Here is a 141,834-nt window from a genome sequence, read left to right as displayed (position 1 = left end):
AAGGGACTTATACAAGGACATGGGCCCCAGGGAGCTGGGATTGTTGAGAGACCACAAATACATAACAAATTACTCCCTGACCTATGTCCATCCACACTGGACTGACCATGTCCACCTCACAGCATTCGAAGGAAAGATGGCCATCACTGTCCCTCCCTGAGGCAAAAGAAGGCTGGAGCTTAGGGGCTGGCTTCTGACATCATGCCCATGGCTACCTTGGAACCCTAGTGGAAACACAGGATCCAGGCTGGAGAGATGGCTCAATTTCTAAAGTGCTGGCCATAAAGGCCGAGTTCAGACCCCAGAATCCATGTAACACTTTGTAAGGCTATGTGTGGTTATAACCTCAGCCCCAGGGAGCCAGAGACAAAGGATCCTGGGGCCCACAGGCCAGGAGGCAGAGGCAAGCAGAGCTCTGAGTTCGAGGCCAGTCTGGTCTACATAGCAAGTCCCAGGACAGCCAGGGCAATATAGAGAGTCCCTCTCTCCTAAACAAAAACAAAACAAAACAACCCAAAGTGATCCCAGTGTGGTGGCACATGCCTTTAATCTCAGCACTCAGGAAACAGAGGCAGAAGGACTCCCATGAGTTTCAAGCTAGCCAGGAAATAGTGAGAACCTGCCTCAAAAAATCAACACAAATAAGGTAGCTGGCACCTGAGGAGTGACGCTCAAGCTTGCCCTCGGCCTCCACACCCCTGTGCACACATGTTCACAAACATCTGCACACACAGACATACACACAGTGCATGTGTTGCCAGACAAATGGAACCATGCTGAGGGGAGGAGTCTGCGAGCCGCATCTACAATCCCTACCCTGCGTGGGCTACAGGTGAGCCTCTGCACCCAGCTGTTCATTGTACGTGTGTGTATGATCTCACCTTGTAGCCAGGGTATTGGCCAGTGTGTGATCTTCCTGCCTCTGTCTCCTGCTGGCTGAGATTACAGGTGTGAGTCACCATACCTGACACAGAAATTGGTCTTTGTTCCTTTCTTTGTTTCTTCCTTCCTTCCTTTCTTTTCTTTTCTTTCTTTATTTTTTTTGAGACATGGTCTCATTGTCTAGCCCTGGATGTCTTAGAAGGCACTAAGCAGACTAGGCTAGCCTTGAACGCACAGAGATCAACCTTCCTCTGCTTCCCGAGTGTTGAGACTGTGCATGCTACCTGTTTGGCTCCTTACTTTTAAAAAATAGAGTTAAAAATAAATAAATAAAATGAAAAATAGACTTGGTGGGGCTGGAGAGATGGCTCAGCTGTTAAACACACTGACTGTTCATCCAGAGGACATGGGTTCAATTCCCAGCACCCACATGGCAGCAAACACTGTCTGTAACTCCAAGATCTGACACCCTCACACAGACATACATGCAGGCAAAACACCAATGCACACAAAATAAAAATAAATAAATTATTTTCAAAAACCCAACAACCAGGGGGCTGGAGAGATGGCTCAGAGGTTAAGAGCATTGCCTGCTCTTCCAAAGGTCCTGAGTTCAATTCCCAGCAACCACATGGTGGCTCACAACCATCTGTAATGGGGTCTGGTGCCCTCTTCTGGCCTGCAGGCATATACACAGACAGAATATTGTATACATAATAAATAAATAAATATTAAAAAAAAAACAAAAACCAAATCTAGCTAGATGTGGTGAATCTCTGTGACTCTGAGACCAGCCACAACAACATAGCGAGACCTTGTCTCAACAACAACAACAAATACATGCATACATATATCTATAATGTATGTAATATACATGTTTATATCTTCAACCGGGCATGGTAGCTCCTGTAGAGAGGGTTCCAGGACAGCCAGGGCTATTCAGAGAAACCATGTCTCACAAAAACAAAACTAAGAAAGAAAGAAAAAGAAAGGAAAACTTCGTATTAAAATGTGAATTTGAACCTGGCGGTGGTAGTAGACACCTGTATGCCCAGCACTCAGGAGGCAGAGGCAGGCAGATCTCTGCTAGTTCAAGGCCAGCCTGGTCTACAGAAGGAGTTCCAGGACTGCCAGGACTACACAGAGAAGCCCTATCTTGAGTAAAAGAAAAGTGAATTTGAAGTTTGGGTGGTTCAAAAGAAAATGGCCTCCCTCAGCATGCTTCCCGAGGACCCACAGCCTCATCCTTTGTCTTGCTGGCTTTCTGGGCACTTTTGCTGCTCTTGCTGTTGAAGGCCTGGCACCTCTTAGGGCTGTTATGAACCCAAGCAGGTAGATTGGTAGGTCAGAACACATAGCCCATGGGGTCCAGCTCTGCATCCCCCTTTGTTGAATAGTGAATTAAAGTTGTTTTCCAAGAAAAAGAAAAAAAGAAAAAGAAAATGGCCCCCAAAAAGAATGGCACTATCAGAAGGTGTGGCCCCATTGAAGGAAGTGTGTCACGGTGGGGGCAGGCTTTGAGGTCTCTTTTGCTCAAGCTTCCTTCAGTGTGATAGTCAGTCAACTCCTGCTGCCTACAAGACTCTCAGCTACAGCACCACAAATGTCTGCATGCCGCCATGCTCCTTGCATGTTGATAATAAACTGAATCTCTGAAACTGTGAGCCACCCGAATTAAATGTTTCCATTTATAAGAGTTGCTGTGCTCATGGTATCTCTTCACAGTAATAAAAACCCCAGCTATGATGAAGGAAGCTTCCTTTGAAAACCAAGAAGCATGGATAACCCTGGCTGTTTTTCTTCAATATTTCAAGTACTTTGTGTGGGAAGTCCTTGGATACATGTGATTTGGTTGGCATTATTAATGAATATTAGCTATAATTATCAGCTTATTAATATTAATTCTGATCCATTAGAAACTTGCTTAGGAAGAGATTTGGGGGAGTGTGTATCTGGGGCTTATGTTACCAGGTGTTTTGAGCAAGGACTGATTCTTGGTTCAGTAGGTGATCACTGGGTGGGTTGGGGCCTGCAGGGGAGGAGGCATCTGACTTGTTCCTGAGTCTGCCCTTGCGCAGGGTGCTTAGAGCCTGACCGTTGAAGGGGTGCGGTGACCAACCAGAAGAGCACTCAGACACTGCTTTTTGGATCCGGAGTCACACTTTGCTCATGTTTGAGGAAAATATCCCACTGCTTAAGCCTATAGTGACAGAAATGTGTGATGTGCGTCCAGGTGGGACAGCTGGAGCTGCATGCAGAGGACACGGGCTGTTGTGGGCCCCTTGTCTGCCTGTAGCCTGCTTTCCAACAGACTTAGGTGGTCTTGAGAAGTCGAAGCCCAAAGGGGATGGTGTGTGGTGTGCGTGTGTGCGTGTGTGCGTGCGTGTGTGCGTGCATGTGCGTGTGTGTTCTCTCCTTCCACCTTTCATGGGTTCTGAAATCAAACTCAGATGGCCAAGTGCTTTTTTTGTTATGTTTTTTGAGACAGGCTTTCTCTGTGTAGCTTTGGAGTCTATCCTGGAACTTGCTCTGTAAACCAGGCTGGCCTCGAACTCACAGAGATCTGCCTGTCTCCACCTCTCAAGTGCTGGGATTAAAGACATGCACCACCACTGTCCAGCCTGGCCAAGTGCTTTTAACTAATGAAAAATACGGGGTTTTAAAAATTATTTCTTTCTTGTTTCTATTATCCACTGTATTTGTTTGTTTGGTTCTGGGGATAAAGTCAGGGCCTTGGGCATACCGGGAAAGTAACACTTCCAGCCCTTGGCCTCTTTCTGATTTCTGGCTTTTGCTTTTTGTTTTTGAGACATGTACCCTAAGATGACCTTGAATTCACTATGTAGCCATGGATGACTAAACTCTTGATTCACCTTTTGGGTGCTGGAGTTGGGGTTACAAGTGTGTGCCTCTGCTTGGCATGACTCCCCTCCCCCCCCTTTTAACCAGAGTATCTTTCACTGTATAGCCCAGACTGGTCAAGAATTTATTTCATCTGGGCGATGGTGGCACACGCCTTAAATCCAGACACTTGGAAGGCAGAGGCAGGTGGATCCCTGTAAGTTCAAGGCCAGCCTTGTCTACAGAGAGTTCTAGGACAGCCAGGACTATACTGAGAAACCCCATCTCAGAAAAAGAAAAAAGAAAGAAAAGAAAGAAAGAAAGAAAGATTTTTTCCAGATCTTTTTGATTTTTTTTTTTTTCGAGACAGGGTTTCTCTGTGGCTTTGGAGCCTCTCCTGGAACTAGCTCTGTAGACCAGGCTGGTCTCGAACTCACAGAGATCCGCCTACCTCTGCCTCCTCCCTAGTGCTGGGATTAAAGGCGTGGGCCACCACCGCCCGTTTCCAGATCTTTTTAAGTCAAACTTCTATGCTGGTGTGCTTCTGTAATACCAAGCAGATTGTTGCAAGTTCAAGGCCAGCCTGGGTTCGTGGTGGTGGTGGCAAATGACAGGTAGGTCAACCTACAGTGTGTTTTAAAGGAGAGAAAGAGCTCCCTTGGATGAATTTGAAACATCTTTTGTAAATTTTGTGGACTGGAGAATTGGCTTAGTGGGTAAGAATGCTTGTTATACAAATACAAGGACCTGAATTCAAATCCCTAGAACCCATGTCAAATGCCATGCATGGCCACCCCAGTGATGGGGTGGGGGCAGAAACATGAGGACCAGCAGGGCTTGCTGGATGCTGGCCCTGCTCCAGGTCCAGTGAAGGACTCTGTCTCAAGGGCTAAGGACAGAGAAAGACACTGGTGTCCTCCTCTGACCTCCATATAGGGACATACACATCTGTATATATACATCCTCCAGGCATACAACACACACACATGTGCACACACTTGAACACACCCTGTATGCTCATTAGTTTTTGTCAACTGAACATAACAAGAGTCACCTGGGAAGAGGCAGCCCCAGCTGAGGAATTGCCTCCCTCAGATTGGCCTGTGGGCACATTTAATTGGCCCGTGGGAGTGTCATTGATGATCAATGGGGAGGGCTCATCCCACTGAGGTCAATGCCACTCCTGGGCAGGTGGTCCTAGGTTATGTAAGGAAGCGGGCTGAGCAAGCCAGTAAGCAGTGTTCCTCATGGTCTCTGCTTCAGTTCCCACCTCCAGGGTCCTGCCTTGGCTTCCCTTGGTGATGAACTGTGCTGTGCTGTGGCTGACAGACACCTTCCCATGATGCCTTTGGTCAGTGTTTTATCATAGCAACAGAGACGCTAACTAGCATAGCCCCACACAGACACACATGTGGCACATAATTAACAGTTAAATAGATTTTAAAAAGAGACAAAACCAGAAGCACAGACAACTTGAACTCTCCTCTCTCTCTCTCTCTCTCTCTCTCCCTCCCTCCCTCCCTCCCTCCCCAACTGTGTCCACAAGCAAGGTCAGAGAACCTTTAGTATCTCTCTCACCATTCCCCACCTTATTTTTTGAGGCAGGGTCTCTCACTGAGCCCAGAACTCACCATATTGGCTGGACCAGGCTGTCTTTCAAGCCTCTGGGACTGGCCTGTCTCTATCCTCCAATGTTGGGATTGCATACCTGGCTTTCCATGGGGGTTGGGAATTTGAACCCGTGTTCTTTCCTTTCCAATGCAGCCATCTCCACAGCCTGAGCCACGTTTTAAAGCACTTGAATACTGTTTATCATCAGTGATTGCTCTTTAAATTTGTATCGCAAATTGCACAGTCTAGCGTGTTTTCCCGTGCGTCACGCTTCTGTGGTGGCAGAGGACTATTCTCCTGCGCCGTGGCTGCATCCTGCAGCATTCACAAGGACAGAGGATGGAGAGGACAAAGATGGCTGCCCAGCCTTTCGGTCTCCCTCAGTCCCCTCCATACCACTGACTTGGCTCTTACTCATATCCGAGCCTGAACACAGCACATGTGTGTCATCAGACAGTCCTCTGCAGACCCTGTCCCCAGAGAAGCAGCAGAGGGCTTTCAGCGTCAGCCCCTAGCAGCCGGGACTTCCGTTCACACCCACCGACCATTACTGGCTAGAGGGACTTGGGCTCCACGTGCAGAGGGAGTGAGCGTGTGTGTATACTGATGTAGAGAATTAGCATTCTCATCAGCAGAGAGCCGAGCGGGAAGATAATTAAAACTTTGCCCCGGAATAGCTGATTCATTTGAATTTTGTGGCTCACATATAAAGGAGGAAGGCAAGGGGGAAGAACCGGCTCACCATGCTGGGGAGTGACCCAGCAGCCCTGGCCTGTGCTTTTCCACCACGGACGTAGTCTAAGGACCTACTGTGTGCCATTGAGGCACTGTGACAGTGAGAGAGGCAGTCTGCCATGGTCCTGCCCAGAGAGCCAGTCAGCAAAACTTGGCCATGTTGATTTTCTGTTGCTATGGTAACAGGCTGCCAACACCTGGCTGGCTTCAAGCAGCATATAGGCTTTGGACTGGAGATGGGGCCCAGTTGAGAGAATGTCGGCCCAATATGCGTGAAACCCTGGGTTTGACCCCTAGTACCGCACAAACCCAGAATAACGGTGCACACCTATTATTATTATATAACCCAAGCACTCAGGAGGTGGAGGCAGGAGGCAGAAGTCAGTCTCAGCTATATAGGAGGTGTGAGGCTGGGGAGACGGCTTAGAACTCACAAGCAGGTCTGAACTTGGGTCCTCAGATCCCACATAATAAGTTAAAAGCATGCATTGCATCTGTAAACCCAGGACCTGGAAGGTGACAGGTCCAGCCCTGGTCATCTCTGGGAGCTCCCAAGGAGTGCAGCCAACTTGGCTAAGTTCTGGGCCACAAGAATGTTCCTCCCCTCTCTTCATGACAGAGTATTGCTATGTATCCAGGCTGGCTTTGAACTCATCAACTTCCTTCCTCAGCCTCCTGAATGCCGGATCACAGCTTATACTGCCACTTCCAGTCTTAAATGACTGAATTCTTTTTTTTTTTTTTTTTTAGACAGGATTTCTCTTTGGAGCCTGGCCTGGAACTCACTCTTGTAGGCCAGGCTGATCACAAATTCACAGAGATCCCTTTGCCTCTGCCTCTTCAGTGCTGGGACTAAAGGCGCAGCCACCACTGCCAGGCTAGATGACTGAATTCTTAGCACCCTGTTCAAAGTTGATTCTAGTACCCTTCTAGAATATTTTCTGTGCCTGGGAGCCATCCTTCCTGTCCCCCGGACACTGTATCTGCATCCTGATTTTGCCTGGTTGATGCGGTGCTGGGTATCGAACTCAGGGCTTTGTACACTAGGCAAGCCCTCTACCAACTGAGCCAGATACCAGCTCAGGGACAAATGTACATTTGTCCACCTGCTGAGAAGGCAGGTTCAGTTATTCTCTGTGCTCTGACCAGTTGTGATTTCTGTAACGGTCTCCATCTTCTGCAAAAAGAAGCAAAACTTCACATTTCCGGGGCTGGAGAGATGGCTCAGTGGTTAAGAGCATTGCCTGCTCTTCCAAAGGTCCTGAGTTCAATTCCCAGCAACCACATGGTGGCTCACAACCATCTGCAATGAGGTCTGGTGCCCTCTTCTGGCCTGCAGGCATATACACAGACAGAATATTCTATACATAATAAATAAATAAAATAAAATAAAAAAACTTCACATTTCCATCAAGGAGATGAGTGTGCCCCTCCCCCAGCCACCAGGGAGGCTTTGGCGAGCCCCTCCCTACAGGCCTGTGCTGCGGGCAGAGGGAGTGTTGCTGGTTCCTGAGCCCATCCTATGGCTCAGATGGCCCAGGGGAGGCACACGGCCCTAGCTGGAAGGCTTGGGGTCCTCTCCTGTCAACACTTTCCTCATGGCCTGGGCCCCTTCAGATGCCTCCAGCCAGCATTAGACTATAAAATTGGAAAGGGCTGCTGGGAGACAGGCTCCGGTCTGTGCGTCCCTGCCAGATGTGTGGGCCAAGCGGCCGCAGCCCCAAGGTAGAGGCCTGTCAGAAGGTGCCGTCTGTGTGTTGGCACACATAAGACCTACACATACTCATATATACACACATACACACACAAACACACTCATACATACTTCCACCAGCAAACACACTCTACACACAAATGGTAACACATACAAACACACACACACATACTATACACACTCACACAGTAGGACCTGAGCCAGCCTTTCAGCCCCGCAGATCAAAGCAGGCCAAAGCAGGATCCACCATACTGAGTTCATCTGGGTCTGTGCCGACCATCTTAGTGCTCACCCTCCCACAGGCCCAGGCGCTGGTTGTCCTGTGAGCTTCACCGAGCAGTTCCTCCATGTCCAGAACCCACTGACTGAAAACGCTTGGGCAGGAGTGTCAAGACCGTGATAATGAAGAAAGCGTGTCCACACGGGGCATCAGGGAGGGCTGCAGAAGAAGAAAAGACCCATCTGAGGTCTGAAGGACAAACAAGGCCACTCCAGTCTTGCAGAGAGGACAGCGGGGCAGGGAAGCAGGGGCAGAGGTCTGGTGGAGGGAGAAGGAGGCTGGGCATGCCTGAGAATGCTGGTCGAAGGTCATAGACTGAGCAGGAGAAGCAAGCTGAGGGTCTGCCCATGTCCAGAGGGGAGGCCCCAAACCTTCACTGAGCCTGTCCCTGCTGTGTGGGTCTTTGCACTTCCCACCTGAAACAAGGGGAGGCTGCAGGAGGCAATGCTACCGTAGCCTGTGCCTTTAGCTGTGCACACATGCACACACACTCGCACACCTGCCAAGTGTAGAGGAAGATGTGCAAAGACCAGAAGCTACTTAAGTTGTTGACTCTTCCTGAGCCTACAGTTTTTTTTACTTCTAAGATGTTTTTTTTTAATATTTATTTATTATGTGTACAATATTCTGTCTGTGTGTATGTCTGCAGGCCAGAAGGGAGCACCAGACCTCATTACAGATGGTTGTGAGCCACCATGTGGGTGCTAGGAATTGAACTCAGGACCTTTGGAAGAGCAGGCAATGCTCTTAACCACTGAGCCATCTCTCCAGCCCCAGATGTTTTTATTTTATTTTATGTGTATGAGTGTTTTGCCTGCATCTATGTCTCAGCGCCGCTTGCGTGCCTGGTGCCCAGGGAAACCAGAAGAGGGTATTAGATCCTCCAGGATTGGAGTTATAGATGGTTGTGAGACACAATATGGGTGTGGGAATTGAACCTATGTCCTCTGCAAAGAGAGCCAATGCTCTTAACCATTGAGCCATCTCTCCAGCCCCCTGCACTGTTTTGTTTTGTTTCCTTTTAAACTGGGAATTTGTGGCTGTCGAGGATGTGAACTAAAGACCTCCCAGCAGGTATTGAACTGCTGCCCCAGCTTTGGAGAGGTGGAGACAGGGCCATCCCTGGGACTTGCTGGTCAACCAGTCCAGTTGAGTGAGCCAAGGTCCAGGGAGAGACCCTGACCCAGAAAATGAACTGGAGAGCAGTGGGTCTGATGCTGTCCTCCTGGTCCCACGTGTGCCTCAGTTGCCCTCCGTAGAATGGAGTCTGACAACACATTCACTGTGGGAACAGTTGGGTCCACAGCCTATGCTGTCACGGCAGGGTGTCTGAGAACCCAGGGGGTCTGGGTCTGGGTCTGGGTGGAGGAAGCCCACTGGGAGTGGTTAGAAGTGTGCTCGGGGCTGGCCAATGAGACATGGCCTCCTCTAGCTCCTTCAGGTCTTGATCAAGCGACTGGGCACCTTGCTCCCTCCCTAGAAGCCCACGCACTGCCCACCGCAGGCAAAGCAGGACCGTAGCGCCTTCCCACAGGCCCTGTGGAGGGGGCTGGGCTTCTTCAGTAACCCGAGTAGTGAGTATTGCCTCAGCAGCGAAGCCCCTCCCCCCACACCTCCAGACCCAGCAGAGGAGAAGCCTCTGGAAACACGTGGGAAGGGGGTCAAAGGGCACTTTGGCTCTGCCCTGCAGACAAGACTGTCTGGGAGCCTTGCCCGGTCCTCTCTTCTGCACAAGTCACCCACCTCCGTCTGTTCGCTTCTTCAGTTGTGGGACACCTGTGCCACAGCACACACGTGGAGGTCAGGGGACAACATGGGAGCTGGTTCTCTTCCACATGAGGATCAGGTTGCCTGGTGGTACCCAGTGAGCCATCCTCCTGGCCCTTCATGTATCGAGGGCCTATTGTTTGCCAGATGTTGTTGCCAGGGCAAGCAGAAACAGCATTGCCCTCTCGCTGTCCATGTGGCCTAAGGACAAGGGTCACACATCCAGGTTTTGATGAGCAGAATTCACCTTCCTGAGCACAGTTCAGTCTGCGGCCGATGGGGAGCCAGGGAGCTAGAAGGCATCCAGGCTTTCAAGCCTTCCTTCCTCATCTCCGTTGCCCTGGGGTCTCCCCAGGGAGACAAGAAAGCACCATCCTGTCCCTTTACTGGGGAGAAGCTGAACCAGGAAGAGGTGTGGCTGACACCTGGGGAACCTACTCCTGTGCCTGCAAATGCTTTGGTTGTAATAACCGGGTGCTACTGACATCGAGTGGGGACCCATGGATTCCCACGATACCTCTGGTGCACAGGTCACCAAGGCGGAGCTATATCCAGCATATGTCAGTAGAGCTGATGATGTAGCTGCTCCTCACGCTGTGGTCAGGTTCCTGCCAGGCTTATTGCACCCCCTTTGGATGCTGCTGTGTTTGGTACCCACCCTGCCATGTCCCTAGGAGGGCGCTTCCCCGCCCCCACTATTTTATACCGGAAGAGACCAAGGGCATGTAAGTGACAGGCAGGAGAGAACCTTGGCTTCACCTTCATCTGCCTCACTGGCCAGTCTGGCCTCGTGCTCCTTGGATTCCACCTGCTCTGTTGTTCCCCCCACCCGCCTGCCCCACAACCATGTTGTGTTGTCTGGTAATCAGCTCATTTACCATCCCCAGTGTCCAGTTACTGCGACAGAGTCCATGCGCCCGGTAAAGGGTCTGACAGTGTCCACGCGCCGGGTCAAGGGTTTGGCAGTGTCCATGCACCCGGTAAAGGGTCTACCTTTGAAGCCACGAGTTGCTACCATTAAAAAACTTCAGTCTCGCTGGGCGGTGGTGGCGCACGCCTTTAATCCCAGCACTCGGGAGGCAGAGGCAGGCGGATCTCTGTGAGTTCGAGACCAGCCTGGTCTACAAGAGTTAGTTCCAGGACAGGCTCCAAAACCACAGAGAAACCCTGTCTCGAAAAACCAAAAAAAAAAAAAAAAAAAAAATTCAGTCTCTTATTTATTGCATTTAGCGTAGGTGTGTGTGTCTGTGTGTCTGTGTGTGTCTGCACACGTGTGCATCACATCAAGCATGGAGGTCAGGAGGTAATATTATAATAGAGTCAGTTGTCTCCTTCCGCCTTTAGATGGGTTCTAGAGACTGAACTTGGGTTTCCAGCCTTGTACAGCCTTTACCAGCTGAGCCGGGTCACCACCACCACCCCTTTTGGAGACAGTGTTTCTTGTAGCCTATGTCTCTACTGGCTTCCAATCTGCTGACCTCAAACTCCTAATCCTCCTGCCTCTGCCTACCGAGTGCTGCAGAATCTGGCCTCTATCAATGCATTTGTTTGGCCAGGCGGTACTGCTAATCTGGGAGACCCAGGCTTGCATTTGGCACCCCCCTACCCTTCCCCCACCCAATCTTGCAGGCTTGCTCACTTCTGGAGGCCAGTGATAGCTACACTGTGCCATCCCTAACTCAAGGCCAGGAGCTGCTGCTGAAATCCTCTGGGATAGCCCTTCTGCCAGCCAGTGACAGGGAAGTCATGAAAGGCTGTCCTTGTCCCTGAATTGTTTGTGTTCCTGGGTGACCACAGGTAGCTCTAGAGTAGTGGTTCTCAACCTTCCTAGTTGATACAGTTCCTCATGTTGTGGTGACCCCCCCCAATCATAAAATTATTTTCGTTGCTACTTCATGACTGTAATTTTGCTACTGTTATGACTCGTAATGTAAATATTTGTGTTTTCTGATGGTCTTAGGCAACCCCTGTGAAAGGGTTGTTCAACCCCTGCAGGGGTCATGACCCACAGGTTGAGAAACTCTGCTTTGGAGAAACATCAGAAAGGGAAGGACAAAGGACTTGGGAGTTACTCTTAACCTGCAAATGTCTTGACAGTGGTGGCCCGGGTCCTCCCGTCCTCTGTGATGTCCCCCATGTCACCACACCCACTGCTGCACCGGATTCTCAGACACAGAGGAATCTGAGGGTGGAGATGAAGGTTAGAGCTGGGCGGGCCAGTGCCCCCAGTCCCTTCTCCTGTCACTGGCTCTTAGGATCTTCATGCTGGGACCTGCACCTCTCACTCCCCATCCCCCACTGCTTTACCCCAGCACTCCTGAAGAGGGCCTGCGGGTAGGGACCTGTCTCAGGAAGCCTCCTGCCAGGGAGGTGAGTCACAGGGGCCCTGATGCGGTCGTGGTCCCCAAGGGTTTGACTAAGGAAGGCAAAGGCAGCCGCAGGTGTGTGTGTGTGTGTGTGTTGTGTGTGTGTGTGTGTTGTGTGTGTGTTGTGTGTGTGTTGTGTGTGTGGTGTGTGTGTGGTGTGTGTGTGGTGTGTGTGTGTTGTGTGTGTGTGTGTTGTGTGTGTGTGTGTTGTGTGTAGAGCCCTGGCTCCAGGCTGACACTGCTCCTAAGGTGCTGCCTGCAGCCCCTCACTACCCCCACAATACAGTCCTGTCCTTGTTTCTCTTTTACGAATGAAGAAATGGTGAAGAGTTGAGCGGTTCGCCAGGGAGCCTGTGAGAGACCCTGGGTCTGAACCTGGGTCACTTGGCTGTGGTTGCTGCTCTGTTTGCTGCCTGATGTTCTGAGCCCCAGGCCTGTCCTGGGGACTCCAAGATGGCTCTGTCTTTCCCGGATTCCCCCATAGCCAAGCTTCCATGCAGGCTCAAGTCTGCGCTTGCCTGCCCTGGGTGGACACTGCTTCTAGTGTCAAACCAATGCCTTTGGGCTCTAGAATGAGGCCTTGGAGGCAGGACCCACTGCGGCTTCCTCCTGCTCCAAGAGTAAGGCTGGGGTTTAGAGAACTGCTATTTTAAAATACTTTTTTTTTTGTTTTTGTTTTGTTTTTCGAGACAGGGTTTCTCTGTGGTTTTGGAGCCTGTCCTGGAACTAGCTCTTGTAGACCAGGCTGGTCTCGAACTCACAGAGATCCGCCTGCCTCTGCCTCCCGAGTGCTGGGATTAAAGGCGTGCGCCACCACCGCCCGGCAATACTTTTTTTTTTAAACTAAAAAAATGTAGGTGGGGTGGCTGGAGAGACAGCTCCTTGTAATAATTAAAACAAAAGCAAACAAAGAAGTCACCCTAACCCTAACCAGTTAAGAGCGCTTGCTGTGCTTGCAGAGAACCTGGTGTCTAAAGGTCTCCTGGCCAGGAGGAGATGGTCCGAGTGGGTCCTGCCTCCTAGGCCTCGGCTTGCCACTTCTCTCAAGGGATGTGCTGTGTGTATCCCACTTGAAATGGAGGCACACGGGACTAGAGAGACGGCTCAGCAGTTAAGAGCACTGGCTGCTCTTCCAGAGGTCCTGGGTTCAGTTCCCAGCACTCACATGGGGGGCTCACAACTGTCTGTAACTCCAGTTACAGGGGATCTAACACCCTACACAAACACACATGCAAGTAAAAACACCAATGCAGTAAAATAAAAATAAATTTATCTAAAAAAAGAAGAAATGGAGGCACAGAGAGGTTAAAAAACTAGCCTAAGATCACACAGTTGGGTGCTCGGAACCCTGTTCTTAGCCTACAACACCTTGAGAACTTGTATCTACTGGGAGGACACCAGGAATGTCCAGATGCTAAGACTCAGTAACAGCTGTGTCTAAAGGGGTCAAGTCTGGTCTTAGGGCATCAGGAATTGCCTCTAGGAAGGGCTGGGGACACAGAATGGGATGATAAATGCGTCTTTATTTCTCGGGGTCTATTCTTTCACTAGTTGGAGAGCCAGACAGAGAGAGGGCCTTGAGTGTCTCATTAGAATGTACTGGTCGTTGCTAGACAGGCTGGGTAGAGCAGAAGTGGAATCCTCTTCAGAGCGGGTGGCACCACTCTTTCACCCTGGAGCTCAGCAGGGTACCTGGATGCCCAGGTAGACTTCCCCTCCTAAGAATGCCCTAAGCTGGGAACATTTCATGCTCAGCTCTGAACTTCCCGGAACCCTCACTTCAGAGGTTTGGGCCTCTTGTCCAATCAAAGGAGAGGACTAGGCCAGAGCTCAGCCTCAGACGAGGAGCCTCCCACCCACAGAAGGTTCTGGTCTGTGACGAGAGAGCTTGAGAGTCAGTCCTGTAGCCACGCAGCCTCAGCTGTGCAGGAGACAGAGTCGGCACGGCAGGTGCCGGTCGGCCATAGCTGCAGCCTGCCTGTCTCTGCCCTTAGCCGGTGCGCTGGAGGCGCAGGAGCTCACAGATTTGTTGTAAACCTCTGTTTGTTTCTGCCAAGCCAAAATATCTTGTTCATGAGGTGTCATTTTGATTAATCTTCTCCAGGAGAGGCGCTTTCCAGGGAAGGAGACCTCCGGGACCAAGGGCAGAGCCAGCTGGGCCAGTGCCCACCTCCCACACAGCAGTCTGGCCATAGTGGCCTAGCCTGGACTTTCACCCTTGGTCCAAAGGGGCCAGAGGAGACCAGGAGGCCAGAAGATCCCAGTCTGCCTAGGAGGTCAGAGGCGCTGATGGGGGAGAGGACGCTTTGGCCACAATAGCTCAGGGATGAGACCGCGAAAGCCGTAGGGAGATGGGGCCAGATTTTCCCCTTTAGGGGGAAATTCAGACATCAGGACTTTTTTTTTTTTTTTTTTTTTTTTTGAAACAAGGTCTCACTTTGTAGTCCTGCTGGCCAGGGACTTGTCACGCAAATCAGGCTGGCTTTAAACTTAGGCGTTTTTTGTTGTTGTTGTTCTGTTTTGTTTTATTTTGTTTGTTTTTTCAAGACAGGTTTTCTCTGTCTAACAGCCCTAGCTAACCTGGAACTCACTCTGTAGACCAGGCTGGCCTCGAACTCACAAAGATCTATCTGCCTCTGCCTCCCGAGTGCTGGGATTAAAGGCCTGCGCCACCACTACTTGGCAAGAGTTTTATATTATATGACGATTGGGGTTTGCCTAGCATGTTCAACCCCCAGCCTATGTTAGATTGGGTGGTACACTCCTGTAATCCTGGCATTTGGGACGTGGAGGCAGGAGGATCAGAAGTTCTAGGTTATCCTCAGATTAGCGGGAGACGATTTTGAACTCCTGACCTTCCTGCCTCTCACCCCACCCCTGCAGAGGCCACTGAGACCAGGAGCTTGGAGAAAGGGACATCTGTCTATGGGGCCACACTAGCTCCCACTCACACCTCCCAGCTCTTAGCCTTGGCCCCTGCCTTTGACTTCCTGTAATAACTCCAGAAACAGGTGTATCCAGTTTATAAGGAATGGACTCAGGGTTCAATGAGTCCCACAGTGTCCCTCTTCCTGCCTACGTTCTGCCCTGAGGTGGACCACCGCCTCCATCCCGTCCATGGTGACAAGTGGCAGGTAGGATTTGGTCCCAGCTGTGAAGTCCCCGTGAAACCTTGGGTGGCATCTCTCCTAAGCCACCATCTGCCCAGTTATATTTCTAGTACCCACCAAGGGCGTGTGCTCTCCCGAAAGGGTTGTGCACCCAGTAGAGACCTGATGAATGCCAGAGATTTCTGACAGTGTCTAAGGCCCTTGCGGGCCTTCCAGCTCTGGCTATTTCTCGGGCTGCAAAGAGCTGGCAGGGAAGCAATGGCCGCCGTGGGCAATGCTGCCTCGCCCTGACCGGCCTGTAGGAGTCGTCCTTGAGTGCTCAGCCGAGAGTCCCTCCCCTCCCCTCCCCCAGCTATCGGGTGAGAGGCTTTGCAGGGGCCCTCCTCCCCCAGCGGGGGCCCCTGGAGGGCCAGAGGGTGGAGCCTGCCCGGGCTGGAGCAGGGAGGCCTCTTGCTCAAACACAAATCTGCCAGAAGAGGTTCCAGGCGCCCGCTGGCAGCCCTGAACCGGCTTCCTTCTCCTCCTGCCCTCAGCAGTCCTTGCGGTAAAAATGCAGCCTGACAGATGGCTAAACAGTGAAGCAAAGATGGAGGGCCAGAGTCCCACACCTCCCCGGCACCCAGCCTCCTACACAGCCACGCTGGAGTGGTGACTTCAGAGGGGGAAATTTGGGAGCAGGCTGACTTAGAGCCAAAGGCATTTTAAAAAGTAGTAATTGAGGGGTTTCACTATATTTATTGATATCTGTGTGTGTGTGTGTGTGTGTGTGTGTGTGTGTGTGTGTGTGTGTGTGAGTGACACATGCTACAGCACACCTGTAGTGGGCAGAGTACATTTTTTTTTTTTTGAGACAGAACCTCATTGTGTAACCCTGACTGACTTGGAACCCTTGCTTTTATAGACCAGGATGGGTCTTGAACTCACAGAGATTCACAGCCTCTCCTTGTCAAAGGTGAGCCCCACCATGTCCGGCTTGGAGGATAATTTGTGGGAGTTGGATCTTTCTACAGTGTGGGGCCTTGGGAGGGTGGAACTCCATTTGTTGGCTTGGCAACAAAGTCCTGTTACCCGCTAAGCTTCCTCACTGGTCCAGAAATATTTCTGCATTGTTGTGTTCTTATTAAAACGTTGAGCAGCGCGAGTTGGATGCCCTTGATGACAATGAAGGGTTTTTATTTGGGGGGGGGCTGTTTGTATAAACATACTGAGAAGTACCCCACCTTCTTATTTGGTGGGACACACTCAGCAACACTCTCTGCCAAAACTGCACAGTCCTCTGATGCCAGGGCTTTTGTGGTAGCTTGCATGATTAAAGCACCCCACCCCTACTGGGATGCCAGGAGCATCTGACCCACAGGCGGCAACCAGAAAGGTGTCCAGACACAGCCAGACTCCCCTGGGAGGCCTGACACCCATCTTGGTTATCAGTCCAGGTGGTTGATGGCTGCAGATAGTGGCCCAGGGCTAAGGGGACCCACCACTGCCTGCCCTGAGCTTCCTGTAGTAGTTCCCCAAGTGAACAGTTAATTGGCCAGCCCTTGCCTCAAAAGCACGAGTGTCCAAATTTGATCCCCAGACTCTGTGTTAAAAAAGAAGGATGCGCAGCCAGGTATGGTGGCATGTGTCTGTGACCCCAGCACCTTGCAAGTATCATCTTCAGCTACATAGCAAGTTTAAGATCAGTCTTGGACATATGAGACTCCAGTCTAAAAATAAAACCAGTCTATAGGCAGAGTTTCCCTGTCCTGACCGGCTACTCCCAAACAACTGGTTTAAATTATAAATGCTTGGCCGATAGCTCAGGCTTGTTACTACCTCTTATTTTTTAATAATTTATCTTTGCTTTATGTGCACTGGTGCTTTGCCTACATATATGACTGTGTGAAGGAGTTACAGTTGTTTGCCATGTGGATGCTGGGAATTGAACCCAGGTCCTCTGGAAGAGCAGTCAGTGCTCTTAACCACTGAACCATCTCTCCAGCCCCTAACTCTTACATTTAAATTAACCCATATTTATTATCTATGCTTTTCCACGTGGCTCATAGAGTTGTTGCTCATTTTCTACATGCCCTGCTTCCTCGGCGGCTCCCTCAACTCCGCCCTTGTTCCTATCATTCTTCTAGTTTAGCTGCCCTGTCTATAATTCCTGCATGGCTACCCGGGCAATCAGTGTTTTAGGTTTTTTGTTTGTTTGTTTTTTTTTTTTTTCGAGACAGGCTTTCTCTGTGGCTTTAGATCCTGTCCTGGAACTAACTCTGTAGACCAGGCTGGTCTCGAACTCACAGAGATCCGCCCGTCTCTGCCTCCCGAGTTCTGGGATTAAAGGCGTGCGCCACCATCGCCCGGCCACTCAGTGTTTTAGTAAAACCAATTCAAGTGACAAATCTTTACAGTGTAAAAGAAGATTATTTCACAGCTCCAGTCAAACTGGGCAGTGGTGGTGTTCATCTTTAATCCCAGCACTCAGGAGGCAGAGGCAGGTGGACCTCTGTGAGTTCGAGGTCAGCCTGGTCTACAAGAGCTAGTTCCAGGACAGGCTCCAAATCTACAGAGAAACTGTGTCTTGAAAAATGAAAAATAAAAATAAAAGTAAACAGGGAAAAGTTTATTCTCCTCCACCAAGGCTGTCTCTCAGGAAAGCAGAGAGAAGAAGGGTGTGGGTGGAGGGGGGGGGGATTTCCAGGGTTTTAAGCAGAGAGGTACCTGGGAGGCGGGGAATCTGTAAACTGGGGTGGAGGACTTTGAAGTGCAGAACCGTACTTGTCGAGTAGGGATTGAAGGAGCCTAGTTTAGGAGACCTTGATATGCTAATGGCACCGCAGGTGTGCGCTAAGGGAAGCGGCTGAGGTCTCTTTTGCACCTTGTAAGGAGAATGCTTCCTTTTGACAGGCAGAAGCTGTTTCCCCAGTTCCTGGAGGGGGTGCTGCTTTTGTCCAAGTGCTGGAGAGGAGAGAATAGACTCCTGACAGTTCTCTTTCCGCCTCCGTCTGTGCTTTCCGGCACACACACACACACACACACACACACACACACACACACACTGGGAGGCAGAGGCAGGTGGATCTCTGTAAGTTCCAGTACAGTCAAGTACTGTTAACACAGAGGAAACCTTGTCTTTTTACTATTATTATTATTGATTTTTCGAGACAAGGTTTCTCTGTAGTTTTTTTTTTTTTTTTTAGCTTGTCCTAGAACTAGAACTAGGCTCTTGAAGACCAGGGCCATTGGGTGGAGCCCGCCCGGACGGCCCAGAGTCAGGAGTTCAAACAAATAAAGTTTGCCTGGTCCTGACATTTGTGTTGGAGTGATGTTTCTATCTTTGTGACCCCTGAACATATTTCTAATACCATGGACACTAAATGATTATTAAAAGTCGCTGCGGGGAAACACTGCAGGGTCCCCAAGTGGTGGCAGGCAGGGGTTAGCGGGTCCCTAGGCAGGGACTGCGCACAAGACCTGGCCTCCGAAGGTGGCTGGTCTCCGTGGCATCCCATGTGGCAGTGGGTGAGAGACACACCATGCAGAGTGAGGCTGGATACTTATTAAGGTTATGGAGGAGGAAGGGAGAAGAGCCGAGAGAGAGTTGGGGGAAAGGGAGAAGTTGGGAGAGGCAGAAGCTGCCTCTTGGAGAAGAAGATGGAAAAGAGAGTCAGGCTGGAGGCTGAAGATCAGCTTGCCTCAGCGGATGGGGGAGGGGGTGGGCGTGGCTTGTCTCTTAAAGAGGCAGATCATTACAGACACATGGACACATGTGCATATAGACATGTACACGGGTTTTTCCTCCCTGCCTGTGACCATCTGGGAATCTGTTCCTCCCAAGGAGGATATAAGGCTGGAGTTACTCCCACCCTACAACTTCCTATTCAGCACCCCCACCCTGCTACCAGGTCAGGACAGGTTCTCAAGGTGGGTACACATGAGCACACACAGCCCCCCCGAACCCTAATTTATGTCCTTGTTAGGACATCGATGAGCCCATATAGTGTGAGATCTGCTCCTCCATTGCCTCAGAGGTACTTGAGTTCCTTTTGTCCATGCTTAATTTTCCATCGAAAAACTAAGCAACTTGTCATTAGCAGCAAGTCCCCTAGGTGTCGATTCTGGCAAGTCCTTTGTCCCTTTGCCAGACCCAGAGTCAGGGCCAAAGTTCCTGTAACTTGGAAATTCCTAATAATTAACCCGGAGCCCCCGGGAGTGAATGGAATGAGAAGCGAGGGCAGGGAAGCTGCCATCTCCAGACCCCTAGGTACCCACAGGGACTTGGGCGGAGCACCGCAGCTCCCCAGCCTCCATCCTGCCCCTTCCATGCCCATGTCTGGCTATTCTTTGCCAGTGTGCACCTGGCTGCAGAGGCCCTGAGCAGCACATCCCTTAGGTGTATTCTGGGGACTTTCAGGAGGAGCCCTGGTGGCAGTGGTTCGTCCGTGCTTCGGGAGAAAGGGAGGCCACAGGGAAGAAGGAAGCTGCTGGCATGCTCCTGGCATGACTCTGCCCAGGTGGCCTGCTGCTGCTCCCCCTGTCTACAGGTCAGCACCTCCTGTGAGTGAGGCCTTCCTACTGACAGAGCCAAGTCTCTTAACAGCTGAGAAATGTCCCAGAGCAGCTCCTCCTGAGGCGCCTTGTAAATTACAGCTTGAAGCCTGCCCAAACCAAACCCTGCAACTGTGATTTAGTCTAAGTGTTCTTATTCATTTTAATTCTAAAAACGCGACAACATAAAACTACACACCTGTTCTGTTCACGAGCTAATGATGGCGTTTAAGCCGAGAGTGAGCTCTGGGGCTGTAACAGTAATGAAATTAGCAGCATTTTCTGAGCGCTGCTTTCTAAGCTCCTCGCGGTTGAGTGGGGATCATACTCCGTGAGGCAGGTGCCTTTGGCAGCCCTGGCCTCCCAGTCTGAGAACAGAGACGGAGGTTGGTAACTCAGCCAGAGTCACACAGCTAGAGAGGGCCACTGGGCTGGTGAGATGGTTAGGTGGGGAAAGGTGCTTGTCAGCATGTCTGCGGACCACCATGTCTGCGGGCTGTTTGATCCCGGTGGGGCCACATGGCGGACAGAAGAACTGACTGAAATTGTCCCCTGAATACACACACACTCACCACACACACACATACACACATACACAAACACCACACACACACCCCACCCACATACACACTCCCCACAGCCCACACACATTCACATCCCCCCCACACCATGCACAACACACACACACACACACACACACACGAAGGAGACAGCTACTATGTGGGGATCTTGGTTGTGGGACTCAGTTCACTGAGTGGGAGAAGAGACCCCATTCGTGGTGCTAACCGCTCTGTGGGTGGGTGCCAGAGGGCAGATCTGAAGTCCTTTGCGCCTGGAGTCGCCATTCCCGCCCTCGTTCCGTAAGCCACACAGGATGGTTTGGGGGGATGGTGGGCGCCTCTGAGGCAGCCCCAGCAACATTCTCCACACACCAGCTCCCCATCTCAGCTTCTAATGACAGCATCCATAGTGGAAGGTGGCTACCCTCTCTGCCACACACCCTGAGTTCTTCAATTTCCTCAGTCCTGCCTTCCCCAGCTGCTGGGCCAAGCTTAACTTTTTCATTCCCAGATATTCATTCATACTTTCGTTCACAAGCCAGGGGATTTTTTTTCAGTCCTGTGGTGCAGGGTGGAGGTGGGCTTTGCTAAGACAGCTGCCGGCCCAAAGTCAGGAGAGGTGCGGGGAGAGGTGGGGCAAGAACCATGGAGAGGGACAAAGGTCTGGAGGCAGAGCTGTGTCTGGGAGACAGGTCCTTGGGAAGAGTCAAGGAAGGGACAGAGGCTCTGGGAAAGAGAAAGGAGTTGGGTTTGGTAACTGTGAGACCCTGTCCTAGGGGTGTCCAAGGTGAGAGGAGGAGGAGGTTTGAGCTAGGTGGGCTGGGGACATGAAGGTGGCCTGGATACAGCTGCAGAAAGTTTTGGATTTGCATGCAATTTGTAGGGGCCCTGGGATCCCGAGTGAAGTAGCTCACGGATGAATCCCATCCGGCTCTCAGAAGGCTGATGCAGGAAGATTACAAGTTCAAGGCTAGCCTGGGCTACGTAGTGGGTTGTAGGTCAGCTTGATTTAACTAGCAAACCTGGTCCCTGCAGCAAATGCAGCGCACCAGGCTGTCCTTATCCTGTATCCCTGTACGCTCATCGAATCGCCAGTCCTTTTGCCTTTTTATCTATCTATCTATCTATCTATCTATCTATCTATCTATCTATCATCTATCTATCATCTATCTATCTATCTATCATCTATCTATCTATCATCTATCTATCATCTATCTATCTATTTGTGAGTGCCTCTGGCCTTGACCTCTGCCTCCACCACCCACCCACGGGTCAACCCTCAGGTGGTCAGCTTCACATCTCCAGTAGCTGTACCAGGTTTTGGTCTTTCAAGACAGGGCCTCATGTAGCCCAGGCTAGCCTTAGGTTCCCTGTGCCCTTGTGAATGACCTTAAAGTCTTACCTTCGTGCCTCCACGAAGTGGAGGATCCCAAGTGCTGGGATCCCAAGCCTCCCTATTTGGTTCGCTTTTTAACCATCCGAGTCAAGATGCTCAGAGGGAACCCCAAGACAATCTTCTAGACTCCCCTTGCCTTCCTCCACTCTTTGCAACACCCATCGGCCCTCCATTTACAGAATGTCACCATTTCAAACTGTTCTATAAATGGATCCCACAGCCTGGCATCTGCTGGGACCGGCTTTTTGTCTCGGCCGATCTCCCTGGAGATTCTCCCAAGATGCTGTGCGAGTTCAGTCGGGTGGCCGTTTGCAAGCGGAGTAAACAAGACTGACTGGGGGCAGGCGCTGTCAGGTGGGGATCTGAAGGTGGAATGCTGGGCCCTCCTGTAAGGTAAGCCCCAAGTCACTTGGCCACGGAGAGGGTGGATGACATCACCATTTACCTCCCAAGTGCAGGGAATGAGAGAGGATCAGAGCTAACTGCTAAGACCTTACAGATGGCCTTCTCATTGCGGACAAAGCCGTGTGATGGTGGAGACCAACCAGGGCTTGTAGTGGGAGGGGCTGGGTGCCTGGGGAGTCAAGGGGACTTGGAGTATTTCTTGAACCTCTTTTCTTTCTTAATTTATTTGTATTCTATGTGCATTGGTGTTTTGCCTGCATGTATGTCTGTGTGGTGTAAGGGTGTCAGATCTTGGAGTTACAGACAGTTGCCATATAGGGGCTGGAATTTTTTTTTTTCAGACACAACGTTTCTCTATAGCTTTGGTGCCTGTCCTGGAACTAGCCCTTGTAGGCCAGGCTGGCCTCAAACTCACAGAAATCCGCCTGTCTCTGCCTCCTGAGTGTTGGGATTAAAGGCGTGTGCCACCACCGCCCAGCAGGTGCTGGAAATTGAACCCAGGCCTAGATATAGTGGGGAGGGCCTTGGTCCTTCCTCAGAGCAAGGTGCCTTGCCCTCTCTGGGGATTGGATGGGAGGGTGGAGTGGGGGAAAAGTTGGAGGGAATGGGAGGAGAGGAGGGAATGGGAACTGGGATTGGCATGTAAAATGAAAAAAAAAAAAAAGATAGTTTGTTTTCTTTTTTTAAAAAATAAAATAAATTAAAAAAAAAAAAAGAAAAGCAGCCAGTGCTCTTAACCGCTGAGCCATCTCTCCAGCCCCATTGACCCTTTTTCTTGATTCTTCCTCTCTTTGCAGTCACAGAACACTGGGGCCCAGGACTTGTCTCCAGGTGGAAGAAGGGACGGGAAGCCAGGACCTTGTGCATCCCAGCCAGCCTCACCTTCCAGAACAGGCACGGCAGACTCGTGTCTCTCAGTCTACCAGATTAATAAAGCAACAGACCCTAGAGAATTGGAAACCTCATGCTGAGAGAAGAAAAAAAGCCTGCCACAAGAGAGATGTGTCTCTCGGAAAGAGATTTCACACAGGTTCAGGGGATGATGGGGCTGAAACCCAGACACCAACAGGTCAGTGGTGGATGGATGGGCCACACCTGGCTGAGAGCCCACCTCCGCCCGGACTGCTTAGCTATGAGAATCCCTGACCTCTCTTCAAACTTTGATCTTCCTTCAGGAACAGTGAATTTGGGGGCCTTTGCTGGATCTCTTTGTCCCTCTTCCCAGCGTGGCCACATTGAATAAATCTTTTCTACTTTCCATTTTAAATACGGTTCTTTAAATTGGCTTAGTGAGGCTGGGCGGTGGTGGCACACACCTTTAATTCCAGGGAGGCAGAGGCAGGTGGGTCTCTGAGTTCGAGGCCAGCCTGGTCTACAAGAGCCAGTTCCAGGACAGCTAGGACTGTTACACAGAGAAACCCTGTCTAGAAAAAGAAATTGTCTTAGTGAAGACAGGCAGCTGGACCTGACTTAGGGCACAAGTTGTGACCCCCAAGTTGAATTACACACTGCTAAGCCACAGGAGTCTTGATACCTGGCTGTCCCTGTGCCCAGGGTGTAGTGGCTAGTGTTCTGCAGATCTTCAGGGCGTCTAGGAACTTTCCAGAACTGCCTGATGAGATGGTACCTTCTGTGCAGGCTGCTGGGGGTCAATGCTTAGGGAACCTCAATAGCCTTCCCATGGCTGCAGGGTGAGAGTGTTCCCAGGCAGGCTCTGAGGTTCGTGGTGAATAGGAAGGGACCTGCCTAGAGCTGTCACGGAGTTTAGAAAGTTTGGCGGGCCAGTCAAGAGACACTAGTGCTCCAAGCCAGACAGCCGGGTGTGGTCCCTGAAGGAAGGACAGGTCCAGAGCACAGAAAAACCCAATTTTTGTTGTTGTTTCTTTCTTTCTTTTTTTTTTTTGTTTTTGTTTTTGTTTTTGGCGACAAGATCTCTTTATGTGCCCTGGCTGTCCTATGTAAACCACCATCCTGGAAAAGAGATCTGCCTGCCTCTGCTTCCTGAGTGCTGGAATTAAAGGCAAATGCCACCATGAAGGAAGGGCCCAGGAAGATGCCAGTTTGAATTCCAGCCCAGCCGTGTGGTCCCAGCTTTCCCAAGCTGTCTCACTTATTAAAAGCATGTCTGTGTTGCAGTTCCTAGCTCTGGGACACTGTGTACCTAGCAGACACCATGTGATGTGAGTGCAGTCGCTTCCCACACCCTTGGGGCTCAGGGCAGGTACTAGGAGCGTACTGGTCTCCAGCCAGCAAACTCAACAGCCTCGGGGGAATAGCCGCCTCAAAGCCCACAGGCTCCATAGGGCCTGCAGACAAGTTAGTCAGGTAGAGAAACTGAGGCATGCTGGATAGACTGAACAGAGTTGTTGATCTGCTCACTGTACCCCACAGGAGTACAGGCCTGGTGTGTTCTCTCAGGTAGCTGAGAGCTGGACCTCTGTTTCGTCTTCCTGTATAACCTGGCACTAGCCTTGAACTTACTATGTAGCCAGCTCATACTGATTTGAAACTTTCTCCTGCCTCTGAGTGCGAGGACGACAGGCATGTAGCACGTAAGTGCTGGTATGACAGGCATGTGGCACTGAGTTCTCTCAGCTTGAGCTTCTGAATGGAGACTGGCACTGGAGTGTTATCTGTTATGTCGCTAAAGATGGCTTTGAACTCCTCATCCTCCTGCCTCCACTTTGAGTGCAGGGACCATAGGGGGTGCTGCACAATGCAGACCAGAGGCTGCGAGGGCATAGTCTCCCAGTGCTGAGGGGACCACTGTGTCCTTGAGAGAGTCATCCCAACCCCATGGGGCTGCTCCAGGGCTGCCCCGACACTGCAGCCAGGCGGGGCTGGAATCAGATGCCAGCTCCACTAGGTGAGTCAGTGCAGTTATGGCCCAGAGATGCCCCCAGGCCTCATGTTCCTGTTGCAGAGGGAGATGAAGCTTGCCCGTCTCTCCCACAACTGATATTTCTCCCCACCCCCACCAGCCCAGGATGGCATCACCCTGCAATGGGCTGAGCCCTCCCCCATCACTAATTAACAGAATGCCCCACAGATTTTCATACGGCTGGATCTTATGAAGGTGTTTCCTCAATCAAGGTACCCTCCTCTCAGATGATGCTAGCTTGTGTCATGTTGATATAAAACTAGCCCACATAGTCGGGCAGTGGTGACACATGCCTTTAATCCCAGCACTTGAGAGGCAGAGGCAGGTGGATCTCTGGGAGTTTGAGGTCAACCTCGGTCTACAGAGTGAGTTCCAGGACAGGCTCCAAAGTTACACAGAGAAACCCTATCTTGAAAAGCAAAACAAAAAAAAAACAAAACAAAACAACAACAACAACAAAACAAGTCAACACACCTATTTTTTCTAAAGATTTCTTTTACTTTATGTGTATGAATGTGTTGCCTGCATGTATTGCATGTATGTGTGCCTGATACTTGAGGAGAAGAGGCTGTCGCATCCCCTAGACCTGGAGTTACAGGTGACCGTGAGCCACCATGTGGGTGGGTGCTGGGAACCCAACTGGGTCCTCTGCAAGAGCACAAGAGCAGTAACTGCTCCAACCCTCCAAGCCATCTCTCCAGCTTGTTTTTGTTTTTTTTTTTTTTAATACATTTTTAGAATTAGAGAAGCATTTTTTGCTATGGCCACGCTGTGTCCTGTGGGCTGTCACTGTCTCTCCTATTAACTGTAGTACTTACTGTCAGGGTGTTGTTATCCAGGAACCCTCAGTGGGAGCAGCTCCCCACAGTGAAGGGAGGTGGATGGGTATTGCTGCCTTCCCCGGGGCCACCTCTGCTCCAGGACACCACATTGCTGTCCAGCATTAGTTAATTGTGTTAGAAACAAAACAGGTCTTTGCCTCCTCCGGCTTCTGGTGGCGTCTCTGAACTTGGCTGGAGCTTGCCACTGTGCGGAGGAGTGGAGCTTGCAAGTTTTGTACAGTGTGCTCCTTCAGGACTTCTCTGGCTTTTTCCTCCAGGCTAGATAAGGAAGGCAGAAGAGAAAGGTGCCCTGGCCCTGATCACAGTTATGGACTTGTTCCCGTGGATGGTGGGTGGCTGAGGAGCTGTTTTCTGAGCACCTTTCTCTCTCTGCTCCCCAGAAGCCAGTCTCTGAGTGCTTGAAGAAGCAGGACAGTCAGGTGTTGGGACCTGTTGGACTCTTGAGTGTTTGTTTTGTTTTGGGAGTGAAACGTAGGGCCCTGTGTATGCATAGTTCTCTACCACTGAGCCATACGTCCAGCCCTGGGTTTCAGGGCATGGGATCTCTGTAGCTCAGGCTGCTTCTAAACCTGTGATCCTCCTGCCTCTGCCCCCTGAGAGCTGAGATTTGTCATTGAGTCTTTGGGATTTTTGTTTTGTTTTGTTTTCCCAGACAAGGTTTCTCCATATAACATTCCTGGCTGTCCTGGAACTAGCTCTTGTAGATCAGGCTGGCCTCAAACTCACAGAGATCTGCTTGTCTCTGCCTCCTGAGTGCTGGGATTAAAGGTGTGCACCAGTACTGCCTAGCAAGTCTTTTGAGTTTTGAGATTAATTTTTATTCACATACATGGTGTGTGTGTGTGTGTGTGCACCCGAGCATGCATGCATTGTGTCCATGTGCAACACAGTGCTTGTGTGGAGGTCAGAGGACAATTTGAAGGAGTCCGTACTCACTTTTCTGCCTTTCTGTGGGTTCTAGGGATGAGGCTCAGGTCATCAGGGTTGCCCGGCCAATGTATTACCTATTGAGTTGTTTTGCAGGTCCAGAAGAGTCTCACTGCTGGAGGCCAAGTGCCCTGCCTGTGCCATGACACCTGTGTGGCCTTGGTGACTCATTATGACAAGAGTCCTAGCAGCAATCCAGTCAGGCTCGACAGAAACCCCACTAAGTGGCTCAACCAGCTATGTTTTGTTTTTCCACCTGTAGCACAAAGCCCTGAAGTGGCCATTTGAGTTGTTTGGGTTTCTTAAGGAAATAGCCAGGGACATATACTCCTCGTTGTTCTGTTCTCTTTAGTGTGTGATGTTTGTCCTCTTGGTCTCAAGGTGGCTGCAGCACCTCCAGTATCACTACCGTACTCCAAAGCGGACTTGGTAAGTTTGATGGTACTACCCTCATCTGCACAGGAGGAAACTGAGGCTTGGAGGCTGTGAACCTCTATCTGAAGGAGGGCTCAGAGGCTGAGGTATAATGTATCCAACTCGGAGTCAGGGTAGTTATTGTCTGATAGTGGGGTGGGCTTCTCTCAAGCTCCCTGGTTCAGGGTGCCTGGTGACCTGGGGGGCAATGAGATTGGATCCTGGTGTTTGGCACTCCAGCTCTTGTGAGTGGAACTCGACTCCTGGGAATTGATCCAGGGCCTGTGGGTAGGAGGCTAGGCCCAGGGACTGACCCTGTGATCTCAGAGCCAGGCCAATGAGAGGGTTTCAAGGTTGAGGATGCTGGCATTGACCTGGACTTCCTGCCTCGTCTCGCTGAGTCAGAATACATGGGACCGCAGTGGCTAAGCTAGGGCCTCTGAACAGATTACATTCAGGCCCAAGACCAGTTGGCAAGACAGCCTACCCCCCACTCTGGCAGCGGTGCCTGGTACCCACAATGCAATGCTCTCTTGTCTGGAAGCTGGGTGAGGGTGTGGCCATCTGTTCAGGAGGGCAAAACTCTGGGACCAAGACTGGCCCAGCACTGTTCTTGTAAATAAAGTTTTATAGGGATACTGCTATGCCTTTTAGAGACAGGACCTCACTATGTAGCCCAGGTTGGCCTCAAATTCATAATCCTTAGGTTCTTGAGTGCTAGGATTACAGGCATATGCTGTCATGCCGGCTCCAGCTGGGCCTGTGTTTATGGATTGACTAAGGCAGCTTTGGGATCACAAGGGCAGAGTTCAGTGGTTGGGACGGCAACCACATGGCCCACAAGGCTTAGCATACGGACTGTCTGGCCCTTTGCAGACAGAGCTGCTGGCCCCAGCCTGCACAGAAAGCAGCTGTGATGAGGATTGTGGGCGGGGCTTCTCAAGAGTGAGATGGGCTAGAAGAGCTGGGGAAGGTTTGAGGGGGAGGGAGGACAGCAAAGGCACTGAGGTCCCGGCTTGATCTGTTAGTACAGGTTCAGAAACTCCTATCCCTTCACTGTCTGAGGCTGGCTTGTCACACTGTAGGACAGCCATTTGGGGGCCTTTGTGAGAAAAGGAGCTGCTTGGTGGTACAGTCCTCAGAAGCCAGGGGGTGGGGGAATGTGGGGAGGTGGGGGTGGGATGGGGAATGTTGGGGGGTGCTTCTGAGCCTCTGTCAGAGGGCAACTGCTCAGATAGGCCTTTTTGGGTCTGTGGCCCTAGCAGATCAGATCATATGATTTTCTAAGAGAAGCCAACTTGCAGTTGGGTTTCTGGGAAATCTGGTTTTTATCCATTGGCAATTAATTGCATTTTTATGAAGTCACGGAGGGAGCAGGCAAAGAAATGCCTGGTTTGCAGGCTTCTGGAGGTAGGGAACTTGGGGGTGGGGTGGGGTGGAGAAAGAGTGGCGTATAGGCCAGGGCTGAGCCCCCCTGGTGCAGCAACAGCAGGCTGGCTAAGGCCCCAGTGCTGGCAGGATGGTGTCAGGTTTCTAGTCTTGACCTAGCCCACCCCTGAGGAGTGGAGCATTCCTGCCTGGGAGTCTGGGGTGGGGGTGGGGGAGCCAGAGCCCAAAGCCTTTGGCAGTCAACCTGTAGTACCCTCTGGGGAACTCAGGGCTCGAGGTGTGGCTTTGTGACTCTGTCCTCCAGGAGCCTGACAGGTGGGTGACAGGCAGGAGCTCAACACCAGACTCATGGTTAGGGCTTCCCTCGGTGAGGTTGCACTTGCCAGGCCTGAAGAGGGTGATTGCACCCCGACGGTGGCTGAGGCAATTTGCAGCGTTCTGGATCTGCCCGCTTCTCCTGCGGAGCTGGCTTTTACGTAAGCTTTCGCATCCAGGGGGGATTTCCTACAGCCTCAGGCGGGAGTCTGAGACTCAAGTGACAGCCGATTCAGGGCAACTTGGCTGAAGCAAAGACATTCTGTGGCTCCCAAACAGGAAAACTTCCAACGCGGGGCAGAATCGGGTCTTGAACTCCAAAAGCGATACCTGGCCACTGTCTTGCCCATGGCCCCACTCTGTGTCCCTGGGTGCTGCGTTCGTGGCCAGGCCCTTGGTGGCGACACTCCTGCAAACTCTGGGAGAGTAACCCAGTGACCGTCTGAGGAGGCAGAGGCAGGCGGATCTCTGCGAGTTCTAGGCCAGCCTGGTCTACAAGAGCTAGTTCCGGGACAGGCACCAAAGCTACAGAGAAACCCTGTCTCGAAAAAAAAAAAAAAAAACCCAAAGATACCTTCTCATTGGACCTGACTGGTCACGTGCTAATCTGACCCAGTAACTGTGGGCAAGGGAAGGCTCTGCTGCTGGAGAGTTTGGCCAGGCGAACTTGGCCAAGAGTAATTGGGATGCCATCCCGGAAGCGGAAGTGTACAGACCACGACAACTCTCGGCCTGCACCTTCTGCAGGAGGGCGTTTGGGGCCAAAGAGGACATGGTAAAGACCTTTGATTGCTCCAATGCAGCTTCTCCAACCACTTAGAATGGAGATCACTCCAGTATGATCCCCAAAATGGTGCCAGGGGCGCTGCTTCCAGTGGAATGGAGCTACATCAGCCTCCACAGCCTTTCTTAGTGTCCAGGGTGGAGACCCTTTTGGAAAAAGAAAGCCTGGTTGGAGAGACTTGTTTCTGGGGAGATCCTCCTTCTTAAACTCACAAGCTCCAGAGTATAACATTTGGTGATAATGAAGCGCCCCTCCCCCAATCCCTCTTTTCTTGCCTTCCTGAAGCCAGCGATGGCGTTGCTTCCCATTACCAGGAAAAGCCTGATGCCAGCCTGCCGAACCAGCTCATAAGACCTGGAGTAGGACCCTGGCACGAGCTACCAGGGCCTCCCGTGGCTGCTTCTGGGGTCCAGCCGAGTTAGGTCCAACTCCCTTTTCTTTTTGAAGTCTGTCTCCCTGTTGGTGGAACCATTTCTGGAGGGAACAGGGGATCGGGGAGTGGTGGCTGGTGGTGCTGGCCTATTGCCAGCGCCTGGGAGCAGGAGACTGGAGGGTTAGCATTTCAAAGCCAGCTTCAGCTAGGGAGTCCAGACCAGCCCTGGATACATGAGACCCTGGTTCAGCCCACCCCAGCCCCTAAAGGGATCAAGGTGTTCCCCGTACAGGTCCTCTGGAACTGGGACACTGACTCTGGCCTGGCCCTGGCACTCATATTCTGCTGGAGACCACCAACCAGCCAGGCAAGAGGTGCCTGGTGGGAAATCTCCCTTCCCGAAGTTACAGTCAGCCAAGACTGAAACTGGCTGTGTGGGACTTGAGGGGTTCCTGTTTTGAAAAGCACGAGGGTGGCGGTCTTGAGCACAGTGGGTCCCTGGGGACAGACGCTGTAGACACCACTGGCCATCATGCACATGGATGCGAGTGTATCACACACACCGAGGTTTTCAGGCCCGGCCTGGAATGCAAGCAGTAGCAGGAGACTCACATTGTCTCTCCAGGTCCTTCTCAGTCAGACTTGGGGTTCTGGTCCTGACCAACACCTTCAGAGTCTTTTGCTGTGGTATGGTCCCCACTTTGGTGGCCTCAGCTCTGGATGTGTTGGCGAACGGCTCTGGCTGCCATAGGCAGTGCTGTACAAGATCCTGGAACACAATGAGATTCTCCAGTGGTGGTGGTGGTGGTGGTGATGGTGTAACTCCTGGCACCGGAGCAAGTGGATCCCAATTGTGACATGACAACTTGGCTTTTGTCATTCCAGGAGCCAGAGGGACCAGCACCCCTGACATGTGGGCTGCCCCAGCCATACAGGACAAAAGGCTATCTTCCTCTGGGTGCCTGGGAGGCAAAGCCTATAGAATGTTAGCACCTGACTGTTAAGTGTGAAGTAATTGCACAGGAGCTGCTGGGTTCTCTTCTCTGCATGCTTGCTCCTCGAGGGCTAGGAAGCAGCCATGGGACCTGACAGAGAAGCAAGGCATGAATTAGCCTGCAAAGGCCTTTTCTGTCAGTCGCCAGGGCCTGGGGTGAGGGCTGTTGCAGGCAGACCTCTGCCTGACCCTGTCCCTTGAGTCACCCCAATAAAGGTGTCAAGAGGTCCCTTGGGATCCAGATGGCAACTGTGCAGGCAAAACTTTCCTTTTTCCTGTATTATTGTTTCTCAGAGGCCACCCATTCTGGCCAGGGCAGACTGGGTCTTCACAGACCTCTGTCCCAAGGTGCTGGCCTCTCTTCTGCAGATGGGCTTCTAGTTCTTACCCTTGCCCTCCAGGTTCCCCTACAAAGCTTCCATCTGTGCTAGACACCTGGAATTCCACTTAGAGGTCCGAATGCTCACACATGTGCCGTGTCATGAGACAGGGTCTTACTGGGTAGCTCTGGCTGACCTGGAACTCACTGTGTAGACCAGCCTGGCTCCAAACTTATAGACACCTGCCTGCCTGCAGTAGGCCTTTGTGCTGTAACTAAAGGTGTGCACCTTTGCATCTGACTGATGCTTCATTTTCTTTATGAGTGTTTTGCCTGTAATTCTGTGCATCATGCACTTGCTTGGTGTCCATGGAGGCCAAAAAATGTCATCAGATCCCTTGGGACTAGAGTAGCAGACAGTTATGAGCCTCCATATGGGCAGGGAATCGAACCCAAAGCTTCTGGAGGAGTAGCCAGTGCTCCTAACCGCTCAGCCACCTCTCCAGGCTGTGTGTACATTCTTCTTTTTCCTTTCTGTGTATGGGTGTTTTGCTTACATGTATGTCTGTGCACTATGTGAGTGCCTGGTGCCAGAGGTCAGAAAAGGGCACTGGTGGTGCAACCTTTAACCCCAGCACTCGGAAGGCAGAGATAGGCAGATCTTTGTGAGTTCAAGACCAGACTGGTCTATAGAGCTAGTTCTAGAACAGGCTCCAAAAAAGCTACAGAGAAACCCCGTTTTGAAAAACAAAACAAAACAAAAAAACATGCAGGAAGCTGGAGAGATGGCTCAGAGGTTAAGAGCACTGATTGCTCTTCCAGAAGACCTGGGTTCAATTCCTAGCACCCACATGTATAGCTCACAACACCACCCCTACCAGACATACATATAGGCAAAACATCAATGTACATAAGATACAAAATTAATTTTAAAAAAATGCACATGCAGGTCAAGTGGTGGCACACAACTTTAACCCCAGCACTCAGGAGACAGAGGCAGCATATCTATAAGTTCGAGGCTAGCCTGGTCTACAAAGGCAGAAAGATCTCTGTGAGTTCAAGGCCACCCTAGATTACACAAAATTGATCCAGTCTCAAAGAGAATCAGAGCTCACACAAAGATGATCCCAGCACTTGGGATCCCGTGCCTTTAATCTCAGGTCTAGGGAAGTGGGGACAGGAGTGAGATGACTGAGTGGAGAGAGGAATATTATAAGGTGGGAGGAGACAGTAGCTCAGTGCAGTCTGAGGACAGGATCGACCTTTCAGTCTGATCATTGGTAGAGAAAAGAACTCTAGTGGCTGGCTGCTCTGCTTCTCTGATCTTTCAGGTTTTGCCACTAATATGTGACTGAGTTTTTATTATTAAGAACAATTAGAATTCGTGATACACTTTGGTTTTTAATTATACTGTTCTGTTCCTGTTCCTATTGTTTTGGAGATAGGTTCTTATTCTGTAGACCAGGCTGACCTAGAACTCACAGAGATCAACCTGCCTATTCCTCCTGAGAGCTGGGATTAAAGACACGTGCCAACCATGCAGGGCCTAAATTGTAGTGTAAATGTTGGGAGCTGGAAAGTTGGCCCAGCTGTTTTTTTATCTTTTTATTTATTCATGTATTTTATGTGTTTGAGTGCTTGATCTTCATGCACACCAGAAGAATGAATTTAACTCCTTTACAGATGGTTGTGAGCCACCATGTGGTTGCTGGGAATTGAACTCAGGACCTCTGGAAGAGCAGGCAATGCTCTTAACCGCTGAGCCATCTCTCCAGCCCTCAGCTGTTGTTCTTGCATGCAGAGGATGTGGGTTCCATTTCCAGAATTTACATGATTGTTCACAACTATCTGTAACTTCTTTCGGGAGACCCTACACCCTCTTCTGACCTCTGTGGGCACCAGACACACTCATGATGCACAGATATACATGCAGGCAAAACACTCATAAACATAAAATCAGATTTAACCCCCCCTCCTTTTATAGACAAGGGTTCTCTCTGTAGGTATGGCTGTCCCAGAACTTGCTCTATAGACTAGGCTGGCCTTGAACTCAAGAGACGTGCCTGCTTCTGCCTCCCAAGTGCTGGGATTAAAGGTATGCACCACCACTGAGTGGCTAAATATTTTTAAAGGCAATAAATAAACTTGAAATAGTGCTGATTTTGGCTATCGGGAGCCTCGCATATGGGACTCTTGAGTTTGAGATCAGTTTGGTCTATACATTAAGATTTAGGCCAGTTAGGGCTACACAGTGAGTCTATTTCAAAATAAATAAATAAACGAAAGGTTATTGGGAGGAGAGATGGTTTAGCAGTTAGGTGTTTCCACTTGCCACTGCTCTTACAGAGACCTTAGTTTGATTCCCAGCACCCATGTCCTGTAGCTCCCAGCTGTTCCAATGCTGTGTTGTACAGACTTTTCCTGGGGAGACCCAATACACATCTACTCACCCCAGAAAGGGAGCCCTCCACAGACCAAAGGAACAGTTCCACCAATGCCTGATTGTTGAACCAATGACTTTTATTGGGGGTAATAGGGTTACTTACAGGAGCAGAAATGACACAGACAGCCACATCACCAAGGTCCACCCCAGCACAGGTGACAGCTCATGATGAGGGGAACCTGGAGCACACTGCACAGCCCACAGGCAGTGCCACAAGTTGCAGAGTGTCCTTTCCAGGTGCCTCAGTTGGTCTGATCATCCTTTCAGGTAGGTGGGCTGGTCTCAAGAATTTTCACTGTAGCTTGGCTGGTCGGAGAATGACTCTCAGCAGTCTTTATTGCTTGCTTCTGGGAGGGACCGCCTACTGAATCTGGTCAGTTTCAGGTACTTCCTAAAGCTATTGAGCCGTTTGTCTACTGCACAAAATGGTCCAATCTGGGAAGAAACTGCTACACATCACACTTGACATAGTTTTAAAAAATAAACCTTTAACTTTCATTTACTATTATATTGTGTGTGCATGTGTGCCATAGCTTGAGTAGAAAGCGAAGAGGAGCACGTGTGTGTCAATACTCTCCTACCACAGAGGCTCTGGAGAGCGAACTTAGATGGTCAGGACTGGTGGCAAACACTGTTACCTGCTTGAGTCATCTCTCTGACCCCAACAAAATGTTAATCATATTCAACACTAATGTTAGAAAGGTTTAACTGAATATGTAAACAGCATTTTACATAAAAAATTAGAAAAATGGACAAAGGATCTAAGCAGGCATTCCACAGAAGTACAGACACTAATTAAGGGACTTGACCATAGTGACTCTAAGAAGCCTCTCCGTTTTGATCCTTTATTCCTCGGTGTGTGGGTGTACACGTGCCATGGAGCATGTGTGGTGGTTGGAGGACAAACCCTGGGTGTGAGCCCTCACCTTCTGCCTTGTCTAAAACAGGGGCTTTCATTGCTGCCGTTTGCTAGGGTATGTGGGCCATGAACTGGATTCTCCGGCTTCCACTTCCCCTCTCACTTAGGAGCCCTAGGTTTATGATGTTCTCACTCTACCCATGGAGCCATCCTCTTAGTCGTCCTAGTTTTCTGAAAAAAAATTTTTTTTTAGGTTGGGTTTCACTATGTAGCTCTAGCTGGCCTGGAACTCATGTAGTCCTGACTGACTTGAACTCAGAGATCTGCCTGCCTGCTTGAAATCACTGATGGACCAGGAAAGCTCAGTGGTTGGGCATTTGCCTCTAACTTCTGTCAATAGCTTTTAGGTTGAGATGATTAAATTGCCTGATGGCCTTGCTGATGAATTTTGGTCAGTCACATCCTGTTCCCTGAAGATGGACACCATTTATTTATTTATTTATTTATTTGATTTTTCAAGACAGGGTTCCTCTGTGTAACAGTCCTAGCTGTCTTGGAACTAGCTCTTGTAGACCAGGCTGTCCTTGAACTCATAGCGAGCAGCCTTCCTCTGTGCTGAGTGTTGGGATTAAAGGCGTGTAACACTACCACCCGGATGGACACCATTCTTGTGGACAACTGGCAGTATCTGTCAGAATGAGGACTGTGTGGAATTCCACCTCTAGGAACCCAGCTCACAGACGTTACAAAGAAATGCCAGTTGAGCATGGTTACTCCTACCTGATCCCAGCTACTTGAGGGGCGGAGGCAGGAAGATTTTGATTTTAAAGCCAGCTACATAGTGAACTCCAGGCCAGACCTGGCTGCACAGTAAGACCTTAAAACAGGAACAAAAGACAGCCTGGGCTACACAGTGCAACTGTCTCAGTAAAGCCAAAGGTAGTGGAAGAGCACTTGACTAGTCTGTTCTGTTCAAGGCTCTGGATTTATCTTTAAAATTCAAGCATCATAATAAAAAGATTATCCACTGTGCATTAAATAGCAAAAGCAAGACAGAACCCAAATGTTTTTTTCTGAGACAGCTTCATGTAGGCCTGGTTGGCCTCAGACTTACTATATAGCAAAGAATGGCCTTGGGATATCTCACCCTTCTTCCTCCTCTTGACTGCCAGGATGATATCCAGTTCACTTGGTGCTGGGGATGAAACAGAGCTTCCTGCATTCCTAGAAAGTGCCCTACCGACTGAGCCACATCCCAAGTGTTCCCCAAGGGGAATGTTTCTGTCCTGGTCCACAGGGTTGGGTGCTACAGAGTGGAGAAGATAGATCAGGAGTTCCTTATGGGCTGACACAAAAATATTTCCAAGATATGAAAAGGCAATATATAGGCAAACTGAGCAAGCATAGGAAAGAGATGCTCTCAGGATAAAACTCAGTAGTTCTGTTCTGTGGAGTTCTTTTCATTACTTTCTCCTTCCCTTTTTGATATTTTGCTGTGTTTTCCTATTCAAAAACTAATTTCACTCACCTAATCAAAAGTTCCTATTCAAAGATATCTGCCTGCAGATCAGTGGTGGAACAAGTCTTTAATCTTAGCACTTGGGAGGCAGAGGCGGGCAGATCTCTGTCAGTACAAAGTCAGCCTGCTCTATAGAGGGAGTTCCAGGACAGCCAGGGCAACACAGATAAACCACATCCCACGTCTAAAAAAAAAAAAACAAAAGAATCTGCCAACAACCCTCAGCCCCACCAGGATAGCCCATATAACATGGGTATCTACAGGGCTGGGGAGATGGCTCAGCAGCTGAATGCTTGTTCTTCCAGAGGACAAGGGTCCCTTCCCAGCACCCACACGGGGCAACTCACAACTACCTCTAACTCCAGCTCCAGGATATCTGAGACTCTAGTGACTTGATTTCTGTGGGCACCTGCACAGGGGGCACCTTCATATTAAGAAACAGAGTATCTACAAACCAGGTACGTGGCAGTTATTAAGCATGCATATGTGGGTGCTGGGAATTGAACTCTGGTCCTCTGGAAGAGCAGCAAGCACTTTTACAGTGCTGAGCCATCTCTAAAGCCCTATGTGGGTTTGGAAGGACAACTGTCCAGATCCTTCAGTCTTCCTGCACCTGCCTGGCCCCAGTGGGTGCAGGATTTGGCATCCTTACCACTAAGGTGCTTACTCCAAGAAAACCGGTGAAGAGACACTTGGGCAGTCTCTGGTGTGGAATCTGCATACACGCACTCTCCAATTCTAGCTGTTGGCACTCTGGCTGGGACCTGTCTGTCCTGGCACTTGTTGCACGCCAACACAGTGTGGAGGGACCCAGAGCAGCCATAAGGATGTGCCCCCTGAGCATGTGCTGCTCAGGAGACCTACTTCCAGCTGGCAAGGGACTACAGAAGATGGAAGACTATAGAGTATAGCATCCCCATCATCTCTTATATCTTTGATGCTCACATGGAGCTGGCTCAAACTTGTTTCTGATTTATATCGATAGATTCCACCTCAGCCCCAGGGTAGGGACCTAACAAATGGCAGTCATGATGTTCTGTCCACTGTGTTTAGTGCTAGTGGCTCTTGGCTTCTAGACTAACTCATTCCACCAGGCAATGAGTCAATTCAGATATTTTGTTCAATACTTGCCCCTTCTTAGGATAGTGCTGGAGATGCACCTAACAAACAGGTATCTGCCTAGAATGAAGGCAGGGCACTTAAGACCCTGAGCTGTTGTTGATGGCAGTCCCCCTGACAGTCAACTGCTGTCTCCTTGAGCATGAGCTGAGCTAGTTCCCGGTAGGGAGGGTCCTGGGTATCTCAGAGATCTAGGGGTCAGAAAGATGGCTGTGGGTAAAGGCACTTGCTGAGTAAGCCTAGTGACCTGAGTTTGATCCCTGGAGTCCAGGAAAAGAACTGACACCGGTCATCCTCTGACCTCAAGTATGTCAATGAGGTAACCTGAGTCACCACTGCTAAGGAAGCCAACTTAATAGGAAAAGGGCTGGAGCATTAGAGCCCTTCACCTTGCAATTCGTCTCTAGTGCCACCTACCACACCAGAGTTCAACTGCTAAGTAGAATCAAGGAGAAAAACTTCAAATGGGACTATAAGCCCTAGACCCTACTTTGATTTTCCTTTATACCATTTTTTTCCCCTCAAATGAGATGAAGTCTGGGTATCCTTGGGCTTCAACTTAAGAGACCTACCTCTACCTTCTCTGTGCTCAGAGGCAGTACACGCTGGGGAGATGGCACAAGCATAGTACTTGCCTAGCATGCAGAAATGCTGGGTTCCATCTCCAGAATCACACAAATCTGTATGGTGGTTGGTGCATGTTTGTCATCTAGCATTTGGGAAGTGCAGGCAAAGGATCAGAAGTTGAATATCATCTTCAGTTACAAAGCAAGGTAAAGGCCAGGATGCAGTGTTAAGACCTTGTCTCTTTCCTAAAAAAGGCGTGGATATTAGGGACAACTGAGGAGCTTGTCTTCCATGACTGAACCCTAGGGTTTAGTCCTTGTCCCCAAACCAGAAAAGGGGTGTGGTTTCAAACAGGAGGCAGGAAGTTCAGTCAGAGGATTTAGACACACCTTTCCAGTCCCAGCCAGGGAAACCTTTCTAAGTCAACAGATCTTCAGGCAAACCCAAGGCTGCAGGGTGTGGCTGAGATCAGGAGCCTTGGGGATTTGTGGGTTGTTTTCCCTTGTCTGAACCTTGCCATCAGGCCCTGGCCTGGACTCCCCTCCAAGGAGTATTATTCTCTTTTTGTCAAGAGGAGCAGAGTGGGATAGCCTTTTGGGGGGGGGGGTGCTCCCCAGACTTCCAGCTTTTAGGACTCCACCCCACCCCTGCTCACTACTGGAGGCAGTCAGGGTGGACCTTCTCCAGAAACTGACAAGGGGTGCCAGCCTGCAGCTGGATGTGCAGCCAGAACAGCAGGCACATCTTGGAGACTGCCCCAAGGACACAGCTGTCACACTGGGCTTAGCAGCCAGAACACTGGAAATGTCCTTTTATTTCCAGCTACTTTATTAGCTCCCAAAAGGAAACCAGTCTACTGGGGCATACATTTTTTTCCCTCCTAAGACCTAAGGGTACACAAGATCGTAAACTGTAAACTTGTATAAATGGTCTCACACCTGAAGGTCTGGATGTTGCACTGGAGAGGGGGGAAGGTCGTATGAAGGCAATATCCGAATGGTGATGGTGTCTTTTTCTGTTTTTGCTTGAAGAACTTTGAAAGTGCAACCTGAGGATTCCCAGGGGGAGTACTCTGACCACCTTTACCTCCGGTCATTCCCAACAGAGCCCTGAAACCATACTACAGTAAACTTGAGTCAAGTAGTCAGAGGCTTAGTAGCAAATCTTGAGGATAGAACTGGGTAACAAGCCAGTTTCCCTGCAGTTGTGGAGAGATGCTGTTAGATGCAGGGCCAACTGCTAGCTGCCATGCTGGAATGTTGTCTCACCCATTATGTCCAATCTTTGGGGTTTTCCAGATCTTTCACACTTTGTATTGAACCAGGCTTCCAGGTGGTACTAGCTCTGAACAGCAGGTTAGAAAGTCACAATGGATGGAACCAAACACCGCTCAATATGATCCTCTGTGAAGTTCAGTCAACATTAAGAAGAGATTTTTCATCATCTCACACTAAGGGCAGAGAGCCACTTGGAGATTTTTGGGCCCCATTTTGGCAGTGAGGTAGAAGCAGAGGAAGGACTTGTGAGAGTGATCACTTGATGAGTAGCCAGAATACTCAATTCTTCAAATGGTTCAGCTGGTGAATTCCCCATCTTTAAATACTTGACTCTCACCATGCCTACTTAGGCAAGTGACCCTGACCCTTTCTACTTGTATTTCAGATTAACAGTTGGGACGAACTGACGGGAGATGCAGAGAGGGAAAGAAACAGCGGTCTCCTGCAACTGTGAACTAATACTTACAGTCACAAAATTACATGCACAAAAAGGCAAGGACCTCTGGGACTAAAATTTCTTAGAAAAATCTTTAGAATCTTTAAGCTTAGAGTTCCAGGCGGTTTCTAAAGTGCAAAGTGGCAGCCTGTGTGGTGAAGGTGAGTGACTGTCAGATTCCATCGAAAGCAAACAGGAGTGATGGGGTTCTTTCAAAATGGCTTTTATTGAGACACATTCAGAGCTTCGGCACCATTTCCATCTGGGAACCCATTCCCATTGCGGTGGCTAAACCCTTTTTGGTGCTGGAGGTCTCACACCCATCCATCCACTTGGCAAGGCAGCACCAGAACTCAGCTATGATGTCCAGACAGGACAAGCCCAACCTCACTTCCATGCTCCCTGCAACCATCTCATTAGTGTTCCTTGCACATTTTAGGCTAAATTTCCACAAGTGGGAGGTGGCTTAAATACCAGCTGGTGTTTCTGATTGGGTGTCTGTAGCATGTAGTGATGAAGATAATACTCCCTGAACCATAGTTGTTGTATACATTCATAATGTATCCTGGCAAGACTGATTTCAGAAAGCTCGTGCTAGAATTGTACATTTCCTCTACTAAAAGGCTTTCTTGGAAAGAGGTTCAGGAGTCCTGGAAGGTAGCCTGAGTTCTCTAAGGCAATGTTGCTGAGAGATGGCTGACCTACCCCAGTATGGAGAAAAGTTCTACCCTAAATGCTAGGCCACTTCTGCCTCCTTACTGCATTCTGAATTTAGCCTGTTCTTGGAATTCCCTGCACAGTAAATCTACCAGCTCCTTCAGTGCCAGTGCCCCCAAATGTGTGCTCTCCGGTCTTTCTTTTCAGGGCAAAAATGGCCAAAGGACCCCAAAGGCAAAGCAGTTATCTGTTTGGTACAACTGTTGCCATAAGGCGGAAATGAATGGTATGCACGGAAGAAAGACCACCAGAGGCCAACATATTTATATCTGTCACCATCGACATCTACATAGACCCAAGTTTTTGCTCCTTATCAAAGGGGAACAGAAAACCTCAAGGATGTTTACTTTTGCAGCAAAAGGAAACATACACACGCATGAAAACAATTTGTAGCTGGTACCTGGAGAGAGAGCATGCTTTAGGCAAATGACAGATCGTGGTTTCCCACAAGTTTTCTTTGTAAGCGTGGCTTCCATCTCTGCTCAGGGTGCTGGGGCATCAAACAGCGTAAGATGTAATGGACACACAGGGCTGTCTTGTGTAATAAAAGCAAATATTTACATTAAGCACAATACAGCAATTTATTTAGATGCTTAAAATGAATACAAAGGGAAATAAAGACCACAAAATCATACATACTACAACAGTGTGTCATATATTAGATGGTATAAATGAATACACCCAGCGGTGCTCAACTAAAGAGGAAACTAAATATCCCAAATGTAGCACTCAACCGTGCTTGCAGCTCTGACACAACACTCTTACAGATCTAAAAGGTGTCAAAATTAGTAGCTCTAAAATCAATTCTTGCATGTTATTTTAGCTTAAAAGGTCTCAGAAAGAGATCTGAAATATCAGTTTTGACAACTGTAATGTCAAGGATACTCAGAACAAGAAAAAAAAAAATCCTATAATACAGGAGAGTCCAGATATATATCTTATGTGGCTGGCCTCTGTTGCAAGATTGTACAAGGTTATGTGCAAAAACTATGTCTGTCCAAAGGTCCATACTATCGCAGGGTCAAGCTTCTGCTAGGTAAACTAGATATAGCATTTATCACACAGCAAGGGCAACACTAAAAACCAATCTATGACGGGCACACAGTAACAGTGTCATAAGCATCACTTGAGGTCTAAAAGACTGTACAAATATACATTTCAACTATTCAGAATGAATACATGAAAAAAGGTCCATGTTCCTACTAGACACACTGGACTGGTAGCATGTATGCCCGCCCTGCACTACTATGTGATCAGGGTAAGGCTTTCCCAGGACATCCAACCAAACATCTTACCAAGGGAAAGAAATGCTGGAAAAGCAAACAATGAACTGCTTTTCCCTGTGAGCATTCATGAGCCGCCAGCTTATTGGTTTTTCACACTTCATTACTGAATCTACCAGAGAAGGGTCTGAAGCAAGATCAACCAATCACATGTCATAGACATAGAAATAACCACTGGGACTGTAGTGGTCACATGTCCCCAACAGCCTGACTGACCAGTCCTTGCAAGGCAGTGCCAGTTAAAAGACAAATCTGCAATCAGAACAGAGGTCCAAGATGCAACATGGCCCATGTGCTGGGGTGTGCCAGGCCCCTCAGGCTTGCTGGCTGCTCAGTTTTACTCCAGTTAAGCTGCCATGCATGGGATCAGCAACTCCGTCAGTCATGCTGTCAAACTGCTCCCCATCCTCACTGTCAATTGTGCTATTCTGCCACTCAATCTGTGGGTTTGGTAAGCGCTCTGCATTCTCAGATGCATTTTCCCACTGTGACTGGTCCTTGGACCAAAACCCTTCAACTTTTCCATAGGAACTATTCTTCCATTTTAACTGTTCTGTGTCATCTTGCACCGTAGCCTTTTTTTTGGCAGCTGGCTTACTGCTCCTTGCATCTTCACTCTGGGAAGACTCATCAGACCAGGTTCCTGGTTTCATCTCACATGTATTATCCTCAAAGTCAGAGATCTGTTGGGAACCAGGCCCACTCTCAGATGGTGAAGCACCATCTTTCCACTCAACTACATCATCTTGGTCTACCTCACTGTCAGAGGCATCATGCATTAGTTTGGTTGGCTCCTCAGTCAAATGGATAGTTTCATATTTTGAACCATCCTCCTCCTCTTTTTGGTCTAGCTTCTCAGATTCCAAAGCATCCTCAGGAATGACCTTCGGTACATGCTCCTCTGGATTATCACTAGGAATTTTAGGCTCAACTTCAAAGACAGGGTCAAAAGGGCTGTGGCTTCCATTGGATTCTTCTTCTAAATGCTCAAAACTATCTGAGAAGCTGTCGTCTTCCTTCCCAAGGCTAAGCTTTTTGTCAGCAGTCTTACTAGCATTGACTCTTGAGTCCTTCTCGTCATGATTTTCAAACAGCCACTCAGCATCAAAGTCCATCTCGTGTTTGACTTTATTTAATTCTTTCATGTTAAAGCCTAGCAACACACCGGGCTTGTACTTCTCACAGTCACGAACACACTTCTTTCTCTTGTTACTGAAATGGGAAGCAATGTCACTCTTCCACAGCCACAGACTGGCAGCTAACTTCTCAATTTCTCTCCTGGTGGGATAGGGCTGTTTGTTGAAGTATTTTGTGAGGAAGCTTTTCCTAGCTTCGTAAGAATCATCTTCATGACCCTTGGGGTCTAAAGCTAAAACAACAGGCTCTTCAGGCTTCTCTTCAAAGCAGCTGGGAGAATCACTGTCATCCTCCAGCTTTCGCTTTTTTAGCAGAGGAAACTCCACCTGTTCATAGGTGCGCTTCACAGGAGCCAGGCCTGGAGACTGATTGAGCCGAGAAGGTGCGTTTGTTTTGTCCTGGCCATTCTGGGTTTTTCCAACACCCCTGCAGTGGACTAGATGCAGGGTGATGGTTGAGGCTGTCATGTTGCTAGTATACACACCAAGGCAATGGATACATTTGTAGGTTAGCTTTTTCTCAACTGGATGAACTGTCTGAATAACTTGGTGTCTTTCTCGTAAATGATGTGCAAGTGCATCAGATATGGGTCCTTTTAGGATTGAAAAGCAAAGAGGGCAAAGGGTTTTCCCAACATCTTTTTTATAGGGCACTGCAGCTTGAGGTGAACTTTTAACAGGGACGTCTGCTTTTTCCTGAACTTTTGGCTGTGGCTTTGGAGGAACTGGGGCATTATTTTGGGCATGGTAAGCAACTGATTCGGCTGGGGCATCCCTCAGGTTGTATGTGGTCACCAGAAGATGGATGTTGGTGTGACTCCCCTGTTGCAATGTCAAATCAAAGCTCAAAGTAGAATCGGTTTTAGGTCCCATCTCTTCATCAATGTGAACCATTCGCATGTGTGCTGCCATCTTTTCTACATCATTGAAGGTTGAGCGGCAATATGGACAAGACAGACCATGAATTAACATATGGTTGAGCAGGGTATCTGTGGGCAAATAGCGATTACAGTAGAGGCATTTGCTAGTAAAATTGTGTATTTTCATAATGTAGTTAGCTACTGCTGGGACTTTCTCAGCTTTATGCTCCTTTTCAAAGTGAACACTATATACATTCTCAGGGAAAAGCTCGTTACAGATTGTACATATTTTCCACTTCTGAGTAGCACAATGGTTGCTTGGAGGAGGGCCTGTGGCTGCTGGTGGAGGTTTAGAACCGGATTGACCTAATACTCTAGAAGCCTGTGACTGAGACACAGAGGGAGACTTCACCTGGCCTGGGGGTAGAGATGTGGTACTGGCAGTCTGCAAGGAATACCTGGCCGCTGCTGGGGGCCTCTGCTCAGCACCAAGCCCATACGACCTCCCATTTCCACTTGGAAGTAGCTGTTTGACAGACTGAGACTGCTGAGGGATGGAAACTGGAGCATTGCCACCTAGACCCAGTCTCACTGACTGGCCAACACCATAGCTCTGGCCTACAGATTTGACTCCATAGTTGTTTTGCTGCAAGTGAACATTGGACATCATATTGACTCCTGCTGAGTTTAAGTTAGGCTTTGGTATTGACAATCGATTCACCATCTGCTGTGATGGCAAAGACCGGACATTTCCAGAAGCAAGGGAACTGATTCTTGGTGGCAGTCCCATGCCCTTTTTCTCTTGAGGTTTGGGAGCAATCAGCATCAAGGGTTTGGCCCGGGGAACTACAACATTTGTGTGCCCAATCATGGCAGTGACCTGATAGCCTATCCGTTCATGGTCCTCAATGACATGCTGTACCAAAGCTTCATAGGACTTGGGCATGAAAAGGCATCGCTTGCAGTGGATGTTACACTCTTCTCGGGCATTTGCACCCAGGGGGACAGCACCATTGAGTGATTTTTCTCCTGCCTTTGCTATGTACGGTGCTGCTACATGCTGAAAATGTTCCCTGTAGATGTGCTTCCTGACAATCTCATATAGAGGGTCTCGGTAAGTGCACTTCTTGCAGTAATACACGGCTTGCTCTACACTGTCAGCCTGCTTGGGTTTAAGGCCATCGTTTTTGTTTTTATCTTTGAAAGTGCTGAGGCTGCTACTCGGTGCGCTGGAGTTTGGAGCATGAAATATTTTAATGTGTGTTTCCAAAGTCTTTTTATCTGCATTGAAGGTACAGTAAGGGCAATTAAGGAGAATCCTATTTTCAAAGTCTTCACTATGAACATTCCGGAAATGACTTTTGTAGGCAGAGAAGAATTTTGAGGAAAACGGACAAGCACTGCAGCAAAAAGGTTTTGTCCGATAGTCCTAAAAAATAAACAAAACAAAACAAAATAGAAACCAGAATGAGAAGGCCACTTGAGGCAGGTATTTGTAAGTTTTAGGCACCTCCCCCTAGGCATTCCCAGAAATTCTTCAAGGCAATGAATTTTAGAGGTTTCTCCTGCCAGAAAACTAGAAAGAGAAACTCAAGAACTCAGGTGCATTTTGAACCAAATACCTTTATTTGTGTCCCTGTGTAAATTAAAACTCAGTGCTAAGTTCTTGTCAATCCTCTAAAAATGGCTAGTCATATTTGCTGGCTGATTTCGGAGAGGTGTCAAAGGCATCAAAAAACAAAACAAAACAAAAAAAAACAGGTTTCAAGAAAAAATATTTTATAGCTAAAAACAACCAGTATAAAAACCATGTAAACCCCTCATTTTGTGGTCCAGTAATTTGCTCAGGCTTCAGACATGGGAACTCATAGGTCCATATACCTGTATAAGGAACACAGGTATACTTTTCTCTTTCCCACCATCCAACAATTCTCATTAAAAAACAAAACAAAACAAAAAAAAAACAACAAAAAATCCCTACAGTTTCTTCTCCAATCTAAAGCACAGTGAATTTAGACTTCGGTGTGGATCAAAAGGCTCCAGACTGGAAACACTGGCCTCTTTCTACTTCTTCTCTGGCAGAGCAGCTTCAAAAACGCCAATAAGGGCTGAAGAGACAGTTCAGTGGTTAAGAGCACTGGTTGCTTTCACAGGGGATCTGGGCTTGATTCCCAGCAACTACAAGGTAGTTCATGCAGTTTCATGGTGTTCTCTTCTGACCCTTGAGGGCAGCAAGCATGTACACAGCACACAAATACACATTAAAACAGACACACATCAAAAGTTCTTTTTTCCCTTCAAAAATGCCAATGAAAAAAATCAGATTATGGTGGTGTATGCTTTTCATACCAGCACTGGGAAGGCAGAGAGGCAAGTAGATCTTTGAGTTTGAGGCCAGCCTGGTCAGGACAGTGCCAGGACAGCCAGGGATACAAAGAGAAAACTCTTTATCAAAAAACACCAACCAACCAACAAATAAATGGCCAATGAATTAATTAGCAGCTGCTTTAATTCAGCTAAGAAATTATCTGGAGACCGTCTTATAGACAGACGGCAGAGTGTTCAGAAGCCATGGTGTACTACAGAGCACACTGACATCAGGGATCAGTTTTCAGAATTAAGACATCAAATAGGTAAATATATACATGATAAGCAGTCATCTTTTCTTGTGTGTGTTTCATGAACTGTTTTGAACCAAAAGGAGTTTCTCTGCTCTCTTTCAAAGCTCCTCAGCTGATGTAGTGGTGTATGTTTTTAATCCCAGTTCTAAAGACAGAGACAGGTGGATTTCTGAGTCCAGTATGGCCCAGGTTAGAGAGACCCTGCCCTCAAAACCAAACATCATCTAGGAAGGCCTTCTCTTAAGAATGCTGCTCAGCGCCGGGCGGTGGTGGCGCATGCCTTTAATCCCAGCACTCGGGAGGCAGAGGCAGGCGGATCTCTGTGAGTTCGAGACTAGCCTGGTCTACAGAGCTAGTTCCAGGACAGGCTCCAAAACCACAGAGAAACCCTGTCTCGAAAAACAAAAAAACAAAACAAAACAAAACAAAACAAGAATGCTGCTCAGCAGCTCTCCGTAGGGCATTGAGTACAGAATTAGAAAGGGAATTCACATCCACTTTTCTCCATGGACAGAAGTACCATTTACAATACTATTATCATATTTTCTTTTTTTTTTTTTTGAAACAGGGTTTCTCTGTATAACAGTTCTGTCTGTCCTGGAGCTCACTCTATATACCAAGCCAAGCTCACAGAAAACTGCCTGCCTTCTGCCTCCTGAGTGCTGGGATTAAAATTGTGTGCCATCTCCGCCTGGACTATTATCACATCTTAATTATGGACACACTGGCATCAGTAACTATCCTGAATGTAAAGGTACAAAAAAATATCCTGTCACTGCCATTCTAGGGGATTACCTACTACACCATTTTCTAAAGATTAGGTGTCATCAGAGGGATAAAGAAGTGTAAATAGAAGGCTGAGTGTAACCCAGCGGCGTTGCCAAATGCCTCTAATCCTAGTACTCAGGAGGCAGAGGCAGGCGGCTATCTAAATCAGAGGCCAGCCTAGTCTACAGAGTGAGTTCCAGGGCAGTTAGGGCTACAAAGAAAAGTTGTCTCAAACAACAATGAAACAAACAAAAACACTGATCTTGACTTTTCTCTAGGAAGCAAGGGCAGCAACAGAGACAGGATAGCAGGTGGGTGGCTGCACAAACAATGCTAAGAGTGTTCCTTAGAAACAGAAGCAGGAAGGCGCCATGGAGGGAAACTCATACACCACAGGTTCCCCAACTTTGCTATTTCAGTTTTTTTGAGACACGATTTTATTTGCCCAGGATGGTTTCAAATTTGTTACACAGAATGCCCCTGACCTTTTGATCCTGACTTCGCCCCTCAAGCACTGGAATTAGAATTAGAGGTATGTGCCGCCGTATCTGGTTTATGTGGAACTGGAGAGCAAAACCAAGGTTTTGTACAGGACAGGGAATGCTTCAACTACTGAGCTCCAGTCTTGGTTTCAACTTTAGAAATTTAAGAAACAAAAGTTCTGTTCATTCTTTTAGCTTGAAGTTTCTGTCCAGCAACAAGTATGAGGCCCTCAGGGGCCCTCATACTCAGGAAAATGGGATGCCCGCGCTACTATTCATTTTCCAGGGTAGGCCACTGCCCGGTCAGAGCTGTCACTATGAAAGGCTCAAGTGGGAAATGGACAGTCCTAGGAGACTTACCTGATTTTTTGTAAGTGAAGGGTCCCACAGTCCTACATCCTCCCATGTAGTGTTTTTCAAATAAAAGTCATTAGGTTCAAACTGTTTAAAATCCTAGAAAAACAGTGAGAGAAATTAAAAAAAAACCATAGTGGTATCAAGCCCAACCTGACTTGACACCTAAATTCTACCTCTTTAACCAGGCACAGGAAGGTCAACCACTGAGAACTAATGCAGAGGGGCCGAGGCTCAGCAAATGTGAAAGGCACCTGGCCAGGATTCCAGAGGAACTGCCCAAGTGCAGATGGGAAGGCTCTAGCCCTACAGCAGCTCCATTAACCACATAACTCACCAGCCACAACACTGGGTGGAGGAGGGGCGTGTGCTAATAGCTCTGGAGAAGAGTCTAGCTTGGCAACACAAACAAACAAGCAAATCAATAAATAAATAAATGGAAGGAAGGGTAGATCTAGAAGAAAATTCAGATTTTTAAACCAAGAAAGTAAGCAACAAGCCGTTCAACTTACACTCTAATGTGAAATCCCCCCATGACTAAGAAGAAAGCAGCGTGAATGGTTCACAGCTGTTGGTAGAAAGTTAAACACGTGCAAACTTCAGAGTACCTATTAGCTCTAGCGGGAGGAGCAAACCCGGTACAGGATAGGAAAGATACTTGACTATTTGCATGTTTATTTGGAAAGGTTTCACCCACCCCCAAGTACAGATCCATTTGTCTCTGAAGAGTTACTTCCACCCTGGAACAAATCACTAGAAGCCCATTTTTGAAAAGCTTTGGTTTCCAGGATACACCCCTGACTACTCTGAGTGGGATTCAGGAGAAGAGACCTTGTTCATGAATGAAATGTCTATTAATTCTACCCGACCCGTGTCCTTAGCAGTTGTTCCATGCCAAGCATTGTGCTGGGCAGTGGGATAAATGGCTAAGCAAGGCCACTTTAGTCTGGCCAGTAGAAACCTAAACTGTGGGGGAAATCTCTTTAAACGCTTCAGTTGGAGGTTGGGTCCAACTACCTGTAAGATCTGTAGCAAGGTGATCTGGACAAGGAGGAGACGACTCTGTCTATCCCATGGGGCTTGAAAAAAGCTCAGAATAAAAAGGCTAGGGAACAGTCTGGAAAGGCCAAACTGCTACACAAGGGCAAGATAAGTCTTTGATGGGCCAGAAGGCTGACAAACGCCAAATCCTAAGGAAAGAGATGACAAACACCTAGACAACCGTGCCTCAACAGTCAGGTCAATGGAAACAACCCAGGCTTATGAGAAGGAAAACAGGCTCTGCAGTCCCCAATGCCTCTTCCCTAACTGTGAGCCTGAAATCACTGCTTCCAATCCCCATTTCATAGACTGGAGATAAGAATTCCTAGAGTCCCCTGAGGTTATTTCAAGGACCAAGTGCATATATAGTTTTAAAGCACCTCTTGCACTGTGTATATTTTCCACGCTGTAACTGTTTTGCCTCAGGATGCAAAGATGAACACACTTTCAGGAAAGGGAGTAAGTTCTACTAAATAAGAAGGTTTTGGTGAAGCTGAAAGTGCAGTTAAATTCACCCTCACACCTAACAGTGAACATCTTGCCCATGGACACAGTAACGGATCAGAAGCTGAGTCACATTAAAATTTAAAAATGGCATGCTACTTACTTCTATATGTTCTTTACAGTATTCCAACCCAATGTCACTAAGTATTTTTTTCACAGTTTTCCGGGCTTTTCTTAAACTGCCAAGATTGTTGACAGGAAGTTGGAACATAGTTTCTATTGGAAAAAAAAATTTAAGTCAAAGTCAAAACATGAACAACTTGTCAAAGTTACTAATTCCACTGATGACAGGATCCCAAACCCTGGCTCCTTCAGGTGAGAAGATGTACTCATCTAGTTTATGGAGCACTTAAAGCAGGCAGGCAGGCAAAGTGAGTGCTTGTCAGCCTTTCCTATCTTGTTAGAGGACATTTTTACCACGAGTCTAGGCGCACAAGTCTGATTAGGCTTTAACAACCCTTTAAGAGATGAATTTGAAGTTGGAGAATGAAACAGCATCAGTTAGCTATCTCAAGCCAAATCAACATCCTTGTGATGTTGAACCTACAAACCTATAAAGCCACTCAGAACACCACAGCGTCACAGTACCGCACAGCGCTGAAGGGAAGATTTTGCTTTCTGAAACGTCAAGGTAACAACACTCTCACAAAAGCAACATGACATTCAATGACTCTTTCTATCTCCTCAAATTGAAGTTCCAAATGATGCTGTGATCTGCTCCTTAGGTGTTAACACACCTGGGCAAAGGGCTCACATGGGCCATGGCCGAGATATTAGATGGGGGAAGCCATGCTGTGGCTTCAGAGCACATGGTGACTGCTGTAGGCTTTCTGGGATCTCTTAAAAAACAAAATGCTTGTTGAGTGAGTGTCTGTATGTGAAGTATGTAAGGAAATCAAAAAGTTGCTCGACTGTTCTAAACACAAAAGCAGAAAGAAATGGAGATCCATTTTCTAAGTTTCTTAAAAACAAAAAGTACTTGTGTTTTAGAAAACTGAATTAGTACAATTTGAGGTGAGATTTTTATAAGTCTCTGAGAATATGATCTTAACTGTTTAAATAGTCTAAATTCAACATAATTTTGCAGAATAAAGTAGCTTTAAGACCAAAGTCAGCAAAAAATCCACACCAAAGCACCAGCGGTTGGGATTAGACAAATCTCAGTTTTCTAACTATAACCATCACTTTTACCGGCCGCAAGCCTGAACCCGGGGATGTTCACGTAAACAAGTCCCAGACACTCTAGTATAAATTACCAAAGCTTGCTGGGTCTCCCAACATTAAAACAAGTCACTGAAAAGCAGCATCCCCAGCCTCATCATTCTCCAGATGAACTCCTGTAAGTTGAAGACCAGGACTAGAGTGAGCAGTCCTTCCCCAGAAGGGCACCAATTACCATTTATTTCTCCTTCACACTCCCTGAGCCTTATACCAACCCAAGGAACAAGGTTTCAAAGAAAATACTAGTCCATGTGACATGAAACTAGTCATGTGACTAGACACATGACATGAAAAAGGACTCAAAGGTCCCCTATGTTTTTTCCTCAGGCCACTATCTTTAAGTACTTAAGGGTCAGGCTGGGCTAGGTGATAACACATTGGCAACCCCAATTCCAGCACTCAGATGGATAAGGCATAAGTACCATGAACTAGAAACCACCTATAAGTCGGGCATAGTTACACCTTGACCAAAAATAAAATAAAACAAAATAACAACAAAAAAAGGAATAAATTCAAATCAGTAGTTGGCTCCAGAATGTATTCATGCTACCCATCTAACTTTTTGTTTAAAATGTGTAAGAAGGACAGCCCAAGCCTCAACACCTTTTTGAACTAGAAACCTCAACAAGGAGACTGCATTTTGAAAACAGAGAAAAAACAAAATCCCTACAGTACATACAGAGGGGCAGAGTGGTGATATACTCTCTCCCAATCCATCAATGGCCCCCAAACCCTGCTCAGCCTTTCGGTATGTTATGCTGGCAGGGTCTAACAGGTCCTTACCAAGGAGACCCTCCTTTCAGCACAAGGCACTAAAAGGGCAAATTGTCCAACCTAATAGAACTGTACTCTTGTCCATCTATCACTTCCAGGACACCTCAACTTTGCAGGTCATGCTGCTGGGAGCACACAGTAGACCCTCAGGCAGCAGGTTTTACACAACGCTTTGTTGTTCAGCCTCAGTTGGAACAACTCCTGCCACAAATAATGTCTTGTCAGTCAGGACTCAGGTGAGCAACATCTCTTCAGTACACAAAGCTGTTAATGTGCTCAAAAGCTGGGTGTGCTGGAAAGCAGAGAGGGAAATGCCCGAGGCAGCAGTCTCCTCACTGTGCCCACATCTCTTTCTAGACATATGAGCAAATGTGCTTAAGCTTTGTTGCCACCCAAGTCTTTGCAGAATCAACAGGCAGTGGAACACAGAAAAGAAGTGAATTAATCAAAGGAAAAATGGGATTGAGGGAACTTTGTTAAAACATCTAGTAATGTCCCGACAACCCAAATTAAAACACTATATATAGATTCAATTGCTAAACTCTATAATAATTTTGGGGGCAGACCAGTTAGTTTAGTTGGTTAGAACATGGTGCTAATAAAGTAATGCGAGTGTCTTAGTCACAGCCATGCACTCACCGGAAGAGATGCACTGAATAGGCTGACCTCCAGCTCATAGGCCCTGCTTGCCTCTGGGGTGCTGGACTAAAGGCATGTGCCACCTCTCTCAGCTCACATCAATTTCTGAGAATGATTTAAGTTAATTTTGAATGAATGAGTCACACCCCTTTCTCAATCTCACCTACACCTGAAGAGGAGGGCAGGAACACCACAGTTTAACCCTACTTTTTTTGTTTTATTAGAAAGCAAGAGTCTAATGGCTGCAATGAAAATCTGAGATTCATTTTGGCCCTAAGGCTATATATGCTATATATAATTAAAACCATGTAAATAATATAGTATGCCTGATCTTCTCCAATTATCAAAAGCTATTACTTCAAACGCCAAGAGGGTATAAAGAAAAGACAGCCCAGCTGTAGACCAATCCTGTACAGGGACAAAGACCATAATCCAGTATCGGTACTGGGCAATAGCAGGACCTATGAACTGAGAGACTAATTACAGCTTCTACCTGGAGAAGGACCCAACAACAGTGACAGTTTAGTTCAAGGAAAGGTCTGCAGACCCAAGTGGAATGAGAAGCACTAGTACGGATTGTCTAAATCAGGGTCCCTACAGAGCCACCAAGTCAGGATGGCACCAATGACCCTTATTTTTAGAACTACAGAAGATCAAACAACATAAACAAAATGACAGAATACAGACGGGCTGGCAACTCTAGAGTAAAGCAGCTATACAGTGTCCAGAAAGCCAAGGATTTAATTCCCTGCATAACAAACAACCCACAAACAACTCCATCAAGTAAAACAGAAAGAAGGAACCTTTACAACCAGGTGGAAACATTTTGACCCTCAATCAACCAGTTCAGCTTACACCGAAGCTACTGGGTGGATGTAAAAGTGTGCCCTTAAAGCCATCTTGTTTCAATATGTAGTTAAAAAAAAAAAAGTACTTCTGTATATGGGTGGTTTTGTCTGCATGTACATTTACATACCAAAAGAGGGAACTGAATCCCAAGGGACTACCATGTGGGTGCTGGGAATTGAACTCAGGACCTCTGGAAACAGGGCTTTTAAACGCTGAGCCATCCCTCCAACCCCCTCAATACGCACTCTTACTTGATGTTTCTAGACCTCTGAGTATCCAGGCTAACTGAACACACTCCAATTGCAACAGTAAATATAACAGTCAGCCAACTAACCATTCCCCACTGTAGTCTCTCTCTCACTCACGTTCCTATCTTAACCATAGGGACCTAACACTTCTTTATATAATAATTTAGTCCACAATTGGTGGTGAGGCATATTCATAATCCCAGCACTTGGAGCAAGCATTCAAGGCTAGCTTAAGCTAAATATATCAAGCTAGAGGCTATGAGAGAGGCAATCTCAAAACAAAAACAACAATAACAAAAAACATGGTCACATGGGTGAGATGGCTCACTTGCTGTGCAAGCCTGTGGACCCAAGTTTGATCCCTAGAACCAATGAAAGAACCCACTCCTGAGATCTGTACTCTAATTTTCACAGATATACTCCACTTACACTAAAGAAAATACTAAAACTATTCTAGGATCTGCATCTGAAGCAATGAACACATACCTTATTTTTTTCTTTAAAAAAAGATTTTTATTTTATGTGTTTTGTATGTATGCATGTCTGTTTGAGGATGTTGGATTCCCTGGAGGCAGAGTTACAGGTAGTCTGTAAGCTGCCACCTGGGTTCTGGGAACAGAACTCATGTCCTCTGGAAGAACAGCCAGTGCTCTTAATTGCTGAGCCATCATTCCAGTCCCCATACTTTACTTCCTACTATTCTTACGTTTGAATTAAAATACCAGTAAGGCTTATATATTTGCACTTACCTTGTATAGGGTCTTTCTTCATAGCCCTGGCTGTCCTTGAACTCAAGAGACCCACCTGCCTCTGCCTCCCCAGTGCTAGGTTAAAAGGCATGTGCCATTATACTGTATTTGTATCTTTTTTTTTCTTTGTAAATAAACCCTACAAAGCCTTGCTAGAGTATTTCACATCTAGCAAGCCACCCTATCAAAAGGCTCCTTTCAGTCTGGAAGCGATCACCTACCACTGGGAAGCAGTTCACCCTTTCCTGTCAGCTTGGGGAGAGCCTTTCAGGCGCTCCCACAGAAGCTGCTCTAACATCTTTCCCTCTTATCCCCCTCTCTACTGCAACCACCAGTGACTGATTCTGGCCACCCAGGGGCAGAATGTTCTTGATTAGATAAAACTGCAACAAGACAGATTAAATAGAATCCAGGAGCTAGAGAGACAGCTCAAAGGTTGCTTTCAAAGAGAACCTAGGTGGGGTTCCCAACACCCACACAGCAGTTCACAACTGTCTGTAACCCCAGTTCTAGGGGATCCGATGCCCTTTTAGGGTTTCTGAGGCCACCAGGTACAATATAGTGCAGACATGCAAGCAAAATGTCCACAAACACAAATTAAAAAATGTTAAGAAAAATTTAGGTCTAGGGCTAGCCAGTTGGTTCGGTCAGTTAAAAAAAAAATACTTGCATGGCGATTTGAGTTCAATCCTTGGGACCCACATGATGGAAAAAGACAGAACTCACTCCTATAGTCAATTCTCTGACCTCCACACATGCGTCATGGCACCCCCAATAAACAAATGTATTTAAGCCTGTGATGACATAAATGTACTGTTTTCAGAACCACTGTTAGACATCAAACTTTCAAATAAAAGACATTTCCCTTTTCTTACCTCTCCCACCTAACTGATCAATTCTTTTGCCAAGCCTTGTCACCTCCTCAGTGATCTTCAAGTCATTCCTCAATAGATTCGTCAATTTCCCTGGTTGGCCCCATGTGAACCCCTTACTCTGGATGTGACAAATGCAGGTGACAGAGAGCGACACTAATTCTAGACATTACTTTAAATTAATGCTTCTAAAATAGCTATGTTTGGCAAAAGCCACTTCTCACATTTACAGGTAACTAGGAGAGAAAATACCACACCTGAGGTGCGGTGCCAGAAACACCACTGCCACAGCTGCACCAGCCCCAAACCCAGGAGTTCAATCAAGAATTTGCACACATCTAAGGTCAGCTAGATGATCCCATAACATCCAAAAGAGAACAAGCACACAGCTGAGGACAAGGCGTGCTCTCACATCAGCTGGGATGCTAATGGCTACTAAGTAAACGACACTGAAGGTTCTTTTCCTTTAAAAAAAAAAAGTTAAACTTGTGTATGTAGGACACACATGGGCAGGTCAGAAAATGGCTTTTAAGAGTGGGTCTCAGGAATGAGCCATCTTGAAGAAATCTTTCTATTCAATTCATAACGCTACTGTTTCAGAAACAGAAAATGGTATCCCTGACAGCTTTTCTTCAGTGCTAGCTGAAATCCAGTGTCTTATACTCTACCACTGAGCGTTACACCCTCTACACAAGCACGTGACAACTTTTCAAAAACCAAGTGTCTTCTATCACTCTAAACTACTGAACTGCATGCTATAACTGAGAAAGCTGTTACCAAAGCAAAACCCCAAAATATAAAGTAAAATTCTTACACCACTCAAAGGCATGACAACACAATATAGAATCTTTTAGATTTTTATGCACATTAATTAAATTTTCCTTTTTGTGTTAAGAGACTAGACCCATATTATTGCATAGGCTAAGTGTTATACCTCAATAATGTTTTCCCTTTTATAATCTATTTGGGAGAGCATGCCTGTAATCCCTGCATTTGAAAAGTGAAGGCAAGAATTTCAGTTCAAGTTCATCCTGGACTACATCTGACCTGGTCTCAAAAGACAAGAACTAATCTAGTACCAGAGATGGGTCAGCAGTTAACTATACTTGCTGCTCTTGCAGAAGACAAGGCTTCAGTTTCTAGCACCCACATTGAGTGGCTCACAATCACCTGTAATTCTACTTCCACAGGCAACTGGACAACTTCTAGTGGCTTCCCTGGACATTACTACACTCATGTGGCACACATACAGACAAACACACATTAAAAAAAGGCTGGCATTGAGATGGTCAGTGGTTAAGAGGTAACAGCTGCTTTTCCAGAGGTTCCCGAGTTCAATTCCCAGCAACTACAAGGTGGCTCACAGGCATCTATAATAGGACCTGATGCCCTCTCCGGTCACACAGGCATACACGCAAATAGAGCACTCATATACTTAAAATACATAAACATTTAAAAGCAAAACAATTCAAGGTCAACATCAACAACAACATTACGTACGCATAGCCCTGGCTGGCTTCCTATACACAGAGATCTACCTTCTTTTGCCTCCCAAGTGCTGGGATTAGAAACTTGTGCCAACATACCCGAAGCCTGAAGGAGATAATTTTTTTTTTTTGAAGATAGGGTTTCTCTGTGTAGCTCAGGTTGTCCTGGAATTCACCATGTAGACCAGGGAGATAATTTTAAACAGTAATCGGTGTTCAAAAACCAGGGGAATCACTGACGGCTCTTAGTCAAAAAAAAAAAGGTGATTACTGTACACCTGTTAGGATTTTCTGGAATAGGATGAGTCTCTAGAGCAAGATCCTGGATACAATCTAGAAGGGAGATCTTGGCACATATACAGAACACTCTAGACACTGTTAACGAGTTATTTTGCTGAAATAAAGCAAATGGAATCTGTCTGGGTGGCCCCAAAACTTTTAAGTACTAAATAAACAAACAAAAACCAAAAAATCCTAGCCAGCTTTCTTGGCAAATTGGCTCCACTTTTAGACACCAAGAGCAATGCAGTGTGTATCATTAACAATGAAGGTCTTAATGCCCTCTGCCTCAGAAGACAGATTACAAGTTTGATCATGCTTTTGTTTGGCAAAATTGAGCATGTGAATTCCCACAGACAACCCTCAGAAATATCCCATGTGTTGAATTTAAATTTCACTCTTCATTTCTTTCTAGTAGTTTCAGGAGTTTAACTTCAATAGAAGGGAAAAGTGAAACGGGAGCATTCTAAAGTGCACAGACCCTCACAACTGCTGCATACCAAGAAATTACCTAATGATAAACTACTTAGCGATAACCTGCTCCTCACATCAACAGCTATCAAAATTACAATGACACTGTTTTAGCAGTTTTCATTTTAGATGATCACCATGGGTGATTTTAAACATTCAATTTTTTCGTTGTTACTTCCTAATTGTAATTTTGCTACTGTTATGAACTGTAAGGTAAATATCTGGTATGTGACCCCTTATGGGGTTGAGACCCACAGGTTGAGACCAGCTACCTAAGATATAAGACACCATTTCCTTATTCAAGACAAATACCATCCATTAAAAAAGACATTCTTGACATCCCTGCCACCTATTATTATTGGCTGCTACAAAGCAGGAGCTCAAGAAACGGACCAAATGAACAAGGCCTTGCCCGCTCAAGGCTCACAGACAGGACACCCACAAACAACAGCAAAAGAAGTGCTAGTCAGAAACATCTTCACAAGTAGCAGCTGCTGATGGGGCCTGCCTCCAAGCTAGTGAGCATGGCCATGGTGCCAGAGGCAGGGAAGCCAAGTCCTAGCAAGTCCTACACTGAGTTTGAATGACCACCCTGCAAAGGCAAAGTTGGAAAAGTGGGTTGATGATTAGATAGGGGCCCTGAATGTGAGGTTACAGTCTGCTGCCAGGTCTATTTACAGGAAAGAGAAAGTTACACACACCAACACACTAACATGGGTTTTTGTGTAATTAAACCTAGACAAGTCAGGCAAGGATGAAGTTATATTCCCGATACTCAAGAAGTGACATTTTAAAGGCATTTTAATAGTTTCAGTCTGGTTGTCTGTGATACCAGAATTAGATGACGTGAGAACCACTCAAGGCATTGTTAAGAACATTAAACTCACTCACTCGTCTCTCAAAGGCCTGTGAAGTTACCAGTGCATTAAGTGTGAGGTAAGACAGTGAGGGTTCAGCAAAAGAAGGGCACAGAACTATTTCAGGTGCAACTTATGGCAAAACTTTTTTGTCTCTTTCGGTGGGACAGTTGTGTTTACAGACCAAAACATACCTGGTTTGATACACAGACTTCAATGTCAAACTTCTTGAGAGATAGGGTTGTTAATAAAGCTGCTATTTGCTAGAAAAGATGGTAAAATGCAGTGAGTGACTGAAAATCTACCCAGGAGCCAAACAGATCTGTGTGTTGAGTCCCTTGCTCTGTCACATACTAGCCCTGTGACCCTAAAAATGTCACTTAGCCTTTAGAAGTCTATTTCCTAAAGTGATATGACAGGGTTGGATAGAGCGATCTAAGCTCTTGCAGGACTCAAGTTTGGTTCCCAGTACTTATGGAAGCAGATGTGTTTTTCTAGACTCTACAGGTACCCACAGAAATGTAGCACATGCTCACAGATATACAGACAAACACATTAGAAATAAATCTAAATCTTTGCCCAGTGTGGTGGTGTACAGCTTCATTCCAGCAGTTAGGAGAAAGAGGCAAGTGGATCTCTGAGTTTGAAGCCAGCCAAGTCTATACAGTTGAGACCCTGCATCAAAAGAAAAACACACACAATCCCACTGTTCAAATGTCAGGATTAAGCCAGGCCAAAACAGTTCTCATTATTTCCTCAAGTCAGATCAGATACTTCGAAAATTCTAATAACCTTGTAGAAAACCTAGGCTATCGTATTCCTGAGAACCAACTGTAGTTGCCACAGTAACTTCTCTCTGTAGACAGTATAATATGCACCTGTACTCACAGACACACTTCAGTATTTTTTGGCAATAATTTAGGCAGACTTATTTGAATCATTCATGTTAGCACATTCTTGTCTTAATATCCAGTGGTACTTCAAATGCTTAGCTAACGGAACTTTTGTACACACTTCACACCTAAATAAGTACTTTTAAGATTCATATTCCCAAGGAACAAAGTGAAACAGAGACAATGTGAAAGGTGAGAAACAAGGTCTTACCTTAGCCCCTCATCAATTTAAGAACTATTATTTTATTTGAAAAGATGACATCTCAGTGAAATCATCTTTAAAAAGAAAATCTGGATGAGGACGCACATTAAGAGATGTGCCTAGACTTAGTGCATGATAGGGAAGGTGCCCCAACCCATTTCATTGTAAACGTGACTGTACAAGGCAGGGACATATCAAGATTAGTCAGATGCTTGTGAAGAGCTCCACAGGCTTAGAGGCATTTCCTTGTCAGTATAGTATAGTGACAACCTGCTTTAAGAGGAACCTGAAAAAGAGCAATCTGAAAACTCAGTTGACCTATGCACAGCAAGTGTCAGGAGAGCAAAGAAAGCATCCTTGTATCTCAATGCTGTGTGACTAAGTTATTTTAATACTCTTAGTTTATCTATCAAAACCACTCAAGGAATAACTTTTCACAGCAATGAGAAATTCTTTTCTGCCATGCTATCAAGCTGTTTTTCTAAACCACCCCTCAGAGTCAAGGCATGTTTTTGAGACAGGATTTTGCACTTCTCAGGATGGCCTTTAACTTTTCATGTAGCTGAAGAATAGTAACTTCCCATCCTCCTGCCCCTACTTCCTGGGTATCGAGAGTACAGGAAAGCTATGTATTACACACACGGATTCTGCAGTGCTAGCAATTCAAGGCAGCCCCCCCCCCCCAAAAAAAAACTTTTGGAATGTAGCAGTTCTCACCACTTGCTGGGACAACCAGAGGCTTTTCATTTGCCTTTTGTGCCTGCTGTTTTTAATGATTTGGGACACTTTTTGCACCACAGCATAGCTCACCTTTCACAGGAGTAAGAACTCTATCTACTCAGAATTCACAACTGCAATTTAAAATTTAAATATAAGCCGAACAGCACCACATGTAAGGTTTTCCTGGTTTATTGTTTCAAGAGACCAATCACAAAGCTCTCCAGTCAGCAGCTCCTACCAAAGAGAACATTACAGACTCCCACAGGAAGCACAGGCTCAGTAGTTTGGAAGGAGAGGACAAAAGCTGCGATTCGCTCAGCAGGGTGAAAGCAGGAACCAGACAACGCAAAGCGCTGGGGGGAAGCAGCAGGACCTAAGCAAACTCCCCTTTCAGACCTTGGCCAGGTTAACTCCAGAAGTACTACTGCAACCCACACACCTCACACCCAGACTCTCGCCAGGATGTGACCTGGTAAATCAGAACCCATGCAGGTCCATGGGTGTAAGTAGACAGCAGCCAACAAGCCAATAGCTTACAAAAGCATCTAGTGTCCCAAGTACTGGCTGGAAAGATGGCTCAGAGTTATGGCTCCTCTAGGACCCAAGTTGAATTCCCACCACCCACAGTTCACAACCACCTGTAACTCCAGCTTTAGGGGATCCAACATCCTCCCTTCCAACTTCCACAGGCATCAGGCATACACACACGGTTCAGACATGTACAGACAAAACACTCAGACACATAAAATAAAATAATCCAATAAATAAATAGCCTTAAAGTGTTCCAAGCACAGGCCTGGACATCTGACAGAGCCGGTCAGATGTAGTAGAACTTTGATTCTCTACTTAAAAAACAAAGACAGTGTTCAAAGAATGGTTTTTTAAACACTAGAGATCCAAACTGATAAAACATTTACATTTCACTCTTCTCTCTTTTTTTACTTATTTTTAATTGTGTATTCATGTGTATCTGTGTGGGGGTGAGGGCATAAACCGATGGAGACCAGAAGGTGGATGGATACTCCAGAGCTGGAGTTACAGGTGGTTCTGAGGCCCATGACAAGGGTGCTGGCTGGGAACTCTGGTTCTCTATAGGACATATCCTTAACCACTGAGTCATCTCTCCAGCCCTAATCTTACCTATACTCTAAAATTGAGTAATGGGTCCCTATCCCTACCAAAGGCTACCAGCCATGTCACATGAGAATTGACACTTAACTCCCACCAGGAGTCAATTACAAATCTATACACCCTAGCCTAAAGAGAAAGTTTCATGATGTATAGAGATTCAGCCTTCCTTCAAAAGCTATTTCCCGAAGTCTTATGCACTCTTCTTATTCCCCAAACACAGTTCTGGGTCATTGTGATCTTCTTCCCAAGTTCCAGGATTGCTCTACCAACTAACTGTCTTGGAAGGGAAAGATGAGCAACACTAGGGAAACATGGGAGTGCCTCTCAAATGGCAAAGGACTATGATCACACGTGGAGACGAAAGAACCTGAATAGTAAAGTACTCATCTTACACTTTTCACTGACAAGACGACGACTGTGGCTCACATTCTGTCTGAGACCACCCTTCCCACCCCACACATCCTCTGCACAATCAATCAAGTTGATGTAGCCACCACAAATTTTAGGAAGCAGGCTAATACATTAGAATCTTTCCTTACAATGGGACAGAATACAGTCTCACTAAATTGGAAGATAGAAAGGCAGGTAGGTCGTGAAAAGGGCAGGTGGGAGGAGCATTAAGACACTCAAAAACAACAATGCCAACCCTCTATCTGAATAAGATAAGTAAACAAAAGCCCATGGCCACAAAGCCTGAGCAAGACTTGGATGGCTTATTTAAGTGGGAGTTTCCACAAAAAGATAGGAAATGCCAGTTTGCAAACAAGTCAATAACCCTACTGAAGTATCCATTTGGTTAGCTAGCATTAGCTTATACTAACTTCATAAACCAAACTTCCATACTGACAACATGAAAAACAATACGAACTTCAGCAAGGGATGTGACATTAGCTGCAGGGGCAACAGCACAAGTCCTTACAAAATCTAGGGAAAAGTCTTCCAAGTTTATGTAATACCAACAAAATGTCAAATTCTTTCAGTCTCACTAAAATTATCCACATTAGGGAGCAACTTTCCCCCTACATGTCTTCTGGGCAAGCCAATGAAAACTAAACTCTTATTGAAAAGTATTTTAGCTTCCAAAAAGTACAAGAGACTTTATGACATGCATGTTTTGACTTGAACAAGCAGCTTACTGTAAAACAGTCAAGGACACTATAGGGAAAACAACAAATGATCTTCTAGTGTGAAAAAATCAAAGTTTCAATTTTTCTTTATGTTATGTTAAAAATTGCCAGAAACCACATTTCTAATACTTAAAAAAAGACACACCAAAAAGACATCACTTAAATTTGTCAAGTTTTTCATTCTTTTAACTACCAAATAGTAGCCCCTACTTTTCCATTTAAAATAGACCAGCTATTTCTCAAGTTATAACTTTTCATAACTGAATTTGTATTGTAGATGTCAACATTTAGATAATCAGACACCATCATTCTGAATATTTTTGTGTTTTAAAGACTGAATACTTTTTAACAGTTATTTAAGAGATTTGCTACAAAGAAGTTAACAAGTTTCATCTGTGGTATACTGTATACATCTACACCTTCAGTAATTAAACTTATTGGTCAATTAAGCTTTTGTGGAAACAAAATCTGTTCAACACTGTCAATTTTTTTTTTCTGACTTTGGTTTAAGGAGAAAAAGAAATCTAAGCAAAATGAGTCCATGTGGGTGTTTTATAAAATCAACCAATGACTTCAACAACCTTACTGACTGCACTTCCTATGCAAGGTCTTGAGAATCAAGATTTAAAATCTGGTTATTTTCAACACCTAGCAGAAAAAAAATCAAGATAAGAGAGTTTAACAGAATCCTCACTTTCCCTTTCCTACTCTAGTCAACTGAAGCTGTTCAGAACATCCTTAGTTCATAAACTATAAATCTCAGCTTTCACTGGGCTAGAGATGGCTCAGCTCTTAAGCGCACTGCTGCTGTTGCAGAGGACCAAGTTCGATTCCCAGCACCCACACAGCAGCTCACAACCATCAGTAACTCCAGTTCCAGGGGAATCCACTGCTCTCTTCTGGTCTCCACAGGCAATGCATGTACACAATGCACATAAATAGAAAACACACATCTAAAAACAAATTTCCACTTTCAAACTCAAACAGTGCCAGCCCTCCCCCCCTTTCATGTCAAACCCAGTTAACTGCTCAAACTGAAGAGCACACACATTCTCACAGCTCACAAGGTTCTCTGAAGGAAAAATGACCACCACAAGGATACTGGCTAGCACTGTATTTCACTTATTAGAAAGAACAAAATCACATCCGCAAACTTTGTCTTCAAACATATATTCAAATTTTATTATTATTCATTTTAAGAATTAGGTAACTAGGGCTGGAGAGACGGCTCAGCAAGGTTAAGAGTATTGGTTGTTCTTTTAAAGAACCCGGGTCCAATTTCCAGCAGCACCCACAATAGCAGTTTACAATTGTCTGTAACTCCAGATCCAGGGGGATCTGGCATCCTCACACAGGAACAAACTCAATGTACATAAAAAATAATTCCTTAAAAAAACAAAACAAAACAAAAACGTAGCTATCAAATAGTAGCTTACAAGTCAAAATGACATGCCTAACAAATACTAACACAGTATGTCAAGATGCCTAACAAGCCTATTTGTATTTAATGTTGGATCCCATAAACATGAAAAATGAGTGAATGAATATAGTGTGAATCCGATGCAGTCTCAGAGCAATACTGGCAGCAAGGCACCTCCTTTCACTCAGCAAAATGTTACCTGCTGGCAACTAACAGAAAAAAAAAATCACTTTCAGGAGCTAAATGGTTAACTATATATCATATATATCCATTTGGAATCCCATAAATTTATCTTGGCATGTCTATGTAGGAGGTTTGTACTAGTAGAATAAAATAGCCACAGGTGTATCAACACCCACTGTCAAAAGTCCCAAGCAAGAACAAGTTGCATGGAAATCAGATCAAGTCCAGAGCTCCTACCAGACTGTCTCCATCTCTACCCATGATCCATTCTTCCCAGTCCCTTTGAATCAAGTAATTAAGGCTTTCAGAAGCTTAACAAGTCTTGAGTTTAGCTACTTAAAACTCTATGTCCAATAGTGCAGAAAGCAAATGATTATAATGCCACCATCAAGTTAAAATTTTCTCTTAAAAGAGCTGTATTTCTTAAATGTTCAGAACCTACTACTGCAAGCAGCTCTAAGTGGTTCCTTGAGGAACGTGCTAAGGCTGAAATTTTGGAAGTGTAGGTTTGGTGGTGACCAAGGAGGAAGTCTCCAGCTTCCCAGATGCTGCAGTCCCCACCCTCCAAAATGATATACCCACCGGTGTGAATTGACAATGTAGTCCAAAGAGCAAAGCGGGAAACGAAGTCCAGATCCTCAAAATGGCAGTACAGGGAATACCCACTAGGCCACCTATCAGTTCAGTACAAAAAGTGCAACCCTGTGCATCACGATGTAAAAGTTGGGGCCTAGGTTTCGTACTGTGCATCTCACACCTATGGAAATAACAACAGGAGTAAAATCTACAGAAATCCACACACCCTAAAAAAGTGGGTGTGCACCAAGACTGGTGTCAACACTTGCAAAGGCCGTTGGCTTCTGAGATATGTACTGCTGGAAGGCTGAAGTTGGAAGGCAACAAAAATTTGCAATCAACTCTACTAAGTTGGACAATGAAGAACTCAATAGGGACCTGATGTTTACCAACAAAGCCTTGCAAATCATGACACCCATCTCTCATGGCTATGAAAATCACCACCCCCAAAAAACCTCTCAAGAATGACTTTTCACTCTCAAAAGAGTTGGAGAGATTTGGACTGACCAGTGATACTTCAAGCCCATTACTTGCAGGCTTTAAACAACTCCCTTTACCATCTGGCCTAGAAAAGAGAAGTCGACACATTCCAACCTTAAGGTGAAAGGATTCTCGAGAAAGGGAACCTATGACCTAAGGATGCACACCAAGACTGATCAGCAACCAAAGTTTAAGGGTGAATGGTTTGGAAAGAGTAAAAAAGAACTTTCCAAACGTTGAAGTGACTTTCTTAAAGAAAATCTCTCTTTAGACTTAATCCTTCGCCATGTTGCTGTCAGCTCAACTAAGCGCGAGTCTTGCTGGGCCCATTTTCGCGTGGTCTGTAGAAGGCGCTGTTAAGCACATCCTGTTCTAGTTCTGGGGCCCTTCCCCCCACTCTGCAGCCTTACCCAGTGCAGAGAATGCGCCCCCTACTGACTCCAACACTCACTGCCTTTAACCGACTTGGCTGCGGTGCATTTTGGGTGGGGGCTGATATTTTCTTCATGGCCATAAACCAGAAAAGCAACAATGCAGATTTATAAAGAAACTGCACAAAGCTATCCAAGAGACACCCCCCCACACACACCATTTTGAAGGTTCAAGATACAGGCACAAGAAACATCAGGGATGGGAACTGGGCGTCTGGGGCTGGACAGCATTAAAATGGCTAACACAGGAAACAGTCTGGTTCTTTTTCCCTCCTAAGCCTTTGTCTGTGAAATGGGGTTATGACAAGAACTGTCCAGAGGAACTAGTGGTTGAAGAGCACTGAGAAGATACTTGGGGTGTGTGGCAGAGAGCGAGGCGAAAATGGGTATTAGACTCCAGAGCCCGATCTTAGACAGAAGAGGAAGAGAAGCAATCGCGCCTTTTCTACCAGACAGGCATCCAGGTTGGGGGGTGGGGGGAGAAAAGGGTAGGTAGCCCAGAGGAAAGAGGCGGCGAATAAGAGGGTGCTCAAAGAACTACTCCCCATTCATTGCATTCGACAAACATCTTTTCGCGGCTTTCTGGATTTCCATTTTCTGACTGCAAAGTTGAGGCTCAGAAAAGCTCTAAAGAGGCAGTGCTGACCAGGAGGCTGAGATTGAGAGCAGGACTGGTGAAGGACTGTGGTTGGCAGGATGGGAGGGAAGCTGGCATGTTGTTGGGGTGGCAAAGACTTTCACTCCGTGCCATGCACTCCCCGCCCCCCGGGCCTTTCCCTTCCCCCCCAAGCCTAGGGTGGGCAGACCTGGCAGAAGGCAGGTTCCGGGGGCTGGGGGCGTGCGTAGGGGGGGAAGGGGCGGGAGGGGATTAGTTCTGGGGGGACGAGAGAGCGGGGTACTGCTGGGGGCGGGGTGCGGGAAGATGCCACCAGCCGCAAAAGCCTCGGGCGGCCGGCGGCCTCGCGGGGCGGAGAAGGGGGTCGGGCTGCAGGAGGGCAGAGGCCGGTCCAGAGCGGTGTGTGCGCGCGGAGTACAATGACCGCGCCCGGGGCCGGAGGCTGGCAGGGCAGGGCCACGGGCTTACCTTGGCTCGGCCTCGAGGCGTGCGCGGGGCCGGCGTGCTCCGGGGCCCGGCGGCGGGCGGGCGGCGGCACGGCGATGGCGGCGAGGACGCGCCCGGGGCCTCGTCGCGCGCGGGCTCCGGCTCGAGCCGCGGCCGCGGCTGCTGCCGGGGGGCGCGGCGGGCGCAGCAGAGCGGCGGGCGGCGGCGCGGGCAGTGCAGACAAAGGAGGGGCGGAGGGCGGCGGAGGGCGTGGGGCCGCGGCTTCACCGTCGCGGGCGGGCGGCGACAGCCGCGCGGCTCCTCGGCGGCGGGGACCGAGAGAGGGAGCTGTGTCTGAGGAGACGCCAAATCCCCCCGAGCGCGGCGCGGAGGGGGAGGGGGCCAAGATGGCGGCGGCCGGGGGGCGGGCGCTCAGCTCATGGGTCCCGGCGGCGGCGGCGGGTAGACCGGGCCGGTGGTGGTGGCGGCTGCGGCGGGCGGGGGAGGGGGCTAGTCCCGCGTCTCCCCTCAGCAGACAATACAAGCGCTTCGGAGCGAGTCCCCGAACCTGCCCTAGCCAAAATGGCGGCCGAGAAAGAGCGGAAGTGACGTAAGACCCTCATTAGCATAAGAGGACTCATTGTCCAGCTTAGCGGGGGGGGGGGCGGTGGGAGCCAGCGCCCCCCTTGCACGGGGACCCCCCAGGGACTGCACTCCGGCCCTCTGCTGCGCGGACCCCTACTTCTCTTATGGGCGGGTGCCTTCAGCACCCCAGCCTCGCCTGGGGAGATTATATAATCCCCACTGAGGGGGAGCTCTCGCGAGAACTTGGAGGATTTGCCATTGACCCACTAGGAGGCGCCGTGGATAATGGCCGCAGTGCGCTCTTGGGTGCTTTCCTCTGGCCGCAGCGCCGCCGGCGGAGGCAGAAGCAGTGGGCCGCAGCACAATCAGTCAGGTGGCTGTGCTGGGGATCCCTGCGCGGGCCCATCTGGGCCTGGACTACATCTGGAGGGAGGGTGCACGGGCAGCCCCGAAGCTCCACGTGCTCACAGAGCGTGCTCTCACAGGCTGAGAGGCAAGGCGAAGGGTTGAGCCCGATGCCTCCAGTCTTAAACGAAGTGTGATGCCCTCGTGCTTCACACATTCTCTTGAGATGACATAGCTCTGGGGCCGTCAACTCTTCCAGTGGACTGTTGTGGGATAATAGATGGACAGGGTCTCAAGATATTCTTCCAAGTCATCAGATGGCCATTTCTTGACTTAAAAGAGTTGAGGCCATTGGATTGGCAATGCCTAAGGATGGAAAGTTCTGGCGCTCACCCTCTGTAGTCATAGTTCTCCTATAATTTGGGCATACATGGACTGTTGACTTTGTCTCTTTGGATCTGCCCCAACCAACACACCATGTTAACGTCAACATCCTTGAGTCCACTTTAAATGAACAATAATTACCCTAGTGTAAACGCTCTTAAAAGTAGCAAGTGAAGTTGTGAAGGACTGGCCACACCCACTTTTTTTCCCTATAGGTGGGCTCCACACTTCTTTAAATTACAAATATGGAAGAGCCTGACAAACTAGATACAGCTCAGTGTCTAAGAGTTTGGTTAGGAAGTAGAACAAACCTTCATCTGAAACTATTATTTTCTGCAGGTATTAGAATATATATTTAAAAGCATAGTCAATGCCTCAAAGGAAAACAAGGGATAGAAGTTGTTTAAAAGGGGTGGGGCAAGGCCTTTCATCAAAGGCCTAGAGCTCTGGAACCTACACAATGTAGAAGACGGGCAAAAGGAATATGAAATAGGCAAAGTACATTGTGCTCTAGCTTTCCTTAGACCCTCAGATTTCCTACGGTGACACCACCAGTATGAAGAGTATCTGGATTTCATCACTGCCTTTGAAGCACAAAAGGTGCTGGATTCAGATGGAGGGGTTAAAAAAAAAAAAAAAGACGTCACCAGAATTAGTTCAAAAATGCAGTTTAAAAATTAGGCAGCATTCTCCTCTAAACATGCCCAGTCAGACTCCAGCAGTGACAGAGTGATTGTGAAGCTAAGAACTGAGACACCGAAGAAGACCAAAGCTCTCTGCTGCAATGAGATGTGTGGTAGCACTGCTGTCTCTACAGTGACTGATGTGGCTACTTAACTTCGGCTCCATGTACTTGACATTGAGTACTTAATGAAAGGTTCAAGAAAATAGATTCCTTAGCACTTCTAGTTATTAGGGATGAAGAAGTCACTTCCCCATGGATACTCAACAGGTTTTGGCAAAGGGGAACACAGTAGTGGCCTTTATTGGAATTTGTGCTATGAGTCCAGCTACGGGACTACTTGGGATACTTTAATACTCAAAATAAGATTTTAATCAATAGTCATTCCTGTTACAATCACCCAGAAAGAGGGAAATAAACATTAAGACTTTCAATTTCTTTAGCAGCCAAAATAAGGTGGGAAAACAGATATCCAGATTGTGTCTAAATCATGATACACACCCATAATCCCACCACTCAAGAGGGCAAGAGGACCAGTAATTCAAAAACCAGTCAACTACAGAGGAAGTTGGAAGTCAGCTTGGGGTCTATGGTACCTGGACTCTGTTCACTAAATTTGATTATCAAGTAACCTAGAGGCAGATTTCTTGCAAGGGACAGGCAATCTATCTCATGTATTTATTCAAAACCTAAATCATGTTACATGACCTGAAACTATGCTACAGATAGAAATTCACTGACTTTTAAGAGTTAGAAAAGGTTGATAAATGGCGTACTTGCCCCAGTTGCATGAAGCAACTTATCCTTCATTTTGACAAGTAGAACATTTTTCTGGATGAAGAAAAATAGTATACATTTGTGTTATGGTGGCAAGTTTGTTGAGGTATTGAAATAATGTAAAAACAAGCATTTTGAGATAAAACAAGATAAAATATTCTTTCCAACAGAAGTTAGTGCTCAAAAGGAAAAAAACAGAACAGTAGCTCTGAGCCAACTGCTGCCAAGCTCTTTTCCACCTCACAATGTACACTTTGCTTTCAGTGGACAAGCATTCTCACCAGGCTAAGTCTGCATGCAGAGAGCACTACTTTATCTGGTTCAGAAATCTGAGATGTACTTTAAGGTCAGAGATTTTATTTTATTTTTTCTAGTTCATACATAAACTCCCTATAAATGTAATAACCTTCCCCTTCTAGTATCTAGGTAGAAAGAACATCAACCTAGTTTTACAGAGTATTTCATATTTTTTTTCATAGAAACTTCACACAAACATATCTGATGGAAGCAGCAACATTTTTTTTTTTACACAAAACCTATATACATTTATTTATAGGTCTTAATACAGCACAATGTACATGAAAATTGAGAACACTGCTCATTAAACCAATAGCTTTAAATTTTAATTTAAAATATAAAATGGAATTTCTCCAGAGAAATGATCCGTAGGAAATGCACCTTACCTTTGGCTCATGTGTTAAAAGAACATTGATAAAAATCAGTGATTTGGGCTTCTCTTTCTTTTAATTGAAATGAACACAGAACTTATAAGTGAACAGTTTCTTTTATGTTGTAGCAAAGAGAGTCAATAATCCTTTCAGGAAACAGACTATTTCATTTCCTCCCAACTTGGATTCACCATAAACTCGATCCACAAATGATATTGGAACCTGGTTAAAAAAATACACATACATTAAAGTCAGTCTTCAAGTGATGACGTCACCAATTAGGGTTACAGCATTACAAAAGCAAAGCCTCAACCCACAGCACCAGTCCGACATGGACACTGACAGTCTTAGTTCTTCAAGTAACTGACCTTTAGCATATTCATTATCTAAAACTAAGCCATCTAACCCAAATCTATAGTTGTCTGAGGAGCACTGATTCCCCAATATGATGTTGTCCATTCAAATGTCAGGTTGTATTTCCAGAAAAACCACACTTAAAAAAAAAATGACTTCACTTTTTTTCTCACTTCAATTTAAAGATCACGATAGAGTTAAATTACACATTTCCTAATGTTCATCAGGAAGAGACATTCTGGGAGGGGCTGTTTTTCTTGCTATGAGTAAGGGTTTGGAATTAGATATGGGGTTGTCTCCAATAACTCAGCACCCAGCCTGAAACCTTGCCTCCAGCTGGTGCTTTGTAACTCTGGACATTTACTAAAAAGAAAAGCAGCAAGGAGCTCATACTGCCAAGTTAACTATTCTGAAGGAGGAGGTACAAGAAACCACACCTTGGTATAAATCGCAGTAGGTCAGACACACCCATCTGAATGTTCATGTTGTAGTATATGGACACTCCAAATAACCAGAAGTCTAAGACATGGACAACTCAGCACTAGGAAAGCTGTGCTTTTGTAAACCTGTTTCTGGGGAGTAGGACATAGAACAGTCGCTCACCTCACCGATGGTGTAATTCAACTGTCTTGCTCGAACGATCATCTCCATCTGAAAGACATATCCTTTGGAGACACATTTTTCTATTAATTTCTGTAGAACTTCTTTTCGGTATAATCTGTAAAACAGAATATTTATGAACATATGGACATGTTCCTATCATCCAGATCCTGAACTTTCACAACTCACTGGTGTCTATAATCTAAAACTCAGTAGTCCCTGCTGCATAGACAAGTCCTTAGAGTTTGTGATCATGTGTCTTGGGCAAGAAGTACCTGCTAGGAGCCTGGAATACTTTTGAAAATGAGTTATTTGTAGCAAAAATAATAAACCCTAGAGACAGATATTGGGGTCTAACCTGAAGAACAGAAAAGCAAAGCAGCCAAGCCACTAGAGAGACCTTTTAACTTTACCAAATCTTCAGACCAAAGGGGTGAGAGCTCGTCTCCACAAATCCTCAAACTCCATACTCCACTGACTTCCTATCTTTTCCCATTCATATTCCTCTCTCTGCCTAGCCATATCATTCCTGTTTCTACCTCCCTTGTGCTGGAATTAGAGGCGTGGGATCCCAAGTGCTGGAATCACTTTTGGGTGAGCTCTGTTTCTCTTTTAGACAGATTCAATCTTGTGTAGCGCAGGGTGGCCTTGAACTAACCGAGATCTGTCTGCCTCTGTCTCCCCTGAGTCCTGAGATTAAAGGTGTGTGCCACCACTCCCTGGCCTGTATGGTTGACCAGTGTGGCTGCTTTGTCCTCTGATCTTCAGGCAAGCCTTACCTATTAAAACACAAATATACCACTATAGTTCTTAATGTCCTTTTGAGATTTATACTATCAGAAATTATGAAATATGGTAAATTAGTCACCCGATACACAAGCACCGGTACTTTTGAAATTACTTTTGAAGTGGACATGCTGGAATGGCAGAACTGAGAGATGAAGTTATGACATGTGTACCAAGGTGATGAACAGAACAGCCCAGCAGTTAGCAGGCTTGACTACAAGGGTTAAGGTCCTGAGGACAATGAGATTCCTCATTTTCCCAGGAAAAGCAGCTAATACTATAGGTGAGCTAGGTTAGACTAGGCACCACAGGATGGAGGCCAGCCTGCAGACATCTGAGAACAATTGAGGTCACAATACTTGCTGTATGCAAATCCCTTAGATCAAGCACACCTTGATACTCAGTTTATAAAGTAAGATGGGGAAGACACGTGGGGAATAGAATCCAATTCTTCTGTTCAGGAAATCCAAGCAGCAGGAGGCATGAGTCTTTAGAAGGCGTTTTATTTATTTAAAACTGTAGGCAGGAGGGCTACAACTTCTTTTTAGATTTTAAGTCTCTCTCCTGTACACACACACACTGAAGTGACAATTTGGCATAGCTATATTCTCTGAAGATCAATGGAAGAAAGTGACTTAGATACCAACTCTTCCTACAGTCTTACCCTAGGCTCCTGTATCTTTTAGATTTTAAGCATGGATAAAACAGACTACACAGACTCATTTATAGAAAAGCAGGAATGGTAAGGGCTGCAGGCTTTGCTGCAAAGGATGCTGTGGTTGGGATATGCACATGCTATTCTCCAGAGCGCACCAGTAATAGTCATGCTTCCAATGGGCAGCCAAGCCCAGCACTGAGGTAAACAAGCATGCCAAAGCCCTATATTTGACTTGGAAAGCAGGAGTCTAACACACTGCCTTTAACAAGGTTCTCTGGAGTTCCAGTCTGCTGACCAGTCACTGTGGAAGAAAAGCTCTTTTTTGGGGGTGTGGGATGTTGAGACAGGGTCTCTCTATGTAGCCCTGGCTGTCCTGAAATTTACTATGTAAACCAGGCTGGCCTCAATCTCTGAGATTCTCCTGCATAGTGGGATTAACATGCTCAGCTGGGAAAGCAGTTCTCCTAACAGCCTCTCTCTCTTTCTTGGTTTTCGAGGCAGGGTTTCTCTGTGTAGCCCTGGCTGTTCTCAAACTCACAGAGGTCTGCTGGGATTAAAAGTATGTGTGACCACTACTTGGCCTCTTAATGCAAGGAATCAAGGGAAAAGTTCTAGACATAGAAGAAATACTGTACCTGAAGCTTCCTGTTAAGTCTGACGCTCCTGGTCTCAGCAAAACCTGAGTTATAAAATTGGCCCCACGGCTGCCAAATGAATCAGATTTTCCTTATTAATATATTTAGCAACAAGAGAAATAATGTCACAAATGCTAGTCATTAATAACTGTGATATCAGTTTCACACAAAAGTTAGTTCTCTTAAAACAGTGCAATGAGATCTGACACTTTTCAGGAAAGAGTAGGATTTTTACCTTTGTAAGTAAGAAAGATAGAGAAGAAACCAGAAAATGACTGCCCTGCCTTCAGGGGGGAGATTGCTTACCAGCATAAATACACAAAGGCCTGGGCTCCATCCCCAGCACTGCATGGACAGTGGTGGTAATGACTGCCTGGGTTACAAGAGACACCGAGTCTCTCTTTCTTACACACACACACACACACACACACACACACACACACACACCTCATTCCCTATCCCAAATCGAACTTTAGATAGGAAGAAAAATAAGTCATTTAAACCCATAAATGCTTTGACAGAAAAGATTTGATAAAGTTTGCGGGTAGAAAAAGATAAAAGTTTCATAAGAAGTGTCTTTTTCAGATTTCAGCAGAGACTAACTTTACACCTAGCATGGTGGCTCAAGGCTACAATGGTAGTGGCTCAGGAAGCTAAAGTAGGAGGATCACAAACTCTGAAGAAAAACAGCATAAAAGTGGGATGGGCGGTGGGGTGTGCTCCAGGTAGTATCTGGATACCATACATTGTACTCTGATACATTATACACTGACTTAAACTGAAAATGTATTCTCCTGGTTTTTGGAGAGAAATTAAAAAAGCAAGGTGCTGGAGAAGTGGGTGGGGTGGTGCTAATTCCATCAAAGGGGTCATCCCATTATCTTCCAAACTAATCAGCTTCCAAAGACTCCAAAACACTGGGGTGGGGATGGAGGATCTCATTTAACATAGGAATTTGTAGGTAGCAAACACTCAATCCACAAGAATGGCTCTAGACTAACAGACCCCACTGCTATATTAGCATTTCAAATGGTGCGGATAAACCCTATCTCAAAAAAACCAAACCAAAGAAACACACACACACACGCCCATGATGTTAGAGACAGCAGCTGGGATGATGGTTACCAATGAACATTTTTCCAGTTTTCAGTTGCATCTAAAATCTGTGATACTATTCCAAGACACAGTGCCCCCCCCCCCCAAAAAAAAAAAAACCAGAAGCTTTAGAGAGCTTATGTTTCACTGTTGTGGTACTTTAAATGAGAATAAAGTTGTGGTATTTAAAAGAGAATGACTCCACAGATTTATACATTTGAATACTAGGTTCCTAGTTGATAGAACTGTTCAAGAAGGATTAGGAGGTGTGGCCTTGCTGGAGAAGGGTGTCACTAGGGGTGGGCTTTGAGGTTTCAAAAGCTCAGGTCAGTCTGTCTTGTTCTTTCTGCTCCAACTTGCCTACCTGCAGGCCTGCCTGTTGCCATGCTTCCTGCTATGATGATCATTAGCAGTCAGCAAGCCTTCAGTTAAATGCCCTCCTTTATAATTTGTTATGCTAATGGTGTCTCTTCACAGCAATAGAATACTACTGAAGACAGAAGTGTCTGTCTGTATTACTGTGTAAGATTATTTTTGGTTTGGGCTTTTTGTTTTGTGTAAGACAAGGTCTTTTACCCAGGCTAGTACTGCCCATACTTCAGTGTATGGATTATAGAAATGGGTTGTTATATGTAGTCGATATGGTAGGGATTTCCAGGGCTTCCTATATATTAGGTGATCATCTTCAGCCCCCAAACAATGTTTCTATTTTGTTTTATTTTCTGTTTATTTAAGACAGAATCCTGTTATGCTGCCCAAGTTGGTCCCAAAAGCCTGTGTTTAAGTCATCCTCCTGCTTCAGCCTCTGAATATGGGAAGGGGGACAACAGGCACCTGGCACACTGCCCAGTGATGGTGGATTTTTAATGAACGAGTGGAATCCTTGTATGACCTTGAATTAGAATGTTTTGATTAAAATGTGTTAAGTCACTCAGTTTGTGTTTGAATTCATTATGGACCACACTAAGGAGACCAAGAGCCTATACAGTACAGACAGTAACTACTATCATCAGATACAACTAAATGCCATGACTAAAAAAAAGGTGTGCTCATGATTAGACTTCCCTAATTTGAATTAAAAGGTTAATGAATGAATGACCAAGTTCAAAATGCCTTTAGAGATTAATATAACTCATTTTCAGCCTCAGCTGAGCCTGCCTCCAACCTCTGGAGACTCCCAGTCATATAGTCTGTAGAATGGGTTTGAGAAGGCCAGAGTAGCAGTGTGTGTTCCTCTCCTTCTAAGATTTTAGTGTTTAGCAGTATTGAAAACTACTACTTATCCAATCTCTGTATTTCACAGAAGATTAAGTCTCTTAAATGTTTTAAATGACTACCCCAAGATTCCACAAGTGAGGTGAACTAATCTTCAATTAGATGAGGCAGTGGCAGAAGATATTACTGGTAGGTACAACTCTCTCCTTCTTATCACCCTGACAGAGTGGGGTACACTGGATATCTAAGTTTCTTAAGGGTTTTCACACCAAGAGCCAGACTATTATTCCCCTATTTGTTTATAGAAACACTGATCTACTGCTTGGAGCCCTAGCAGTAGATGAAGGGCATGGGGAAATGGCTCAGGCAGAAAAGTGCCGGCCTCAAATGCTTAAGACGCCAGTGGGATCCTCAGAATCCTCACTGAAAGGCAGAAACCCTATCTCAAAATATAAGGTGGAAGGTGCCTGACACTTAAACACCTGTGTTGCACATGTCCCTGACCTGTCTAAAAAACACACACACACACACACACACACACACACACACACACACACACAAAAGCAGCCATCAGAACTCAGATGTCCCAGCCAACCAATAGCACCAACCGCCTGGTGTGTGACCTGCTATCTTAGCCAACCCTGTGTTGAAGAAAGTGAGCTGCAGGTGCAAGGCCAGGGGAAGGTAGTGGAGGGGCTGCCAGCCAGCCCATGGAATCCTAATCAACTTGGAGATGGGTTGTCAGACAGTATCAGAAAACTAGAATGCTGGCTATATGATGAGCAAACCTTTAAAAAGGCAAATATACAAGGTAACACAATATTGAGAAACATAATTTTAAAAGATCTGTCTGACTTAAAAGCTGCTATCATCAAGTGCTGGGTTTACTAAACACGGTTATTCCCAAACTGTATTATACAAAACTGCAGACCAGGGCTATCAAGGGTTCTAGTAACAGTGCTGATTTCTCCCCAGTCAAAGGAAAACTCTTAGCAAAGAAAAAACTGTAGGTAAGACCTTATCTGGGAAGTTTTGTCAGCAGTTATAGCCGGATCCTACAAACCCACCAAAGGCCCCGACTGTGGTAATCCAATCCTAGTATTCCATCTATTTTCATAGTTTCCTTGTAGAGAAATCACGTAACATGCACACATACACACATGTACCTGATTAGCTTTCTTTTCAAATCCCAGCCATAAACACCCCCATTTCCTTTGTAGCGAGTTCCAGAGACAATATCAAAATTACCCTCCTTTTGTTTCCTGTGGGAAAAAAGATAACTCAGTTAGATAAAGTTCTTAGGCTGTCACCAGGCATCTTCACAAACCTCACAATCACGTTTTTTTTTTAAATATTTATTATGTACACAATATTCTGTCTGTGTGTATGTCTGCAGGCGAGAAGAGGGCACCAGATCTCATTACAGATGGTTGTGAGCCACCATGTGGTTGCCAGGAATTGAACTCAGGACCTTTGGAAGAGCAGGCAATGCTCCTAATCACTGAGCCATCTCTCCAGCCCCTCACAATCACGTTTTAAGGGAAGCAGAGGCAAAGCACGAAGTCAAGCAGACATCTCAACTGTCCAAAATGAGTCTTTCAAATCTAAACTATCTTGAATTTTATTAAAAAATTTTTTAAAAGTTTTTTGAGACAGGGTCTCTCTGTGTAGCCCTGCCTGTCCTGGAACTTGCTCTATAGATCAAGCTGGCCTTGAACTCAGAGAGATCCACCTGCCTCTGCCTCCCGAATTAAATGTGTGTGCTAACATTGACTGGTGAGTTTTATTAAAAATTTTAAAAAGTTTTATGTGTATTGGCGTTCTGCCTGCCTGCCTGCATGTCAGCATACCATGTTTGGCCAGAAGAAGGAGCTGGGTCTCCTGGAACTGGAGTTACAGCTGCCACATGGGTGTTGGGAATTGAACTCGGTCTTCAGGAAAAGCAGCCAGTGCTTGTGACCAGTAAGCCATCTCTCCAGTCTCTTTATTTTTCTTATACTGGACCATGAGCCCAGGGATTCTATCTGCTGACTGCACCACATGCTGGCTCCAAGCCCTTCTCCACTGTCCAGGCCTCTTCTGCAGGAAAGGCCAGGAACCTCCAGGTTGTTGTTCCTTATACCTAACAACAAGACATCCATTTTCCCACTAAGAGTTTTGTTGTAATCATTAACTTAGAATCCAAGTATGTATCAGCATAAATCAATAGAAACCCTTCTAATTCTTAGACTGGGACAAACAACACTAAAAATAATAAAAAACAAGGACTCATTATATAGTCTAGGCTGGCCTTGAATTCATAGCACTTTTGCGGACACTGCTTCAGCAATGCTGAGATTACAGATGTTGCCGCTGTGCCTAGTACTTCACCCCCTCCACTCCCTCTCCCCTGTGTTGAGACAGGGTCCATGTAACCCTGGTTGTCCTAGAATATTACGTTGACTAGGCTGGCATTGAACAACAATGATCAGTTAGTTCTGTTTGCTTCTGCCTCCCTAGTGCTGGGATTAAAGGCTTGTGCCACTATGCCTAGCAAGCCACTCTTTTTTTTTTTTTTTTTTTTTTTTTTTAAGTTAAGGTTTCTCTGTAGTTTTGGTGCCTGTCCTGGAACTAGCTTTTGTAGACCAGGCTGACCACAAACTCATAAAGATCTGCTTGCCTCCCGAGTGCTGGGATTAAAGGCGTGCACCACCATCGCCAGGCAAGCCCATTCATTTTTAACACTTGCAAAAATGGTCCAATTCAGATCAGATACTGGTTGTTTTTTATTACCTTGATAGAAGCTAGAGTCATTAGAAAAAAAGAAACCCCAACTAAGAAAATGCTTCCATCTCAGACTGGTCTGTGAACAAGCCAATGGGGTATTTCATGACTGATGATTGCTGAGGAAGGGCCTAGCCTGATGTGGCTGGTGGCATCCCTGGGCAGTAGTTCTGGGGTACATAAGAAAGCAGGCTAAAAGGTCAGTTATACAGTGTTCCTCTATGGCTTCTGTTTCAGTCCCTGCCCTGACTTTTCTCAGTGATGGAATGTGACCTGGGATGCAAGATGAAATAAATCCTGTTGTCAGGAGTTTTTTTGGTACCGCCAGCTCCCTAATAATTTGGCTCAGGCTTGCTCCCAACTAGCTCCTCTAAGTTAAATTAACATGTTTCTATTAATATACATTCTGTCACGTGGCTCTTTACCACTCCTCCATTTTATATGTCTGACTTCCTGTGTCTTACTGGCAAAATTTCTGAGCCTAGATTCATCCCCTCCCCTCCTCAGTTCCTCTCTTCCCCGAAAATCCCCCATAACCTCTCCTGCCTAGCTATTGGCCATTCAGCTTTTTGGTAAACAAATCACAGTGACACATCTTCACATAGTATAATAAAAAATTTTGAAACAAAACCCTCTACTCCCTAAGTTGCTTCTGGTCATGGTGTTTATCATAGTGATATAAACCTGACTAGGACAGGGACTGTTTTCACTGTCTCTCACCTCAACAGAATCACAACCAGTAATGCCCAAATAAAATTTCTTTAAAATAATCAGCATGCTTAGACTTTCAAATGGAATACACTAAAATGGCTAAGACAAAGCTCATGCATCTTGACGTATTCCCACATTACTTCCTAGAGAGGCTCTGTCTATGACTCACCTCCTTCAGCAGCATCGCATATGTCCGGCTTATCATTTTACTGGTTCTTTAAAAGCCTCCACCTCTGACAGACTTAACCGGTGACAGGCACCTTCACGATCACAACAGGATGGACTTCTCTCATGCTTTACTGGTCACATGGAAATGGTTTCCTTTAATTCCCTTTTAAGCTGTGGCTGCTGACTGACAACGTAGTGAGGGATTACACTGTAGAATCAAGACGCCTAGAATCCTGGTACTCCTGGACCAAATCCTATGGTTTATGGTCTTTTTTTTTTTTAAATATTTATTTATTCATTATGTATACAATATTCTGCCTGTGTGTATGTCTGCAGGCCAGAAGAGGGCACCAGACCTCATTACAGATGGTTGTGAGCCACCATGTGGTTGCTGGGAATTGAACTCAGGACCTTTGGAAGAGCATGCAATGCTCTTAACCACTGAGCCATCTCTCCAGCCCAAAGATTTATTTCTTTTTTCTTTTTTTTTGATTTTCATTCTTTCTTTCTTTTTTTTAAATATTTATTTATTTATTGTGTATGCAATATTCTTTCTGTGTGTATGCTTGAAGGCCAGAAGAGGGCACCAGATCTCATTACAGATGGTTGTGAGCCACCATGTGGTTGCTGGGAATTGAACTCAGGACCTCTGGAAGAGCAGGCAATGCTCTTAACCGCTGAGCCATCTCTCCAGCCCGGTTTATGGTCTTTGACTATAATAAGTCAAGCCTAATTCTAGACAACAAGGACTTCATCTTTTCCATGTCCTGAAAGAAAAGAGAATAGAACCACCCACTGATGGTTCCTAACGGCTCCTAACATAGGTCATTTAGTCACAGGCCTGTATTTATGAGTTTCAAATCTCTATAGTTAAGTTTTGATAGAAAAGTTAAAGTGGCATGTATATTTTAAATGAACAAACTGAATTTTAAATTTCTAGTATTAGAAATATTAGAAACAAGGCTGAAAAGATGGCTCAGCAGTTAAGAGCAGTAACTGTTCTTCCAGAGACTCTGAGTTCAATTCTTAGCAACCACATGGTGGCGTACAGCCATCTGTAATAGGATGCCCTCCTCTGCTATGCAGGGTGCTCATGTAGAACACTCATATGTAAAATATAAATTAAAAAAAAGGGCTGCTCCCCCCCACCAAAAAAAATACTAGAAACAGTACCTACCTGATAAATTCAGGAATAAATTTGGGCTGAAATTTGGAAAGAATAAACAGTAAGTCAGCAACATATGACAAGTCTCATAAACACCTAATCAAGAAAGGCAAACTAGGTGCAGTAGTGCATACCTATAATCTTAGTATTCAACAGATAAAGCAGGGGAATCCCCGCACCCTTCAGACTAGTCTAGATGACATAGTAAGACCAGCTCAACATAGAATAAAACAGAACAGAGAGTGGTAAAGGCCACTTACATGATGTGAGAGGTCAGCATCCATAATGATGACATAGTTTCCTGTGGCATGTTTTATTCCATGAATATAGGCAGTTCCTAAAAATGAAAGTAGTTAGACCCATTAACAAAAATAACCAGAAGGACCTGGAGAGGTGGCTTAGTGGTTAAGAGCACTGGCTGCTCTTCCAGAAGACCTGGTTCTAGTCTCAGCACTGATATGGCAGCTCACAACCACTGTAACTCCAGCTTCAGTGGATCTGCTGCCCTGTTCTGGACTCTGCAGACAATTCATGCACATGAGCATAGACATACATAGAGGCAAAATACTTAAAACAAAAATCCAACCATCCCTATATTTAAAAATAGCAAAAAAAAAAAAGTTTTAATACAAAAGTCTCTTCTTTTTTTGGATGGGGTCTAGGTGGGGGTTTTACTCCTTGAACTCAGGAGATCCTTCTGCCTCAGTCTCAAGCTGCTAAGAGCTACCATGCCAAGCTTCCAAAGTTTCAGATTATATAAACATCATTATATGTTTATGCTCCCTGTCGCCCCACCCAAAAATAACCTCCAAACACCAAACCTTCTTGCTAACGCTTTAGTGTCTTCTTGAGACAGAGGCCAGGTTTCTCAGAGTTCCATATGTACACATCAGCTTCTAGCCATGCCATCTTATCTATTTCTTTTTTTTTTTTTTGGTTTTTCGAGACAGGGTTTCTCTGTGGTTTTGGAGCCTGTCCTGGAACTAGCTCTTGTAGACCAGGCTGGTCTCGAACTCACAGAGATCCGCCTGCCTCTGCCTCCCGAGTGCTGGGATTAAAGGCGTGCGCCACCACCGCCCAGCGCCATCTTATCTATTTCTTTTTCTTTCTTTTTTTTATTTATTTGTTTATTTATTTATTTATTATGTATACAATATTCTGACTGTGTGTATGTCTGCAGGCCAGAAGAGGGCACTAGACCTCATTCCAGATGGTTGTGAGCCACCATGTGGTTGCCGGGAATTGAACTCAGGACCTTTGGAAGAGCAGACAATGCTCTTAACCACTGAGCCATCTCTCCAGCCCCCCATCTTATCTATTTCTTAAACCTCAAATATATTCCAGTGACCCCCCCCGCACCCCCCCACCACTTCCTGACCCTCTAACAAGCTACTATGCAGTAAATAGCACCAGGTGTCTGACTACACCACTCACGCCCAGGAAAGGCTCTGAATTCCTGTTTCTGCCAGCGACTCCCCACTGTGACTACAAGGCACACTGGCTGTATAGCCCTACCTCAACCTTTCACTACTCTGCCTCCACCTTCCCGTTGCTCTAGGCATTACCTTCTGGTCCCAGTTTCGTTTCCCAGCCAGTTTCCCTCCTGTTCTTCCCTCCACTCCAAGTCAGGTTCCCAAGGGGCTGTCTACTGAAGGTCAACTGCAATCTGTCAGGTATACTAGGACCCCCTGAGAGCACGTGGCCAGGGGCCCAGCTATCTCATTTTGCCGTATCTGTGTAGAGTCTCCCATTCAGGGCTTGCCTGACTAGCTATGTTGGGATGACTGGCAATTCCTGCACTCTTTATCCCGAGCACCATCACAATCCACAGCAGTCCAGTTTCAATGACTGATACCAGCAGAGCATTTCAAAATGAGAGACTTCCTGACTTTTTTCTTTTTTTTGAGACAGGGTCTCACACTATGTTGTCTGGAATTTGTTATGTAGACTAGGCTGGTCTCAAACTCATAAAGATTCCACCTGCATCTACTTCCCGAGGGCTGAGATTAAAGACATGCACCACCGAACGTGGTTAGGGAGGCTTTTCAATGTCCCAACTACTGAAAACTGACATGTTTGAGGTGACAGAAATGCCAAATTCCTTATCTGATCCTTGTACCCTGTACACAGAAGCTAGTGTCACAGTGTGGGCAGTTACTAGAGATCAATGAAAGCAGAAACAAGTTCTAAAGACAAAACACCACAAACATCTCATTTAGAGCACTGAGCTTTCCTAACAACTCTGACTGATTGACTCTAATGTTTTCACTGATTGTTCAAAAACTCTGGCTTTTTTGGTAGCATCTTCCAGATCATTTCAATCTCAGAGAATCTGTGGACTTAGAAGCTCAAGCATTTGATGCTGCTAGCAAGTTCATTCAGGACAGAAACCTTTCCTTTTCTCTTATCCATGTGTGTTTGAAGTATGCATGCTTTCTCTCTTTGTGGGAATGAGGTATGCATGTGTAAGCACGTAGAGATCCGAAGTCATACTCAATCCTTCTTTTACCTCACTTATTAATGCAGGGTCTCTCAATCAAATTCAGAGCTCAATGATATGGCTAGTCTCACTCCTTTGTTCTGGGGTTGAATTACATACAGGTGAGTCACCATGTACACCCAGAATTTCTGGAGATCTGAACTCTGGCCCTCATGTACAGGCCATGTCCCCAACCTCAGGATAACAGCTTCCTCTGTTAAGGACTATGAATTGAAGGCATTTCAAGTTTCCTCTCAGAACCACTGGGCTCATCTGAAATACTCTAGAACAACAAGCGGTTTTCAAACCATGTGGGTCTCGACCACTTTGGGGGTCAAATGACCCTTTCAACAAGGGTTTAGTATCAGATATCCTGCATATCAAATATTTACATTACAATTAGTAACAGTAGAAAAATTAGTTATAAAGTAGCAAATAAATAATTTTATGGTTGGGTTAGCCATAACATGAGCAACTGTATTAAAGGGTCAAAGAATTAGGAAGATTTGAGAATTACTGCTCTAGAATGTTCTGTTTAAGGTGAAAACTTTTTCATTCTTAGAAATAATCACCTTTTAGACTTACCATTTAAAGACTTTGCAAAGTATATACTGATCCCAGATGTACACCCTCAGACACATTCCCGGGCTCTTCCTTTATCTAGGCTACATTATACAGAACCCCACTTCCTAGATTCTTGTCCCTTGTGTTCCAGAGTTTTGGGAGGACAAGTAAAGAGTGCCAGGAGAAACCAGGGACATCTAAGTAATCCCCTCTGCATGGCATCTAGCGTCAGCTGAGCAGCTCCACACCCACCTTCGCCCTCCCCACATTCTGCTCCCTCCCTCTAAACTAACCAGGTTTCTGAGTCCTACTCCTCTGCACCCTCCAGTCTCCTGCCCACTCCAGCCCCTCACTAGTCAGCTTTAAATCAGGCTTCTGAACAATGTTTTCCTTGTTAACTAGAATCCCTGTACTAAATATCTGATTTGGACAGAATTATAATGCTTATGTTTTGCTGAGTCGGTCCTGATTGATACAGGCAACCCAAGTGAAACCATTAGGGTGTTGTGGAGATCACTCAAGGCTGACTGTACTAGAGTTTTTTTCCAAACTGGGTAAACAGTGGCAAATATGACTAGGGCAGGTAACAGGAAAAGGTTAAAGCCCCTACCTACCGAGGCCCAGCTTTTTCTCCCGTGGTCTTAGGAGCTGCAAGAAAAAGAAACAACATATCAACACAAAAAGACAACAATATTTTAAATTTTTTTACTCCTATAAATGCATACTCAAGACTATAGTTTCAAGGATCATTTAAGTTTGTTACTATAAGTGCAAACTCATTTAAAAAGATTAGTTGACTTTATTAGACCCTGAAGCAGAGCATATTCAACATTTTTGCCCGAAGTTAAAAAGGCGTTTGGGGGCTGGTGATGAAGCCTACTATCACGGAGACCCTAACCCTCCTCAGCACTGTGTAGACTACAGTGTAACACCAGCAATCACTCTCCTCAGCACTGTATAAACTATGGTGCAACAACAGCAGTGCCAGTGTTTGGGAGGCAAGAGCTCAAGCTCAGAAAGGCTGAGCCAACCCAGACATTAGGATGCCTATATCTAACAACAAAGCAAGAAAGTAGTCATCACGCCAGCCAGTTCAACAGTCTCTCTGCAGCTCTTTTCTGTCTTCTGTATTCCTTTACTCCATCTTCCTCTTCCATGCAGCTGCCAAGACTTACAGTTATCCACCCTGAAGTCTTTCTTTTAAACCTAAAAAAACTGTCCTCAAACTTAAAACAAACAAAACTCTAAAACAACAAAAACAAACAATCATGAACATGTTAGTTATAGTTGTAAGGTTTAGACCTGCAATTCCAGCATCTGGGAAGCTGAAGCAGGAGAATTGCAATGAGTTTCAGGCCAGCCTGGGCCCTGAGGGGGATGGGAGGAGAAAGGAGGACTGTCTGGCTATCCAGGGAAACAATGATTATAAATGCAAATTTTCTCCTTGTGTTTTGTTTATTGTTGAGACAGGTTCTGACTATGTACCTTTGGCTTGCCTGAAACTTGCTGTGTAGATCAGGTTGGTCATGAACTCAAGAGATCCACTGCCTCTGTCTTTTTCTTGAGTGTTGGGATTAAAACAGTATACCACTACATCCAGAAAGGTATGTATTGAGGCCACCATGGACAACTTAGTGGTAAGACCCTGCCTAGAGATTTGGGGATACAGCCAAATGGAAGAACAGAGCATCTGCCTAGCATGTGTGAGGCCCTAGGCCCAATTCCCCAGTACCACAGGGAAAAAGCTCGAGTTTTTCTATGTTGATCAACTACCATTTCTTAAAAGACAAGTATCCAGAGAGTCTCCAGAGACTTATGTTTCTCTGACAATGGTTCTCTATCTAGAAAAGGGACAATGTTGTCCCCAAGGGGACATGTAACAATATCACATGCATTTTAGGTTGCCAAAAAGGGAGGGAAGTTGCTACTGGCATTGCTGTGGGACAATAGTATTGTATCCTGTAAAAATTTGTCACTTGTATTTGTTTAATAAAATGCTGATTGGCCAGTAGCTAGACAGGAAGTATAGGCGGGATGACCAAAACAGGAGAATTCTGGGAAGAGGAAAGGCTCAGTCTGCAAAGGAAGCAAGATGAGAATGCCTCACTGATAAAATGTACCAAACCATGTGGCTAACACAGACAAGAATTATGGGCTAATTAAAGATGTAAGACTTAGTTAATAAGATGCCTCAGCTACTAGGCCAACCAGTTTATAATTAATGTAGGCCTCTGTGTGTTTCTTTGGGACCTGGCGGGACAGAAACCTCTGTTAACATGGCATCTTGTGGGTAGAGGCCAGAGATGCCACTAAACATCTACAATGAACAAGGCAGGTTCCCACAGCAAATCATTCAGCAATGTGTGCAAACCAAGAGACCCTAGACTGTAATGAACTACACAAATGACACTGCACAGCTAACACCAAAACATGTTTTATAAATCTGTATTCAACTGTGTGCTTTTGGTCCAAGCTATCCAAAGTACAATTCACAGCAACTGTTAGTGAAGCCACATCTACGCCGTATCTTTCTTTGCAGATGTACATATGTGTTTGCATGCTGGGGTTACAGGAACCTCTGAGTTGCCTGATGTGGGTTCTAAGATCTGAACTCAGGTCCTTATAGAAGAGCAAGAGCTTTCCTCCAGCCCACACATCCCTCTCTTACCCTCATACTTAAAATCTACAGTAAGAATATCTTCTACAAATTAAGTTTAGAACACCTTTTAATAATTATATTAAGAATATCTTCTCGGGACTGGAGAGATGGCTCAGAGGTTAAGAGCATTGCCTGCTCTTCCAAAGGTCCTGAGTTCAATTCCCAGCAACCACATGGTGGCTCACAACCATCTGTAAAGGGGTCTGGTGCCCTCTTCTGGCCTGCAGGTATACACACAGACAGAATATTGTATACATAATAAATAAATAAATATTTTTTTTAAAAAAAAAGAATATCTTCTAGTAAGATCTAACTCTGTTTTAAAAAAAATATCAAATTCATGAAGCCACTATAAACTTGCCTCTGTGTCTGCCCAAGTTGCTCCTTCAGGAGGATAGGCCTATGGTGGAGTGAGAATGTCAAGCCTGGGATTTTGAGATTCTGGAAGTATTCCCCCCCCCCCCATCACTCTATAGGAAGAAATGTAACTGCCTCAAGCCCTGAAGTCACTCCTGTCTCTCTGCCAACAATCACCTTTCTTACCTACAATTTCTGAGCTGCAGGCAGCACTGTGTACAAAGCATATGCAGGCCCAGAGAAGGGAGTGAGCAAGACAGAAACCCAAGAACTATTTCTTGATCAGCTCTATAACATACCCAACACAGTATCTTATTTCAATATTATAAGAAAATCTATCTTTAGAATCCATCATAAAGCCAGAGGTCAAGCCCACTCTTTTGTTGTAAAATTACCACTAGTCCACATATCAGATACATAATTTTGATCTCAAAAGGGTCTGTTGCCTCTCTTCTTTCCAGACTTTGCTCCTTACCACCCTTCCCCCCACAGAGAAAGGAAAGGGTCTGTGACTTACAATTCTGTCTGGCCCATAGATCTTTTCCAGTTGTTCAGCAACTTTTCTTGTCCCATCTGGGCTTCCATCATCTATGATTATAATTTCATAGTTGATCGCACTAAAATAAAATTTAAATTTATATTAATGTTGGGTGATAATCTCTCCAATTTTTAAGTAATTTAAGTTGAAAGTCAGGAGAGTCAGGATATTCAAGGTCATTTCAGCTCTAGTGATTTTCAGACAGCCTGCAATACCAGAGATCCTATTTCAAAATAAACAAAGCAAAACAATACTTTAAATGATACTAGCAAATTTACATTAAAAAAAAATCTGGAATTTATCTGACTTAATTTTACATTTATTTATTTATTTATTTATCTATTTATTTATTTATTTTGTTTTTCAAGATAGGGTTTCGTTGTGTAGCCCTGGCTGTCCAGGACTAGGCTGTCCACCTGCCTCTGCCTACAGAGTGCTGGAATTAAAGGTATGAGCCACCACCGAATGGCTATTTCACTCTTAAATTTATTTTCCATTATATTCACAGAATAGTTTCTACTCTAAAAACCAATAAACATTTATTGTCTGGAGGATAAATCCTACTTGATGTACACATAATCACCATTACCCACCCACCCCCTTTTATAAGGCATAAAGGGGAAGAAAAAGGAAGCAACACCTTCCTCTTGCCTCTGTTTGGTTGGAAATCAACCAGGAAACAACAGACTGTTAAAGGTTGTGAAAGTTGGGGGCTGGAGAGATGGCTCAGTGGTTGAGAGCATTGCCTGTTCTTCCAAAGGTCCTGAGTTCAATTCCCGGCAACCACATGGTGGCTCACAACCATCTGTGGGGAGGTCTGGCGCCCTCTTCTGGCCTTCAGGCATACAGACAGAGTGTTGTATGCATAATAAATAAATAAATATTAAAAAAAAAAGGTTGTGAAAGTTAGCTCTGGCAAACTTGGCAGGAAAGAAACAAAACCTCAAAGTCAAGAACAGGTACAACAGGGACTGGGGAGATGGCTTGGTGGGTAACAGTACTTGTTATACAAGCAACAGGACCTGAATTTGGATCCCCAGCAGCTACAAGAATGGGTATAACTAAGCATTCCTGTAATTCCAGCACTGGAGGTGGGTGGGAGGTTGAAACCCCCCAAATAAGAAAAGTTCTAAGCCAAGAGAGACCCTGTTTCAAACAATTCAAAGTGGAGATTGAAAGAGAAAGGCAGCAGGTGTTCTCTGCTCTGCTAGCCTGTGTACACACCCAGCCCACAACACACACAAGAGTAGGGACCCTGACCACAACAAAAAAGATGTTGATTTTGGAAAAAGGTATGTCACAAAGTGAAGCCTTTGTTTGTTTGTTTTTTGGTTTCTCTGTAAAGCTTTGGAACCTATCCTGGAAACCAGGCTGGCCTTGAACTCAGAGATCCACCTGCCTCTGCCTTGATGCCACCAATGCCCTCTTTTCTGTTTGTCTGGAGTGCTGTGATAAAGCGTGCCCACCACTGTCTGCTGTGAAGACAGTCTTAAGCAAAATTCCTCCCTTCCTGATTTCAAACAAGCCAGAGGGTCAGGTAAATGAAAAAACCAGAACTACATCTGAGATGTAGCTATTCCTATTAATCCTCATTTTGATTCCAGAACATCCACTTCATTGGCAGAGTTCCATTCTCTAGCACAATTGACTCCCAAACCACAAAAAAAAGATACCCCAGAACTTCAGAAGCTGAGGCATTCCAACCCAGACCTAGGTTACAATGTAATGAAAGGGAGCAGGGAACTGGAGTGGGGAGGTACAGAGTGTTGGACTCATAAATTAAATAGGGCAAAAATACCGTAAAATCAGCATACAAAGTCAAAGCATATTAAAATGTTTCGGTTAAATTCTCTAATTTGGAAAAAGCTGGCAGAACCAATTTAAAAAATAAAACCTAACGAAAAAAAATATCTATTACCCATGGAAGGGCCACTATATGCAAACTGATTTTTATTCAGATATAATCAAAAGAGCACTCCTAAGCCTGACCAGTGGTGGTAGCAAGCCTTTAATCCCAGCGCTTGGGAGGCAGAGGCAGGTAGATCTCCAAGTTTGAGGTCAGCCTGGTTTATAAGAATGAGTTTAAGGGCAGCCAGGGCTACAAAAAGAAAACCCTGTCTCGAAACACCAAAACCTAAAACAAAACAAAAACAACAGCGACTCCAAATAGACAAACAACATAACAACATCAAGCCCAGCAATCCTGGCCCTGAGTGGTGGTGCACCCTTCAGGCCCATCCAGCATTTTGGGAGGCAGGCTGTTGTGAGTTCCAGGCCAGACAGGACTATGCAGTTCTGAGATCTTGTCTCAAACAAACAAGGCTGTCTATGGTTTTTGCCAATCAGTATGGTGAGTTGGGCTTTCTGTAAAGAGAAACTACACATCAAGCATTTTGTTTGGTTTTTCTGAGACAGGGGCTGCTAATGTAGCCCTAGCTGAACCTGAATCTGCTACATACAATCTGTCTGCCTCTGCCTCCTTTGCACCACCCAGCTTGGCATTTTTCTTACTGCTAGACAACATGGGCACAGCGTTCTCGTTTGTCTTTGAAAAGCAAAGGTCAACGAACAAACAAAAAGCTCTGGAAACAATCTGTGTTCTCTGACAAGACTAGTCTAAATAAACAGCGCTCTGCTACGGTATCCTACCTAACTTGCAAAATCACGTTTGTGTACGTTGATAGGAAAAGATCGCCCAAAATTACCAAAGCATCATGACACTCATCTGCCCGTCAAACAACTGTCTCCGTACTGCTCTCAGGAGGCATTTTATTTAGTTTATTAGGAGACCTTTATAAAAAATTGCGTAACACTTCCAATGTCAAAATTCCCGTTTCTAAGGGACAGGAATGGGCTCAGTAGAACACTGCCTAGCACTGAGCAAGGCTCAAACACACAAACTAACAAGACCCAGTTCCTAATGTCGGTGCCACAACAGCGCTGGGCGAGGGTGCTCTCTGTCAGCACTTCCCTGACAGCGCAAACATCAAGCTTACGTAAGCGCTAGGCCCCGGGGGTGCGGGTGAGAGCGCCGGCTCGGGACACCCGGCTCTGGCGGCCGATCGTGGGCGCCTGGAGAGGGATGAGGTCAGGTTTCAGCCTCACCCCCGAAGTAAAAGCCGAGCCAGTCCTTTCACGAGAAAGGCGGGGGTGGGGGAGCGGAGGCCAGAGCGAGCCGTCACTAGTGAAACGCAGATCTCGCCAGAGACCTGAGCGGGAAGGAGAGACGCACGGGAGACAGCCGCGGGGCTGTCCGCCACGGCTTTCCTCGCTGGGAAAAGCCTCGAGCAGGCTCGGGCGGGAGCCGAGGCCGGGCCTCGGTGGGTCCCCTCGCGCGGCCAACCGCCGCCGCGCAGCCCGCGGCCGGCAACGCGCGAGAAACTTCTTCTACCTCTCGGAGAAGCTCTTCACCAGCAGCCACACGATGAGCGGCAGGTTCTCGCGCTCGTTGTAGGTAGGCAGAAGGACCGAATACTTGTCCTGTCGCGAGGAGCGGGCCTGCGGCGGCCGCTGAGACGCTGCACCGCGGCGACTCGCCCCCGTGGAGGCCATGACGGGTCTGCGCGAAGCACCGGAAGCGGAAGTGCGTCACCGGCGTGGAGCGTACCAAATTCCGGGGCCCGAAGGAGTCTTGGCTCTCCTAGGCCTCAATGTGGTTCCCTGGAAAGGCTCCGATTCTGCGACTCTTTCAAGTCGCCTCCGAAGGTCTCCTCCGGAAACACCCGTTCGTTTCATTTCCTCAGGCTCTAGGAAGCGTCTTAGTCTTCCCCGTAGCTATAAGATGGGTAACAGGAAGCGGAAGTTACTTCCAGGCTACTTCCGGAAGAGACTGTCATGGCCGCCCAGGAGGACGTAGCGGCGTTACAGGATGAAATTACCCGGCGCGAGGAAGAGCTGGCTTCGCTGAAGCGGAGGCTGACTGCAGCCCTGGCGTCTGCGCCGGAGCCCGAGCGTCCGGTCCCGTTGCCGCCGCTGCTGCCCAAGGCCGAGCTGTCGCGGGCCGAGATCCTCCGCTACAGCCGGCAGCTGTTGCTGCCGGAGCTGGGCGTGCGCGGTCAGCTGCGCCTGGCGTCGGCTTCGGTGCTGGTGGTGGGCTGCGGCGGGCTGGGCTGCCCGCTGGCGCAGTACCTGGCGGCGGCCGGCGTGGGTCGCCTGGGGCTGGTGGACCACGACGTGGTGGAGACGAGCAACCTGGCGCGCCAGGTGCTGCACGACGATGCGCGGGCCGGCCAGGCCAAGGCTCGCTCGGCGGCCGCCGCGCTGCGCCGCCTCAACCCGGCCGTGGAGTGCGTGGCGTACGCGCGCGCGCTCAGCGAGGCCTGGGCGCTCGAGCTGGTCCGCGCCTACGACGTGGTGGCCGACTGCTCGGACAACGTGCCCACGCGCTACCTGGTGAACGACGCGTGCGTGCTGGCCGGCCGGCCGCTGGTGTCGGCCAGCGCGCTGCGCTTCGAGGGCCAGCTGACTGTCTACCACTGCGACGGCGGGCCCTGCTACCGCTGCGTCTTCCCGCGGCCGCCTCCGGCCGAGACCGTGACCAACTGCGCCGACGGCGGCGTCCTCGGCGTGGTGCCCGGCGTGCTGGGCTGCGTGCAGGCGCTCGAGGTGCTCAAGATCGCCGCCGGGCTCGGGCCGTCTTACAGCGGCAGCCTGCTGCTCTTCGACGGCCTCGGCGGCCACTTCCGCCGGATCCGGCTGCGGCGTCGCCGGCCCGACTGCGCCGTGTGCGGGCAGCGGCCCACCGTGACCCGCCTGCAGGACTACGAGGCCTTCTGCGGCTCCTCGGCCACAGACAAGTGTCGCGTCTTGAAGCTCCTGGACCCCGAGGAACGGATTTCCGTAACCGATTACAAGAGGCTTCTGGATTCCGGAGCGCCCCACGTGTTGCTGGATGTCCGGCCTCAAGTGGAGGTGGACATCTGTCGTCTGCCGCACGCCCTCCACATCCCTTTGAATAAGCTGGACCAGAGGGATGCCGACAGCCTGAAGCTCTTAGGGGATGCCCTCCGGGAAGGGAAGCGAAACTCGGAGGAAGGGGCTGCTCTCTCTCTGTATGTGATTTGCAAACTGGGGAACGACTCCCAAAAAGCCGTGAGGGTCCTGCAGACCTTAAAGGCAGTGCCAGAGCTAGACTCTTTAACTGTTCAGGATATTGTAGGGGGACTCATGGCCTGGGCCGCCAAAATTGATGAGTCGTTTCCACAGTACTGAGGTAGCCGCGTGCAGGTCACATGGATGGTTGTGATACCTCGAGGATCTTCAGTCATGTAGGGAAGAGCCTGGGTCCACGGCCTCTGAACAAATAGACTCTTGCAAGGAGGTTTTTGAGAAAGCAGGCTAAAATTGTTTGAGAGCTGCCTTGTGTCTGGGGCCCTTGTACAGTGTGCCTTCAGCATATAGCTTGGGATGTGACAGGGTTTTTGTTTCCCCTCTGTTGCAGTCACAATGCGCTCTGGACCATCCATTTTATGCCTGGAATTAGGACGCAGTTTTACTTCCTCTGAGTCTAATTGGATTACTCACAGATGGTACACTTGCATTCAGCCCACTAAGGTATTCTTTGGAAGGCTGGAGAAGTGACTTAGCATTGGCTGCCCTCTCCCAGAGGGGATCACTCGTGTGCTGGCTCACAACTGTCTGTAGCTCCAGTCCCATGAGGTCAGATGTCTCCTTGCCTCTTCCAGCACTAGGCAGGATCTTGGTGCACAGGCTTACTCATAACGTTTTAAAATAAAAAATAAATTAAAAAAAAGTTTAAAAAAGATATTTGAGTCTTATTTCTAATTAAAATGTTAGGATATACACTGTAGACATAGATAACTACAGAGTGTTTTCATTACCTGGAATTTGGTCATTCAAGACCTGCCATGAATATCAGAATGCAATCTTGATAGCAAAATAAAGGAAACTGATTTGTGGACCATCAGCTTCCCTTAGAAGTTGCTAGCATTTTTCTTGTACTTAGCTTCCTTGTCCACCTTAATGGCATACACATGAGACATTTGCTTAACTGCATTGTCGTTGGAATCTTCTAGTCCAAATCCCAGCCTTTGCTCCTACCCCTTTGTCTACTTTGATTCCATCCACTTTATTTCTGAATTTTTATGTAGGTGTTTTTATGTTTGTTTACAAGGTAAACAGTTTCACTAGGCCCGTTGTTGCAGGTCAGTCTATCCAGCTACTCTAGAGGCAGTGGCAGGAGGATCATAAGTTCAAGGCCTATCTGAGTTACAGAGTGTGTCCAAGGTCAGCCTGGGCACAAGTGACAACTGACCTGTCTCAAAAAGTAAAAAGGAGGTAAGAGTCAGTGGTAGCAGGCCGAAGAATTTGGGCTTCATTTCCAGTACCACAAATAGTTTGATGAGCTGGCAGACAGTCCACACTACTTCCAGTGTGTATAGCCAGGTCAGTGTTTTTCGAGACAGTGTTTCCCTGTGTAGCCCTGACTGTCCAGTCCTCAGTAAACCAACCTAGCCTTGAACTCAGAGAGCTACCTGCCTCTGTCTCCCAAGTAATGGGATTAAAGGCATGTACCACCACTGCCCAGCTTCTCTGCATTTTCTGGCTTTTTTCTTTTTAAATTTATTTTTATTTTTTTGGTGCCATGACTCAGATACGAACTTTTTTTTTTTTTTAAGATTTATTTATTATGTATACAACTTTCTGCCTCCATTTTATACCCACACGCCAGAGGAGGGCGCCAGATCTCTTTACAGATGGTTTGGAGCCACCATGTGGTTGCTGGGAATTGAACTCAGGACCTCTGGAAGAGCAGACAGTGCTCTTAACCACTGAGCCATCTCTCCAGCCCCCAAACTTTTTTTTTTTTTTAAGGATTAAAAACATTATAGCTAAAAAAAAAAAAAAAAAAAAAAAAAAAGCCCTCTGCAGGCCAGAGTCACCTCTTTCAAAGCACTGATAATCTTTTTTTTTTTCTTTCTTTAAATAAGAAAGGGATTAGTAAGAGTCAAAGCTAGGCCAGGCTTTACTTTTGGCTATGAGACACGTGCCACACTGACAACATCCCCTGAATGGCATGGTGGGCTGGAGCAGGTGTATCATAACTACTCCTAGGTACCATGCACCTGCATGCCTTTGTTTCGGAATCCTTTATTTACTTTTGACACAGGGCCTTGTTTGTTGTCCAGGCTGGCAATTGTGTGCCTCCTTGTCAGACTCCTCTGCTATTTTGATGAACTGGTGATGGCAAGTAATTTTTTTTAAAAGATGTCTGTGTAGGTAGGAGAACTGGCTGCTCTCCCAGAGGTCCTGAGTTCAATTCCCAGCACCTACATGGTGTCTCACAACCATCTATAATGGGATCTGATGCCCTCTTCTGGCCTGCAGATGTACATGCAGCCAGAGCGCCCATAGACATAAAATACACAAGTATAAGCAAATCTCTTTTAAAAAATTAAGTGTTTGTAACTGCCTGGTAGACCCAAGTTCAGTTCCCAACACTCACATGGTGGCTCGCAACTGCCTGTAACTCCAGTTCCAGGGGATTCAAGAGTTTATTTTGGCTTCCGTGATGACTGCACAAATGTGTGCAGACATGTATGTAGGCAAACACTCATACAAATAAAATAAACCTAAAAAAATAAAAAGGAAGAAATCAGCTTCTCCTTGTGGTTGGAACCTGAATGTTGACAAATTAGCCTGCAAAGGAGAAGACTTTTTTTTAAGGATGGGGAAGTGCTGGTGTGGACACAGACAAGCATGGGCCTCCATCCTGGACACGTCCACCAGGCATCACACCGGAGCACACACAGAAACACTCCCTGGGAATTGAACCCAGAGCTTAATGCAACTAGGCAAGCCTTCTTTCACTGAGTCCTTCAAAATTGTGGTATTCCAAGCTCTGGTTTCACTAAGTTGCCCAAGCTTTTCACAAGTTGAGCACACTTGTCACCAGTTCCCTCTTAGACAAAGGAACTTGGGGATTCAGGAGTCCCTTTCCCCTCCCAAACGAATCCCCTTTCCCAAGGAGACAGCATAGGCAGTGAACCTGTAGGGAGCAGCCACAGGCTCACTCTCCAGACAGGGTCTCACCGTGTAGCTCTGGCTGGCATGGGACTTTATATGTAGACCAGCCCGGCCTTGAGATCACAGAGATCTGCCTGCCTCTGCCTCCCAGTACTGGGATTAAAAGATGTGTCATCATGCCCAACTAACAGGTTCTTTATTATGTAACTCATGCTCCAAGGTGGAGCCACACTCATTAAGATGCATCAGACCCTTCAGAGTGTCCAGGGTCAATAACTTCTCCCTGGGCTCCTGTGTGGTCATAGCTAATCAGACTCTGAAATGGCCACTGAACCCCTGGGATTTACAGATAGGCCAACGGCTGAATGGGTCAGGGTTAATGTGCAGTGAACTGGGCAGAGATTAGCTTACATCTGGGGACTGCCACTCAGTTTAGCTGCCATGACATATGGCAGGTCACAGGAGAGGCCCACAGACTACATGTCCATACCTGCTGCTCCACAGGCAAGAGGGCTTTGGAAGAATGTTCTTGAAGCCTAGGGCAGTGAGCAAATGGGTAGAACTGCTTTTGCCTCTGGACTCTGGTTGTCCTTCCTTATTAGACTGAGCCTCAGCCTCCACGCAGCTTCCCTGAAAGTTTCCACCACCTTCTATTCCCTAGCAGCGGACTCCGAAGTCATCAAGGCAGACACACTTTTTGCTCTCCCAGAGCTCCAGGCACTGTAGAAGAGAGTGAGTCCTTAAATACCAGGGACAAGGCTGGGCAGTGGTGGTGCATGCCTTTAATCTCAGCACTTGGGAGACAGGCAGGAGGATCACTATGAGTTGGAGGCCAGCCTGATCTACAGAGCGAGTCCCAGGACAGCTATAGCTGTACAGAGAAACCCTGCCTTGAAACCATCCCCACGACAGAAAAACAACAACAACAAACCCAAATCAGGGACAGGGTTGCAACCAGTAGCGTAACAGGAAGGGTCCCTGCTTAAGGATTTCATTGCCAAGTAACAAATCACACAAGGATGTGCAATTTAGATGCTTATCGCTAAGCCTGATGACTCAAGTTCAGTGTGGGGTTCAATAACCTCAAACATGCACCAAAGATAGGAAATATTTCATGGTCGGGCCACCAGGCCCTTGTGTGCCAGGGCCTGTGACTCCACACAAGTGCACAGTGGGAACTGCACACCATAGACATTCTGAGAGTCACAGTTGGGGGGAGGTGCCTACTGGCATTGAGGAGAGAGAGGAAGGGCTCTGACGGTGGCACTCCACACTGCCCAATACGTAGTGTGAGTAGCCTGCACAGGTCAACTGTTTCGAGACGAGAATTCTGCTTTTAATTTTTTCTTTGTTTTAATTATGTGTGTATGGTTTTTGCTATTGAGGCCAGAGGCATTGGATCCCCTGGAGCTAGGGTTGGAGATGGGATGGATGTGAGCCACCTCTGGCTGGGTGCTGAGAACCAAATGAAAAAGACACTAAATCAGGTGGACTAAGGTGAAAATGTCCCCTTTATAATGGGTTCGGGGTTGGTACCCACCTAGGCTTGGCCACCCTTGCTAGAGCATTGTGTCCCACTTCCTCTTGAGTTTGTCATCCCAGCATGTGGGCCTCTGAGTGCAGCACCCTCCCCTCCCATAGGCAAAGAAGGCAACACCAGCCTTCCCCGCTGGGGGGTCTTGCGCAGGTGTGTGTGTGTGTGTGTGTGTGTGTGTGTGTGTGTGTATGTGTGTGATCTTGAGAAACCTTTCCCCAGCAGTGTTCTCCATCGGGACTGCAAAGGCCAGAGACTAGGGTCTTCCAAGTCCTGTCACTGGGCAGCGTCCAGCCAGTGACCAGAGCATTAGGGTTGGGTGTTGGGGTTACTGTACAGTTCCCACCTCTTAGGGTTGTTAGTGACACCCCAGGATCCCTTGTTATGTTTCCGATAGACAGTGCAGGCACACATAAATAACCTGCCTCGAAGTTTTCATTTCAGACTAGTGAGAGGGCTCAGCAGGCAAAGGTGTTTGTCACCAAGCTGACAACCTGAGTTCAATCTCTAGGACCCACAAGATGGAAGGAAAGAACTGACTCCCACAAGCTGTCCTCTGACCTCTACACACGCACAGTGGCATGAGAATGCTTTCACGTGCATTGGCACGGACACAGACATACACATATGTAAATAAATAATGAGACCGGAGAGGTGGCTGTTCTTCAAGAGGTCCTTAGTTCAATTCCCAGCACCAACATGGCAGCTCACAACTGTCAATAGCTAGTTCCATGGGATCCAATGGCTTCTGGTGTGCAGGCAGAAAACCCATACACATAAAATACATAAATCCTAAAATAAATTAACAAATGTAAACATTATGATTGTCTCCACTGACTTCCAGTGAGTCTGACAGGATGTCCAGATGGGAGACCACTGTTTTAAGAAAGCACCTTCTCTGCTAAAGTCAAGGCAGGGACCTGAAGGCAGGCCTGCTTGCCATTTCATACAGTATTACCTTTGGCCAAGGAACTCACTTTCCAGCCAGAGAAGGAAAGCAGGGACCATGAAGGATGCTTCTTGTGCTCAACTGGCTTTCTCATGCAGCTCAGGTTATCTGCCCAGGGGATGGTGCACCCCTCGGGATGGACTTGGCCCTCCTACACTAAAGAACAATTAAGACAATTCCCAGAAGACATGCGCACAGGGTGGTCTGATCGTGGCTGTCCCCTGACTGGGGCTCTCCTCTCAGGCGGCTCTAGGCTGTATCAGCGAAGGGATAGAATGAGTAGGGGTCCTAGGAGGTGCCTTCTTGCTCTTTGGTTCTCAACCCTGCTATCAAACCTGTGGACACCCCGAGGGTAATAGTGACTCAGACTAGCCCTGACCCTGACTCCCTGAACCCCAATATATGCCAAGTTTCCTTTTTGTCTATTTATTTGTCTTGAGACAGGATCTCACTAAGTAGGGTAGGCTGGCCTGGAACTCACAGAGACTGGCCTGGCATTGCTTTCCCAGCTGCGGTTAAAGGCCTGTGCAAGCACTCCAGGCTTATTTGTGTGATGTTTGTTGGTGTCTGTGCATGTATGTGCACATGTGTAGTGTCTTTGAGTGTGCAGGTGGCAGCCAGAGTTCCATGCCACGAGCAGCTCATTGATTGGACTGGACTGACTGGCCAATGAATTCTAGGGATCTGCCTGTCTCCTCCTTTTCAGCCCCGGGGTTATAGACAACCCACAGCAGGGACAGCTTTTCACAAGGTTGTTGTGGTCTTAACTCAAGTCCTCATGCTTGGCCAACAGGCACTTTCCTCACGGAGCCAACTCCCTAGACCTTTGTTTTGGCTTCTTTGAAACAATGTCATACTGTGTAGCCCAGGCTGCTCTGTGACTCACAATGTAACCCATCCTTGCCTCAAGCTTGCAAAATTCCTGCTGCCTCAGTGCCCGGAGCACAGGGATTGACTGGTGTGCCCACCATGTTAGACCATGTTGGTGTTTCTTGTACATCCTGAAGAGACTCAGCCCTGGGCTGGAGAAACATGCGTTCATCAAATTAAGATAAAGGCTACTCACTTTCCCGTTTTGAAAATGAATTGCCTGTTATTTTTCCCACCTCACTTTACACTGAGCTTTGTTGTTCTGTGGCTCTTCAGAGGTTTGAGAATGAGATTAAATAAACTCCCATAGGAAAAATCAGCGATAGATCCAGGTTCCAATAGGAAGTCTTTATCATAGTCCCTGGGTTAAGTTCATGTCCAAGGGCTGCCTTGTACTTTGAAAGTGCAAGTGCATTGAAGTCCCAAAGGGTAAAAGGCTGAGCGCAAATGCCCTTGCCCTGTGAGTTCTAATATAAAAGCAGCCGGAGTCCAGATTCATCTTCCCTAGCTGATTATCCTGTCCAGTCCCAGCGGTGTGGGGTCATGGTGCCAGGCAGAGGGAATATCTCACAGCAGCAGCCCAGGCTGACTCTCTCAAAGAACAGCGTCAGCATCTTAAAGGGCAAGCGAGCCTATGGGACCTCCAAAGGGTGAAAGAATGGAAGTAAGCACAATCAAGGCCGCCTCCCTGCCCATCATACTACCCAAGGGCGCCTCCTCCAACCACAAGCAGAAGCCTGAGCAAAACCGTGCTTTCACCACCTGCTTCTTGTAGAACCCAGACCCACAGTCAGCGTTGTTAAAACAACAGAAAGCCAGGTATGGGGCCCACACCTGCGACCCACAAAGGCAGGGGGATGACTGCAAGTCCCAGGCCAGCCTGGGGTAAATAGCCAAACCGTCAAAAACCCAAAACATGGATCTGGGGAAGATGGCTCAGTTTGGTGAAGCGCTTGTCTTGTGCAAGAGCCTGAGCTTGATTCCCAGAACACAGATTAAAAATAGAGGCAGGTGTGGTGGTGGTGTGTGTTTGTGTGTGTTTGGTTTTCCAAGTTAGGGTTGCTCTGTGTAACAATCCTAGCTTTCCTGGAACTCGCTCTTGAAGACCAGGCTGGCCTCAGATTCACAGAGATCTGCCTGCCTCTGCCTCTCGAGTGCTGGGATTGAAGGTGTGTGCCACCACTGGGTGGTGGTGTGTGTTTGTAATTCAAGTGCAGGGAGCCAGATCCCTTGGGCTCACTGGTCAACTAAACTCATCTACTTGGCAAAATCCAGGTCAGTAAAAGACCCTGCTTAAAAAAAAAAAAAGAAGGAGGGGGAGGAAGGAAGGAAGGAGGGAGGAAGGAAGGAGGGAAGGAAGGAGGGAGGAAGGAAGGAGGGAGGAAGGAAGGAGGGAGGAAGGAAGGAAGGAAGGAAGGAGGGAGGAAGGAAGGAGGAAGGAAGGAGGGAGGAAGGAAGGAAGGAAGGAGGAAGGAGGAAGGAAGGAGGGAGGAAGGAAGGAGGGAGGGAGGAAGGAAGGAGGAAGGAAGGAGGGAGGAAGGAAGGAGGAAGGAAGGAAGGAGGAAGGAAGGAGGGAGGAAGGAAGGAAGGAGGAAGGAAGGAGGGAGGAAGGAAGGAAGGAGGAAGGAAGGAGGGAGGAAGGAAGGAAGGAGGAAGGAAGGAAGGAGGAAGGAAGGAGGGAGGAAGGAAGGAGGAAGGAAGGAGGGAGGAAGGAAGGAGGAAGGAAGGAGGGAGGAAGGAAGGAAGGAGGAAGGAAGGAGGGAGGAAGGAAGGAGGAAGGAAGGAGGGAGGAAGGAGGGAGGAAGGAGGAAGGAAGGAAGGAGGGAGGAAGGAGGGAGGAAGGAAGGAGGGAGGAAGGAGGGAGGAAGGAAGGAGGGAGGGAGGGAGGGAAGGAGGAAGGAAGGAAGGAAGGAAGGAGGGAGGGAGGAAGGAAGGAAGGAGGAAGGAAGGAAGGAAGGAGGGAGGAAGGAAGGAAGGAGGGAGGAAGGAAGGAGGGAGGGAGGAAGGAGGGAGGAAGGAAGGAGGGAGGGAGGGAGGGAAGGAGGAAGGAAGGAAGGAAGGAGGGAGGAAGGAAGGAGGGAGGAAGGAGGGAGGAAGGAGGAAGGAAGGAAGGAGGGAGGAAGGAAGGAAGGAGGGAGGAAGGAAGGAAGGAAGGAAGGAGGGAGGAAGGAAGGAGGGAGGAAGGAAGGAAGGAGGAAGGAAGGAGGAAGGAAGGAAGGAAGGAGGGAGGAAGGAGGGAAGGAGGAAGGAAGGAGGAAGGAAGGAAGGAAGGAGGGAGGAAGGAGGGAGGAAGGAAGGAGGGAGGGAGGGAGGGAAGGAGGAAGGAAGGAAGGAAGGAAGGAAGGAGGGAGGGAGGGAGGAAGGAAGGAGGGAGGAAGGAAGGAGGGAGGAAGGAAGGAGGGAGGAAGGAAGGAAGGAGGAAGGAAGGAGGGAGGAAGGAAGGAAGGAGGAAGGAAGGAAGGAGAGAGGAAGGAAGGAAGGAGGGAGGAAGGAGGGAGGAAGGAAGGAGGGAGGGAGGGAGGGAAGGAGGAAGGAAGGAAGGAAGGAGGGAGGGAGGAAGGAAGGAGGGAGGAAGGAAGGAGGGAGGAAGGAAGGAGGGAGGAAGGAAGGAAGGAGGAAGGAAGGAAGGAGGGAGGAAGGAGGGAGGGAGGAAGGAAGGAGGGAGGAAGGAAGGAGGGAGGGAGGGAGGGAAGGAGGAAGGAAGGAAGGAGGGAGGGAGGGAGGGAGGGAGGGAAGGAGGAAGGAAGGAAGGAAGGAGGGAGGGAGGGGAGGGAGGGAGGAAGGAAGGAGGAAGGAAGGAAGGAAGGAGGGAGGGAGGGAGGGAGGGAGGGAGGAAGGAAGGAAGGAGGAAGGAAGGAAGGAAGGAGGAAGGAAGGAGGAAGGAAGGAGGAAGGAAGGAAGGAAGGAAAGAAGGAAAGAAGGAAAGAAGGAAACCTAAGGAAATGATGATTGCTCTTGAGGAATGATACTTGAGGCTGTCCTCTGGCTTGTGCACATGAGTGTGCATGCTCAAACACACACATGTACATAACACTGATGTGCACACACATTTCTTTTCTTTTTTCTTGCCCATATTCTTTCAAACCACCACAGCTTTGCCAAGAAGCAAGCAGTCTGTGTCCAGCATCTACACACACACACGCACACACACACACACACACACACACACACACACACACACACACACACGATAACCTTGAAAATATAAGTCTGGCTGGAACAGAACCAAGATTTTGGGCTCTCACGCAGTAGGTCACCACAGTGGCTGCTTACCTATGCCCTTGCAGTGTGCCAGTGATCATGAGAAATCCCTAGACAGAGGACATGGCCACGTAACAAGGCTGGGATGTACTGTGGTAATGGGTCTCACCAAAATACGACTTTTGACCTTGGGCATTCATCGTTGCTCCTGAAGAAAGTAAAACCCTATATGTTTGCATATTCCTTTCTCAGAAAACAGTGGCCCAAAAGTTTCCATCTGGGGGCAAAGTTTTAAAATATGAAGGTATTTTATAAAGGCATGGGGGTGCACACCTTTAATCTCAGAACTCAAGACAGAGGCAGATGATTGTGAAATCAAGGCCATCTTAGTCTACAGAGTGAGTTTCAGGACAGCCAAGGTTATGTAGAGAGACCCTGACTCAAAACAGCAAAAATAAAATAAAACATTAGGGTCTTTAAAAAATGTTTTGATCATTTCTGGCATTTGAGGGAAGGAATTGGTTGAAATCTCACTGAAGGAACTACCCTGTACAGAATGAGAGACACTGGCTCCACAGCAAACCCCGACAGCAATGTCTCCTGGAAGCTGTGACCGCTAGGACAAAAGAAACTCTGGCCTCCTTGTTCAAGGTACACAGGTCACAGGAGGAGTGCTGTGTACTCACTTCCTTCTCATGATGCAGAGGTGTGGCAGCTTCTCTGAGCTCCAGACTCCAGCCAGCAGCTGGATCTAAGCAGAGTCCACTCCTTTGTGAGCAGGCTGTTGGAGCGGGGCCTCCTGCTGCAGGTACAGCCATCAGGCTATGGAGGGCCCTTTCGGCATCACCAGGACCCTGATGAAGTGGATGGATATGTCCTCAGATGCCTCCTCCCATGGCTGCTTCCTCCTGCCCACACGGGAGCCATGTCAGCTTGGTCACCGCCTGCCTCCTCCATTGGTTAGTTATTCTTCTCATTGTGTGACCAAATACCTGGAGAAGCAACTTAAGGGAGGAACGGTTTAACTTTTTTCTTTCTTTTTGTAAATATCTGTTTTACGTATGAGTGTTTTGCCTACATGTATGTATGCATGTGGGTATGTGTATGGTGCTAGTGGAGATCAGAAGAGAAGCTGCAGGTGAGTGCCAGGGCCAGGAGGCTGAGCCAGGAAGAGGAAAACATGGATGCCTTTATAATGGCATCCATGGGACGTCCCAGAACTGGGTTGTTTGAACAACTTCAGTGGGTTCTCAGATATAGGAACTGACCTTACCTACCTGGTGGCCCTGGGGTCTAGGGACTGATCTTACCTACCTGGTGGCCCTGGGGTCTAGGGACTGACATTACTTACCTGGTGGCCCTGGGGTCTAGGGCTTATAATCGTTTTCCGATGACTCTGGAATGATGGTGACTTTAGGGAGGTGGACAATGGGAACCCACAAAGAGGATGTGGTTGTGGTGTGGGCTCCAGGATAGTTTGCACGGGAAACACCAACTCCCATTGAGTTGACTTCTGTCTGCACAGCCTGGCTAACCTCTCTGAGTCTGCAAGGTCCCAAGACCTCAAAAATGAAAACTGTGAAAAATATATAGAGGCTGAGGTAGGAGGATCACAAGTTTAATGACTGCCTGGCCTACAAGTGGGTTCAAGGCCAGCCTGATCAAGAACTGAGACCCCATCTCAAAATAAAAATATCAAAAGGGGCTTGGTGAGATGGTACAGAAGGGGCTTTACTGCCAGGCCTGGCCACCTGAGTTCAGTCTCCAGGATACACACGGCATGGGGGATCTGATTGTCACAGCTGTGCTCTGGCTTTAACACAGGTGGAACAACCGCATACACACAGCCAGGTGTGGTAGTGCATGCTTCAATCCCAGCACTCAGGAGGCAGAGGCAAGTGGATGTCTGTGAGTTCAAGGCCAGCCTGGTCTACAGACTGAGTTCCAGGACATCCAGGGCTACACAGTGAGACCCTGTCTCAAAAAATTGAAATAAGCCCCCCAAACAACAGCTTGCTTCTTTTGCTCACTGGTGATCCCAACACTAGAGAGGCACTGGCAGAGTCAGGAGGGTGGAGACTTTACTGCAAGACAAAGAAACAGAGGTTGCTTCCTTCAGTTTCCTAAGGAAAAACGAGACTACAAGTGCTGGGCTCACAGACAAAGACATTCTCTGTGGCAGCTCTGTTCCAGCTGCTTCAGACCCCAAACTGGGCCTCCGTGTTCCCCATTTTTATCCCCAGTTCCTCGGAGCACAATCTTTCTTTGTCCTTGGGATTCACACATGCCAAGTCTCCTGGTGAGTGCCACCTTGATGCCGTAGATGCCCCAAGGCTTCTTCCTGGGGTCACTAGGTCCGAGGGACTCCACCCGTCACTGCCATTCACTTCATTCACCGTCAGGAAAAGCTGACACTTGTGGGTGACAGTGGCTCTCACATCCCTTGGCACCAACCTCTCTTGTCATCTTAAAACTGTAGAAATGGTGCCCGCGGTAGCCAGGAGCAGTGGGTAAGAGGGAGTGATGGCAAATGCTTTCTCTAGGTGTCAAAGCCACCAAGCCACCTCCAGGCAAGGCACAAGACGAGGGAACGTGAGAGACACACGTCTGGAGCAGCTGTGGAGGGGACAATTCCTGCTCAGGAAGACTGGCAGATTCAGGGTGACCTTGGGCAGACTTGACCCTTTGTCGTCTCCCTCCTCATTTGCTGTCGCAGTTTCTGAGGGAGCTAGGCAGGCAGCAGCTGTGGTCAGAAGCCTAGGAGTGTCCTGAATCAGGTGGGTGGGGGGCTGGCAGGAGCCTGGTCACTGTGTATCTATCCTATGCCAATGTGCCCAGGGTGTACCCCACCATTTCTAAAGTAACTCACCTGCTTTCCTTCGAATCTCATTCGGGCACAGTTTCTGCCTGTCCAGCACTTGGAGGCCAAGATTGAACTTAAGGCCTTGTATATATTAGGCAAGTGCTCTACTGCTTAGCACACATCCCAACTCAAGCCCAAAGATATGCTTTATTTATTTATTTATTTATTTATTTGAGTTTTTTTTTTTAAATTTATGTTTGGGTGTTTTGCTTGCATGTATATTTGTGTACCACGTTTATACCTGGTGCCAGCAGAGGCCAGAGGAAATAATTGCGTTCTCTGGGACTGGAGGTACAGATGGTTGTGAGCCACTATGTGGGTGCTGGGAAATGAACCTACATCCTTTGCAAGAACAACCAGTGCTCATAACTACTGAGCCATGTCTCCGGCCCTCTATTTTTCTGAGACAGGATCTTCTGTGGCCCAGGTCAGCCTTGAATTTGATGTGTAGTTGAAGACAACCGTCAACTCCCCATCTTCTACTTGCTTATGCTGGCCTGTGGTATCATATCATACCTGCTTAAAAAGGGATATTTGAAAAGATGAACTCTGCCATGAGGTGTGAGAGTAATGGTCAAGTTGGATGCAGAGAGAGATGGGGCTGGTTTTCTGCTGGGTACCAGGTATGAAACAGTAAACAAGGAGGAAGCAAACGGAGCAAGGAGGGCAGGGTGGGCAGATTGGTGGCATCTGTTGTCAGGGGTGACAGTCAGCCTCCAGAGGTGATATTCGAAGACCTGTTTGGGCATGGAGAAGCATCAGGCCGTTGTGGGATGTTTTATTCTTTTGGCTCACTTAAGGGGCCCGCCACCCAGCTCCCAAATAAATCACACACGAATGCTTATTCTTAGTTATGAATGCCTGGCCTTAGTTGGGCTTGTTTCTTGCCAGTTTGTCTTATCTTAAATTATCCCGACTGCTTTTTGCCTCTGGGTTTTATCGTTCTCTATTTCTTCTGTATACCTTTCTTTACTTCTTTCTCTGTGGCTTGTTGTGTAGCTGGGTGGCTGGCCCCTGATATCTTTCCTCTCCTTGTCCTCTTGTTCCCCGTTCCTTATTCTCCCAGATTTCTCCTACTGTTTATCCTTTCTGCCTGCTAGCCCCGCCTACCTTTGCTCCTGCCTCACTATTGCCATTCAGCTCTTTATTAGGACCACCAGGTGTTTTAGACAGGCACAGTAACACAGCCTCACAAAGTTAAACAACTGCAGCGTAAACAAAAGTCACACACCTGAAAATAATATCTCCCAACTTCGAGCCCGTGCAGAGCTATGAAAGCTTGCACAGGTCCTAGTTTGGGGCTAACTTCTAAGTGGAGGTAGGAACGGGTTGGAAGGAAGCCAACCGTGGATGTGGAATGCTTGTGAGTGATGGCCCAACTGTCCCCTGCCCATGCAGAAGGGCACACACAAAAAAACCCCATGGGAAGTAAAGAGCTGCAGAGAGGACATCTCCCAGATGTGCAAGTGTGTACATTTAAACGGGGTGTGGTGCACACCTGGAATTGCAGTACAGGGAGGTGGGGGCAGGAAGATCAGAAGTCCAAGGTCACTGCTCCAACGCGTAGTGAGTTTTAGGCTAGTCTGGACTACATGAGATGCTCTCTGAAGAATAGAAACAAGCCAGGTGGTGGGGGTGCATGCCTTTAATCTCAGCCCTCAGGAGGCAGAGACAGGAAAATCTTTGAGGCCAGCCTGGTCTATAGAGAGTCCCAGGACAGCCAGGGCTGCACAGAGAAACCCTGTTGCAAGCCAAATCAAACCAGCCTCTACGCTTTTAAGGCAATGTGTGGAATCTGGCTATTTACCAAAGCAGGCTGGCTATTTACGTCCTGATCCGAGTTGTAACTTTGAAAACTACCAGTAGGTGGCAGTAAAGTACAAGGAATGAACTTGTCTCAATGGCTCGGCAGGGAAAGCCAGTGAACTTCAGACTATTCCTCGTCCAGGTCCATTAGTATATGTGCGCTAAAGAGAGGGGCACAGGAACATGCATGTAAATCAAAATAGATCACAGAAGATGTTTTAGTTTGGGTTTCTAGTGCTGCGACAAAACACCATGACTGTAAAGCGATTGGGGAGGAAAGGGTTTATTTAACTTATACTTCTACATCGCAGTCCTTCACTGAAGGAAGTCAGGACAGGAACTCGAACAGGGTAGGACCCTGGAGGCTGGAACTGATGTAGAGGCCATGGAGGGGGCTGCTTATTGGCTTGCTTCCCATGGCTTGCTCAGTCTGCTTTCTTATAAAATCCAGGACCACCAGACCAGGGATGGCACTACCCACTATGAGATGGACCCTCCTCCATCAATCACTAATTAAGAAAATGCCCTACAGGCTTGCCTATGGCCTGATCTTATGGAGGCATTTTCTTTTTCTTTTTTTAGTTTACTTTTGTTTTATGTACATTGGTGTTTTGCTTCCATGTATGTCTGTGTGAGGCCGTCAGAAGCCCTGGAACTGGAGTTACAGGCAGGTGTGAACCACCACGTGGGTGCTAGCGATTGAACTAAGGACCTCTGGAAGACCGGTCTTTTAGCTGCTGAGTCATCTCTCCAGCCCCAGGAGGCATGTCTTAATTAAGGTTCTCTCCTCTCAGATGTCTTTAGCTTGTGCCAAGTTGACATAAAATTAGCCAGCACAGCAGCCTGAGGTATATTCACAAGCCAAACCCGCCCTCTTTCTGGGGTTCTATAAACCAGGGCAAGCACATGTAGTGGCATTTCATTTGTGTTTTAATAAATAAAGCTTGCCTGAAGATCAGAGAATAAAACAGTCCCACTGGTCAGCCTTCACAGACCAGGCAGCAATGACACACACCTTTAATCCCCGTAGCCACACTAGCTTGCCATAGAAACCAGGCAATAGTGCATGCCCTTAATCCCAGAAGTAGAGAGGATTATCAGATGGGAGGACACAGCTCTCAGCCTCATTCTGAGATTCCTGGAGGTAGGCTCTCCATTTTCAGACTGAGGTCGAGGTAAGAGCCAGTGACTGGCTGCATTGCTTTTCTGGTTTTCAGGTTGAACCCCAATTTCTGTCTCTGAGTTTTTGTTAATCGTGCTACAAGCACCAAGAGGCAGAAGAAAGGAGAAACTTTGGACAGGGTCAAGCACCATGGGATCTCATGTACCTGTACTTCCCACTCTGGGGAAGAGTCAGAGGTAGGGAGGGGTGTTTTTCTATTCTAAGAAGGACCACATCAGCTGGACGCCTTTAATCCCCACACTTGGGAGGCAGAGGCAGGCAGATCTCTGTGAGTTTGAGGCCAGCCTGGTCTACAAGAGCTAGTTCCAAAACTGGCTCCAAAGCTACAGAGAAACCCTGCCTCAAACCTCCCCCCACCAAAAAAAAAGAAGGAAGAGGAGGAGAAGGAGGAGGAGGAGGAGGAGGAGGAGGAGGAGGAGGAGGAGGAGAAGGAGAAGGAGAAGGAGAAGAAGAAGAAGAAGAAGAAGAAGAAGAAGAAGAAGAAGAAGAAGAAAGAAGAAGGACCACATCCCAGAGAAGACACACAGACGGGACAACAGCCGAAACAAGGGTACTGAACCTGGGGGTTGCTAAGAGGCTGTTGAGACTCAGATGTACCTGTAGCTGCTGGTGGCAGACACTTGATTTTGTTATTGTTTTGGACAGATCTCAGAATGGCTAGGAACTCACTATATGTAGCCCAGGCTGGCCTCAAACTCTCAGCAATTCTCCTGCCTCAGCTTCATGAGTGCTGGGAATCTAGACACATGCCTCCATGGGCCGAAATCTCCTCTTCCTCTTTAGCGGTCTCTATTCTCTTCCCTCTCTGTTTTTCTCCCCCCCTCACCCTTCCTGTTCTTTTTGTCTTGTAGTGAGCAGCTTTGCTCCCCCCTCCCCACCCCCGCCGCCTTTCTGGCCATGGCTTTACAACAGGCTCTAGGTGACAGGCCAAGTAACATAGATGGAAACTTCTGAAATCATGACCGAGAGAGAACTTTCCTCCTCCAGGCTGATCTTTTGAAGTGTTTGGTCACGGTGTGAGAAGCCGACTCACATGGTGAGGAAGAGCATTCCAAACTGGGACTGTGTACCTAGTGGTCTGGCCAGAAGAGACCCCCTCAGCCTCAGCGATGGCTTTGCTTCTAGTTGCCTGACTCCAAGCACTCATGTGCCGACTCTAGCCTGTGCCAGCCTCCGCTGTGAACCAGGCATGATGATTGTACCCGGACAGCCGGGTGTCCTCGCCTGCTTTCTGTTGTTATAAGATAATTCCCCGAGGCTGGGTCTTACATCATGAAAAGAAATGATTTGACTCAGAGTTCTAGAGGTTCAGGGCATGGTGGCAGCATGTGCTGTGCCCAGGGGAGAGCCCCTTGGCTAGGCCACATCTTGGTGAGTGCTTGACATTATGCTGGTAGTTGTATGTGGAAGAGAGGGGGGTCACATGTGAGGAGGTCAGAGAGGGGGGTGGGACCGGCCTGCTCTTTCTAACAGTTCACTCTCCTTGGATAAGAATGGGGTCTCATGAGAAGTGCTGTCATCCCTGCCAAGGGAAGATTCCATGACCTTTTAGATCCTGTTGCTTCCCAACACGGCTGCTCTGGAGATCCTGCTTGCTGTCCATCAGTCCTTGGGGAATAAGTGGCATCCAGACATCATTCTCTACCCCAGGAGAAGTGACCTTTGGGGACTGCACTGCTTAGGTGCCCTGCTTTGGTTCTGCAGGGTCTGTAAAGGGGGAAGGGCAGACACAGAGGGGGTAACGGCTTTCTTCTGGTTCCCTCCTTGTTCCTGGGTGCAACTACGGTTTTCTCTCTGTCCTGCCAGGCAGGCGTGTGAGCCAGTAAAAGTCTTCATCTGATCCAGGAAAATTCCTTTATGTTTAGTGCAATACCAATCTCTCTCCACAGAGGGCGATAGAAAGACACCATGGGCTCTCTGGGGTTTTATCCTTTACCTGCTTTCTGACCGCAGCTCTGGGCTCTCCGCCATTGGCTCAGTGCTGGGCACGCAGTGTCCAGACACAGCAAATTCCCAGGATTATATATGTAGCAGTTATCTCAGTTCTTGGGCTTTCCTGTCGGAGTTGGTCTTGAGAAGATGAGAGTCTGGGTCTGTGGCAGCCACGATGTCACCATGAGGGGAGAGTCTGGAGCCGGCAGCAATCACCATGGGGAATGTTGGAGTGAGATGACTATAAGAGGAACTCTACAATAGAAAGGACTCCGCATGGCATGGTGCGGCCAGCTCATGAGAGGCTGGCATGGCCCTGGTCTTTACAATCGTATGAACTTAAAGCTGGCTTCTCTTACAGTTACCTCCCTCCTAGAGCAGTTTTAGTCGGGTTTTGGGTACTCGGGGACACAGTGGTCCTTCCTAGAGGTGACTTTGGAAAGGGTCTCTGCTTTTTCAGACGCTTTTCCTGTGCGTCTCACATACTTTCCCTCATGCTCCCACTTGGTCCTTGGTGGGAAGAGGATCAATACCCCTCTTCCTTATTTCTGGGGGGGTCAGGATCTCATTAGCCCAGGTTGGCCCCAAACCTGCTACCTCAACCTCTTAATTCCTAGGATTACAAACACACCTTACCCACTACCTCCAGTTTACGCAACGCTGGGAATTAAACCTACAACTTCACTCTAGACAAGGACTCTGCCAACCAAACTACAGATCTAGCCAATTATCTCTTGTTTTCCAAATGAAAAAAAAAAAACAGTGCTCAGAGGAGTTAAGTAACGAGCTCAAGGCCACCTAGCTTGTGAGTGACAGACAGAGGGCCATCCAGCCCTTCATACCACCATGCTTTGCCTCACAGAGGAGAGACAGTCAAGACTCCATGTCTCCTGGGGTCAGAAGGGAGCATCTTGGAAGGAGACCAAAAGCTGGGCTCTGACTGTCACCGCGGGGGAAGGAGGATGCAACCTGGATGCTGAGCAAAAGAGGCAAAGCAGCTTGTCTTCTAAGTGCTAATGAAAAGCTCTCCGGCTGCTTTGCCAAGTCTGCTATTGAGGTGCGAACATGCATTGGCAATTAGCAGCTGGGGTGCAGGCAGATGGAGCATGTGTGAAAGCCTTCAGGGTGCCATGAAAGCTCAGCTGAAGCAGAACTCCCCCCCTCTCCCCGCCTGCCTGCTGGTAGTTGACCAGAACCAGATCTTCCTCTGTGGCTGTCTGCTCCTTGAGGACAGTTAAGAATGGTGGTGAGGCTGGGCAGTGGTGGTGCACGCCTTTAATCCCAGCACTCGGGAGGCAGAGGCAGATGGATCTCTGTGAGTTCGAGGCCAGCCTGGTCTACAAAGTGAGTTCCAGGACAGGCTCCAAAGCTACACAGAGAAATTCTGTCAAAAAAAAAAAAATTGTGGTGAGATCTGTTATTCCATGCGCAGTTCCTGGGGACCACACTCTTGCTGGGCCTGTCACATTTTGTCTTATTTCGTCACATCACCAATGCTGGCAGACAGAGTCTGTTTTTAAGAACAGGACTTCATCTGAGCATGGTGGCTCTCGACTGAGGCAGGGGGATCAGGAGTTCAAGGCTTGTTTTACCAACACAGCAACTTCAAGGCTACATGAAAGCCTGTTAGAAAACAATACCAATCAACTGAACAAACAGAAAACCCAAAGCAAAAAAACAAAACAACCCTCAAGGATCACGTGCTGGTAGCATTTCCCTTGTTTGTTAGTCTCATCTGTGAAAGGAATCGGCCTACTCGCTGGTGCGCCTCTGTTTGTAGGGAGAGACACCCAAATCCACTCTCCTGTTTCCCTGCTACCTTGCTGTGTGAGTGTGAGGAAGTGAACCCTGATGAAGTGCTTGGGAGACTCTGTGGGTCCTGGGCACACTGGAGTAGGGGGGTCTCCCTCCGAGGCAGAAACTGAAGATATCGAGTCATTCCCGAGTGAGCACGGTGGTGACTCTGGAGCTGGGGTTTATCTGGGGTCTCCTCCCGGGAACCCAGAGCAGAGTTGGCATCCCAAGATCAGCTCCACCTCTGCACCAAGCCTGGGACCCACGAATGTTTGTCTCACTGTGGGCTGCCCTGATGGGATGTGCAGGCACCCCCTGGCATCTCTTGGTACAGAGGTCTTCTCTCCTGTGGAGATGGGGAGATGAGGCTTTTGAGAACACATTGTTGGAAGCCCTGCTTCCTTCTCTTCCTTTTTGTTTCAAATTGAAAAACTTTTAAGATATTTTATCTGCATATGAGTGTTTTGCCTGCATGCTTGTATATGTATCAGAAGGTGTCGGATACCCTGGAATGAATGGTGAGGCACCATGTGGGTGCTCGGGACAGAACTTGGGTCTCCTGAGCCCTCTTTCCAGCTCCTAATTTTATTTGTGAAACATGGTCTCACTTTGTAGCCCTGGCTAGCCTGGGACTCACTATGTAGATCAGGCTGACCTTGAACTCACAGAGGTGTTGGCCCCTAGCCTAGCCACTGGCAGCATCAATCCCCTAGGTGCCTAGGACATATCCAAGGCAGATAGGAGGCAGAAAACCTCATCTTTCCACACGGTGTCCCCAGCAGTCCTAAGCTGGCTTTCTCTGAGTGGCCACAGGATCATATGTCTTTCTGGTGTCTCCTTCATGAGGGCAGATGGAGCTTACCTCAGCTGGTGCAACCCCCGAACTGACCCTGGGATGGACAGGTGGGACTGTTGAGGGACAGAGGGGAGCAGCATCCAGTGAGCAGCAATGCCACAGTCACTCCTTGGCCAGTACAAGCAACAGTGACCACCCCAGTCTGTCTGTTCCTGTTCCTGTTAGAATCTCATGGGGGGGGGGGGGCGCATTGCTCTGCAGCAGGGCCACCTCCATCACTGTCCCCGCCTGCACTTCTAAGACAATGCTGCTGTTGTGCTGGGGACTGGGCGGGTAGGGCCACTCAGGGTACACGAGCTTCAGGGTGTTGGGATGTCTACTTCTGGTGCCCCCCTCCACTTTATTTCTCTGTGAAATGACAGCCCTCTCTGGAAGCTCTGCAGGGGACAGACAGACCACCAGCTGAGGCCAGAGCCTGGCTGCATTCTCACGGATCTCTCTCCCCTGGAATTTTATCCCTGGGTGCCTTAGTGGGGGGTCACCACCCCACGTGTGTCATTCCCTTAAACTCCCGAATCGAGATGCTTCCTACTGTGTTCTCTCTCTGGATAAGCTCAAGTCACCTACTAGCCTCTCTGGGCCCCCGTGTACGTACTATGTCACCTGACCTCCGGAGCTAGTCCTCTCCTCTCCCCTCCTCCTTCTCTCTCCCCCGCTTCTGTTCTCTCCTCTTCCCCATCTCCTCCTCTACCCTCCTCTCCTTTTTTTTTTTTTTTCTTTTAAGCAGGGCTAGTTGGTGACTTTAAATCTATTTCCAGCCAAGCCCGGACATTTACTTGTCATTTAGGTAAACACTGTGTTCTTTTCTGAAAAGCAAGTTAGGAACTTGGGGGGACACGAGCCCCGCAACATCTGCTCATCCATTTTGACTGGCTATAAAAGGCAGCTAAAGAACAGTGACCCTAGTGGGGTGGAATTCGTCTCCAAGCAGAATCCCGGGGTGACTTGGGAGAGGTTGTTTGCTCAGGTATCCAGACGGTGCTTTTGGGCCTGGTCTGGTCCACACAGGGGGCTTCTGGGAAACTCCCTGTCTTCAAGGGGTTGAACATCAAGGGGGACGGAAAGGTCACAAATAAACAACTGTGCAGTATCTTATTTGGTAGCATGACTTTTTTAGAGATGGTTAGGGAGGTGTTTAAAAGCCAGGCTTAAGCCGGGCCTGGTCATATAGGCCCATAATCCTAGGGTCCACTGGAGGCTGAGGGAGGGGAATCCCAGGTTCAAGGCCCACTTGGACTTCATGAGACTGTCTGAAGAGGAACGGAAGTGAAGCTCAGGGTAGAGCCATGGGTTCTGCCATGAAATATATGAGTACAGGCATATGAGGACAGCATGTCAGCCTGCCATGCATGTCATGGGTAGAGAGCATGTCACTGAAGAGTGGCATGATCCTCCAGGGGAGAGACACAGACAGATGCCAGTGGTTAGGAGGCCCAGTCAGGGGCTTTCCCTGTAGTGTCTGTGTGAGGACCAGATGAGGAAGGGCAGGTGGGTAGATGTGGAACTGACCTGCTTGAGAATCTCAGCAGTCTCTGGGTCAGAGGGATTGTCCCTAACCACCTGGTGCCTGGTTCTAATGCACATGGCACAGGAACTGTGTGCTGGGGTGGCTACCCCACCCAGGAAGTGGTTGGGTCAGGGCTCTGGAGGTGGATTTGAAAATGACTGTCTCTGGGGGCTGAGACCCAGGAAGTGGCGACTGCACTTGGTCTTTGGTGACTAGAGAAGTAGTTGGTGTAACCAAAATGGAAGAAATTTCCAGACACGGAGTGTGTGTGTGTGTGTGTGTGTGTGTGTGTAACACAGGCATGGGCAGGAGTGCCCAGAGATGGTGTGTGTGTGTGTGTGTGTGTGTGTGTGTATCACAGGCAGGGGCAGGAGTGCCCAGAGATGGTGTGTGTGTATATGTGTGCGTTCATGCATGCATGCATGCATGCATGTGTGTGTCACAGGCAGAGGCAGGTGTGCCAAGCAGGGCTGGGCTCTGAGCAGATGTGAGAGACCTGACAGAGTTTCTGGGTTGCAGGGCTGAGGACAGGAAAGAGGAAACAGGGAGGCCAGGGAGGTGGTGCCTGTAACACCTCAGCTGGGAGGTGATGGGTGGACCTGGGAGAGGGTGACAGAAGCAGGCAGGACACCTGAAGAGGCAAGAGGAAGACAGTGAGAAATGGGGGCAGCACGCAGAGGGTGCTAGGCCTTTTTGCAGGAGAAAGTCAGGGGCCAGGCCCTGATGCCTGTATAAGGTGGCGCCTGAGGAGGCCCAGCAGTGTGTGTGTGTGTGTGTCTGCCCTCAGCCCTCTTCTAGGCTGGTGAAATGACCCCCACCCTTCTCTCAGCTTGAATTGCTGCTGTCTGTATTTCTTGCCACCTCCTCTGTGAGTCCTTCTCTGAACACACATCTAAAAATACTTTTTTGAGGTATTAAAGCTAAATCCTGGGACCTCAGGAATGCTGTGTCCCTGAGATACAACCCTAACCCTCTTTTCACTTTGCGACAGAATCTTACAGAGTGTTCCCAGGTTGGTCTTGGAGGTGCTCCTGGAGCCCAGGCAGGCACTGGATAGACAACGCCTCTGTTCCAGCCTCTTGAAGTCAGGGTTACAGACTACACATAAGGGGATGTGTTCTGCCTCCCCCGACCCCGGCATTCTGTGAAGTCACCAGCATCACCAATGGCCAGCTTCTTTTCTGCCAAATTCGCATAGTGACGATTTCTCTCCCTATCACCGTGCGAACCGCACAAAGGCCAGGCCTTGGTTCCCAGTGTGGACTGCACAGAGGTGCTGCTCCGCTGATTCTTCTAGAAGGATGTGGACGGATGCTGTGCCTCATGGAGACAGGCTCTGGCTACATAACAGTGTCTCACCTGGGTACCTCAGGGCATCGGGACAGGATGGGAGCAAGTGTGGGGGAGGTCAAAGTCAGATTTGATTTTATGTAAAATCTCAACATGTTCCTCATTGTGCATTTTTGGCAGCATTTGGATTCTAAAGCTGGAAGCATTGGAGTATCTGAGACTCGATGGCTGGGTCCTCTGGTCCTTCCACCTCTGTTTGGTGTCAGAGACAGGAACCCAGTCACCTCACTTTGGTCTTGGGCCCCTTGGAGGCAGAGCTGGGATTCTGCTCTTGTCTGCTGTGACTCTGAGGTGTCTGACATGTCCCAAGTGGGGACAATCATGGGACTTAGAGACTGACAGCAGATTGATTTGAGGTCTGATGCCAAGTCTTCTAAAGTCTTCTAGTGTCCAGGTTTGCACACAGGGCCAATGGGGTCAGCACAGAGGCCTGGCCAGATGAGGTAAGGTCACCAGGTCACACTGGACCAATGTATCTCTCTCACCTGGGTCTGACCGCAGTTGCCTTGCAGTCCCAGAAGGCCCACAGATAGTGTGTCCTTGGCTAAGAGGACAAAATGCCTGGCCTCTGTTCTAGAACAGTTTGCTGGGTGTCCTAGGTGCCATGTCTCTTAGTTCGGGCCTGAGTTCTCTTTGTGATAACTGGTGGAATCTGGAGCCTCTCATCCTCAGGTAAGGTCCTGGATGGTGGCCAATCTATGCATCAGCTTACCACACCAGGGCAGAGCTGAATCTGCAAGGTAAGGCTAGAGACCTGGCCAAAGACCCTCAGCTTCTCCACACACTCCTGGCCCTGTCCTCATTTTGAGGGTCCCCCTCCTGAACAAATGGGCATTTCTCTTCTCACTTCGACTGGAGAAGGCTCCCTCTACACCCCGCTCCGGGCATTCCTAGACATTTCTCACAGCTATCTTTGAGGGGGAAGGGCACCCCACCACTCTGGGGTGCTGCCCTGAAGCAGCTGGGCTGGGACATCGCAGGGTCAGAGAAGGTGATGCTAACTAAGAAACCGTGCTTTGCAGGTCTGAGCAGGTGACAGAGGAGCTTTGAGGGGGGCCCTCGGGGTTTGAGTGGTATTTCCACTCTGCCTATTTATGGACATGCTATGTGGAGATGGCTGTGTCTCCCCATGAGAAAAGGGGGTGTGTCTTGGGGGGAGGGGGTGCTCCAGGGACCCAGGCTCCAGTGTTAAAAATAAACACGGTGACAGATAGCTTTCCATTGCTATGACAAAACACCAGACGACAGCGGCTTGAAGGAGGGAAGGTTTACTTTGGTTTCTGGTTTCAGTCCATGGTCATTCGGCTCCATTGTTTCTGGCCCACTTCGAGGTACAGCAGCATCCCAATAGGGGAACGTTGGTCCAACTCTGCTGCTCCCCTCACTGTATCCGGAAGCAGAGAGAAACCAAGAGGAAGTCATCTGGGGCGACACACCCCTGATGATCTACTTCCTCCAACCAGGCTCCACCGCCTCTAAGTTTCTATCGCTTCCACTGAAGCTGTGGATTTATCATGGGTTGAGCTGTCGGTGGGGTCAGAGCCCTCGTGACACCATTACCAGAGGTCCCACCTCTGTCTGCATGGGGAACCAAGTCTTTGACGTGTGAGCTTCTGGGTGACACTTCAGATGAGATCAGGCACATTTGGGGTAGTATGGCTCTAGACAGTTGGGGACATTTCGGATCTAAGCTGTAATGGATACATTTTCCATATCTGTTCCTTTTTGCTGTTTCCCCTTTGTTTTGCTTTTCAAAAATGTTTTCTGAACACTTCTTAGGCGCTGCCCCTGGACAAGGTCCTGGAAGGCAGCAGGGAACCGCTTTAGAGTCCCTGCCAATATACACTGAGCTGGTCCTGCAGGATGTGAACCAGAGCTCAGGAGCCAAGAATGAGTTTCACCTGGTAGAGATTCAGCAGACAAGGGAGAAAGCGGGGAAGCTGCAGGCTACAGGGGCGGGTGCTCAGGAAGGAGTTAGCCAGGCAGTGTTCTGTAGGGAGGGCATTCCAGCAGATGGCTCTGCAGGTGTGAAGGCCCACAATGAGATAGGGTGAGCTAGGTGTGCCTGAAGGGAGGGTAGAGGGGCCCGTGGAATGTGGACCGGTGTGGAGGTGTGGGAGGGGTCGGTGGGTTGTTTGGACAGGTGTGGAGGTGTGGGAGGGGCTGGTGGTCTGTCTGGACAGGTGTGGAGGTATAGGGGGGCAGGGGACTATTCAGACAGGTGTGGAGGTGTGGGAGGGCTGTATGGACAGGTGTGGGGGTGTAGGAGAAGCTGGAGGCCGTGGCAGCAGGCAGGGATTTGAGCTGTACAGCCCACAGTCAGAATCAGTCATGTTTCAAAGTGCAATTTCTGCTGCTGAACAGAGAGAAGGCAGCTGGGATGTGGGATAAAGCAGTCAGGGAAGTTGTTGCACCGGTGAAGCTGGGGGCAAGTGTGTGTGGCCTGTGTGCACATGTGTCCGTGTGTGTGCATGTATGTTTGTATATGTAGATGTGTGTGTGTGTGACATCCCCTCAATACCAGGTACCCAGCACTCAGACACAGTAAGCTGAGATGGATTCATCTAGTCTGGCACGGGGTTCCTCTTGGTGCAGAAACTATACTTCTCGAGACCATGGAGTGGCTCCCTTTGAGGGCACCGAGGAGGTTTCCTGCACACTCCCCAGACTTCCCGGGGCCACACCTGCTGGAAGCACAGCCACTGTGGGTTTAGACTGAGGCTCAAGTAGGGGGATAAAGTGCTTGGGGTTCTTTTGTTTGTAGTATTAAAATAAATCAGAGTAGGCTAAAATATCACTTCTTTTTAACCATAAAACGAAGTGATTTCACCCTTAAAGTCAGCAAGCAGAGTTGAGTGGCTTATGATGCCCCACTCCGTACTGGCACGAGGGGAGTCTGAAGAGAGGGCTGGTTCTCAAGGAGTATTATAGAACATAGGGCGGAGGTGAGCAGGAAGAGGATGAAGGACAGGCTCGGGAGTCAGGAGCAGCAGGAGCCTGAGACCGCATTCGTGGTGGTCCCCCTAAAGGTCTGTCTGTCCTCTTTTCTCCATCCCACCAGTGTCTCACGACCCCAGAGACCCCAGCAGCATGGTCTTTGCACTTCTGGTACCCCACTGCTGGCTTCACTTAGAGACAGAGCTCCTTCCCCGAGAGCCCTAATGGAATGATTTTTCCTCTTTAGTGGACACGCATTGAAGTCATGTGTGGCTGCCTGCTGTCTAGATGTTTCTCTGGGCAGTCCCCTGTGTGTGCAGGTTTTACTGGGCGTGTTCTTTACATCTGGAAAGGAGCCAGTTGGCTCCCGAGGGAGGGAAACAGATGCGAGACTGGGGGAGGGGGTGAGGTGCTGGCTTCAGCTAACTTCCCTTCCACTTCTGGGCTCAGAGGGAGGGCAAGGACTCTGGGTGATGTGGCACAGATCCTTCTTGTGGCGTGGCTCATTCGGGTTAGTCCCAGGCCAGGGCTGGACTTGAAGCACGAAAGTCCTTCTCCAGGCTTCAATAGTGACGGTGGTTGCATGAAGCCGTAGCTGGCAGGCAGGGCAGGGATGTCCTCTTGCCTCAGTTGTTATCCCTGGTGTCTGAAGAGGCACTTCCAAATAAGATGTCACTGTCCTGAGACATGCCACTGAGCTGCGACTTGGTTTTCATGAGGTACTGGGCCCTGCGGATCAGCACCCTTTCCTGTTCCTGCTTGAGCTCCAGGTAAGAGCGGGAGAAAGTATGGAAGATGGAGGTGACAGGGAAGGCCATGAGCAGGATCCCGCTGAGGATGCTGCTCAGAGCCACCACCTGGCCAGGTGTGCTCCTAGGTACCATGTCTCCGTAGCCCACAGTTGTCATGGTGATGACGGCCCACCAGTAGCAGGCAGGGATGCTGGTGAATTCGGGGCTGTCTGCCATCTCGTTCTCAATGACATAGAGCAGTGGGGCAAAGAGGGCAATGGCTACACACAGGAAAAGCAGCAGAAGCCCGAACTCGCGCGTGCAGCGACGGGCCGTGAGCCCCAGCGTCTGCAGCCCCAGCGAGTGTCGAGCCAGGCGCATCACGTAGAGGATGCGCAGTGCCCGCAGTACGCGCAGCACCAGCCCAACCTTGTCCAGGTAGCTGTTCCCGGTGCTTGGTTTGCGGCGGCTGGAGGCAGCGCCATCCACCAGCAGCGTGACATAGTATGGCAGGATGGCCACCAGGTCGATGAGGGTCAGTGGACTCCGCAGGAAGGTGAACTTGCTGGGTGCTTGGATGAACCGCAACAGGAACTCAAGGGAGAACCAGCCTACGCACACCGACTCCACGATGAAGACGTTATGACACATCTGGGAACACTGGCCCTGGGGAGACACAGGGCAGGGGTCACACCAGCAAGCCAGCAGGGAAGGAAGCTCTGGCCTGGATTGGACACCCTCTCCTGCCTCTCCATGCCACCAGGCCCTGGGACATGGCTCTAGCTGTCAATCTTGATCTCCAGACAAATTCCTCTGCAGCTGCTACCCCGGTTCCTGTTTTCTGGGCCTTTCTCTTTCCTCAGTTTAGGTAATCCCACCCGCCCAGTGGCTGGTGCTCCCTGATTTTGTATGAGTTTCCTTCCTCCTCCTCCTCCTCCTCTCCCTTTTCTTCCTCCTTCCCTCCTCCTCTTCTTCCCTCCCTCTCTCCCTCCTTTTTTCCTTCTCACCCTTTTTCCCTCCTCCTCCTCCTTCTTCTTTTCGAGACAGGGATTTTCTGTATAGCAGCCATGGTTGTCCTGTCATCTGCTTTGTAGACCATGCTGGCTTTGAATTCACAGATCTCCACCTGCCTCTGCCTCCCAGTGCTGGGATTAAAGGCGTGTGCCACCACCACCCTGCCCTTCCTTCTTTCTTTTTGTTAGTCTTTCTTTCTACTTCGGAATATTGATACAGGACACAGATGCTGCAGTCCATGAAACTCAGGCAGCCTAACCCCGCACCCCCACCCCAGCATTCTTGTAGCACACAGCCCCCCAGAGGTTGGAGCCCTGGAAAGCTACAGATGATCCAGCTGGCGACTTTCTGAAGGGTCTCTATCATGGCCAGGTTCTCACAGAACCTTTGTAGTCTGTCTTTCTGCAAATGCACCCCAGCCTGGGAATGTGATCTGACCCCAGGGACTCTGATGTCTCCAGTCTCTGGGGGTGGGAATCCCTTCTGCTCCAGGAAGCCTTTCTGGAGTACCTGAGTAGCCCCAGGTATGTATAGGAGGCCTCTCACACAGCCCCCTTGTGGTGATATTTTATTTGTATTTTAATAAATGAAGCATGCCTGAAGATCAGAGTGCAAAGCCACTAGAGTACAAGGAGTGGTGGCACACACCTTTAATCCCAGGACACGGGAGACAGGGGTAAATGGATCTCTGTGAGTTCAAGGCTACCCTGGGCTATACAAGATCGATCCAGAAAAAGATCCAATTTATCGCCCAAATGCCTATACAATGTGTACCTTGTTCCTTCATGTGTGGGGCAGGACTCACAGCTCAAAGGCCCAGGGGGTCTTACAGGTAAGGAGACTCACTAGGGGACCACTCCCGTGTACCCAGCTCTCACCAAAGACATTTCTCTCTCATCTGTAAGAAAAGCCTAGCGCACACTTTTATATGGAGAACATTGTACTTCTGAAGATTTCAACCAAGTCCAGTTTGGGGAGGTGCAGTGTAGGGCAGTCATGGACTTCTGTGGGGTTATCCTGGGTCCTCAGCTGGGGGTTTCATGAACGCAGACTTAGCAAACTGCTCTACTTGCCCCAATGTGCTCATCTGCTGTGGGTGTGAGAATTCGTCCCCTGCAGGGTCACAGGAAGACCTGCGGGAAGGTAAGATGGAGGCAGAGGGCAGAGACCCACCCTCCCCCTGGCTCCCATGGCTTTTAGGAGCATGTAGCCTGTGTCAGGTTGGGAGTCAATGTCTTATTTGCAGCTTCTTACTGTGCACAGAGACATGCTAACCCAGTGGGAACATGCACATATACACAGACCTACGGATAAAAATTGTTTTCATGGCTAAGGAAAAGTGCTTGGGATATTACTATAGAAGGGAGAGAGGGTGGGGGAAGAGGGGATTTAGGTCAGCTCAGAGGTGGGCATATGGGGGCCTCGCTCGGTCACTCCCTCACTCACGCAATCTGCAGAAGAGGCTGAGGGTCTCCTCTTTGCTGGGTTTGGTTCTAGATCTCGCAAGATGGGAGAGTAGGGGACATAGGACACTGATTCCCTTTGTCACAATTGCTGACTCGAGGAGGGAGGCAGAGGAGACAGATGCAAACACAGCCACACATTATGATGCCAGGAACCACTGAGGCTCTTCAATCAGCACAGTGAGGGAAGGCAGCCCAGGAAAGTCACAGAATGTCTTACCTGCTCTTCCTCCTCCCGCAGGCTGGGCAGGGTGCTGACAGACAGGTTGACAGCGGTGACGGTGACGAACAGAACAGACAGGCAGGCAAACACCTTGCCAGGCAGCCCTGAGTGTGGCCTCTCCACCATGTCCCGCAGCTTCCTCATACAGCGGCCCAGGCGGCCCTCACCGGTGGATGGCCCCTCAGTGTCTTGGTCCTCGCTGTCCAGCGGCTCGTCCTCGTCCTCCCTCTCCATCATCTCCGCAAACTCCTCTATTTTCTGCAGGTATCGGCGCTTGCAGCAGCCATCCAGGTGGTCCTCGGCGATGCCCCAGTACAGCAGCTCCTCCTGGAAGGACAGGGCGCACATCTCCCGCAGCAGCCGCAGCTTGCCGGCCCGCAGGAAGGTGAGGATGGTGCCGAAGGCCCCGGGGTTGCGGTCAAAGAAGAACTCGTTGCAGGTCACGTCGTAGTCATCGCACACGCTCAGGATGTCGTCGAAGTTGGTGCAGGCTTTGAGCTGGCCCAGCCGTGTCAGTGGGAACTCATCCAGCGTGGTCCAAGGTAGGGAGTACTTGATGCCACCCACGTTGATGATGATCTGTCGCCTGCGGTCCCCGAGTGAGCTGCCCTGATGCAGATCATCCTGGGGTCGCAACCGCTGGGCCCTGCGGTAGAAGACGCCCTTGATGGCCTGGCGCTGAGGGAAAAAGGCAGGGTGGAAGGAGGTGTCTGAGGCGCAGCTCAGGGCGCTGTACTCATAGTCTGAGTTTTCTCCCGGTAACAGGGTCATTTTGGGGCTTTACATCCCTCTTGAGCCTGGGGAGGGAAAGAGAGACCTTTGGTGAACTTTGAGTTTTAGTTGAGTCCCTCACTGACTGGATTCTAAAGACACTTCCAGAGCTGGAGAGATGGCTCAGAGGTTAAGAGCACTAGCTGTTCTGTCAGAGGTCCTGAGTTTAATTCCCAGCACCTATATAATGGCTCACATCCATCCATAATGAGACCTGGCACCCTCTTCTGGCCTACAGGCATACATGCAGACAGAATATTGTATACATAATAAATAAATAAATCTTAAAAAAACAATAAAGACACTTCCTTGGTCTGGGTCTCAAAGGTTACAGGTTTGAAACCCTTGACTTTTTTTTTTTAAAGAATATGTAAATATGTATTTTTAATTTTATTTATAAAAACACTACTGTGGAGGTTTTTCTTTTTTTTCCTTCTTTTTTGAGACAGGGTTTCTCTGTGTAACTCTGGCTGTCCTGGAGTTTGCTCTGTAGATCAGGGTGGCCTTGAACTCACAAAGTTCCATCTGCCTCTGCCTTCCGAGTGCTGGGACTAAAGGTGTGTGCCACCACTACTTGGCTGCTACTGTGGGCTTTAAATATTTTTATTTATGTGTATGTGTCTGTGCCTACTTGTCTATATGAATCACATGTGTGCAGTACCTAAGGAGGCCAGAAGAGGGCGGTAGCTTCCTTAGAAATGGAGTTAGAGGTGGCCGCAAATTGTTTTGAGTGTTGAGAATTGAATCTTGGCCCTCTGCAAGAGAAACCAGTGCTCTTAATCACTGAGCTACCTCTCTAGCCCCCATGTATATTATATATAATATACTTATATATCAAAAAAACTTATTGTTGTGTGTGGTGGCGGGTGTGTATGTGTGTTTGTGTGCTGTGTGAATGTATGTGTAAGCCAGAGGACAGCTTGGTAGAGTTGGTTCTCTCCATCCACTTTCATATAGGCTCTGGGGAGGGAACTCCGTCACCAGACTTGATCCACAAGCCTTTACCTGCTGAGTCATTTCTCCAGCCTGACTTTCTAACTTCTTGGTGTTGGGAATTGGAGACAGGGGCTCTGAGGTCACTGGGGTCCATGAGGATCAGAGTGGTCCTGAGCCCAGGTGCATGCTGGGTAGGCAACTCTGCCAGCATAGCATGCATCCCTAGCCCAGCTAACATTGAACAGATTGGCCCAGCTGAGGACAGTTGGGCAGGGGCCAGTGGCTCTTAGGTGGAGCTAATTTCATCCTACTGGGACATGTAGCAATGTCTGAGGTAGCTTTGGCTGGTGTGTCTGGGAGTTCTAGCTTCCAGCAGAGGGGCCAGTGAGGCAGCTAATTCAACGGCCTACAGTGTCCATGCCAGCCCTGCCAGCTATCTGGGCTGAGAATATCCTTTGTGCTGGGTAGAAAAGTCCTGGGTCGGGGTGACAGATTTTGCAGCCAGACAGCCAGGTAAGTGACTTACCTGTGAAATGAATTTAATCTGTGACCCACCCAGGGGATCAGGAAGGGCTAAGTGCCCGGCAAGGGCCAGGGGCTCAGTGTTTATCTCAACACCTTGTATGGCTTCCACAAACAGGCAGCAGGCACATGAGAGGCAATGGACAAAGAATGTCTGATTACCAAAACAGGGCCTGGTTTGCTTGTCTGCTGGCAAATGTCACCTTCAGGACCCCAGAAGAGGACAGGACAGAGCCAACACTGGCTTCTCCAGGAAGCCTTTGGTACTTCAGAATAAATCTGACCCGGTTTGTTTAAATTAGTGTGTGTGTGTGTGTGTGTGTGTGTGTGTGAGTGAGCACGCGCACGCGAGTGTGCACATGCCCTCATGTGCATGCATGCTAAGGCCAGAGAAGGACATCAGGTGTCCCCCTCCATGGCTCTCTACCCTGTTGCCCGGAGGAAGGATCTTTCAGTGAACCAGAAGCTTGTTGGCTGCTTCAGCTCAGCTGTCTGGCCAGTGAACACCTGTGATCTGCTTTTCTCCATCCCCCAGCGCTTGGGCTGCAGGCACATTCCTCTGTGCCTGGCTTTTTACAGGGGAGGTGGGATTTGAACTTAGGTCCTCATGCATAGTCATGTTTTTCTTTTTAAAATACATTTTGTGTGAGTGTGTGCATGCGCACGCAAGTGTGGATGGTGCATGTATGCATGCACGCATGTACAGATGCATATACCATAATGTGAAGGTATGTATATATATTGTGGAGATCAGAGGTCAGCCTTGGGTGTCATTTCTCAGGAGCCATCCACCTTTTTTTCTTTTTTGGAGATGGGTTCTCACTGGGATGGGAGATGTATTTGCCATTTCTAAGTCAGGCTAGCTGGCCAGCCTGGGGGTCTGGCTGCCTCCATCCTCCTGTGCTGGGATCACAATCACATGTCACCATGTCTGGTTTATTACTCAGTGCTGGGGACTGAACTTGGATCCTCACACTAGAGTGGCAAGTGCTTTACTCACTGAGCCATCTTCTTAGCCCCACCGAGTATCCAGTTTTATCATTATCTGCAAGCAAGCTTGTATCCTTCTGGAGCAAGCTTGTATCCTTCTGGAGCAAGCTTGTATCCTTCTGGAGCAAGCTTACATCCTTCTGGTGCCGTCTGCTGGGGGGGGGGGGGGGATGTACCATGTCTGACTCATCCCTGGACCCCGCCCCCCCAGGGGTATAAAGGATCCCAGACCCACTCGCTAGAAGAGAGCGTTTACTGTGTGGATAAGTGTTGGGAGCTGTGAATCCCAGATCCTGAATTTCTTGTAAACAACTTGTTTTCCTCTGCTCTGAGACAGCCTGCAGCTGCTCTGAGCACGAGACCCTCAGGAGTTCCTGATGGCAGGGGAGCGATTTCTGGTGGGTTTGGCTGGGGCATGGCTATCCCTATATAAGCTGCCACTGGACACAATAAAGGGGGCATTCCTGTTTCAAGGATGACCTGTGTCTCTGTATGTCTTTGTGTGTTTCAATCTCTAGCCTTTTGCCAGGTTCAGGAACTGAATGGTAGCGCAAAGAGCGCAGACGGGCGTGGCGCGCTACAGATAAGGCAACAGCATGCGCCAGTTTTAGGAAACACAGGTCAGAAGAGCAGCAATTACGAACTTCTTCCCAGCTTCAGAGTGAAGGGCCTGCACCTAGGGAATGAGACGGCTTACCGTCTCCAGCTCGGGGGTTCAGCTCGGCTCATGAATACTTCTGAGAATCGAGAAACTTCATGTACTGTGTATTCATGGCCTGAATCCCTTTCGGGCCGACTCTAGTCTCCTGCAGTCCCTGCCGCTCCCCACAGTCCTTATGCCTGCTCTACTCTGCTCCCGTTTCCTTCCTGCAATACAGGCATTTGAGACCTGGGACCACCCAAAAGGCCTTTTTAGAACTAAACACATAGGAAAGAAGCAAAGATTTCATATTTTGCCTCCTCCCAATCTCACTACATAGCCCAGATTGGCCCCTCTCCCAATCTCACTACATAGCCTAGAGTATCCTCAGAATTGTGATCCTCCTGCCTCATTCTCAGAAGTGCTGGAATTATAGGTCTCCACTATAATGCTTAGGGAACACTTGGCTTCTTAAGATCACCATCCATAGTTGGGTTTGTTAGTGCATGTCTGTAATCCCAGCACCTGGGGGGTTGAGGCAGGAGGATTACTGAGTTGAAGGCCAGAATGGGCTATGTAGTGAAATAGTATTTTTTTAACATTTATTGAACATGAATGGGTGTCTTGTCTGCATGTATGTCTACACTGCAAGTGTGTAGTGCCCACGAAGGAGTTGGAATAATGAACTGTCTGGAGCCACCATCTGGGAGCTAGAGATTGAACCTGGGTTCCCTGGAAGAGCAGCCAGTGCTCTTAAGAGCGGAACCATCTCTCCAGCCCTAGAGTCACGTTTTGTTTTGTTGTTGATGATTTTCAAGACAGGTTTCTCTGTGTAGCCCTAGCTGTCCTGAGATTTGCTTTAAAGACCAGACCAGTTCTGAATTAAAAAAAATCCGCCTGCCTCTGCTTCCTGAGTACTGGGATTAAATGCGTGTACCACCACTTGTATATATATATAAATATATATACATATTTTTTTTACATGTTTGAGTGTATTGCCTGCATGCATGCACATGAGTGCTTGGTATCGGCAGAGGTGTGAGATCCGCTAGAACTGGAGTTACAGATGGTTGTGAACTGCCATGTGGATACTGGGAATTGAACCCAGGTTCTCCGAAAGAGCAGCCAGTACTTTTAACTGCTGAGCCATCTCCCCAGTCCACAGAGACACTGTCTTAACAAACAAAAGCAAACAGCTCAGGATGTTGCTCAGTTGGTAGAGAGCCTGCCTAGCATGAAGGAAGCCCAGGGTTAGCCTAGCACTGAAGAAACTGGCGTGTTGGCGTACCCCGGTAACCTGGCACTTGGGAGGTGGAGGAAGGAGAGTTGTGTGTTTAAGACTGTTCTTAGCCAGGCGGTAGTGGCGCACGCCTTTAATCCCAGCACTTGGAAGGCAGAGGCAGGTGGATCTCTGGGAGTTCAAGGCCAGCGTGGTCTACAAGAGCTACAAGAGCTAGTTCTGGTACAGGCACCAAAGCTACAGAGAAACCCTGTCTCGAAAAACCAAAAAAAAAAAAAAAAAAAGACTGTTTTTCGCTAATATGAACTGAAGTTCCTAAAAGGAGAGGGAAAAAAGACAGAGAGACAGAAACAGAGGGGCAGGGGAGGCTTACCTGTGCTAAATATTCTATGAGGCAAAATGACTGAACTTGGAAGATGATGGATCGTTAAAATGTTGCAGACCAGAACCAAATGATCTTGGGTTATTTTTAGTCCCTTTGAAAGCCATTCATTACCCACAACTGTGTCTGATCTAATCTCCTTGTGACAGTCGAGCCCTTAAAATAGCTTTCTACCAGACCACTAGGTTTGTTGTGACCCACCTACCTGTGGCTCCCACTGCTGTACTCGGCAAATACTCTGATTTATCATTGGTAAATCATTTGGCAATAACTTGGCAAATCATTTGGTAAAAATTATCATAGGTAAATATTTGATTTCTCTGTCCTGTAACTAATAAGATCTCACCCAGCCGTTTCCATAGTGGAACATGCTATTTAGGGAAACATCAATCTGTTATCCTGGGCTGTGACCACTAAGATTTGGCTTCAGAACAAACTGTCTCTTCTTCCTTATGGAGACAAGAGCAGTGTTTTTGTTTGTTTGTTTGTTTGTTTTTTGTTATTTTTCAAGACAGGGTTTCTCTGTGTAACCCCGGCTGTCCTGGAACATACTCTGTAGACCAGGCTGGCCTCAAACTCACATAGATCTATCTGCTTCTACCTCCCGAGTGCTGGGATTTAAGGCATGTGTGTACCACCACTGCTCAGAAGGAGCAGTGTTTTTGCACTACTACATAGCAAAATAGTCATAGCTATAGGAGGACCAAATCAAACCATCGCTCCTTCCAGTCCCTGAAGGAAGCAAGCGGTGCTGGTGGAGGTGATTATTTCCAATATCGGAGAATTCCATGGGAACAGGATGCTTAGGGAGCTCCCTCCCCTGCAAGGGTGCACAGCAGGAACCCAAGCAGGGAGAGTGCTCACTTCAAGGTGCCTTGTTTCTGGGAGTTTCTTCTCAGGGCCTTAGCCCCACCCCACTCCCTCATCTTTGGGGAAGGCTGTAGCTTCACAGACAGGGTTTTGGGAAACTAGGCTACACCTGTTTGAAGGCAAATGCCTGCCTTTTAGAGCGGCTGGGAGCTTTTCACTTTTCCTAAATTGGAACCCATGTCCTCGGGCTAAGCCTGCTGGGATCCCTCAGAGGCGTGGGAACAATCCCTTTTACGTTTCAACAGTGCCATGATTCTCAGCTCTGCCACTTTATCGTGCCACCAAGAGGAAAGCCGTGTTCTACTTGGCTAGAACAGCCTGGAAGCAGAGGAGCTTCCTCCGAGGCGCATTCATGAGCCCTCTTCTCTCGAGGAGTGCCACTTGCGCTCCCCCTTTCTCTTGGGCAGAGGCTCCCCATTAGCATCTCCTGGGGTCCCCTGCTCACAATGGGATTCTCACATGGAGTTGTCCCAAGAGGCTATTTGGACCAGAGTGGCCCGTGAGCACTGGAGATACAGTCTCCTCCAAGTCAGAGCTCACTGGGAGGAGAGTCAAAGCACTGAGCAGCTGAAGGAGGAATTGAGAACACTTCTCCCAGGCTGCGGTTCTACAGATATCTAATCTGATGGGCACAGGAGGATAGCTGGCATTTCTAGACTTCAGAGTTAAGTGCATTCCTCAAACAGGCCCACAGCCAGCGTCCTGCACACGAATGCTGCTTTCTCCAGCCCAATCCCTCCCAAGGGTCAGGTCTCTCCTTTCACTGAGTCAGTTAGGCCGCCCACAAGGATTGTGTGTGTGTGTGTGTGTGTGTGTGTGTGTGTGTGTGAGACTAGCTTCTGCGGGCTATGGAGGCTCATGAGAGACTGCTGGCTGGAAAAAGGGCTGTGAAGGAGCCATGCATTCCTTCTTGAACATTCCCGTATATTAGATGCTATGCTGGGTCCGTGGATACATCAGAGAGTAACCTAGATCCTGCCTCTGTCCTCATTCAGCTGATAGTCCCCAGAGGGACACGGTTCCCACATGTGTGCACCAGTGACTTCAGGATACAGTGACTGACGTGTTGAGTGGGAACCGGGTGATGGTGGGGGGTCTGGTGACATTGTCTGGAGGAGTGGGGGGTTCTCAGAGGATGGGACACAGGGCAGGGCCTTGTGCAGGTGAAGCAGTCAGTCTTACCATTCCTGGGGTTGGTTACTCTGGGTGGAGGGAACAGCCAGGGTTGGATGGTCAAGAGTGAAGGGCAGGTCGAGAAGTTGGGCAGAGAAGGGGCAGGGAGGCAGGAGATGCATCTGGAGGTCAGCAGGTTCAGGTATAGAGGCTGTGTGCATTGCAGAGAACAGCTTAAGTTTATCCTATGTGAGGCGGGGCTTTGTGGGCAGGGTCAGGGGTAGACTTGGTGGCAAGAGACTACAATGGGAAGAGCAAGGTTAGCAAAAGTGGAGGGGACTGGCATGGCTTCCGTGGGCTTGGAGGCAGAGTAGGCAGAACTTACTGAGGGGTGGAGCCCCAGGGAAGTGACTAGAGAAGAGGGTGATCGCAGAGATGACATTTACAGAGGCGACCAGTAGGTGGCGCTGAGACAGGCGTGAATGACGACAGGCAGGGAAGGTGGACAGGGCAGGATATGACTTAAGCGTAGGAGACAGCAGAATGCAGTATCTCACAGGCAGGTGTCAGAGCGCCAGTGCAGACCTGACCAGTGTGTGTTCTGACAAGTGTGTGAACTGACGTGGGTACAGTACCCAGAGCCTGGCCCCCTATTGAAGTGGCCCCCTATTGAAGTGGCCCCAGAGGTCAGTGCAGACGGACGTTACAGGAGTCATACATCGGGAAGATGAGAGTCACCCCAGGCACACACATCCAATTCCTGTACCTGGTGAGCACTCCACAGCCAGGAGTGCCTGAGGCTGCAGATGGGGAAGGCCGCTAAGGGTACTAACCTGTAGGCTACCAGTGTCTTTGGGGAGAGAGGGGGAGTTGGGAGCCATGAGTGCAGGCTGCCACCAGAGGCGAAAACATGCAAGTCAAGTATTATCTGAACGACCAGAAAGGGACACGGTCTTGCCAGCCCCTAGTTTTAGTCATCTGATCCCCCTTTAAACACATGGTTTCCACAGCCAGAAGGCTATATCAGTGTGGATTATCTCAAACCATTCAGTTCGAGGCATTACAAATATAAAATAGCCAGGCGTTATGGAGTACGCCTTTAATCCCAGCATTCAGCGGGCAGAGGCAGACAGATCTCTGTGAATGTAAGGCTAGCGTAGTGAGTTCTAGGTCAGCCAGGACTATGTAGTAAGACCCCGTCAAAGAACAAAAGAGAAAGAGGAGAGGGAGAAGGAGAGGGAGAAGGAGAGGAAGGTGGAGGGGGAGGAGGAGTGGGAGAAGGTAATAAATACAGGAGATGTGACTGAGTCTGGGCTGGGCCTCCCTCTCGAGGGGCCAATCAGATGATTTGCTTACTCGGGGTTGGGGTGAGAGCAGAGGGGCATGCGTTAGTTTGGAAACAGGCTGGTTGCTCTATGACCTCGGGCTTCTGCATCTATAAGATGGAGAGACGAACAGTTCCTGCTCACTTGAATTACGGTGAAGCCATGACATGAGTGATGTGGTTGGCCAGTGCCTGGTCACCTGCCGTTTCAGCCTTAGCTCTGAGAAGTGTCTGTCACCCACCTTTGCTCACAAGTCAAGGGCGTCTCCCCTGAACCGACCTGCCAGGATCTGAATTCGGCACCATCTGACTCCATAGCCCAGGGTTGGAGGGAGAGGCATCTGGCCAGCCTTCAGGGGAGGTTGGCCATCCTGCACTGCTAAGGACACTGAGGAATGCTGCTCCCCTGTGGCTCGAGAATCCTGCTCTGGCGTCGGTCCGTTTCCCAGTTCTGGGGCCACAGAGGTGAAGGGAGACACTGACAACAAATTATCCACCTTGGAATCTTTGATTGGGGGGTCTGCTTCATGGAAATCTGACCTTGGGGATGAACAAGACACAAGAATGTCATCCCTTTACTTGTGGCAGTGGGAAGTTTCCAGGGTCCATCGGGAAGGGACAGGTTTGGTGAGTCTTGGTGGAGGAGGACAGAAGAGGCAATGTCTGTGGTCTGGGCAGGATCGGAGGCACAGCTGGGTCTTTAAAACGTAAGCCCGAGCGTGAGAAAAACAGCAGAAGTTTGCAGCATCGGGCTATTTATGTGCATGAACACATTACGTTGACTAGGACTCAAACACAGAAGGATCTGCGTGTTACATGGTGGTGCCTGGAGGGAGAGAGAAGGAGACAGAGCCTGGGGCTTGGAAGGGAGGAGAAATAGAGAATAGGAGATGACCCAGCACTGGTCAAGGAGGAAGCATGCTCAGAGGAGAGCAGGTGGGTCCCACGACAGCCAAAAAGCACAAGCCGCATAAAGCTCCCAGCTCAGGAATGGTCTTGGGTGCTCCGCAGGGACAACAGAACATGGTGTCCCTCCGAGATTCCCTCGGCCCTGGAACCAGCCTGTCTGGCTGCCTGAGCAACAGCCATCATGTTAAAGTTCCAGAGAGAAGCAGGAGGGAAGGCTCCATACATGCAGGGCTGCAAGGAGCCTCCTGCCCAACTGCTCAGTTCCCTGTACCTAAGGCTTCACTGCAGAAGTGGAGACTGCCCTTCCCCTTTCTGTCTGTCAGTCACCTCCCTTCAGGTTGCCTCCAACCTGCCTCCAGGAGTCCGAAGACCCACAGCATGCCCGAGGCTGTTTCTTGTCCTTCCTCCTGGAAGAAAAATAGCACTCTGGGAGCAGTGAGCTGACGGAGGGCCAGCAAGTGTTTCCAAAGATAAACATTAATTCAGAGGGAGGATTCTAAGTAGCACTGGGCCCACCATGGGCTCAGGGCATGAGCTCAAGGGGTGGGGCCTGGATCTGGGGAGGGAGTAGTGGCAGGGAACAAAATGGCTGAGGATGACCACTGCTCTGTGAAGGATCCAGCACTCAAGCCAGAGCCACCTCCTGGCCCTTAGAATGAGAGCAATAGTGTCATCATGCAGAATGGCTCTGAGGGCCGGTGAGTGGAGGTTTCTGTAGCCTTCACCTGAGCTCCCATCCTACGGTCATCTCACGAAAGGGCTCCTTAAACTGCTATGTGTTGATTCTGATCCCTAAGATCCCTCCTGGGGCCATTCCAGAAGCTGCTGGTCTGTCATTTGCGCTCATCCCTTCTGAGGAACTCTGTAGGTGCAGAGTGCTAAACCTCACCTGTCCCTAAACGGTGACACACTAGACTTCCCTCCACGGCACACTCACTAGGCACCAAGGTGTGATGCTGGGGCCCTAACTTCAGGTGCTTGCATTCTGTCCTAAAAGGCAAGATGGGGGAACTGAGGCTCAGTGAAGTAAGCACACATGACTGGCAGTGAGGGACAGCAATGGTTGGTGGGGCTATAGCCCAGGCACCTTGGATACCTGCATCCTTATGGGGACCGGGATGAATGTCATTTCCACCCGCTGCTGGAGGCCAGGGACTGGACCTCACCTCTGTTTCTACAGGGCAAGCTGTAGAAAGAAGGGTCTGGGGGATAGGGAGAAGCAGGTGACTGGAGGTTGAGAATGGCAATCATCTTAGCATTTACATAGGTTCAGGGCAGAGGACCAACAGAGTCCCTGTTTTTATTGAGTTCTGGGTCACCACTGTGGCCTCCAGAGATATGACCATGACGGCAGGGGTTACAGTGAGGCTGGGTTATTAGCGAGGAATGTAGGAGACCTCTAGGAGCTGTAGAAGGTACAGGGGAGTGTATTCTCCCCGGAAGACGCATTACTTTTACTCAGAGAGATACACTTTTTTAACCTTCCCCAAACTCTCTGCTGTTCAGCATTAACATATGAAAGCAGAAGCCTAACACAGACCCCTGGGCAAACTTCTAGAAGTTAGGGTATTTGTTTAAGCTCCTGGTGTCTTGGCTTCTGGACTGTGAGTGGGGACTTGAGGCGCTGTTCCATCTCTTCCCTGGCTCTCCCGTGAGCCTCATCTGTCAGGATTAGGGCTCCTGGTTGGGCTGACTCAGGGACTGGTCATGCTGCCTTTACCCCCAATTAAACCATTAATTATAATAGATCCAGCTATTAGCCTGCCCTGGGCCTTGCACGCTGCCCCCCTCCCCTCAGCAATGCTGAGTGTCTTTGACACTTGCCATCCATCCTTTGTCCCCACAGACCTCAGCTTTGCATCTTGGGGGTGGGGGAGGTGTTCAAAGTCCCTGGGGGATTACCAGGATGGGAGGTGGGTTCCTTTCTTCATTCCTCACCTGAACCACAAGGCAAAGCGGGTTTCCCCAGAATCAAGCGGGCAGACTGTCTGTTTAGCCACCTGGCTCTGCTCCTGGTGCACACCTGTCTTCTCCCAGGAGCTTTATAGAACTGGGGCTAGGACACCTTTTCCGTTAGCCTCTTCGTGTGCGTATGTGTGTGTGTCCAAAGGGACAATCTTGGCTGTTGTTTCTGTCACTGTCCACTTGTTTTTGAGTCAAGGCCTCTCTCTGGGCTGGCAGACAACTGAGCCTCAGAGACCATCTGTTATGGGTCCCTGCCTCCTCAGCCCAGGAACCTAAGCCCATTTTGTCTCTGTTCTTGATTCTGCTTCTGGAGATCAAATTCAGGTCCTCTGCCTTACCTACCGACCTAGCCATCTTTTATCTTTGTTTCTTTATGGTTAGAAATCAGGAAACATGGGCTAAAACAGAGGAGTGATGGGACCTGGGGAAGAGCCAGACAGGAAGCTGCTTGCAGGGCTCAGTAGAGGGGAGAGCGTGTTGTGTCTGTCCTCTGGGGCAGGTGCAGGCCTGAGACGGGAGTAACTTTAGGCGTAGTTCAGATCCTGTGGAAGAGTTACATGCTGACCCTGCTCCTTAAGGACAGTCTGCCAGGTAAACAGACCAGGGCTTCCCACAGCCTCCTTCATCCCCATCTGTTTTTTTTTTTTTTTATTAATTCTATTTAAGTCATATTATCATCCATCCGCCATTTCTTCGGGGGTGTGTGTGGGGGGAAGGGGTTCCTTTCTGAGTTTAGGCAACCAACCTAGAGTGGATTCTTGGAGAAGGGCAGTCCCTGTGAGCCCCTGGTGTTCAGGAAACATCTCCTCTTTATGTCCCCTGGGGCAGGTGGCTCACCTCTTGCCAGAGTCCAGCAGCTTAGCCAGTACAGAGAACTCAATGTGGTTCCCGGGTCTACCTCATCAGGCTGCAGTCCACTCACAGCCTGGGTCCTCCATCTCTGGGCAAAGGCTCAGGGTGTCTTGTTTTCGGTGTGCTGGTCCTCTGTGGGTTTGGATTGTGTCCCACGGCAGACATTTTTCCACTGGAATGAGTTGGCTCAGAGCTGGGCTGGTAAGAGCAATCCCCTGGGGCTATGCCTCTACGCCTGGCTTGGCTTCCCTCCCCCTCCACCCAGCAGGTGCCTTGGCGAAGCCACAAAAGCTTAAAGACCCACACCGAAGCACCACCCCGTGCTCACCCCACTGCCTTAATCTCCAGGGGCACCCCTTAACCTGGAGGTGTATTTACTGGTGAGACACCCTACAGTGATTCATAGAGTGTGGTCACAGGTGTGTGTGTGTGGTGGGGGTGTCAGACAGACCCCAGTGAATAGAAACCCAGATTTATAGAGACACTTTCTCCCTTCTCCAGCGAATCAGACCAGTCCCTGCCCCCACCTCTCACCTTCCTCTGCACTTAGCTCAGGTGTCACCGAAGGGGGTGAATATGCCTTTGCCTCCCACCTATCATCCACTCGGGGAACTCTGGTGCCTGGCATCCTTTAAGTACATGTGTTGAACGGATGGCTTAGCTCATGAACCCCATCATTAGGAAGCTGTGTTCACCTAACATTAGATAAATCTTCTTGGCCCTCATCACTGCCCCCCCCCCAGAGCTTTGAAAAGCCCAGTTCTCCCTTTCCAGGACCCCCACCCCCCCACCCCGCGCCATTAAGAACGAAAGCATTATGCACCAACCATGCATCTATACACATGGTTGCTGCTGCTGGCCACCCTGGCAGGCTGTGAACTTCCAAGGCAGGGCCTGAGTCTCAGCCTCTACCTAAACCCCAGGAGGGCTGCCCCTATCTTGTCCCGTCTCCATCTTGGTCATTGTTCAAGACAGGCTTGCTGAAATAAACATGAATGAATGAACACCCCGTACTTGCTATAGTGAGCTGCCCACAGTAGGTGCCCAACCAATTTTCGTACAACTCAGGGAATGAGCGCATTTGTCTCTTTTCTGTTCACACCCAAAAGCAAAGCTGGGCCACTTAGGCACGGGTACCCTGAGGCTAAGGAGACCCCTAACTTCCCTACTAGATGCTGAGGCCCACGACCATTAAGTTGTCCCCAGGGCCTTGCCATGGAACAAGGACGGACCAAGTAGGCAGTCCATAAGCCCTCGCTGAGTTCATAATTAATGAATGACTTAAAGAGGCCCACTAGTGGGGGTGCTGCATCCCGTGCCTGCAGACAGTGAACCAGCAAGTGAAAGACGACCCTGCATCCGAACTCCTCCCGGGGGACCCCAAGAACCCGGCATGCAAAGTCAGGATGCTCTCCGGTGCCCCGCCAGAGAGCGCGCTTTGCGTCCCGGGGACCCCTCGAGAGGATCCGGGGCTGGACCAAACCGCGGCCGCGTGGGCGCATCCCTCACCGCCCGGCGGCCTCTCCCGGGATCCTAGGCATCCGCAGAAGGCACCCGGGCCGCGGCAACGTGCAGAGCCCGGAGTGCCGCTTGCAGGAACAGGATCCCGCCAGAGAGCAGCCCGCGAAGTTCCCACCTTAAGTTCCGTCGCGGCGTCCCCGCCTTGGAGCTGGCCCGGCCGTAGCTCGGTCCCCCAGTGCAGCAATGCCGGGATGAGGAATGCGAGAGGGGGGCAGCAGACGGCGCGTAGCGCCCGCTTGGTCTCCCGGGGCTGCTGGCAAACTTTAGCCCTGGGGCCGCTAGACTGCACGATCGGACCCCAGGCTGTCCCGCCTCTGCCTCCTGGTGTCCGCTGGGTTGCTAGTGCGCCGGCAACGCGGCAAAGCAGCCGCTGAGGGAGGTGGAGGGGCAGGAGGCGGGACGGAGGGAGGGGACTGTGCACGGGGCGGAGAGAGGGGCGGGCGGCGAGGGGGTGGGGATGAAGCCACCGCGGGACCCCTCCGGCGTGGAGATGCCACGCTCTTTGGTCGGGCCTGGAGCCCTCTTGGGTGCCGGGTCCTGGTGGAACACAGCGTCGCCCTCTCTTCATCCTGGTCTCCCCCTTCTCCTGCGCCCCTCAGGCCCTTGCCTGCCCGTGGTGGCCTTTATGTACCAGCGCTCCTCCTCCCGAGGCTCCTGGCCCGTGGGGCAGTCACCTCTCCAGTAGCGCATTTTCACGGTGATCGTGGGACGTTCGCGCCTCTCTTTCACCCTGAGCTCAGTGACTGCCAGGACTTGAGTCTCATTCCGCACGCGGGTCTTTATCGTGGGGATGCCATGCGCTCTGTCTTGTCTCTTCAAAGGCCCAAGCGCACACGAGGCCGTGGACCTCTCCCCACACTGCTGCAGGCGCTGCGGGTGTCATGTCTGGAGGGGACTTCATGCCTGGCAGCCCGAGAACCTCATGCTGCACTCCACCTAAACACCGCCTTCCAGGGGACCACACCAGCCATACCACGTGCCTTCTCCACTGGTAACCTTGGGACCTTCCTGCCCCTGCGACCCCAGGGCCTGCACCATCTTTGCAGTGTCACCATAGCTAAAGAATGGGTGTCTTGTGCCCCCAGAGTGACCCTATGCTCTAGTTGCCCACTGTCCCAGGTGGACTCTGGCGTTGTGACCTGGTCCTGCTGTCTCTGGGTCCTGTACTTGGTAGCCTGGGGAGGACAGGGTGGACTCCGGAGGTCTCTGAGTTGGTAGAAGTTCCACCAGGTATTGGGGTTAGGTGGGAGAGCTGTCTGAGAGGAGAGAAAGCTTCTTGCAGAGCGGGCTCCTGAGGCTCTTGATTGGTACTGTCCTTTCTCCTTTGCCAGGGAAGCAGGAGGGACACAGAGACCAGGCTCAGGAATGGGGCTCCTAGTCTTTCTGGGGCTTCATTACAGAGGGTGAGGCTTGGCCCTGGGGTGTAAGCTTTGGGTTCACTCAGAGGGTGGGTGGAGACAGATGGCAGAGTCAGAGAGTGAGCCAAGGACCTGCCCTGAGAACTCCCCAGCTTCTGCAGAGACCACACCAGTAGAGACAGGGCTGGGGATTGCAGGAATAGGGAGAGGTCCAGGGAGGGAAGACTACAGATGGGACAAAGACGGGGCTCTCGAGAAGGGGCCAGAACACTGGACCGTGAGCAGAGAAGATTTGTAGAGACCCTACTCAGGCATAAAGCGAAGGTTTCTGTGTGCGGAGATCTGGAGGCAGTATGCTGGAGGGATTAACGAGGCCAGCATAAAGTTCCCCTGGCTGTATGGACCCTGGTCGCAGTGGTCCTGGGTCCCATGTTGGGAGCATGACTCTACCAGGTGTTCAGCAAGGAGCGTCTTTAAGGAGAGGTGCTGTACCGGGCCCCTGCCTTCTTGCCTAGAAAAACCCGTGCTTCCGTTTTTCTTGCTTTCCTCTGAGCCTCAGGCTCCACCAGAGCAATGACTGTGCTGTCTGTCTTCCTTCCGACTGGCAGCTTCCACACTGCTGGACTGAACAGTAGCTTCTTCAGGGATTGTGGGAGGACACAGGACTGTTCTGTGACAGCAGAATTGGTCACCACAGCAAGTCAGCTGCTGTCCCGATGGAGGACCACAGGACCAGGATGTGAGTAGTTCTCAAAGCCTCCCTGTGGTCGGAGTCCTGCGGAGACTTCTTCAAAATCAGTATACTCTGCTTGCCGCCCTTCTGGGAAGTTCCCTGGTCTGAGATTTTGATGACTTCAGTCCAGCCCATCCCTGCCTTTCCTTAGAGCTCACCAGAAATACTTAGATGTCCTGTGAGGCTCAAGCCACCTCTTTTATTTTTAGGATCAGGGGCCCTCATGGCCACCCTTTGAAGGAGGAGGGATTTTGCCTGTGGAGTGGGCCTGTCAGGACACCAGGCACCTGGATCTGGTGCTGGGGAGACTTGCAGAGAAGACCTGGAACAGCAGGGGCAAACTTCCTCCTTCCCTGTCATCCCCACCTCCACCTAGTCTCAGATCCAGGCTGTTCTCAGGGGTGAATTTATGATTTTTATCCCTGCTGTGCTTCACCGGGTCCAGTGAAATCCTCCTAAATCCTTTTAAGGAATCCCTCTCTGCAGTCCCTCCTTCCTGTGGAGCCTTCCAGATCCTCAGCTCTCCCTGCTTCCATCACCCTCCTAAGAAGCATCACTGCCCAAGCTGTCCTGCAGAGAAGGATGCTGCTGCTGCTGCTGCTGGAGAAGGCTTTCTGGAGAGATGAGGGCCAGCAGGCTTGCTAAGCTTGGTGTGACCTGCAGGGAACAGGCACACACTTGATTGGCAGATGGCTATGGCACACATCCCTGTCTTATTTGTCTCTCCTGGGTTAAGTTTTAATAATTCTGAAATTGATTGCCAACATTTAAAAGACTGAGGTTTCATATGACATTTTTTTTTTTCTTTTGAAAAGCCGGCAGCTCTGACGAGCATTCGTTGTTGCTTTTATTCATTGGAGAAAGGGCTTCTTGTGACTCAAGCTGGCCCTGAACTTGCTATGTAGCTAAGGATGACCTCAAACTTCGGGTCCTTCCGTCATCCCCCTCCAAGTGCTGGATCACAGGTGTGCACCATTATCATAACGCTTGTTTTTAAAATTTAATTAAAAAATGACTATTGGGACGGGGTTTCTTGAAGGCCAGGCTGACCTTGAACTCTTGGCCCTCTTGCCTCCCTAGCCAGCATCTTTAAGTAAGCAATACTAGTGTGGTTTGTGTCTCAGCCTACATTGAAGTTACTGCCCCGCCTCTAGATCTTGGCAGGTCTAGAGTCCCATGGTAGATGGCAAAGCCAGAGCTGAAGCCAGGCCAAACTGACCCCCCAAACCTTAACTCACACTGAAAACCAAACAGCACTCCCCTCCAGGCTCAGGACATGCGTGAGTGCTGCCTCAGAGTGTGCCTTAAAAGGTTGCTGCTGTCAGCGGGTTAAGAATGTTTTCCTTCTTAGCCACTAGCCACTGTCAGCAGTCACCAAGTCTGGGCTGTTTTTCCAGCAAGGGTTATCGACAGCTGTCTGAAGTTCTTATCCGTCCTCTGCCTGAGATGAAAAGACTTAGATTACATTTGTGAGTCCTAAGAGGCTGGAGCCCAAGACCCCGAAGGTCTTATTTGGGAACGTGAGGGGTGCAGCTTGCTGTAAGGAAACCACAGTCTGCTGAGGCGAGCCAGGGAGAAGGACAAGGTTCCTTTCTCTCTGGGAGACTCTGTCCTCTGGTCACTCTGTCCCCTTTCTGTGCTTCTGATTCTTGACAGCCCTGTTCCTCTACCCTAAGTCATCATCCCACAGGTTTCCTTTGTCACCTTGAGACCTCCTCATGCAGGCCAGTTGTAGGTGTGGGCAGTGTGTGAGGATAGGTCCCTCAAGGACATGCCTTTACTTAGTTATTGAAATCTTGACATTTAGCCCATCATGGATTATTTTTCGACATTAATTTTGATATTTTAAAATATTGTATCGGGCTGGATAGTGGTGGCACACGCCTTTAATTTCAGCACTCAGGAGGCAGAGGCAGGCAGATCTCTGAGCTTGAGGCCAGCCTGGTCTACAGAGTGAGTTCCAGGTCAGGGCTACACAGAGAAATCCTGCCTTGGAAAAACAAACAAATGAAAAATTGTATCGAGATGTTATTGATTCTCCTTAATGAGTTCTTTCAAACTACAAGGTTACTTTTTCTCGTTGCTTCATCCCAGCTTTAGCCTGGAGTCTTCATTTTTTTTTCCTTGAGCCCTGGCTGGCTTGGAGCTTCCTACATAGACCAGCCTGCCCTGGAACTCACAGAGATCTGTCTGCTTCAGCCTCTGAAGTGCTGGGATTAAGGTGGGTATCACCATGCCTAGGCCCTCTTTCATACACACACACACATATATACATGTATATAATATATATATATATATATGGCTTATGGGTCAAGAGCACTGGCTACTCTGGCAGAGGACTGGGTTCAGTTCCCAGCACCCACATGGTGGCTTATAACCAGTTATAACTCCAGTTTCAGGAAATCTGATGCCTTCTTCAGGCCTCAGCAGGTGCGGCATGCACATGATGCACAGGCAAAGCACCAATACACATAAAATAAATCTTTTTTTTTTTTTTTTTTTTTTTTTTTGCTTTTTCGAGACAGGGTTTCTCTCTGGTTTTGGAGCCTGTCCTGGAACTAGCTCTTGTAGACCAGGCTGATCTCAAACTCACAGAGATCTGCCTGCCTCTGCCTCCCAAGTGCTGGGATTAAAGGCGTGCGCCACCACCGCCCGGCACATAAAATAAATCTTAAAAAAATTATTTTCCTTAAATCTTAAAATATTTTTGTGTCTGTATGTATATACACATGCAGTTGCCCACAATGGCCAGAAGAGGGCATCAGATCCTGGAGCTGGAATTACAGGCAATTGTGTGCTCTGTGTTTGTGCATTCTGGGAAACAAGAGCACCTGAGCCATCTCCCTGGTCCCTGCATGGGTTCCTTGAAAGGAACTCTATCTATATCCAGGTGTGACAGTCAGGCCTTTAATCCCTGCACTGGGTATTCTTGGGCAGGAGGATCTCTGTGAGCTGGAGGCCATCCTGGTCTACATAGGGAGTTCCAGGCTAGCCAGGATTACATAGAGGCACCTTCTCCCCAAAAATGAGACAAGCAAACAAGCAAAGAAGACTGGGCTGGATGCAGGAGAACAAGTTTAGATCTAGCCTGTGCTCTCACACACAGCTCCCAATGGCACTGTTAACCTTGAACTCTGGTTCAAGAATGATTCAAGAGGCCCTCTCTAACTCTGACAGACACACTGAGTCTTTCTCTGGGTACTGCTGACCATAGGCGGGGCAACTAGACTAGGAGAATTCTGGGAAGAAGAAAGGCAGAGATGCAGTCACCATCCAGAAGCAGAGGAAGCAAGATGAGGATGCCTTACTGAGAAAAGGTACCAAGCCACATGGCTAAATATAGATAAGAATTATGGGTTAATGTGGAGGCCCAAAAATGTGAGCCTGTTTCCACCTTGTGTGAAGGTCAGAGAGTTTCAGCTTGCTCAAAGTTGTTGCCATTCCACCGAGACCAAAGGTCAGAGAGTTGGAACTTACTTCTGTTCCTTCAAGGTTATTGTGTTTCTACCTCAAACAAAGGCCCCACCTAGATTTAGAGTAGAGAGTTCTTCTCTCTCAAGGTTATTGTCAACAGGTGTGGCTAGTATCCAGCCCTTGCATTTCAGGAATGGAGAAGTAGATATGTTTCTACCTCAAACAAAAGTCAAAGGATCCAACTAAGGGTCCAGTTCTCTTAAGGAAATAACATTGGATTCCACCCAGGGAGTGGTTTGCCTACAGAATATTTTAGTTTAGAGTGTGTGCATTACTTGTCTTGTTCTAGCAACAGAACGTTTAACTAAAAATGTAGCCCTCAACCTTCAACTGGTATTTCCTTGTATAATGTTAATGCGTTTTTTAAAATCTTACTCCTGCTTTCTGGGGTCAGGAGTATTTTAAGCAAATAGAAATTAAACACAATATTCATTGGAACTCTCTCATGATACTATCCTATGTTTTCTGTTTTATTATTTTTACTCATTTCTTCATACTCTTTACTAACTTTTCTAACCCCCATTCCCCTACCTTGGTAAGTGATATCTTTATCGAAGCTGGTCTCCAACAGGTTACTTCAAGTTGTAAGAGCTAGTTAATAAAAAGCCTGAGTTAATAGATCAAACAGTATATAATTAATGTAAGTGTCTGTGTGCTTCTTTGGGACTGAACGGCTGAGGAACCAAGCAGGACAGAAACTTCCATCTAGAGCTGACCCCAGCCATTTAGGGATATCACTTGTATTTTTTTCCTGGCACCCCAACTGTTCATTTCCTTCTCTTGGCAGCACACTTTGAGAGGGGTGGGAGTGTCCCGCTCTTCATTCCCTAGTTTCTCTCATGGGATCATCTGACAGACACCCCCTAGGGACCTCTATCATGGCAAGACCTGAGTTCTATCTTGACCTCATCTGTAGCCTCAAGGGGCACTGACATATGACTGTGGGAGCCCAGACGGCCCCGAGGGATCCTGTGCTGATTGTGGTCTGCACGGCGGGTGGCTTGGAGGTGAGATGTGATGTTCTAGAGCCCTGTGACAGGTGAGCCTTGCCAGTGCTGACTCCAGATGCCATCAGCCACATGGCCCTCCTAACAGAATCCTCCTCCAAATAGTGCTGCTGTAGCATTTGGGAGCCCTCTCTCAGGAACCACCTGAGAGCTCTCTGCTTCCCTCAGTCCCCTCCTGGGGTTATGATTTCTGCCTGACAACCCCACTCCTGAAGCCCACGTCCTCCTCAGCTTTCCTCTCCAGCCCTCAGGGCTCCACCTGCCTGGCCTGAGTCCATCACCAGCAGGTGTTTTAGGATGCTTTGGTATGATCTGCCCAGAGTGTTAGCTCGCTGGGAGGTTGTGGTTCTCGAGAAGATGCCTGTCTGGTCCTCAGTAACACGTGGAGGGAGAGAGACTTAATCAGACTAGATTTTTGACATACAGGCTCTGGAGGGGACTGCCTCGGAAAAGTCACTGATAATGATTAGACACTGGTGGCATTTAAGATAGGGAGACCAAAGCCGGGCGGTGGTGGCGCATGCCTTTAATCCCAGCACTTGGGAGGCAGAGGCAGGCGGATCTCTGTGAGTTCGAGACCAGCCTGGTCAACAAGAGCTAGTTCCAGGATAGGCTCCAAAACCACAGAGAAACCCTGTCTCGAAAAACCAAAAAAAAATAAAAAAATAAAAAAATAAAATAGGGAGACCAATCTACATTGTTGAACAAGTGATGTCCTGTGTAGGGGGTGGGGAGGGAAAGGAGTGCCTGGAGAACTGTTAGGATGAT

At 48.2% G+C, this 141,834-nt stretch overlaps 4 protein-coding genes and 1 long non-coding RNA gene across 6 annotated transcripts; 1 reads left to right on the top strand and 4 right to left on the bottom strand.

Moving 5' to 3' along the window:
* Window positions 1–33,703: 33,703 nt before the first annotated feature.
* LOC121460490 (activity dependent neuroprotector homeobox) lies at window positions 33,704–66,741 on the bottom strand. 2 transcript variants are annotated; one of them, XM_041670926.1, is made up of 4 exons: window positions 66,115–66,741; window positions 49,525–49,637; window positions 47,883–47,975; window positions 33,704–45,080 (listed from the first exon to the last, which is right to left on the bottom strand). In XM_041670926.1, exons 2-4 carry the CDS (start codon window positions 49,630–49,632, stop codon window positions 41,970–41,972), a joined length of 3,312 nt encoding a protein of 1,103 aa, XP_041526860.1. In that variant the 5' UTR covers window positions 49,633–49,637; window positions 66,115–66,741; the 3' UTR covers window positions 33,704–41,969. The 2 variants fall into 2 exon arrangements, with proteins under 2 accessions (XP_041526860.1, XP_041526861.1); XM_041670927.1 differs by lacking the exon at window positions 49,525–49,637 and having other exon boundaries at window positions 66,115–66,496.
* Window positions 66,742–69,455: 2,714 nt separating this feature from the next.
* Window positions 69,456–89,944, bottom strand: Dpm1 (dolichyl-phosphate mannosyltransferase subunit 1, catalytic). Its single transcript, XM_041670318.1, has 9 exons — window positions 89,652–89,944; window positions 86,240–86,339; window positions 83,321–83,354; window positions 79,924–80,000; window positions 79,676–79,701; window positions 76,023–76,118; window positions 72,547–72,615; window positions 70,471–70,585; window positions 69,456–69,735 (listed from the first exon to the last, which is right to left on the bottom strand). The coding sequence occupies exons 1-9, from the start codon at window positions 89,810–89,812 to the stop codon at window positions 69,631–69,633; spliced, it is 783 nt and encodes a 260-aa protein (XP_041526252.1). The 5' UTR covers window positions 89,813–89,944; the 3' UTR covers window positions 69,456–69,630.
* LOC121460136 lies at window positions 76,706–78,873 on the bottom strand. Its single transcript, XR_005976039.1, has 2 exons — window positions 78,500–78,873; window positions 76,706–76,978 (listed from the first exon to the last, which is right to left on the bottom strand). It is a non-coding gene; the product is annotated as an uncharacterized LOC121460136 (long non-coding RNA).
* A 17-nt stretch (window positions 89,945–89,961) lies between the features above and the next one.
* Mocs3 (molybdenum cofactor synthesis 3) lies at window positions 89,962–92,014 on the top strand. Its single transcript, XM_041670317.1, has one exon. The coding sequence runs from the start codon at window positions 90,095–90,097 to the stop codon at window positions 91,469–91,471; it is 1,377 nt and encodes a 458-aa protein (XP_041526251.1). The 5' UTR covers window positions 89,962–90,094; the 3' UTR covers window positions 91,472–92,014.
* A 23,343-nt stretch (window positions 92,015–115,357) lies between these two features.
* Kcng1 (potassium voltage-gated channel modifier subfamily G member 1) lies at window positions 115,358–134,944 on the bottom strand. Its single transcript, XM_041671001.1, has 3 exons — window positions 134,610–134,944; window positions 120,457–121,256; window positions 115,358–118,425 (listed from the first exon to the last, which is right to left on the bottom strand). Exons 2-3 carry the CDS (start codon window positions 121,228–121,230, stop codon window positions 117,655–117,657), a joined length of 1,545 nt encoding a protein of 514 aa, XP_041526935.1. The 5' UTR covers window positions 121,231–121,256; window positions 134,610–134,944; the 3' UTR covers window positions 115,358–117,654.
* Between the last annotated feature and the right edge of the window lie 6,890 nt (window positions 134,945–141,834).

Source organism: Microtus oregoni, unplaced genomic scaffold (assembly GCF_018167655.1).
Source record: "Microtus oregoni isolate MIOR12 unplaced genomic scaffold, Mior012 000020F_ref0000438, whole genome shotgun sequence".
Classification (NCBI taxonomy): domain Eukaryota; kingdom Metazoa; phylum Chordata; class Mammalia; order Rodentia; family Cricetidae; genus Microtus; species Microtus oregoni.
This window is presented reverse-complemented; position numbering and strand designations above follow the sequence as displayed.

Excerpts from the sequence above, each read along its gene's own strand:
- LOC121460490 (XM_041670926.1), bottom strand. The coding sequence starts at position 49,632 with ATGTTCCAACTTCCTGTCAACAATCTTGGCAGTTTAAGAAAAGCCCGG. Across the intron at positions 47,976-49,524 it reads ACTGTAAAGAACATATAGAA|GATTTTAAACAGTTTGAACC; the intron begins GTAAGTAGCATG and ends CTGTTTTTCTAG. Across the intron at positions 45,081-47,882 it reads CTTCACTTACAAAAAATCAG|GACTATCGGACAAAACCTTT; the intron begins GTAAGTCTCCTA and ends TTTATTTTTTAG.
- Dpm1 (XM_041670318.1), bottom strand. The coding sequence starts at position 89,812 with ATGGCCTCCACGGGGGCGAGTCGCCGCGGTGCAGCGTCTCAGCGGCCG. Across the intron at positions 80,001-83,320 it reads GGAGAAAAAGCTGGGCCTCG|GAACTGCCTATATTCATGGA; the intron begins GTAGGTAGGGGC and ends TTTCATTTTTAG. Across the intron at positions 69,736-70,470 it reads TGAATTACACCATCGGTGAG|GTTCCAATATCATTTGTGGA; the intron begins GTGAGCGACTGT and ends TTTTTTAACCAG.
- Mocs3 (XM_041670317.1), top strand. The coding sequence starts at position 90,095 with ATGGCCGCCCAGGAGGACGTAGCGGCGTTACAGGATGAAATTACCCGG.
- Kcng1 (XM_041671001.1), bottom strand. The coding sequence starts at position 121,230 with ATGACCCTGTTACCGGGAGAAAACTCAGACTATGAGTACAGCGCCCTG. Across the intron at positions 118,426-120,456 it reads TGCGGGAGGAGGAAGAGCAG|GGCCAGTGTTCCCAGATGTG; the intron begins GTAAGACATTCT and ends GTGTCTCCCCAG.